The sequence below is a fragment of the Muntiacus reevesi genome, chromosome 3 (genome assembly GCF_963930625.1).
Source record: "Muntiacus reevesi chromosome 3, mMunRee1.1, whole genome shotgun sequence".
NCBI classification, from domain to species: Eukaryota; Metazoa; Chordata; class Mammalia; order Artiodactyla; family Cervidae; genus Muntiacus; species Muntiacus reevesi.
Genome location: NC_089251.1, coordinates 157,725,503 through 157,867,076, shown reverse-complemented (window position 1 = coordinate 157,867,076; position 141,574 = coordinate 157,725,503). Strand labels below are relative to the sequence as shown.

At 50.4% G+C, this 141,574-nt stretch overlaps 1 protein-coding gene and 1 long non-coding RNA gene across 14 annotated transcripts; one reads left to right on the top strand and one right to left on the bottom strand.

Moving 5' to 3' along the window:
- Window positions 1-22,864: 22,864 nt before the first annotated feature.
- LOC136165018 (uncharacterized) lies at window positions 22,865-27,803 on the bottom strand. The gene is made up of 3 exons (XR_010662439.1): window positions 27,650-27,803; window positions 25,920-25,995; window positions 22,865-22,908 (listed from the first exon to the last, which is right to left on the bottom strand). It is a non-coding gene; the product is annotated as an uncharacterized lncRNA (long non-coding RNA).
- A 168-nt stretch (window positions 27,804-27,971) lies between these two features.
- Window positions 27,972-138,715, top strand: AFDN (afadin, adherens junction formation factor). 13 transcript variants are annotated; one of them, XM_065930979.1, is made up of 33 exons: window positions 27,972-28,285; window positions 58,155-58,350; window positions 62,944-63,056; window positions 64,776-64,936; window positions 66,928-67,088; window positions 71,073-71,230; window positions 76,772-76,883; window positions 78,178-78,345; window positions 85,318-85,412; window positions 86,165-86,427; window positions 91,293-91,362; window positions 92,718-92,836; window positions 95,348-95,409; window positions 95,512-95,717; window positions 97,844-97,864; window positions 98,596-98,741; window positions 100,394-100,488; window positions 100,862-101,127; window positions 103,036-103,179; window positions 104,501-104,699; window positions 106,027-106,130; window positions 108,603-108,689; window positions 118,612-118,677; window positions 118,826-118,899; window positions 119,254-119,372; window positions 120,757-120,951; window positions 121,551-121,642; window positions 121,942-122,127; window positions 123,352-124,251; window positions 131,779-131,913; window positions 133,999-134,437; window positions 135,973-136,057; window positions 136,831-138,715. In XM_065930979.1, the coding sequence occupies exons 1-33, from the start codon at window positions 28,181-28,183 to the stop codon at window positions 136,982-136,984; spliced, it is 5,496 nt and encodes a 1,831-aa protein (XP_065787051.1). In that variant the 5' UTR covers window positions 27,972-28,180; the 3' UTR covers window positions 136,985-138,715. The 13 variants fall into 13 exon arrangements, with proteins under 13 accessions (XP_065787051.1, XP_065787055.1, XP_065787048.1 ...); XM_065930983.1 differs by having other exon boundaries at window positions 64,773-64,936; window positions 133,999-134,263; XM_065930976.1 differs by having other exon boundaries at window positions 64,773-64,936.
- The last annotated feature ends 2,859 nt before the right edge of the window (window positions 138,716-141,574 follow it).

The following is a 141,574-nucleotide window of genomic DNA, read 5'->3' as shown; positions in this document are numbered from 1 at the left end:
AATTCTAAGAAGAGTCTATCAGAACAAAGAGAAATCCGTTCGTCATTGAATTGTTTATTTGGGTTTTATTGTTTTGATAAAGGTCTCTTTTGGTAAAGATCTGATACACCGGATATTCTCAACACAGGTAGAAGGAATGAGAATTTACCAAGAGACTTAACAATTTCAGATGCTGTAACCCATTTACTCCAGTTCTGTGAATCCAAGGAAGAATCAGAAATGTGCAGTCTGGGGACTCCCCTGGCGGCCCAGTGGTTAAGACTGTGCTCCCAGTGCAGGGGCCGGGGTTCAGTCCTCCGGCGGGAAGCTCCATCTCTGGGGCCGGGGTTCAGTGCCCCGGCGGGAAGCTCCATCCCAGTGGCCGGGGTTCAGTCCCAGGGCAGGAAGCTCCATCCCAGGGGCCGGGGTTCAGTGCCCCGGCAGGAAGCTCCATCCCACAAGCCACGAATAAGGAGCCCGCATGCTGCAGCTAAGGCCTGGCACAGCCAGATTTTAAAAATGTTTTGGAAATGTGCAGAGCTTTGGATATAAGGATATTTGTGCAGCATTACTAACAATAATGGGTCCTAAATGTTTGAGAACAGGAGAAGGCAGAAATTGTGTTTTTTTCTCCATTTGGTAGAAAATGATAGTCATTTAAAGAAATGTGACTTTGAAAAATATCTGTTGACCCTGGAAAATGTTTGTGACAAAGTTAAGAGAAAAAAACCGGCTCAGATCTCTGTAAATAACGATTTCCCCAGGAATGCATGTCAAAGTTACCCGGGCCTCTGTGTTTATTAAAAGTTCACTCATTGATTCTAACGTGCACTCCTCCTCTGAGAATCACCAACACGCGGTATTATCCCAGTTCTATTGCACAGAAAAAGATGGAAACAAAATCCACAAAGTATTGTGCACCCTCCTAGAGAGTGAATTAACAGGCAGTTTTATCCCAGTTTAAAACACCATTTTTCCAAGTTACTAATACTGTGTATTCATTACATTTATCATTTATCATTTTAAAAGAGGGTCATTTTTTAAATGCAAAAAACCCCCCTGGTTTTGGGTGAACTACGCCTTGAAAATGTTGAGAGAGTTTGATTCCCAGAGCAGTGAAAATACCAGACGTCCTTGGTAACAGTATGAAAAGCATGTTTATTGAGTGGCTAACAGCTTATAACCAATCAAGCTCTAACTGTTTCATAGCCATGTTCTCTCTCTATCCAAATCCAACCCATTTGTTTAAAATCTGAGGATCGAAGCTCCCGTACTCGCAGTCTACTGTAGATTCTTGGTCCCTTGCATTCTGTCTGGCTCAGATCCTCTTTTTTTTGAATTTATTTTTAACTTTGAACAAAACTGATTTATCTGTTGACTTCTGGATGTGCGGGGTCTTCCCCGCTGCGCTGCTTTACTCCGGCGGCGATGGCGGCCGTGGGCGCCCCTCCAGTGCGGCCCGTGGGCTCAGCCGCAGCAGCTCCGGGCCCCAAGCACAGGCTCAGGGCTCCGTGGTCCGAGCTACGTGGGGTCTTTCTGGACCAGGGATTGAGCCCCCATCTCCTGCACTGGCTAGCGTGTCCTTTACCACTGGACCCCCAGGGAAACCTCGGGTCCTTTTCCTGCCTCGATTCCCACCCCACCTGTCGTCTTCCGGCGCCCGCTGAGGCTCAGAGTCTCAGGTGCAAAGTCAGGGATCCTCACATCACACAGCTCAGGACACACGCGACTCCAGTTCTTGACGGCACAGCGGGCCGGCGTCTTCCAAACCGAGGTTCTGACGCCCTCACCTCGCAGCGGGTGTGTGCCAGGGCCGTCCTGAGTGGGACCCTCCAGCACCGTGGGCCCCAGCGGCTGCTGGAACTCGGCCAAGCGTGTGTTTTCGGCGCCCAGCGGGGCCTGCCCCCGTGAGCCCGCCTGGCCGCCTGCACAAGCCCCACCTGCTTCTCCCACGTCCCCTCTCGTGGCACCCACGGGCCACCTCGGCCCCGAACACCCCCCGACCCAACGCCTCCCCCTGCTCTCTGCTGGGTTCCAGCGGTAACAGAGTGCTCCTGAGGTGGGAATAAATTCAGCACAAATCAGAAATCAAGGCGGAATCTGTGACTTGGTGCATAACTGGCCTATGTATCCTATGGACACTCAGGATAAGCGTATCTCTGTCTACACACATGCTTCTCCGCCCGTCATTACAGCTCTTTGCAGACTGTGATATCCTGGGCGGCAGGCCTGTCCCACCTCCGGGCACCCCGCCAGAGCCGCTGGTGATCTGTGGCCACGCTGCGGGGGGGCGGTTCTCAATGTTTCATGAAGGGTGGTCACTTGATTGTGTGGCATTTCACGTAAACCTAGCAGTGATTTTTTTCTATTTGCATGGAATTTAATTTTATCTTTTTTTTTTTTCACTTTACATGGAAAATTTAATATTTCATTTTTAAACCTCCTAAAATAATGTGCTTTGAAGCAAAAAATCGAGGTAACTAAGGACACAGGCTGGAACCTTCAGCATGTGGCCTGTCAGTTAACGTCCCTCCTGCAGAGATGGGTTCAAAGCAGGTCCCCGGCTGTCCCATCAGAGGCCACGGCCGGCCAAGCTCCCAGCTCCACGCTCTCTGCTGCTCACCCACGTCAGAGGAGTCACCCCTTAAATGCATTTTGTGTCATGTTTTTATCCTGTCTTATTTCTCTTAAATTATAACTGTGAAGGGTGCATGTGTTGGTGCTGGCGGGGCATGGACAGAAGCGTGGAGGCCAGCGTCCCAGGGCCCTTTCTTCTCCGGCAGGAAGTCGAACCCCTGACAGTGATGAAGGCCTGGAGGGGAGGCTCAGGGAGCATTCTAGTCTCATCCTGGGGACCCAGTGTGCCGGCTGCCCCAACAGAGGTGCAGCGGGTCGTCCTGAATGTTTCTGGGAGGTCCTCCGATGGCCAGAGTCAACGACGAGACCACTCAGGTGCAGCCAGGGCAGGCTCTCCCCTGTCTGGAGTTCGGGGCCGGCCGGCCTGCGGGGGGTTAGGACGGTCTCAGGGGAGCAGGAACGCAGCCCTGGGCTTGAGACTGAGGCACAGCCAGGCCCCTCATCCCGCCACAGCAGCATGCCTGGGACGCCTGGGAGACGCCGGAGAAGCATCGGGCAGGAAGGAGGGTGCTCAGCGCTCAGCCTGACTCTCTCACCCTCTTGCACGCCCACAAATGAGAAGTCTCAACTAGACAATTTTCATGATTGTGCAATGGCTTGATTTAACGAATACCTGCTTCACCCGTGATTATCTACTTTTACACCTGATTAAAGCAAATTGTAATCAAACCTCATCAATTTGCAATTATAAAAGTAATGCCCCTCTAGTTCATTAAGCATCTGACTTACAGCATAATTGAAGAAAAATGCAACTTTCTTACTGGTAAACTCAATGAATTGTATAAAGATGTAAATGAATAAAAATAAAATGTTTTATAAAAGAACTTGTACGCTTAGATTTTAGACTGCTAAATGTAAATTAGAAAAACACCCTAACAATGAAGTATGGGTTTCCCTGGAGGCTCAGCAGTAAAGAAATCGCCTGCCAACGTAGGAAAGGCAGGTTCGATCCCTGGGTCGAGAAGATCCCCTGGAGGAGGGCAGGGCAACCCTCTCCAGTATTCTTGCCTGGAGAACCCCATGGACAGAGGAGCCTGGAGGGCTACAGTCCATGGGGTCACAAAGAGTCAGACACGACTGAAGTGACTTAGCACACACGCCATAGTGGTGACGCAGACACAGAGAAGGTTTACAGACCCAGTGGACGAAGGAGGGGTGGGGCACGTGGAGAGAGCAGCATGGAAACATATACATCACCACATGCAAAACCGATAGCCAGCGGGAATCTGCTGTGACTCCGGGAACACAGATCTGGTCTCTGTGACAACCTGGATGCATCGGAAAGGGAGGGGGCGGCTCATGAGGGCGGGGACTTATGTCTGCCTACGGCTGATTCATGCTGATGTGCGGCAGAAACCAATACAGTATTGTAAAGCAATCATCCTTCGATTAAAAATAACTGAATTCTAAAAAAAAAAGAAAATTTTAAAAATAAAATTAACTAAGACCTGAAAAAAACTAATGAAAAAGACAGAAAAATAACAAAACAAAAAAATCTTTCAGAAGTCAGCACCGTGGTTGGGATTGGAAGAGGGGGAGGGCAGACAGGGGAGGGGGAGGGGAGGGCAGGCAGGGAGGGGGAGGGGGAGGGGCTGGCTGGGGAGGGGGAGGGGGAGGGCAGGCAGGGAGGGGGAGGGGAGGGCAGACAGGGGAGGGGAGGGGGGAGGGGCTGACTGGGGAGGGGGAGGGCAGGCAGGGGAGGGAAGGGGGGAGGGCAGGCAGGGAGGGGGAGGGGAGGGCAGACAAGGGAGGGGAGGGGGAAGGGGCTGGCTGGGGAGGGGGAGGGCAGGCAGGGAGGGGGAGCAGCTGACTGGGGTGACAGAGCCTGGAAACAGCTGAATGGGCGCTGGGGTCCAAGGGTGTGGCTAAATCTTCCCTGATGAGGAAGGTGTGCCGGGCCTGCGAACCCCACCACGCTGGGGATTTAAGGACGCTTTTCTGTACGTCATTACTTCCAAAAGGAGTGAGAACTGTCACACAGATCAGAGGCCCCACAGGCATGCCGGCCGTCTCCATGGCTCTCCGCAGGGCCACCCTCCGCAGGGTAGTCAGACGACTAAAGCCGCATCCTTAAAATGCAAAGCCTCATGAAAATAAAGCATCCTCCCGCCGTCCCTTCCTGCTGCCCTGTCTAACTAGGGGCCGCTGACCGCATCCTGGCCGGGCTGGCCAGGTGCGTGTGTGTCTGACGCATCCCCCTCAGCCCTTTGAACAGAAGCGTGTGAGTGCTGTAACAACATCCGTGTGTTATGGCCCCATCTGAGGCCACAGCTTCTTTTCCTTTTATGACGGTACTCAGAGCAATTTTTGATAAGAACATGACCAAAGTCCTCCTCACCTCCAACGTCTCAGAATTTCAAAGCAGCCCTCTTGTTTTAGCTCAAGTTCCCCAAAGGCTTGATTAGATGCTGAGTATCATCCCTTGGACTGCAAGGAGATCCAACAAGTCCATCCTAAAGGAAATCAGTCCTGAATGTTCACTGGAAGGACTGATGCTGAAGCTGGAACTCCAATACTTTGGCCACCTGATGTGAAGAGCTGACTCATTGGAAAAGACCCTGATACAGGAAAGATTGAAGGCAGGAGGAGAAGGGGGCGACAGAGGATGAGAGAGGGTTGGATGGCATCTCCGACTCAACGGACATGGATTTGAGTAAACTCCGGGATTTGTGATGGACAGGGAGGCCTGGTGTGCTGCCATCTATGGGGTTGCAAAGAGTCGGACGCGACTGAGTGACTGAACTGACTGATCATCACCTCAGTCCCAGTGGACTTTCCCCGTCACTGAGGCAGAGGGGGCACTGAGACTCCTCGTCCGTCTTCGCCCCCTCCTCCCAAATGAGCTCATTCTCCTTTAAAGTTGCCCTCATCTAACGTCTCCCAGAGCACGTACCACTCCAGATCCTTGACGCCCGCCAGCAGACACTCTGGGCCTTCTTGATCATTCACAGGTCTCCTTCCACTTTGCCGGTGACGTGGGGGGTTCCTGGAGGGCGGGGAGTAGGTTTCCCCCCATTGTTTTGTGAGCACCACGTGCCCTGCCGGACAGAGGCTCCGTGAACATCAGCTGATGAGCAAAGCGTAGTCACAGGGGCGCCGGGGGAAGGGGAGCCCTCCGTGGGGCTCTGTGACCCAGCGCCCGCCTCCTTCCTGGGGACGGAGCAGAACTGTCCCACGGAGCCCGCAGGTGTCCCCACACACAGCGTCCCGAGACAGCAGCCTCACCCACTGTGGCCTGGAGGACACCCGGGTGTGTGAGGATGGCCCCCAGCTCCGGGGAGGGCGCGTTCCCGGCGGCTGGTGGGGCAGGGATGTGGGCGGCTCGTCGCCCTGGGCCCTCCAGGGCAGGGCCCCGCGTGCAGCTCCAGCTGGCGGTCTCCTCTGCCCACCCGGACTCAGGACGGCCACCCTGCTCCCACCCGTGGCCCGGAGGCCCTGCCCCTCGCAGGCGGGGACGGCCTGGTCCCCGAGCATCCTCAGCTCTGCTGTCATGGAGGATGGAATGAACACAAATCAGGGGTAAAAAATGGGTGCTTAATACACGTCTGCCCGGCATTTCTCAGAGCAGAGCTCTGCCGCTCTATCTTCCATCTTCCCCGTCCCCCTTGATCCGATGGCAACTCCAGTGAAAATTCGTTTTCTTAACTAAAGGAGGGCCTGTGGTTTAGTATTAACACTTAAACCCCTGAAGACAGTGGGCAGTGGTGAGATGGGCCAGAGTGGAGCCGGGGAGGAGCTGCACCCCTGGCTTCCCCTCCCAGGGACTCGGGGGGCAGCGGTAGGATCTCTGTGGACCAGAGGACATATGCTCAAGGAGGATGGGGACCAGGGGGAAGAGGATAGGGTCCCCGGGTGGAGGCTCAGGGGGGACGGGGACCTGGGGATGGAGGCTCAGGGGGGACAGAGGCCAGGGGGTCAGTGGACGGGGTCCCTGGAGACCCAGGGACAGAGGCTCAGGGGGTCGGGGACCGCAGGTGTCGGGAAGAACAGGGCCTTCACCGCACGCAGAGAAGGGTCACTGACCCGGGAGCCCTGCCTGCTGTGAAAACCAGCCCTCAGAGCCCCTCCCTGCAGGGCTGATGGTCGTCCCGGCCTGGGCCGTCTCTACACCGGGCCTGCTGAGGGGACGCGGCCCCGGGGGGTGCACACGTCTGACCGCGACTCCAGTCTGCGCGCCCCAGTATCTGACTCTGAGGTGGAGACAGGAGCGGCGTCCCGTGGGCTCACCACGGAGCCTGACGTGAGCGGGGAGAGGCGCCCGTGCTCTGAACACGCATGCGGTGCCGAACGCGGGGCTTACCCCTCGGGGAGAGTTCCAGAAAAGTGTAGGACCGACGAATAAATAAACCGTCCCCCTTATGGATGAAGACGGAAAGCCTTCTGAGGTGAAACGGAAGTTCCAGACGTTAAGTGATTTTCACCAGCCAAGCGAACCAGAACTCAAATCTTGCCCGTGGTCCTCAAGGCCTCCGTCTTTGGAGATAGTTTGTCAGTCAGATTCTGAGTCTGGGTGTGATTATTTAACCTTCATCCTTCATTTGTCCGAATTGCTCAACGTGTGAATTTGTTTTTGCGGAGAATGACTCAGATCATTAACTAGATTTTCCCCATCTTTGGAATGAGCTACTTTAAGCGTCCTGGTGATTCAGATTCTGACCAGAACCTTCACTCTTTCAAGCTTCGCTTTGTGACAGAGAGGCGGCTGTCTCAGCCGTGCCAACAGGAGCAGGCGGTGGGAGAAGGGGGCCAGCCCTCTCTGACGCCGCCTGGCAGCCTGGGAGCCGGGGTACACTTCCTGTGCCCCTCAGCCACCCCAGAGGCGTCCGGGGAGGCAGGGCAAGCCCACGGAGGCTCTCAGAGCCCGGCCGAGTGCCGCTCTGGCAATGCAGTTACCTCCACCACGCCTCCGCGTTCCATCAGCCGGCTCATCCCCTGATTCGGTGCAGAAGTCTCGGTCAGCTACTGGTGAGACGGGGCAAGCAAGCAGGGTGCTGACTGTCGTGGAAACGGCATGCTGTCGCTCTAGACAGGCCGGCTTTCCTGGTTTCAGGCCAGGCTCCGCAGGTCAATCGGATGGCGTCTTTGAGTATTAACTACACACCCAGAGCACATCGAGGGTCACGGGAAGGGCCCTGTGACAGAGGAAAGGCGGTGTGCAGGTGGAGACACTTACGTTCTGGAAACATTTATATTCTAGCCCAGAAGACACACCCAAGAAGCCACAGTGAGAAAAGCAGAGAAGAGGAAGACAGTTCTGGGTGGGGTCAGGGAGGATCCCTCCAAGGAGGCGGGCCCTCTGGTCCCAGACTCACTGGAGGCTCCTTGTCAGGGCAGGCATCCCAGCCGCAAATGTTGCTCTTTAAACCTACTGGTCTTCAGAGGAAAACTGAAAGGCAGCTAAGGTTGGATACATTTGCCTGAAACACCTAAATTTAATTTGGTAACAAACTGAACCAAGTTTCAAGTTACTCAAATTGGCAAGTAGTCGTCCATTAAAAAGTTTTTTTTTTTTTTTTCTTGAAAAGATGGCCTGGGACAGCTCAGGGGACCCCTCAGGGTCCAGCCCGTGATGCTGGCGGCCTGTGGGACCAGGTGTGTGGCTCCAGGGCCCCAAGGCCACAGGCTCCAGTTCTGCCTCCCAGACCCGCTGCTCCCCTCTGCACCGTCTGTGAACATCGGTCCATCCGGTGCGCACCGGGGTACCGGTACTTTATTTGGTGGGCGTTACTAGAGACTGAACGGTTTCACATGATTTATTTTTCTAAACAATGGAAACTTATTCCCTTAAGGGCTAATACTTTTAAAATTTTTTCAGTTCAGTTCAGTCGCTCAGTCAGGTCCGACTCTTTGCGACCCCATGAACCACAGCACACCAGGCCTCCCTGTCCATCACCAACTCCCGGAGCCCACCCACACCCATGTCCATTGAGTTGGTGATGTCATCCAACCACCTCATCCTCTGTGGTCCCCTTCTGCTGCCCTCAATCTTTCCCAGCATCAGGGTATTTTCCAATGAGTCAGCTCTTCGCATCAAACTTTTTTATTGGGGATAATTGCTTTACAATATTGTGGTGGTTTCTGCCACGCGACAACATGAATCTAGAAAGCTGGTGCAGATGAACCTCCGTGCGGAGCAGCCGGGGAGATGCAGACACGAGGACAGACGGGTGCACACGGGGCGGGGGGGTGTGCGCCGAGAGGGCGGGACGAACCGGGAGCAGCGCGGAGACGGGCACATCACCACGTGTAAGACGGACAGCCAGCGGGAACGTGCTGGGTGATACAGTGAGTTCAGCCCGTGCTCTGTGACAACCTGGAGGGGTGGGATGTGGAGGGAGAGGGGCTAATACTTCTGTTTTAGACAGCTTGTAACGTGTGAAACCTTTTTTTCTGCATTCTGAAACACATCCCAGTTTAACCTTTCTCTAAGTGTGTGATTCTGTGCCTTTGTTAAGAGAGTAATTTTTGGACAATTATCTCATTTAGAGCCATTGAATTAGAGAGGGTGCTTCGAACCCACAGTCAATGGTTCCAGACTTTAAAATCCCGTATTTGTTCTTTCTATAGTTTTTCTTCTTCTTCCTCATACTTCTTGCTGTATGTTTCTTTAATAGATTTCATCTCTCAGCTTGTGGGCTAAGAAATGTGATGGCTAAGGAATTAGAGAGAGTGAAGGGAAGTTCAGGACAGAGCGGGCTCAGGATAAAGAGAAACTCTGAAGCTGAGGGGCGCTGCTGTTGTTGGAGAGACCCCCAGCCCTGCCGCGGGACGCGGCGCACGGAGGTCCGGCCAGAGGGCAGACTGTGGGGCAGGCGCTCCCGCCCCGTCTCCTCTGCGTCCTCACCCCGCTCTGCGCTCCTCTGCGTCCTCACCCCGCTTTGCGCTCCTCTGAGGCCGCCCCGTCGCCATCGTGGATGTATCTCATCATGCCTCCTTGGAAATCCTCAGACTCTGCCCTCCTATTCTGCTGCCTTCGCCACCAAACTTCTTAAAACCTTGCACTTGCTGATTCGACTTCCACTCTTTCCTTCACACTCCGCAGAGCTGAAGTCTAATTCCCAACCTCCCAACTAGTAGGGAAACAAACCTCAAGCCTGACTCCCTGGAGAAGCTGTCCTTGCTGGTCGCCCATGAGTTCTGAACCTGATAAACCCGAGAGCCGGCTCCCCCCTGGGGACCCCGACAACCCTTCCCTGACTCTCCCCGAAGGCTTCCTGCGTCTTTCTGAACGGTATCCTTGCCCTCCTTGGGCAAGGGACGTCCCGGACTTCCCTTCTTCCTTCCGTCCATCAGCGCTGGATCCCCCAGGATTCATCTAGAGTTCTGCTAACTCCATGATCAGTGGAGAAGCTATAGCCAACGGAGGTCCCAGCTTGGCAAGAGGCCTCGGCTCCATTCACTGGTTCACTCCCCTTCACTCCCCTCCCTGCAAACTTGGTCCCATCTGTTGCTGGCCTTTTGCGGTGTAGAACACCGTGGGGTGGAGGACGGGCAAGCCAGGGACATGGGGGCCGGGAAAGGGCGATGGAAGACACAGCTAAAGGCGTCGGAAGGGTGATGGGGCAGGAGGGCGGGGCTGGGGTCTTCACACCTTTCAAGGAGCAAAGAGAGCCTGGGCTGCTCCGGGGTCCTGAGCTGGGCTCTGCGGCGGAGGCGGGGCTGAGGCGAAGGTGGGGATCAGGACGGAGACGCCAGGACACGTAGGCTCCCGAGCACCAGGGTGGCCCCCCACAGTAGACACCCTGTGGCCGGTCAGGGTGACCCCAGCCGGACGCCTTCTGCCTCCCCTTCTTCATTGAGGGCGTCACCCACCTGGGCCCAGAGCTGGGAAATCAATTTCTCTGTCTTTTTTTCACACCACATTGGTATACAAGTCTCAGCCAGTGGGCTCCCGGCCAGAAAGGCTGGCCCGCCGCTAAGGGTCAGACCGAGGAGAGATCTACGGAGGCAGTGTTTACACAGACGTGGGCAGAGCCACGCGGACACGGAGGGAGGGGAGGCGGGGAGGAGCCCCTTCGAGCCAAACGTCCAGGACGGGCGAGAGCGGCGTTGTGTTCTCAGCACAGTTGGGTGATTTGGGATGCTTCCCTTAAACAGAAGTTACAGCGAAATGTTTTGACAAAGAAGTGCTGTATCACGTGGTTTGATATTTCATGATTTCTCTGTGAAATTTTCTATGAGCTCTGGCAAGAATTCTTAAAGACTGTGAACTCTGGCAGGGCAGTGGTCTCACAAACGACCAATATCCCATATTGGCAGAGGTCCAGCAGGCAAGGATGCTGTCACAGAAGTTAGGAGGCCTCCGCCCTGATTTCAAATGGGAACTAGAAACAGAGGAAGTCGCCACAGCACTTGTGAGGCTCTCAGGAGAATCCACCCCAAGAACAGGCCACGGTTAGCTTCGGGTCATTACGGTGCCGTGGTGAGCCCTGGGAGTCAGCTGGGACCTTCACGAGAATGAGTTCTCATTCTTCTTTTCATGATCTGGCCCTAGTCTACGCGCCTATTTCCTGTCAACAAGAAACACAGGACAGAATTAATGCACGATGGACATTCTTTGCTTGCATATTTTTAAAACAAACATGCTATACTATACAAGGTGCACATTTGATGGAAAACGTTTAAAATAGGTCCCGGTGCCAGATACTCGGGTACCGCCCGGCAGGGAAAGCTTCAGTCTACCCTCGGAGATACTTGAACAGCTGACTTGAGCTGCGAGAAAAACGCTGGAAAAGGCACATCCTTTTCATCTGCCTGTGTGTCCCGTAGGTATAATTAGGATATGGAACTTGAATCTAATTGCGGGTATCAACTGAAACCTAAAAGGAGTAATGATGAGTTGACAAGTATTTATAGTGAAAAAAATAGCTCGTGGTGTCAGAGAGGAAGGGAGCATGACTTTGAAAGACTAGCATTTGCCAGGGTGATTGAGTGCTCCCGCCCATCCTCCCAAAAACCTGAAGGTGAGCATCAGTGGCGGGCAGAAGGCGAGGCTTCACCCTCCGTGGAAGCTGGCGGGCTAGCCTGGCACAGTGCCAGGCAAGCTGGCGGAAGACAGAGCGTCCAGGCTCAGAGTCAAAGGGCCCGCCATGCCCAGCACGGCAGGCAGCCTGAGTTCCATGCCTGCCTCTGTCCCCCACCCCCAAGTCCCATGGGGGTCTGCGTCCCAGGGGACCAACTCCAAGCCCAGAGTCCCCCAACCCTTTATGATGGGCTACAAGCAACCTGTCCCCGACTCCAGAGGGAGACACTGTGTCCACTACAAACAGTGAAAACCCGCCCCTTGGGGCCCGATGGAGGGACCTGCCATCCCTCCCGCCATCCCAAGCTGTTTGCTCCGCCTTCATCCTGGGAAAGATGGTTGTGACAAAGTATGTCAGTGCCCCATCAGTGCAAGAATCATGTCCCGACCGTGGGCAATCTGATTCCAGTTATTACAGATACATAATCCAAACACCGCAAGGAGATCCAACCAGCCCATCCTAAAGGAAATCAACCCTGAATATCCATCGGAAGGACGATGCTGAAGCTGAAACTCCAATACTTTCGCCATCTGATGTAAAGAACTGACTCACTGGAAAAGACCCTGATGCTGGGAAAGATTGAAGGTGGGAGGAGAAGGGGACGACAGACGATGAGATGGCTGGATGGCATCACCGACTCAATGCACATGAGTTTGAGCAAGCTCCAGGAGATGGTGAAGGACAGGGAGGCCTGGCGTGCTGCCGTCCATGGGGTCATAAAGAGTAGGACATGACTTAGCGAGTGAACAGCAACAAGAACAAATTAAACACCGAGGAAGGCATCCGAGCTGCTCAAAGTCACAAAGCTGAAGCTGAAGCGTCAGGATCCCAGTGCGAGTGGGTCTGATTCCCGCACTTGTCTCGGCCAGACAGCTGCTCAGCACCCTTCCACGTGAGCGAGAACTCGTAATACAAAAAGGCAGCAGACCACAAATGCCAGAGCTTCCCTCCTAGCTTCCTGAGTATCTAGATTTTTCAGTGACAGATCTATTACTGTCAATGCTTCTAAACAGGCCGCACAGCCTGGCACTACCATCCTGCGTTTTTCACATGTCGGACATGAAATACAGAAGGAAAACCAGCAGGGGAATCAGAGTTGTAGCAGAGACACGGCAGATCCTGACGGAGCTTGCTTCCCGCTTCGGGACTCCGCCCCCAGCCCTGGACTCCTCAGACCAGGCCACTTTCAGCACTACGCAATGTGGCACCTGAGTGTGGGCACATCGTGCAATTTTTTTTTCTTGCAAAGCCAATAATATTATATTAATATTTCTCAATAGCTTGATTGGTCTGGTCTCTAAACAAAATTTCTAAGTCATTATTATGTGTGCATTTCTGCAGGGATTTCTTACCAGACAACACTTAAAAAAAAAAATTATACTTAAATTTAGAGAGTATAATTCATTTCTAGACATAGAGAAAGATTTTACACAGTTGAAATGTATGTTCTAGCTCCAATATTGATTGTTGATTTACTTCTAACATGTTTGTGCTATATTTGCCCATGAAAAAAAAGCAGCAAAATTGCCAAAATGAAATCTTCTTAAAAAGGATCAGAAAGAAAAAAGTAGCCAGATTTTTGCCTAAGCCTAACTACTTCAAGAAGTGAAAACCACACGGGAAACCACGGTGACCAAGGCGCAGCATTGAGTAGACATACGACATGACCGGGGTTTCCGATGGGGAGAATCCCTTCGCCAGCTTTACTGGGGTATGACTGACATACAATAAACTGCACATACTTAAAAAGCATACTTTTTTTTTAGTTTTCACGTGTGTACACACCCATAAAAGTATCGCCACAGTCAAGATATTGCCTTGTGATTCATTTCTATCTTCATTTTCTCCCCTCCCCAAGTGTGTGTGTTGTAAATATTCCAGACTTGAGTAGAATCTTGGCATCTCATAAAATCTCAGGCCTGAATGTTTCCAAATTAAAGCTTCTCAGGTTAGCTGTGAAGTTTCACGTTTTTAATTTGCTTAGAAAAGCAAGATATGTTACCCCCTATTTTTAATGAAAGCTTACAATTTAATATTTACACCATTCCAAATATATTATCCAATTTTTGTTATATTTAATAATTTAGGAAGATTTTCTATCAACCAAGAATAATTGTACATCATTACCCTGAAACTTTTTTTTTTCCCTTTTCAACAAAATGAACTAAGGCAAGAATGTTTTAATCTATAAAATTCATTATAAATATTAGCACCTTATGTACAAAACACACTGGGCAGGAATAACTGAGTCTATTATTGCAATGGTTATATTTTGATCATAGTGTAAGATTTGTATGGTAATCTTTTTCATTTTAAAACAAAATTGTTCTGCAACCGGGACAAGCCTTGAAAACATACTGAGAGAAACCAGTCACAAAAGACCACATGTGGCATAACGCCTTTTAAGTGAAACATGGAGAATAGGCATCAAAGTAGAGACAGAAGCAGGAATCAAAGTGGAGAAGGAAGGTTAGTGGTCACTGCGGTTGTGGGGGCTGGGCAGCATGCAGACTGACTGCTAACGGGTTTGGGGTAAAAAGATGTTCTGATATTACCAGTGATGTTTGCACAGCTCTGTGAGTATGTGAAAACTCACTGAAATGTACACTCGTAAAGGTGAATTTTATAGTGTGTGAATTATATTTCGATAAAGTGACTATTTTAAAAAATTTGCTGAACTTCCTGAAAAATACCAATAAAGCCCATCTTCCACTCTAATAATGTCTTTGTTTTCTCAGATACTCAACATTTCCCATCATTTGTTGTCAATTTACCATATATACTGAAATTCAAACCACAATCCTGTCTTCTTCAATTAATAATGATATGGGGAAATTTATAATTAAAAATTGCTTCTTGAAAAAAATCTTGTTATTAAACAAAAACAATCCATTTCCAGAATCCCAATGGAAATAAAAGGATTCAATCATAGAAAATTCTCTCATAGTAAACTGCTGACATTACTGTCTTAAAGACACTAATATACTTCTCATGGGAATAATAATAGTTTCTCATGGGAACTACACCCATGACATAGTGAAACTACACAGTACCTGGTGCTGCTAAGTTAGAGATGTATGTATTCCTGACCATGCTGCGGCTCTCTGCTAGCCTAGTGAAAAGTCATGGTCTCGGGAGGTACTAACACATAAGAAGCATTTACTATCCAAACAACAAACTCCTTCCACCAAATATAAAAATTCCTTCCACCTTCCCTGGCGGCTCAGACGGTAAAGTGTCTGCCTACAATGTGGAGACCCAGGTTCAATCCCTGGGTCGGGAAGATCTCCTGGAGAAGGAAATGGCTACCCACCCCAGTATTCCTGCCTGGAGAATCCCATGGATGGAGGAGCCTGGCATGGGGTCACAAAGAGTTGGATACGACTGAGTAATTTCACTGATCAAGGTGAAAGAGGAGAGTGAAAATGCTGGCTTAAAACTCAACACTCAAAAAACGAAGATCATGGCATCTGGTCCCATCACTTCATGGCAATTAGATGGGGAAACAATGGAAACAGTGACAGATTTCATTTTCTTGGGTTCCAAAATTACTGCAGATGGTGACTGCAGCCATGAAATTAAAAAATGCTTGCTCCTTGGAAGAAAAGGTATGACAAAGCTAGACAAAATATTATAAAGCAGAGACATTACTTTGCCTACAAAGGTCTGTATGGTCAAGGCTATGGTTTTTCCAGTGGTCACGTATGGATGTGAGAGTTGGACTATAAAGAAAACTGAGTGCTGAAGAACTGATGCTTTTGAACTGTGGTGTTGGAGAAGACTCTTGAGAGCCCCTTGGACTGCAAGGAGATCCAACCATTCCATTCTAAAGGAAATCAGTCCTGAATATTCATTGGGAGGACTGATGCTGATTGATCTCTCCCTGGGGAAAGGTACCATAGTCTGAACAATATGAACCTGAGCAGGGGAATCCCAATGGATTTCTAGTCCATCACCTTAACCATCTGGATACTGAAGCTGAAGCTCCAATACTTTGGTCACCTGGTGCGAAGAGCCGACTCATTGGAAAAGATCCTGATGCTGGGAAGGATTGAAGGCAGGAGGAGAAGGGGACGACAGAGGATGAGATGGTTGGATGGCATCACCAGACTTATGTCCATCATCAATGGACATGAGTCTGAGTAAACTCTGGGAGGTGGTGATGGACAGGGAAGCCTGGTGTGCTGCAGTCCATGGAGTCGCAAAGAGTCGGACATGACTGAGTGACTGAACAATAGCTATATAAAATGTGAGTTACTTTGTATTTGTTCATTCTATCCCTGATATTTAAGTATGCATTAAACAAACCAAAAAAGAAGAAAGAAAGAAAGAAAAATCCTTGAAACCAAAAATTGTCCCACATTTCAAAACAGATACCCACTCAGGTCAAAGGTAATTGGAGACATTATATGAACAACTAAACTTGTTCAGTCTATGATTTTCAACTTTTCTGATACATAATTGGCTTTTTAAAATTGATTTTATAAATTTATATAAAATCTGAATTTTTTTTAGAAATATAAGAATATTATTGTGTAATAATGTTATCAAATTATTTATAGCTATGGTTTGCTTTGTTAACTACCCTTAAAAATGAATATCTGCGCCTTATTTAGAAGAAACCAAACTGGTAAAAATATTGGGCAGAGAAATTTATCTGTTCAGTCTTGTAATTATTCTATAAATTGCAGAAAAACAAAAATAAAATCTTATCCTCTGGGATTACTTTAGGGTTGTGCATTTCCTATACCAAGAAGAGAAAACAATGTCAGTGGGAAGGTTTTCCATCTAGGGAGCTCTGCGTCTGTATTACTGCGCAAGTGCAGCTCATTCATCCGTCGCGCTTCCGAGGCATCATGTCTAATATTTAGACATGTAAACTGGCTTTCAGAAAAAAGTTCAGGGGACTTCCCTGGCAGTCGAGTGGTTAGACCTTCACCTTCGAATGCCAGGGCTGCAGGTTCCATCCCTGGTTGGGAAGCTGAGACCCCACATGCCTCACGGTCCAAAAAACAAACACCATGTATTGATATAGAACTATCCATAGTATATACTGTTACATGATGCAGAAGAGTGGATATTTTTGTGTAAAAATGTAGAAAAAGCAATTTAATTGTATACATGCATAAACACTTTTGAAATACAAAGGATACTAAAACAATTAAAAAAAGAGTTTACTTACATGAAATGGGGGGTTGGATGTGGAAAATAGAAATAAGACTACTTACAACACCTTTGTAAATAGTTCTGATTTTTGGTCCACATCAATGTATAAGCAAGTAACAATCTTTTTAAATGAATAAAACCATTGTCCATTTTGACTATTAAAAAAACAAAACATAAAACAGAAGCAATATTGTAACAGACTCAATAAAGACTTTAAAAAGGTCCACGGGTCAAAAAGAAACTTTGAAAACAAAGAGGGTTCGGCATTAGTAGCCAGCGGCAGTTTGACATCCCGCGAGGGTCACCCCGGGTTATGACCACAGACAGAGGGACAGACCACGGGTGGGGGGCAGACCCCGCAGTCTGGTTGGTGCGGGACCACTTCGGTGGGAGGGGGCGTCCACCTGGGTCTGAAAGCCGATGACGGGTCTGCAGACAGGCCAGGCTGTGTCCTGGTAACAAGCGGCCCTGAGCTGCCGCGTTCACACCCACCGCGGGCTCAGAGACCCTGCAGGGTCAGCCGGGGCGGAGACGGCCGCCTGGCTTCATGAAACCTTCGTTCCCACGTGGACTAAGTCGCCGCGGGCAGGGCAAACAGCGCTGGACGGTCACTCACGGCTCCCCCTCCCAGAAGAGACACACTTCACGTCTGCACGCTTTCACTGACCTAAGCAAGTCCCGGGGGCCGCCTGGCTTCCCACGTGCAAGGCGACATTCTGCATGTTTGGGAGAGGAAAACAGACACCAGTCCCCGGTGCTAAGGTCTAAGGGGGACGGTAAGGGTCCCAGCGGTGGGTCTGAAGGGGGCCTTCCCCCTGGAGGGAAGAGTGAAGCCGGCAGGTACAGGGCAGAGGGTGTTTGGAAGATGGAGTCATTGGGGACAACCTGCCTGGAACTCACAGGCTGAGGCAGCAGGAACTGAGCTGAAAAAGGAACTGGGCTCTCAACTTGGATGACTTGGTTTTATTAGTCCGGACAGAGATAGGACCAGAGCAGCGCGTTGGGAAGATAGAGACCGTCTGACCTGGGGAGAGGGTGCGGGAAGGAGCCCTCAGGTGGGGAGAGTCACAACCAGAGCTGTGAGATTGGGGGCCCAGGAGGACAGAGCAGAAGGCAGGGAGGACAGTGAGGCCAGGGGGGCACGCCCCTGAGCCAGGCTTCCCAGGAGGCCTGTGATGGGCTGTGGGGGGGGCGGGGGCTGCAGGGAAGCGGGGCGATGGGCAGCGAGACACCCTGAGTCCTGCATGTGGAAGCCAGCTGGAAAGGTGGCTGAGGGACTCAGGAGGAGAGGGGGAGCATGCGCGCTCGCTCTCCCCCACGTCTAGGATGCAGAGTTTAAACATTTACAGTACTAACCGACTGCAGTGTTGCGGTGAAAACAATCACAATGAACCACAGCCCAAACAAGAACTGTACAGTCGGTCCGTTCTTACACGTGCTGTGGCTTGAAAACCTCCCCAGGCTTGCTTCAACGCTCTGCACAAGCAGAAGTGCTAATGTAGTTTCTCTTAATAATTCAAATTTGCATACAAAGTTAAATTTAATGTTTTTTTTTCCCACACACATAAGCATGAATACTTCTGTACTGTTTCATTTCCATCCAAGTCTATTTAAAAAAACATTTTTTTTCCCTAGACTTTCCTTCTCTTCATGTACCTTTTTAACACCCTGCAGGGCCAACATTCAATGGCCTTCCCAGGAGGCTCAGTGGGTAAAGAATCTGCCTGCAATGCAGGAGATGGGAATTCCATCCCTGGGTAGGGAAGACTCCCTGGAGAAGGAAATGGCGACCCCCTCCAGTATTCTTGCCTAGAGAGTCCCATGGACGGAGGATCCTGGTGGGCTACAGTCCATGGGGCCACGAAGAATGGACAGGACTGAACATGCACATGCCAGCATTCAAACCTAAAATGAAGATGTTGCTACACCCACAGGCACTTGGAGAAGACACTCACATGCCTAACTCTAACTTAAAGCTTGCGCTCAGCTCTGTAAGATGGGTTGTTGGGGTCACTGCTATCAGGAACCTATTTTTCACTGAGGGAACTGCGCCTCAAGAGAGCTACAAGGACCCCGTCCACTACCTATAATTCAGAGATGGACCTCACACTTGAAGGCTTGACTTTCCCCAACAACCTGCTCATTCTAGCACCTCTGACCACACACATAAAACCGATTTCCACGCTAGTTCAGTGATACAAGGGAACCAGCTTCACCCAGGAGAAAGAAGAGGTGTCATTGCAGACGTGTGGCGTTGGGAAATTCACAGTCTCAAGGTCAGAAAGGACCTCAGTGGTCATCTGGGCCAGGGGTGATCTGACCTGGCTCTCAGAATCATGGACTAGCCCTGCATTTTGACTCTGTGTCTGGGATCAGGCAGAGGAAACAGGTTTCAAAAGCCCTCTGAGATGTGAACACAGTTGATAGTTGATGACTTTAAGGAATGACTGTTCAGTTTCACAGTATGACAATAATATTAGGGGAATATGCATTTTAATTACTGTGCCAACAAAGGTCCATCTAGTCAAAGCTATGGTTTTTCCAGTAGTCATGTATGGATGTGAGAGTTGGACTACAAAGAAAGCTGAGTGCCAAAGGATTGACGCTTTTGAACCTTGGTGTTGGAGAAGACTCTTGAGAGTCCCTTGGACAGCAAGGAGATCCAACCAGTCCATCTTGAAGGAAATCAGTCTTGAATACTCATTGGAAGGACTGATGCTGGAGCTGAAACTCCAATACTTTGGCCACCTGTTGTGAAGAACTGACTCACTGGAAAAGACCCTGATGCTGGGAAAGATTGAAGGCGGGAGAAGAGGACGACAGAGGATGAGATGATTGGATGGCATCTCCGACTCGATGGGCATGAGTCTGAGCAAGCTCTGGGAGCTGGCAATGGACAGGGAAGCCTGGTGTGCTGCAGTCCATGGGGTCACAGAGTCGGCCACGACTGAGCGACTGAACTGATGTATTTTAATATTTAATAGTCCTTGTCTTCTGAAGATATTACTACATCTAAGATAGTAATGAACCAATACGTCTAGTTTTCTGGCTTATTTTTTGGTTCTTGTTTTGAAATAATCTGGGGATGAGGGAGGAGAGCAGAGGGTCCATGAAGCAGGCTTGTGGTAACTGCTGGAGCTGGGGCACGGGGGTGGGAGAAGGAAGAGCGCCTTCTTATGACGCCCGTGTGTGTCACTGAAGTGCTTCTGGACGAAGCAGCTGAGAAACAAAGCTTCCCAGGAAGCGCTTTTGCGATGAGGTGGCTCCAGTGACAGCGGCTCCCCGTGACTTGGCCGGTGTGCACACCTACGCCTTAGCGGGGCCGCTGCAGACACGCTCCCACACGCGCCTGGGCGAGGAGCCAGAAACGGCGCAACCGCAGAGGGCGTGCAGAACGCAGGCAGGGGGCCGGCGGCCAGCATCCGCGTCCTCGGACGGTTTGCTCCCCCGAACCCGGGACCTGGCTTTGAGTCTACCCTCTTCCCTGTTTTCAGTCTGTTCCCAGGTAACCGGTAACATTTCCACCTTGACCTTCGCCCTGCAGTTCCACTACTTTGTACCTGCTCCAGGCCTGAGAGTGTTCTAAGCTGCAGACCCGTTTTTCCCATTCTGGAAACTCCCCAGCGTTTATGGCTCCTCTGCATTTCCTCTGTCCCCTGGAATGCTGATGAGACGGAACTCCACCAGCCAAGCTGAGGCTCACAGACGGTTACGTTTAGCAGCCTCTTTCTCCCCATTCTGCTTTCCAGACGTGCTTCTCAGCACTTTTCTTCCTTCTATGGTGGTTTTTTACGTCAACGCCCACATGGATCATTTCTAGAATCTCTTGTTTCTTTATAAATATGTTGCTTTATTACTTTGAGTTCTTTGTGGATTTTACTTCATCATATATTCCCTTAAGTTTCCCAAACACTGGGACTTGTCTGGTGGCCCAGCGGCTGAGACTCCGAGCTCCCAGTGCAGGGGCCGTGGGTTCAATCCCAGGTCAGGGCAGTGGATCTCACATGCCAAAACTAAGACCCGGTTCAGCCAAGTAAGTAAATAATTTTTTTAAAAAGCTTCCGAAACACTTCAAACTTTTTCTAGAATGCTCTACTTTTCCTAGAGTGAGTTCATCTTTAGATTGCTGCTTCTGAGGGTCCTCCAGCAGCTGGTCTACATGTGGGCCTTGGCATTTGGGGTCTGTCAGCTCACCCCAAGTCGGGGGCCATCTCCCTTGGTCTCTTGGAGCCTCTCTGCTCACTCCTGTCTCTGGCTAACACAGGCCTTGCCCTGGACCACTCCTCCTGGAGTGAGTGTGGTCTGGACGGAAGGTCTCCCAGAGGCAGCCATTGCGGGTCTCAGCCCAGTTCTAGGCCGGAGGATGCATCAAGGCCCCCTCTCCTCCTGGGGCGTGCTCTGGAGTCCCCGGCCTGACAGGACCCAGCTCGCAGCAGATCCACTTCCTCGGGCCCCCCAGGTCCAGCAGGTCGGCTCCTCAGGCCCCTCTCACAGCTGTGCACTCTAAACTTACATTTTCTCTTTGTTTTTCACCTATCACTCGTGTATAATCACGTATAATCAGAGCTGGAGTCTCTGCGCATAGACCTGTAACACCATTATCACAGAAGCTGACCCAAGCTTCCCACTTCTCGGGGAATTTCTGCACATATCACGAGTGCCTTGTTTAAGCTGTGCTGTTTCCACAAGCAAACACCTGTGATTTGGTGTTTCTGGTTTCCAGAGACGCTGGTGGGTGAGGAAGCGCTTCCAGGCTCCTGTGGACAGAGGAGCCTGGCAGGCTACAGGCCACCTTCTTCTCTGGTGTGTCTTATTTTTACTGCTTTGTCCTACTCCTTGCAACCCCGTGGACTGCAGCCCACCAGGCCCCTCTGTCCATGGGGATTCTCCAGGCAAGAATACTGCAGCGGGTTGCCATGCCCTCCTCCAGGGGAACCAACCTAGAGAATGAATCCCAGTCTCCTGCATAGCAGGCAGATTCTCTACCTTCTGAGCCACCAGGGAAGCTGCTAAAGCCTTAATAATATGCATTCCCTTTATTTGGTATGCTTTTATTTGTTTAAGTACAATTTAATTGGAGTTTGCATTTAAAAATGTTTTCCAACAATTAAAAAAAAAAAAAAAACAAAGACAACTGATGGAATAAGAGAAAATATTTGCAAATGACATGACAGGCAAGGGCTGACTCTTCAAAATACACAAACAGCTCATCCCCCTGAACCAAAACCCAACTCATCCCACTGAACCAAAACCCAACAACTCAACTGAAAAATGGGCAGAAGACCTTAACAGAGATTTCTCCAAAGACATGTAGATGGCACATGTAGTAGGCACATGAAAAGATGCTCAACATCACTAATTACTTGAGAAATGCAAACTAAAACTACCATGAGATACCACCTCACACCAAGCAGAATGGCCATCACTAAAAAGTCTACAGATAAAAAGTGCTGGAGAGGGTGTGGAGGAAAGGGCTCCGTCCTACACTGCTGATGGGAATTTAAGTTGTGCAGCCAGTGGGGAAACCCATATGGAGGGTCCTCAGAAAACTCGAGTTACCGTGTGACCCAGCAATCCCACCCCTGGAGATCTGCCCAGAGAAAACTATAATTAAAAAGAGGCACGTTGACCCTATGTTCACAGCAGCGCTGTTCACAACAGCCAAGACATGGAAACAACCTAAATGCCCATCGACACACGGGTGGATAAAAAAGAGGCAGTACATACATATGACGGACTGCTATTCAGACACGAAAAGAATGAAGTGATGCCATTTGCAGCAACTTGGATGCAACTAGAGACGTCAGACCAAGAGAAGTGAGAAAGAGGAATACCACGCAATCCCACTTACACACAACATCTTATCTCGGTGCTTAGTTGCTCAGTCGTGTCAGACTCTGTTGACTGCATGGATCGTAGTCCGCCAGGCTCCTCTGTCCATGGGATTCTCCAGGCAAGAATACTGGAGTGGGTCGCCATGCCCTCCTCCAGGGGATCTTCCCCACTCAAGGATCGAACCTGCATCTCCTGTGTCTCCTGCAATGCAGGCCAATTCTTTCCTGCTAAGCCCCTGGGGAAGCCCAGGGAAGCATATCCACGGATACTTCAATAAAGAATAACAAACAAAATCATGTTTTCCAGCAAAATCATACATATTTCATACCTCAGCATATATTATAAAATTATATATAACATGTAAAAGTTTATATACTTATATCTGTGAGTATTATATATGTGTATATATATATATGCAATATGTAAATACCCATTTTCTAGCAGAACATGGTGTGAGACACAGAATAACAGTTAACATATCTGTGCCATCTGCCTTCTTAGGTCTATTAAGTCACTGATCTTTTTCCTGTGAAAACTGCGGCAGGAGTCAGGTTTATTGCATTTAGTTCATCGTAGAACCTAGTTTCCATAAGGTCTCCTGCATTTTCTTTTGCTTTGTTGTATCAATGACAGTCGGGTGATGGACTCCTACAGAAGCTGCTCAGGAACTCAAGACCTCAGTTTTAGGAATGAGGCACTCTCCCCATCCAGCTCCATTCATGAGAATAGGAAAAGGCTGATGGAAAGCTCCAGGGATGGAGACCCCCAGGCTGAGGACACCGCCTGCTGCGGACCCCTTGCTCCAGCGCTGGCCCGGGGGCGCTGGCTGGCCGCTGTGGATGCTGTGACCGGCGGCCCGCCGTGTGCCAGGCCCAGCAGGCGGGGTGAGGGCCCGACACCCACTGCACGCAGACCTCGGCGCTGCCTCGGCGCTGGGAGCGGGGCGGACTCGGGAACTGCGACAGGCCTGCTCACCGGGGGTGGCCATGTGGCCTCACTCACAGCAAGTCACGGGGGGCGTGAGCAGTGCTCATGGCGTGAATTCTCCATCTACCACCACACACAGACACTCACACACACACAGACACACAGACACACACACACACGGACACAGTCTAACACACACAGACACACAGAGACTCACACGGACACAATCTAACACTCACTCACACACAGACACTCACTCACACACACACACGGACACAGTCTAACACTCACTCACACGGACACACACACACAGACACTCACACGGACACAGTCTAACACTCACTCACACGGACACACACACACAGACACTCACACGGACACAGTCTAACACTCACTCACACGGACACACACACACAGACACTCACACGGACACAGTCTAACACTCACTCACACGGACACACACACACAGACACTCACACGGACACAGTCTAACACTCACTCACACAGACACACACACACGGGCCATTTTCTTTACACTCAGTGTAAATACCTTATTTATCTGTTTTAGATAAATCTGTTTTTTTCAGCATTATCTTTAGTATACAAAATGCTAGAGAACACACATCACCAAGTTTGAGTTAGTAATATATATATATGTATGTATACATATTTTTAAATAAGTAAGATTAAATTCTCATTTTAAGGGCTTTTTATGGCTCTGCTCTTTGAAATCTACATAATCTAAAATTTAACTAAATATCAGGAACATTGGAATATAATGAAGAGAGTATAACGTATATTTCTTTCAAGTGTAAGTATACATTTCTCCATTTACCCAGTAAAGTAACACATACCCTACTTTTATTTCTTGAGACCTAATCCTCTGGAATTTTTTTTCTTTTTTAAACTGAATTAACCACACTGACCTTCCTAGCCATGGGTTAGGCAAAGGAAGAGTTTGGTTATTTAACTTTTAGATTAGCAAATTAAATTATCTTTTACTTGCTTTAGGCTACTAAGGAAGGTGGCCTACCCTAGAAATTCTCCTATTTGAACCTTTATTATACCCCTTTACTTTTTGCTTAAAGATGATCCTCTGAATTGATATATCCAAGAAAAAGCTTATATGATGCTTAGTACAATTACAGGATGAAATATTTTCAATTTTGTTAATTTACTGAAATATGAAATCTATTGGTGGCTAGAAAATGACCCATAGGTCACTAAATATAGTTGATATAGTTATATATAGTTAATATATTTGTATCATATTTTCCTTCTGAGATGGATTAAGCTCCTGATCTTCTCCCTGTCATTTTCTATTTTCCAGAGCCTGTGAAAACTGGGGCAGGAATAGGTTCATTTCATTTGGTTGGTCTCAGAACATGGTTTTCATGTTTCAAAAAATATTTGTAAGTGTTCAGAGCTTAACCAGAATTTTAAAATTATCATTATTTATTTGTACTTGTATATTTATAAGATATGAAACTGCAAGGCTTTATGTAGATTTGTTTTATAGATATTTAGAATTATTGGTAGGTCAGTGCTGACTTAAACAGAAGCTCTTAATTTTCTTAAAATGTAGCTAAAAATAATACTTAAAAAGGAAACCAAAAGGTAAATATATAAATTGGAGATTTAATTTTAAAAAATGGACTCAGATTAAAAAATCTTTTCACCCTCATCCAGTGCAGAGTTGTCTAGCTTCAGTTTGGTCTCTGAGTCCACACCTCAGTTCTTATCTACATGGCAGGATTAATCATAAACCCCACACAACTTAATTTTCATATAGCATCTCTTGAATAGCACTTACATATGATTTCCAAAATGTATCAGAAATCAGTAGTGCAATGAGAACAGAAGATGGATGGCATGTCTACTTATTATTCTTATAATGTGGTATCAAAATTAACATATGGCTCAGCACATTTTCTTGGGCCTTGAACAATAACAACTAGCAGAATATGTTATCTTTAAATTTTCACGGCCTAAATAGATAGGCATCTTCATGATTTAAGAACTTCCCTGTAGCTCAAACAGTAAAGAATCTGCCTGCAATGCAGGAGACCAGGGTTTGATCATTGGTTTGGGAAGATCCTCTAGAGAAGGAAATGACAACCCACTCCAGTATTCTTGCCTGTAAAATCCCAGGGACAGAGGAGACTGACAGGCTATAGTCCATGGGGTTGCAAAGAGTCGGACACGACTGAGCAACTCACACACACACACACACACACACACACACACACACAATTTAAGAATCATAGGTATTCGATGGATTTCACCTCGCTTTTAAACCTTTGTCAAGAAACTAACATTGGTTGGGACCTTCTATGAACTGCATGGGCTTACCTGGTGGTTCAGACAGTAAAGAATCCTCCTGCCAAAGCAGAAAACTCGGGTTTGATCCCTGGGTCAGGAAGATCCCCTAGATAAGGAAATGGCAACTCAGTCCAGTATCCTTGCCTGGAGAATCCCATGGACAGAGGAGTTGCATGCTCATACACTCATAACACCAATGGGGATTTTTAATGAGTCAAAAAAATAATAATGAGCTTTGATTTAGAGCCTTCTCTGCATCAAACTGTAGGCATTTCATGTATGCTTTATATTTTTATTACAAAAACACTACAGGGAGCCCATTTTTATTTTCCAGCAATACTAAATTTTCCACGTGTACTTATTTCAGACACCAGCAACCTAACTGCCAGCTTTGCAAACTCATTTTTTTTTTTTTTTTTTTTTTTTTTTTTTTGCTCTAACAGCCAAGTGATCCTTGCTAACAGCATCGTCAGGAATAAAGCTCTTACTGTTAGGATTCAGCTGACAATATAGCTGATGACCCACATGGCATGCGTGCAACCTAGCTTGACAGTTTTGAGCTGTATGGACACTGTGATGTTCACCACAACAAACAAAAAAACAAAATCTCAAAACAGAAAACGACTTGAGTCTATAAAGAAGGACAGGAACTAAAAGGCATAAAGGAACAGAGTGTCGGAACAGGGATGAGCTGTTCATACACATATGCTTTTCTGCAAGTCACCACATTTTAATTTTGAGAAAGGAGGCCAGAGATCTATTGAAGAATTCATCCCCCCGTGGCACTGGTTCAACACCGCAGGCTTCTCTGCTGAAAAGCCTCCTTATGAAGCTGAACTGTACCAGTGCTGCAGAAAAGAGAGCTGAAGACAAAACCCAGCAGGGATGGTAGAATTCTCATCTTTCCCAGAAAAGAAGAAATCCAATTGGTGGAGAGGAAAATCGTCTCCACGCTGCAAAAGACAAAGTAATGACACAAATAAAGAGGCTCTGTCAAACGCAGCTCGCTGTTTTCATCACTTGGCGTGGTATTTCAGGCACGAGGGCTTTTCGTTCCCACACATCACAGATAAGGCAGGAAGCTGGTTTTACCTGGCCGAGCGCTGCAAGGAGATCTGTCTGCTGGGAGGTGTTCTGCGGCCAATTTTTTTTTTTTTTTAAGGGGGCGGAGGGGGCACGGGGGAGACGCAATTAAAAACCCCTAATGAAATAAACATTCCTAAAATGGACAAAACTTGCTACTGAAATGAATGTGGGGTCTGCAAGGACACCGAGAGCCTGAGATGCGCCCGCGCAGTGGACAGGCAGCATCTCCCCGCGGGGGCACCTCGGGGACCCTCCCCTCCCCCGTGGGAGGAAGCCTGTGCTGGGAGAGGAGGGGTTTCCCGGTCCACACGTGGAGGACACCGCGGGACAAACACGGGCGAGGGGGCCCAGCCCCGGGCGGGGCGGACCGGGTCACCCCGGAGCTGGCCCGGTCGGGCGCTGCGGGGCCCGTGTGGTCAGCGCGCACAGGGGCTCCGCGCGTCCTAGCCCTGGGGCCTCGACAGCCCAGCGCGCCCGGCCGAACCCGGCCCGCCCGGAGGACCTGGCACCGTCCATCCGAACTCCACCCACTAGCCCGACCCGAGGCCGGCCGACCCAACACATCAGCACACGGACCCAGCCAGCCCGCCTGAACCCAATACCGTCCGAACCCGGCCCCCAAGCGGACCTGGTACTGCCGCTCCGAACCCCACCCACCCATCCCCCGGTCGGACCTGCTACCGCCGGTCCAAACCCGGTACCGTCCGAACCCGGTCCGCCCATCTGACGCGGGACCGTCGGTCCGAAGCCGGTACCACCTAACCCCGGCCCGGCAGTCTGAGCCCGGTGCCCGCCTCCGCATCCAGCACGGTCCGCGCCCGGCGCGGCGGTCGCACCCAGCCGCCCGCCGGGACCAGCCCCGCCCGGCGCGCGCGCAGCAGCAGCACCTCGCGGAGGCCGGCGGCGCGGGCGGGCGGGGCGCGCGGGCGGGGGCGCGCACGGCGGGCGGGGCGGCGCGGGGCGGCGCGGGGCGGGCGCTCGGGGCGCACTCACACCGGCCGGCGGCGGACGCGGGGCCGGCGGACGCGGCCGAGCAGCCCGCGGAGCCGAGAGCCGAGGCGGCCGGGCCGGGCGCAGGGCGCGCGGGGGGCGCGGAGCCGGGAGCACGGGGCGCCGGCCGGCGGGGCCGAGGCGGACAGGCGGCGAGCCGGGCCCGCCGACCCCGGCGCGCGGCCCCTCGGCCGGGCCGACCCCGCGGCCAGAGGATGTCGGCGGGCGGCCGCGACGAGGAGCGGCGGAAGCTGGCCGACATCATCCAGCACTGGAACGCCAACCGGCTGGACCTGTTCGAGATCAGCCAGCCCACCGAGGTGCGGGCCGCGGGCGCGGGCGGGGCGCGCTCACCTGCGCGGGGCGGGGGGCGCGGGGCCCGGGGCGGGGGCGGGGGCGCGGCGGGGACGCGGTTGGCGGGGTCTCCGCCCGGAGGACCTTTGTCCCCGGGGCGCGCGGGCGTGTGGCCGGCCGCGGGGCTCGGCGCCGGGCTCGGCGGCCGGGCGCGCACGGCGAATGTCGGGGAAGTTGTTCCGACCGTTCGGCCCCGCTGATAACGCGGCCCGGAATTGAACTCCGCGGAGAGGCGGTCCCTCCCATTCGCTGCCGGCGCTCAGGTGGACGGGCGGGCGCCCCTCCCCGCGCCGGCCGTGCGCGCGGCCGCGGGCCGGGTCTGGGGGAGGGGGCTGGGCCGGAGAGGGGCGGGGGAGGGGGAGGGCGGGGGGAGGGCGAGGGTCGGGAGGGGGAGGGGAGGGGTCGGGGCGCACGGGTTGGGGCGCGGTTGGGGGGTTTGGGGAGGCAGGGGAGGGGCGGGGGGCGCGGGGCGGGGCGCGCACGGTGGCTCCGGGCCTGGCTGGGGGTAGCCCGCCCTGGGCGTGCTCCTGGGAAAGGAGGAAATCTCACTCGCCTTCGGCCTGGGACAATGGTAGTTGTTTGTGGCAAAGAGGCTGAAAGAATTCCCAGCAGTTTTCTGTTTTTTAAACAGGTCTCCTCCCCGTGCGTTGGTCTGGGAGACGTGTGGGAGGGCCGTGGAGGGACCCTGAGAGCCCATACTCCAGCCGCGGGAGAGACACCTTACCCGGGGCTGCTGTCCTCTTAGAAAATGGTTTTGGTAGCATCTATTTCTGATTTGTCCCCGTAGGTAATTACAAGTTAATACTGTTTACTGAAATGCCGTCTTTGGGGCCCCAGTCCTGTTGGACGAATTTGAGCATTCTCATGAAATTGAATCCCTTATCATTAAATCCCAGTTATTATTAGTTTTGAGCAAACTTGACTTTTAGCGTCTCAGCCTCTTGATTTTGCCCGTGGTGGGGGGTAAGATCCATTTCTTCCATCTGCACTGGCAGAGCCATTCGTCTTAATCCGTAGTTGAATGCCAATATGAATTATTAACTTCAGGTTGCCAATTTGAACACTGATGATAAGTTACTCCTGGTTCACAACTTATCTTCTCTAATGATTTTACGAGTTAGGTGCTAGTAAACAAATTAATAATGCGTAGTTGTGTTCATTCATAGGTTTATTAGCAGGTCTTTGAAAGATGATGTGCAGTCATTTAGCCTTCAGGATTATGCTGTCTTTCAGAATAATGAGTTCATTTTTCTTTATTCTGATTTTAAAAATTCACGTGTAAAATATTATTTTAGTACATAGTTGTTTTTTCTGTTTGAATGCACCTATTTATAATTATTTTTTTCAGAAATTTCCCAAGTCTAGTTGAGAAAAGGAATTTTTTTTCAGCTTAGTGATAGATAATACAGTTTACTCTTTGGGACTCTGAATTGCATTGCCATTTTTAAAAATCCTGGCTCAGAAACACAGTTGATTTTATTAAATTCTGTTTTTAAGCACTTGGTTGAGACTTTTTCTCTCCTTTCTAAGATACACTATCTGAGTAGTTTTTAAAGTAGTTAACTGGCCTGTCATTCAGAGAACTGTGTTTTTTCTGGTTGTTCTGCGGGTGAAAAGTTGCTGTGCAGATGTTGAAGCAAAGCAAAAGTTAAAGGACATTTCAGGCAAATGGTTCTATATTTCATTTAGAAGTGGCAACCCACTCCAGTGTTCTTGCCTGGAGAATCCCATGTAAAGAGGAGCCTGATGGGCTACAAGCTATGGGGTTGTGAAAGTGTCAGGCATGACTTAACAACTAAACAACAACCTCCCCACTTATGACTGAACATTTCTAGAAATGATCCTCCAGGATTATGTTAGAAGGTGTTTCTTGATGAAATAAATTGGCTTTTTAAAATACTTTTTTGTTAGCTCTTACATTATCTAGTACCTAGTTTCCACTTTCATTTTTTGTTTTCTGGAGAACCTTTACATACTGTTATGTTTATGTTTATTCTGGTCTTTAGAAGTTTAAGCATCACATTTAGCATGTATTTTTCATTATCATGAAGGTAAACTAAAGTTAATAATTCCCTAAATCAATATTTTAAAACCAATGGATTCGAGTTGCTTTATCTAAACTTTTTTGTCTGAACTTTTTTTAATATCTGGGGAATGATGAATTTTCACTCTATTTGTCCATCACAAATAATTTTTCTTGTAAGAATGTAACATCATTCTGGCCTTTATTATGGTCAATAAATGCTGAGTAACTTTATTTCAGAATTTGATTTGTAAAAATAAGATGTAAGCCATGTATTTATATATTTGGAGAATCTTTTTTATGTATATATACGAGTGTAGTTGTTGGTTTGTTTTCTTTTGACAGCGGTTTTGGAGGGGTTACAGTGATCAGGATCTGTTACCAAGTTACATAACTATTGACCGTCTGTGACTGGTGGTTTCAGACAGCATTGCTAACTGCTGATCTGGGGTGTTTATGTTTAGGGAGATGATAAGCTTGGCTTTTTGGATTACTCTCACTTTTAAAGAAAATTAGAATATGTTTTAACATCAGCTTCGTTAAGTTTGCTTCATATTCACCTTTGTATGTAGAAGGGCTTCCAAAGAAGAAACAGATTATATTTTATCATTGTGTGTTTTTCATCTCCAATTATATTTAAAATGAAAGCTGATGATCGATCTAAACTTAGAGTCAGTGCTTTATTACCAAGAAATTCATATTAAGCTGAATTAATATCTTGATTACCATGGAGAGCTATAGTGCGTGATAATGCTTATAAGAGCTTTAGTCCCGCCTTTCCTTGTCTTATTTTTAATGTTAAGCCTTCACTTCTTTTAGGGGTTTCTGATTATTTATCATGGCAGAGTTCTTGTTGCTAATCTCTGTACTTCCTCAGAAGAGGGCTTCTCTGGTTACCCAAAAGTCTGTGTGTTGTTCTGGGTGTTCCGTTGTTTATCTTATCCTAATTTTGTCATTATAGCCATTGGTTTTGTCTGAATCCTTCTCTGATTGCATGAAGGCAAGAGCTTAGAGTTTTATTGTTTGAAATGTCACTTTTATGTCTGTCACATGGTACGTGCTCAGTAAACACTTTATGAAAAGAATGCTGAATATGGCTTCCTTTTTGTGTACCTTTATTCTTGACTAAACAGGGATATGTGCTTTTTAAGAAATCGTCTGTTCGGCTGTTAAATATTTGTCGTTTCATGTCTTATTCTTTTGCGTAAACTTTACACCTGAATGCAGAAACCTTTCTAGGTAGCTAGTTGACCACTTCACTCTTGTGAGATATTTGTTTGTGTATTACTTATTGAATTCATTGCCTTTTTTTGGCATCGATGGGGAAAAGGTAACCTAGAATTTTTGTGGACACCCCTGTATTCTTTATTGAAGGTAAATGTGTTCCACTTTAATACTCTGATTAGTCTTGAGAAGTAATGTGGTGCTTCATACCACCCAGACTACCCAAAGGTGCGTGTAAAAAATAACTCGTGGTTTGTCAGTAGAGGTAGAGTAGGAAGTCTTCAGATGAGGTCGTAGTAATCGCATAGTTTGGCACTGAATCTGGGCTTCCCTGGTGGCTCAGATGGTGAAGAATCCGCCTGCAGTGTGGGAGACCTGGGTTTGATCCCTGGGTTGGGAAGATCCTCTGGAGGAGGGCATAGCAACCCACTGCAGTGTTCTTTCCTGGAGAATCCCACGGACAGAGGAGCCTGGCGGGTTATAGTCGTGGGGTCTCTAAGAGTCGGACGTGACTGAGCAAATAAGCGGAGTTTAATCTATACTTTGGACTAATGCTTAGGTTGTAACTATGCTTTATCATTACAACTTAACTATATTTGAGACTATTTTGGAAATAGCAGTTGTATTATTAAACTTTGGTACTTTGGAAGATCTCGTGACGAGTGTGTAATGAGCTAGGCAGTTGCCAGTGATGTGTCTTTAGTATTTATAGGTATCTCTATTCCTTTAAAAAAGATTTTTTTTCCTCGGTAGTAATTGGCTGTGGTTTGTGTTTGTGGGTGTGAGGTCAGGGCACCATTGTCTCCTTACCTTGAGTTGGAGCTTCATCTCAACCAGCTTCACTTTGCTGTGTTCCTGCCAATGAAGCAGTAATTTTGCTTTATGCGGTTTATGGACTTAATGGAATGTAAATGTTGTAAATACAGGCATTTCTATAATTGTCAGATTTTGATTGCGGTTAATAGTAGAATACAGAGCTCCAACACTTTGGCCACCTCGTGTGAAGAGCCAATTCACTGGAAAAGACCCTGATGCTGGGAAGGATGGAGGGCAGGAGAAAAAGGGGGTGACAGAGGATGAGATGGTTGGATGGCGTCACCAGCTCAGTGGCCATGAGTTTAAGCAAATTCTGGGAGATGGTGAAGGACAGGGAAGCCTGGCGTGCTGCAGTCCATGGAGTTGCAAAGAGACATCATTTAACAACCGAACAACAGCAATAGTTGAATAGCTGAAGTGGTTCTTTCATATTCATGAAAAAATTTGATCCACAGAAAACCAGGATATGATACCAGGTTGGTGGGATGTTTAAGAGAAAAAGGTTTAGGGTTATGTCAGTAGGGATTTGATTGAGTAATTGTAGTATATAAAGCATTATTATTAGTGGTTGGTTATTATTCTGGTGGCATAGATTAATTTGTTTATAAACAGTTTTGCCAGACTTGAACTTGAGTGTAATATCAGAAAACACTAATAGATAATCTAGCAGTTATTTTGGTAGAACTTGCTTTCCTCTATTATATATAAAATAGATGTGAACAATATTTACGTAACTTAAAACTGAACTGACCTCTTCAGTGAAAATGATTTCCAGGTTAGGTAGAGTCTGTTGGTTTTTGTTCACAGCTTTCCTGTCGCCTTTAGTTTCCCGGCTGGTCTTGCTTCAGGCGCACTCAGTTACCCTGATGATGCCTGGGACAGTGGTGGAAATGTGTGTGGCCCGCAGCCCCACATGCTGGGGGGGGACGCGTCACCGTCGAGCCTGTCTCTGCTCCCGACGGCGGTGCAAGCAGTGGGACAGGGGCCTCCACACGGGCTCGGGTCTCCCCCGGCTCCCTGGAAGCCCCCACCCCGCCCCAGCCCACCGTGAGAGCGGCGTGGAGGGCCTGGCCGATTCCTCACCGCTCAGCCTCACTGTTGTCTGCTCACGAGCAGTCTGGGGGGTTTGCCGTATTCTGAGTCACGGCTTGGTGGTTCTCTGTTGCTCCATTCCACACACGTTCTGTTCAAGGAAAGTCAGGCTCCGACTCTCCACTAGTTTAAACCATTTGCTCCTTTAAAGAAGTACTTTCTCTGTACCCTTGTCGGCTAATAGTGGTACTTTCCATGGCGACATACTATTCTTTTTATTTCCTGAGTCTTGCTTGAGACCCAGCACAATTTCTAACTTGTCATTTCTTTTCGTGCTGCTGTTACCAGCTTTTAATATAGAGGCTGGAGGTTGCCAGCTTCCCCCTTTTGCTTTGAGTCTGGTCTAGTTCTACATGGTTGGTAGAGAAGATGGGCTGGGGGCAACAGTAGAATCAAATATTTAAAAACCACCGTGTTCTTAAAAGCGCGTGCCTCTCTCCGTATACATAACTTCATTCTGGACCTTGGGAAGATGTCTTGCAGAGACATTATTTTTAGGTAGGTGTTGATATTATTTTCTGAATAAATTTCTGAGTGCTCCAGATTTACAGAAAAAAGCTTGTAAAACCTACCGTGGTTTTATATAAGTTTATAGTGTACCGTTATTATCCATGAGCTTCTTAATGAGTTCTTAGGTTATCTTACATTTTTCACTGTAATGTGTTTTTGTGTTGGCAAATACTTGGGGGGATTATTGGGGTGATTATTTCTAAGAGACATGGGAAATAAAAGTAAGAGTCAGTTTTATGAAGATTTCTAGTTTGAGCCTAAGTGTTTCCGTTTCTGGCACTAATTCTCCTTTGGAAGATTGTCTTAAATCTTTTCCCACATTCTGTTAGGTTAACATCCACTTGTCTGTTTTGCACTTTGAATGGGTCTTGTACCCACGTGTGATTTTGTGCCATCAAGCATTGACCACTTGGAAAATACTGGTTCTCTGAGTTATGTGAATTTTTTCCACATGTTGATAAATTTCTTTAAACCATATAAAAATAGCCCATTTGTTAATGTCAGCACTGACTAGAAAAATCTTAAGTATTGGGAAACTTCCCTCATAGCTCAGTTGGTAAAGAATCTGCCTGCACTGCAGGAGACCCAGGTTCCATCCCTGGGCCGGGAAGATGCCCTGGAGAAGGAACCGGCAGCCCCCTCCAGTGTTCTTGCCTGGAGAATCTCATGGACAGGATCTGGCTGCCTGCAGTCAGTAGGGTCGCAAGAGTTGGACATGACTTAGCCGCTAAACCCCCATCAGCAAGCCCGGCTGTGGAGACCCGTTTTCGGAACACGGAGTCCCTGTCAAAGCTCAGGTGTTGTGTTCGCTGGCGGCCCTTCCACAGGCGGCCCTTGAAGGAAGAGGCTCGCTTCCCTGGTTTCTGAGAAAAGGCCCGAGAAGCCCGGGTGTGCCCGCAGCTCTCCGAGGTAGATGTGGTTTTCCGTGAGAAAATGGCTTGCTTGGTCCACAGCGGCGTTCACTCAGCTTTCCGTCTGACGTTTGCTGGACTTCGAGTCCTTCATGCGTGCTTCGTATTTTAGCAAGTAGGGTGGCTGGACAGAGGTACTTGAGTCCACGTCTGATAAGATTGATCGTCCCTCCTGTTTCATCAGAGACAGTCTTGGGCGAGATGGGCCCTCTTTAGGCGTGACTGCCGCAGGGACGGGACTGTTGTCAGCGCGGTGTTCCCGCGGGTAGCTCGAACCGCCCACGAGCCGGCCGCCGCTGCGAGGCTCCAGCGCCTGCGGATCCAGGAGAGCGTCCGACCTCACCGCGGACCTGAGAGGGGCCAGGGCCTCCTGGGTTAGTGTGAGCGGCTGCCTGGAACACTTGGTGAATGCTTTTAAGAGTTTTGGTTTCAGCTCATTTCTGTATTCTAAGGCAGATATTAAAGTCTACATTCATGGTTTTTTCGAACTAGGGCTATACAGTTAACAGATATGTATCATTTAAAGTCAAACGTAATACTCCTTCTGATAGAAAGATAGGTTTTAACATATATTCATTTATTTTGCATATATTTACTTATTTTTTATGAATACCGATTTTCATTTGTTGTTGTTGAGTCGCTAAGTCATGTCTGATCATGTCTGATACTCTTTGCGACCCCATGGACTGCAGCACGCCAGGCTTCCCTGTCCTTCACCTTCTCCCAAAGCTTAGTCAAACTCATGTCCATCAAGACGGTGAGGCCATCCAACCATGTCATCCTCTGTTGTCCCCTTCTCCTGCCTTCAATCTTCCCCAGCATCAGGGTTTTTTCCAGTGTGTTAATTCCTCGCATCAGGTGGCCAAATTATTGGAGTTTCAGCTTCAGCATCAGTCTTTCCAATGAACACCCAGGACTGACCTCCTTTAGGATGGACTGGTTGGATCTCCTTGCAGTTCAGGGGACTCTCAAGAGTCTCTCCAACACCACAGTTCAAAAGCATCAATTCTTCGCAGTCAGCGTTCTTTATGGTCCAACTCACACATCCATACATGATTCCTGGAAAAAGGCACAGTTTGAGTTTGTGTTATCGGTAATAAGAGGCAAGCATGTACATTTTTGCTGTTGAGAGACACTGGCTACAGCCTGACCGAAGGGTGACTGGAGGCTCATTGCCCTGATGCACTCGGGCTGTGGCCCGGCCCAGTTCCGGGACCCAGTTCCTCCCGGTCAGTGTCTAGCTCTGAGCGTCGGCGTCTGATCTCCCGGGTCACCGGTCGGTAGGTGTGTTGCTGATGTGGGCTCTGTCTCCTGGCGCTTGTCTGTCCTTCCAGGCCTCCCCTTCCAAGAGTGAGCTCGGCACGGGGCCAGCGACCCATCCTGAGAGGGCTTTCTCCTGCTGTTTGGCTGGGCTCCCCCTTAGCGTCACTGTCTCTCCTGGGAGAGACAGACCGCATGGATGAGTGTTTGTGTTCTGAGATCCGCCATGCACAACGTGGGATTTTAATACTTATAAATAGTATGTGAGCATACTACTTTTAAAATTGCATATGGCAAAAACAAAATATGAGGATGCTGCATATATGTTAAAGATTACCAGCACTTTATCTACTCAGTGGCAACTTTTTGTAGCAGATGTGTTGTGTGGTTCTTTCATGGTGATGTGTAAGTTCATTTGAAGCTTTGGTGACCATTTTCTTTTTATAGGTAGTACTACTAAGTTATTTTGATGGAGCACTGTTTTTAACCACATAATGAGACATATTTATTAATAGACATGTTGTTTTAATTTACCAGAGTAATACAATACAGATCCGAAACCTGAGTTGCTGAATAAGTGAGCCTGTGAACGGCTCCTTTGTAGAGGAGCTGGGCTTGTCTTACTCAGAGGCGGGTTCTGCCCAGAGCACCGTGGACAGTGTCTTCACCATGGTTCATGTTGAGGACCTCGAGTGTTTTGAAATATGTTTTTAATTCTGTTTTGGCAAAGGTGGCCTTGTAGACTTCATAGAATAATTCATGTGCTTTTATGCCAAACTTGATTTCAGTTTTTAAAGATAATTTTTTATAACCTTCATTAAATTGTTATTTTGGAAATGTCAAGAATGGCAAAATTAAGGCCAGTGAATCTGGAAAAGCACTAAAAAAATTTGTGATGTTGTTTTATGGTTTATTTCTGAAGTATATTCTTGAAAACGTTATTAGACATGAAGGAGTTGAGGCATTTACTTTCTTTGTATTATGAAAATTATATGTTTCTTTTGAATATTTGGGAAGTGTTTGAAGTATACATACTTAGTTATTAATTACTTGCATTTTTAACCCAGTATTGGATCATTTGTTATTAATCATGTTATTAAATTTACAGTTTAAGTTTACATGTTATTAAGTTACAGTCAGGAATCCAGTTTTTAAAAGCTTTGTAGGTTATGATGATAACCTACATGATAACTCGATGATAGCTGTGATCCTTAGCATTCTGTGGGTGTGTAGTGTCTATACTTGACATTAGTGTGAGTGCATTGCCTGTATCATCTCCCGTAGCTTTCAGAGCAGTCCCGTAGGTGGGTGGACAGCTGGTAAGCTGGGGGCAGTGACCTGCCCAGGTCGCATGGTTCTGGAACAGAGCCTCCCTGTAACACAGCACTGTAGACTCTGAAGGTTTAAGATCACTGCAACAAAAACAGTGTTTGCAGGTTTTATAGAAAAACAATTTATAAATAGAACAACTTAGAGCATAATTTTAAGGAATAACCAGAGGCATGATATAATGAAACGTTACGTGTATATGTATATATATCTTCTATTAGGTTGGTACAGAAGTAATTGCAATTTTGCATTGAGTTTTAAATGATTATGATTAGGCTCAAATGCATCTTTATTAACCAAAATAGGAACCATTACAATCAACACATTCTTGCCAGTGAGAAATAAATTTGTTCCTGTAGCATAAAAATCCATGCTTCGGGATTTGCTGAACTCTTGGAAAGCGTTTTCTGCCTCCTGCTGGTTGTGGGAGCATTTTCCCTGCAAAACTTTGTTGGGCCGCTTGAGACAGCGGCCGTCGGCTGGTGAGAGGTCAGGTGGATGTGCAGGTGGGGCGGAACTCGGTAGCCCAGTTTGCTCAGCTCTGGAAGTGCTGGTCGTGCAGCGTGTGGTCGAGCGTTGCCCCACGTGGAGGAGGACTGGGCCCCTCTGGTGACAGTGCTGCCCGCCGGCCTTGGCGGTTTTCGCTGCATCTCATCAACTTGCTGAGCGTACTTCTCAGATGTAGTGGTTTCGCCAGCGTTCAGAAGGCTGGAGTGGGTCAGACCCTCAAGCGTGACCATGACTCTTTTGGTAACGTTAGGCTTCGGGAAGGCTTTGGGGCTTGTTGTCAGTCCAGCCACTGAGCTGGTCGCCGCCAGCTTTTCATCACATGTCACATGCGGTCAAGAACCGGTTCATTGTTGCACAGAAGAGAAGACAGCACTTTAAAGTGACAGGTTTTTTTGGTCCGCTCCCGAGGCACCCACTTATCAAGCTTTTCCACTTTTCCAGCTTGCCTCAAATGCTGAGTGACTGTAGAGTGGTCGACCTTGAGTTCTCCAGCAGCTTCCCTCGTAGTTGTAAGAGGATCCGCTTCGATGATTGCTGTTAATTAGTCGTTGTCAACTTCCGATGGCGGCCACTATGCCCCTTGTCTTCAGGGCCCTTGTCGCCTTTGCAAACCTCGAACCCCCACTGCGCTGCATGTTCGTTAGCGGTTCCTGCCCAAAAGTGTGGATGCTGCGAGTCATCTCCGTTGCTTTACGACTCATTTTGAACGCGAATAAAAAAATCGCTTGAATTTGATTTTTGTCTAACATCATTTCTGTAGTCTAAAATAAATATAAAATAAGCAGCAGGTAATGTCATTGGCAAAAAAAAAAACATAAAGAAATGTGTGTTGAGATGATGTATAACATAACCACACTAAGAATGTATTCCAGTCTCAGAAAAGTTCAACAGCGCAACTCCGCAGCTAACTTTTGCACCAACCTGAACATAAACATGAGTGTGTAGACTGGAAGGCCTCGCTGTGTCTTATCTTCAGACGGGTGAGTGTGCTGTGTGGTCAGCGCGAGTGGCCGCCCTTCTCTTCTCGCTGTCTGCAGACGTGGACAGCTTGTGTCTCGCACGGTCGCCAGCAGCTGGCGTGTGAAGCGTGTCCGAGATGCAGCGGTCTCCTGTCCCCAGGGAGGCACAGGCGGCCTGCCCTCCCCAGGCCGGGGTCCTGCCGCGTGGAGACCCTGCTCCGGCCGCAGGGCGCGGCCTGGGTCCCCGCGTCTGCTCACCTGGCCCCTTTCCTCCTGCGGGGCCTCCCGCCCCTGGGCCTGGGTGTGGCCTGGCCTGTCCCTGGCCTGAGCCTGAAATGGAGGGACAGGCGAAACCTGTTTGCTCCCGTCCCCGCCGGGGCGCCTCACTTGCCTTCCCGGGTGCGGTTTACACATTAACCAGCAGTTTCCCCAGGCGACACTGCGGTTTCGCCAGTCCTCTGGAGCCGGGCCCTGGTAGTTGCTGACGATTCCAACTAATATCTGCTGAGTAAACAGTTGCCCTTCCCGATCTGGAAGGGAGGATTTCAGACCAACAGCCAGTTCAGGGGGCCTCCCGGATGGTCACACTCTTCCTTCTCTGCTCAGGAGCCCGTTTGCGCCCTTGAAGGAGACAGTGAAGCGTGGAGGAGCTTCCTTGGTGGAGCGGGGTGTGCATTTCTTCTCCGAGTCCGGGACCGAAGGCTTGGCTTGCGGAGCTGCACGTCCGCGTGCCCGGCTTTGCGAGGACAGCGGCCTCCATGTGCTCCCTGAGCTGGTCCCCCAGGATGGCTGGACGCAGGGCACTGCAGGTTGTCACCCACCCCGGTTGCATTTGCCTCTCGATTCTTGTGGTTCATATTCCAGTGCAAAATGTAATTTAACCTTAAGGTTATTAGTGTTTTTTTGCCGAGTCACTCCTAAAATACTGAATAGTATGTTTGTGGTTTGTACAACTTCTAAGCAAGTTTCCAGTGCTCAGGAATGTTCCATGGATTAGTCTGATAACATTTTTAGACATCTTGTGTGTGTAGTTACAAATGTGCATGATTGGTACCAACAGCTTGATTCTTGAGAAACTGTACAGATTTTACATTAAATAGAGTGATACTTGCTGTTTGCTTCTATGAACTTCTGAGCAAAAAATTCAGAAATGGTTATACACTTAGCTGAGGGCCTGAGTGTTGTGAGAAATTGCTTCTGTGGCATATATGTGTTTATTTCTTTTTTTAGTGACTTAGTGCTGTTAAAATGATGACATTTAAGCCCTTGTCTTGGGTCTGTCATCGGCCAGTGCGGCGTTCGTTCATTCAGAGGAATATTTTCCAGGTGCCCCCTGTGCTTTAGGTGCTGTGGGCAGGGCCTGGGCCTTGCGCGGCAGCGTCGGGGGCGAGCGTGAGGGGGCTGCCCGGCGTCACGTGCAGCTAGCTCCCTTGGCGCCCACCTCGACGGGCCGGCCCCTGCGAATGCGGGGCGCGGAGCCCCGTGGACCCCGGTGCTTTCCGCAGCGGCTCCCGTCTGAGCGTGCAAGAGCACTGGAAGCGTGTCTGGGGAGCGGCGCGCGCCCCGTCTGGGTCCCGAGGAGCAGGCGCCCTGTGCAGCCTTTGCCGTGGATCTTCGGATGACAGGGAACCTTCTCTGTGGTTCCGGGGAGGGCGTTCCTGGCCAAGAGCGTGACTCACTCAGCAAGTATGTGCTCACCTGATGCCCGTGGGCCCGGGGTGAGCCGGGAGACGCCTCCAGGGGCGCAGCCTGCTTGGGGGGGCGGTGCGCCCAGGTCCAGGTCCGCAGGCCGCGCTCCCTGCCGTGCGGGGCCGGGAAGCGCCTGGGGCGTAGGCACAGCTTCCCACAGTTCATCTCAGGAAATGTTCGCTCTGAATCCTGAGGAGTTTGTAGAAAAGGTGGAAAGCTGACTTAGAAAGAACCCGGTGAGTCCGTCTGTGGGCCCGTGCGCACGCAGGCACGCCGTTCCTCGGGACTCTGCGCGCCTCCTTGAACGGGGCCCCGGGGCGCGCCTTCTTCACCAGGCCTGACTGCGTGCCTTGCTCTGGCCGGTGAGTGGCCCCCCTCAGCGATAGCTCTAGGCCCCAAATCCACGTTCTGTTTCTGCTCGAACCTCTCCCGTGAAGCCGTGTCCCAGGCGGGGCTGGTGTGGAAGCCTGGAACAGAGAGGTGTGTCTTGAGAGAGCAGTGAAACTGGAGTGGGACACATGAGCTCTTGGGTTCGTTTGTCTTTGCAGCGCGGCCTAGTGACTGAAAATCTTGTGTGTCTGTGTGTCTGGACATACAATCGTGCAGCTGACTCATTTGAAAAGACCCTGATGCTGGGAAGGATTGAGGGTGGGAGGAGAAGGGGACGACAAGAGGATGAGATGGTTGGATGGCATCACCGACCCAGTGGACATGAGCTTGAGCAAACTCCAGGAGTTGGTGATGGCAGGGAGGCCTGGCGTGCTGCAGTCCATGAGGTTGCCAAGAGTCAGACAAGACTGAGCGACTGAACTGAACAAGTGTGCCTGCTGGCCCGTCTGGGCCAAGGCGCTGGCTGCTGGCTGGGGAGCTGCACGTGTTAACAGGTGGGTTTCTTACGGGCCTTGTAAGCCAAGGTAAGAACGTTGTAGGTGAAAGAGGGTGATGATGTTTGTAGTTGAGCTCTCCCGCCCTCCCGGGGAAGCAGAGGCCACAGGGCGAAGGGGGAGCAGCCTGGTGGCAGGAGGCTGATCGGGTGCAGGGCCTTCGTCTTGTGAAATGAAGGCCACAGCTCATATGCAAGCAGAGGACGAAAGAGAGCCGTTTGGGGTCATCCCAGGTTTGCACTTGGCTACTCGGTAGGTGGTGGTACCCTTGAGTACACGCGTGCGTGCTAAGTCACTTCAGTCTTGTCAGATTCTTTGCGACCCTGTGTACTGTAGCCCACCAGGTTCCTCTGTTCATGGGATTCTCCAGGCATGATACTGGAGTGGGTTGCCTTGCCATCCTCCAAGGGATCTTCCCCACCCAGGGATCAAACCCGTGTTTCTTTTGTCTACCTACACTGGTAGGAGCGTTCTTTACCACTAGCACCAACCTGGGAAGTCCTCTTGGTACCCTTCAGTTCAGTTCAGTTGCTCAGTCGCGTCCTGAATCTTTGTGACCCCATGGACTGCAGCACGCCAGGCCTCCATGTCCATCACCAACTCCTGGAGCTCGCTCCAACTCATGTCCAACGAGTCGGTGACTCCATCCAAGCATCTCATCCTCTGTTGTCCCCTCCTCCTCCTCTCACTTTCAATCATTCCCAGCATCAGAGTCTGCTCTTTGCATCAGGTGGCTAATGGAGTGGGTAGCCATTCCCTCCTTCAGAGGATCTTCCTGACCCAGGGATTGAGCCCACGTCTCCTGCGTTGCAGGCGGCTTCTTTACCGTCTGAGCCCCCAGGGAAGCCTTGATTTGCTCCTCGCCAAACCAGACGCCCTCACTGGCCTCCCACCTCTTGTGAGGGTGTCCGTGTGTTCCCACCCATCCCTGGTGTCACGGGGGACTCCCATCTGGCTCCTCTTTCTTGGCGCTGTAAGTATTTTCACCTTGGACTCTGTCCTCTGTTTATTTTTTCAGTAAAGGCCTGTAATTCAGCGTGGCACCGTTGTCCTGAGATCAGGCAGGTGCATGGGTCAGGCTGCGCCTGGCGGAGCGTGCGCACTCAGAACTCGGGGACCGTAAGGTCTGCCTCAGCCCCCTTGGTCCCGGAGCTGCGTCTCTGGCTGGAACCTCGGTGGATGCTTCTGTGTTAATGTCTGTCTGACTTCAGGAGCAGAACCCCCTGGGGGCAGTGGCTCTTGAAGAATAACAGTAAGCCTTTTTAGGTGAGTGGTACCTAGGTTATTTTTACTTAGAAGGAAGCTATGGAGACTTTTGTAACACATAAAATGCTCTTGTTTTTTAATGGCTATGTAATATTCCTTGTACGAGTCATATTATTCACACCTTGTCTCTACAATACAGTGTTTTAGTAATGTTCCTGTGAACATTTTGCATAATTATCTCCCTGTAGTTGTATTTCTATAAAATAGAAATGGATTTCCAAAAGCAGTTAGCATCGGAGGGGTGGACACATTGAACATTTTGATAGACTTTGCCGGAGTTCTCATCTTAGAAGGCTCTTCCAGTTCACACCCTGCTGCAATGGGTGTAACCCTTCACCTAACACTGATGCTGGGAGTTCCTCTTTTTTCAGCCTGACAGAAAGTCCTTGGTTTCAAACTTCGCGTTTCCTCGTTCACTGTTGAGGAGCAGCGTCGTTCACAAAGTCATTGACCATTATACTTTCTATGTGATGTGTCTTTTTTTCTGTTGGTATGTTTGTTTTAATCTCTTCAATTTGTGCAAATGGTGTTTATAAAACATATTGATGTTTTATCTTGTATTAAAACATAAAAATTCTTTTTTCTATTTAGTCATTTTTGTCTTTTAATTTTATATCCATCAGTGGATGTATTTTACTAGTCATTTGTTTCTTCATTGTTATGTACTTGAAAAGTAAGTAAAAAATCAAGGGAGCACCTATTTTAAAATCCTAACTGTCTTAGCTTGAGTTACGGCTGACAGCATATATTCTTTTGTGTTTAGTAATCGCCCTATTTTTTAAAAGTGTAGGCTGTCTTTTTTTCCTTAAATCAGGCTCAATTCTGTTAGACTCTCCACCACCAGAATTTATAGTTACCAGGAGGAGACTCACACAGATAGGTTTGTGTCTTAAGGATTTTCATTGTGGAACTACTTTGGATATGAGGAGTATATTTTTCATTTTTAGCAGTAATTAATGAGCTTCCCTGGTGGCTCAGACAGTAAAGAACCTGCCTGCAATGTGGGAGACCTGGGTTCACTCCCTGGGTGGTGAAGATCCCCTGGAGAAGGGAAAGGCTACCCACTCCAGTATTCTTGCCTAGAGAAACCTGGGAACTGAGGAAGGAGCCTGGTGGGCTGCACTTCATGGGGTCACAGAGAGTCGGACACGGCTGAGTGACTTAAGCATGTACAGCACATAAATGAACTTAAAACCTATTCAAAAACCAGAGTATGAGCTTCAGAAGTTCGGAGTTAAGCCATGAGCTTTGGAAAAATCAGCCTTATTGGTAGTTGTGAATAGTTAAGGTTATCTGACTATTTAAAACTTCCTTCTAATTTGTTTGATTTGTTTTAGTGATATGCATTTTTTTTCCAACTTATGTCTGCAAACATCCCAGTAGAGAAAAATTAATGGGTTAAAAAATGATTGAGTTCAGTTCAGTCTCTCAGTTGTGTCCGACTCTCAGCGACCCCATGGACTGCAGCACGCCAGGCTTCTCTGTTCATCACCAACTCCCGGAGTTGACTGAAACGCATGCCCATTGAATGGGTGATGCCATCCAACCATCTCATCCTCTGTCGCCCCCTTCTCCCGACTTCAATCTTTCCCAGCATCAGGGTCTTTTCTAATGAGATTAACATTTAAAAAAAAAAAAAAAAGAGGCGGTTTTGTTTCCTGGAGTTATTTTTAGAGTCTTCTCTGTGGTGTGCGGGAGAGCCGGTATGTTGGTTGTGGAGTGTGTGGCGTCCTCAGGGCAGTCCTCGTTGTGAACGTCGTCAGAGCTCCGAGGTTGCCTGTGTAGATACTGGAGTTGCTTACCTCTGCTAACCCCTGCCGCGCTGCGAAGACAGCCCGCGATTGTGTGGCTGTTTTGCCAGTTTGGTTATTTGGGGATATGACCAGTGCAGTGCAGCTGCACTCTGCTATCAGTGTAAGTTGTCTAATTTTAAAGATGAAAATGAAATTTTAGAACTTTTTCTTTGCTGCTTACCCTAAGGGCCCAACCCTCGAGTTCACCCAGACGGCTCTTGTCTGAGTCACTAGCACCCTTCGGGCTGCCGGGACTGGTCATCACCTCGGGCCCACTGATCCGATCCCCCAGCCTCGTCTCCACTTGGCCCCTGGGCCCGGTCGGTTCTCCTGTACGGAGTGGAGGAGCCCCGGTTTGCGGCCTCCTCTCTGCTCCTCCTTGGGGCACCCAGCGCTGACGACGCCCTGAGCGGACCGCGCCCGCACCCAGCGCCTGCACCGCCCCGGATGGAACGTGCCAGCACCGCCCTGGATGGAATGTGCCCGCATCTGGCCCCGCACCGCCTCGGATGGACCGCGCCCACACCCGGCGCCCGCACCGCCCCGGATGGAACGTGCCCGCATCTGACCCCACACCGCCTCGGATGGACCGCGCCTGCACCCGGTGCCCGCACTGCCCTGGACGGACCATGTCCACATCCAGCGCCAACCACCCCGAGCGGACCGCCTCCTCACCTGCGCTCCTCCCAGCGACTCCTGCAGCCTCCCAGCCAGGGGACCGCGTGGCCGCCCCTCGCCTGGGTTGCTGGCGCCCCTTTGCCCCGGTTCCTGACTCCCCGCTTCTCCTGGGCCTCAGCCCTCCCAGTCCGGCGGCTCTGCCTCCAAAGCGTCGTCGGCATCTTTGGCGTCTCAGCACGTCTTGCTGCTGCCCAGGCCGGGCTGTGCGCGTCTCAGCCTTCAGTTCAGTGATGCGGTTTTCCGTTCAGACCCTCGGGCGGCTGAGCTGCCATCCGGAGCGCCGCGTGGCCGACGGAGCCGGCGTGGCCCTCCGGCCTGAGAAGCCCCGGCACCGCCCGCCCCGTCTCCTTCAGCCCCGACCGTCGTGGTCCTGCTGCTTCCAGACGCGCCGCCAGGCGGCCCTCGGGTTTTGTTCAGGTCCCCTCCCTCCGGACCCCGGGACTCTCGGTCCCTCTGCCTCGCTTGACTGTGTCCGCCTGTCCCTGAGGGCCTCCTGAGAACAGGCTGTTTGCGGCTCTTCCCCTTTGGAGTGAAGATGATTTAGCTGCAGAGAGAAACAGCTTATCCCCTGGGCTTGTTGTCTGTTCTGAGTCTTTTTTCATTTCTAAATTACAGTTTTTATTTCTTTTTAAAGCATTTATTATAGATTGCTATTCCGTTTTACCGAATGTTTGCATTTAATGCGGCTTAAAAATGTTACTATGCAGTGGGCTTTGTCTTTGAGCTGATTTGTGTCCCAGCTTTGGAAATCTGACCCTGGGTGTTGGTTTTTATTGTTTCCTTCCTTCCAGACAATTCTTCTCCTCCTTCCCTGTTTCTTCCTCTCCACCCCATGAGAATTATTATTGGACAACGCAGAGAGCCTTTGTCCTGTGGGCCCGGCCGGCCCGACAGACTCGTGGTCCCAGCGCGGTCTGCGTCCTGGGGCCTCTGCTATTGCCGGGCCGCCCTTGGGGGGCCAGGCCCTCCCGGCCACCTCCTCTGCGAGCCACCGCTGAGCTCACAGCCCTGAAGCGTCGCCTGCTGAGCAGTGGTTTAGATGCACAGCCGGCCCGTCGCTCCGTTTAATTCCCAAATCAACAAGGGAGGTGCAGTTGTTATCATCTAGGTATCTTTCAGCTGAAGGAGGCCCGGGAAGCCTGAGGATGTAGAGTTAATAGGTGCAGCCATCCCTCCTGCCTGTCTTCCCCGCTTTCTGCCTCCAGAGAACATGGCTGCCTGAGGCTGGCAGGTTAGCACCTCAGGTGTTGCAGCAGGTGCGTGGTCATCCTCTGTCCCGGATCTCTGCTCCTGCCTCCGGCCGGCCAGGCTGTCCGGCGTCGTCCCTGTTACAGAGCAGGCTTTCCAGGGTCCTCTTGTCTGTGTCCTTCTGGGCCGGGGCAGTGTTAGGAGGACGACTAGATGTGTGCAGATGCAGATTCTGCCACACTGATCTTGAGATGGGTTTGCCAGTTTACATTCCAAACCTCAGAAGTGCCTGCATCCTCAGTATATTCAGATTTTTTTTTTTTTGGTAAGCAAGAATACATGAAATAATAATCATGATTAATAATAACCTGTTTTCAGTGAGTGAACGTGTTTTCTTACGTTTATGGTCATTCTGGTTTTCTCTTTGAGTTACCTGTTTATACATTTTGTCCATGTGTTTTTCAGTGAGCTGTTTGTCTTTTTCTACTTGATTTGTAGGAAATCTTTATAAACTCTGGATTCTAATCCTTTACCTGTATGTTGCAAGTGTGTTTCCGTTCGTCTTTTTCTTAAGTCTCTTACCGTGTTTTGTCACGCAGATTTAAAGACTTAAAGTGTAGTGGGGTCCCTCGGTCTTCTCCTTAGACATTTGCTCTTACACCTTTTCTCTCTCATTCGGGGAATATGCTCGGTGCTCCGTTCTGGAGGGTTTACAGTGTGACTTTTCACGCGTAGGTGTTCAGTCTACCTGGGGTGCCTTGGCCTGCGGGACCCCCCACCCCCTTTCATGGCCTCAGTGCCGGTTTTCCGGGCCTGCCCTTCTGTAAACACCGTGTATGTCAGAGCGCTGACTGTTTCCTGTCCAGCCGTGGGATGCTGACTGGCTGTGCAGTCTGCGTGTGACTGGGCGTGGGGAGGGTACAGCCTTTCTTCACAACAGAGTAACAGGCCAGCTTCTTGTCTCGGATCCGCCTCTGACCCGAGGGCGCTACCGTGTGGTCCTGCTCAGGCAGCTTGCCGGTCCTGGGCTCGGCTGAGGGTCTGCAGACAGAGGTGCCCGCCCAGTACGGCCGTGGCTGGAAGTGCCATGGTTCTGGGCTCGGCTGAGGGTCTGCAGACAGAGGTGCCCGCCCGGTACGGCCGTGGCTGGAAGTGCCGTGGTCCTGGGCTCGGCTGAGGGTCTGCAGACAGAGGTGCCCGCCCCGCAGTGCCATGGCTGGAAGTGCCGTGGTCCTGGACTCGGCTGAGGGTCTGCAGACAGAGGTGCCCGCCCCGCAGGGCCGTGGTCCTGGGCTCGGCTGAGGGTCTGCAGACAGAGGTGCCTGCCCGGTACGGCCGTGGCTGGAAGTGCCGTGGTCCTAGGCTCGGCTGAGGGTCTGCAGACAGAGGTGCCTGCCCAGTACGGCCGTGGCTGGAAGTGCCGTGGTCCTGGGCTCGGCTGAGGGTCTGCAGACAGAGGGGCCCGCCCCATGGGGCCTGGGCTCGGCTGAGGGTCTGTGTCTGGAAGTGCAGCAGACGGCCTGAGGAACGCGCTCGGCTCCGGGTGGTGCTTCCCTTCTGGACTGGTGATGCTTCTTGAGGATGATACCTGTTGCTGTTCTGGTTGTTTTATTGTCCTTGTTAGCTGTGCTTTTTCTCCTTCCCTGTGTTTTGCTTCATCTGCTCCAGCAGAAGGTCTTCCTTGTCCGTCGCAGGACAGAAGCTTAGATCTGTTTGCTCAGCCTGGTGTCAGATGAGGTCCTTTGTCGGGGAGCACCACGTTCTGGGTTAGTATTGCAAGTTTTAGGTTGATTCTGCTTTGCATAACTTAAGCTGAAAAAAAGTCTTACTTGTTGCTGTTTCTGATTTTGTCTAGAAATGGTAATATCTTCTTTAAAAGATATAGTGTAACTTTACATATAAAAACAAATCAGTGATTTTTGAGGTTTTCATTTTATGGAACCTAATACTTTTTTCTTTCATCATCATATTTCTGTTTCTTTGTCTTTGAGTTCATGCCTATGACATATTCCATTAGTTATCTAAAGAATTTATTCCAGAATGTACTTTTTTTTAGCTTATACACGAATGCATTATAGTTAAATACCCCACATGTCTGTAATACTTACTTCAGTATGGAAAATTCTGGAATAGAAGTGTTATTTTGGTGAGCAGAATGACAGTCCACTTCGTGGTTGCTGCTTTTCATGAACGTTGTCTTGTGCAGTTACGCTCAGAAAACTCAGCAGAACAGTGAGTTGTTCTCAGCCGTGTCGCTCTGCGCTCCTGGGTTCCTTTCTGCATCAGTGCTGTTAAACATCCTCCTAAACACCGTGGGCCTTTCCGAAGTCTCTGCTGATGTGAGCAGCTCACCTTTTTGCCTCGCTCTGGCCTGCTACCAGGCGGCATCCTGTCTGCCGTGGTCAGCTGATACCCAGAGTGAGGCAGGAAGTGCGGTCCGCAGGTCCCGCTTAGCCCCAGGTACGCGGCCCGGGAGCCCCCATCAAACCAGGCCGAGAACGGCACACCCGGCGCCGATTTCTCCGTGAAACCCCAGCCAGAGGCGGCGGTGCTCACCTCACTGCTCCTGCAGCCTCTGCCCCTACGGGCCCCGCCCCGACCCCCTTTCAAGTGTCTCACAGAGGATACAAAAGGCCCCAAAATACAGAAGAGGACTCAAAAACCATTTCAAAGTGTATGTGGTTACTAATGCAGTGTATACGACGGTGAAGATTTGAAGATAATTTTTTCATTTACATAAGTTTCTTGAGTTTTTTTTTTTTAATAGAACAGGTTGAGTACTGTGAATTCAATTTTTAGTATATTAGAGAGATTCAGATGGTTGCATTTCAGCTGTATGAAGCTTCTTTGAATCAGTTGTTGCAGTTGAGTATTTACCTGGAAGTTATATAAATAGAGTAAATGATAGCCTACCAACTTCTGTATATAGTTGTATGGTGCATTACCCTTGTTCAGATTTATAAACTTTTTAATATTTCACATACTTCAGACTCAGTGCAGATATAGGAAACAGGTTTTAAAACAAAATTTCCTCATTTTATTATTGAAGCTGAGTTTAGGGACATGGTTATCTGAGAGAAGACACTTCATCAGTTCCCATCTAAAAATTCTCAAGTGCTCATACACTTAAACACAAGAAAATAGTTGGAAAAGTATATAATCCAACTCTAGCAAAAAAAAAGGGGGCAAAACCAACCGAGCATATTAATAGTCTATATGGATGCATATGAAAAGAGCAAAATATAAAGATTCACAGAACAAAACACTGTACATTCATGATCCTATTTCTGAAGTTCACTGTCTAAAACTTCCAATCATTTCCATTGGCGGTGGGGAGTGACTGTTTCTGTAGCTTCAGAGCCGTGATGGAGCTTAGGTCCACACGCACGTCCAGCAGGGCCTCGGGGGTGGCCCCGAGCTGGGAGCGGAGGAGGCGGCCCGACAGCCCGCCCGCCGCACCCACAGGGCCTGGCCCGGCGGCCTCTCCCTCCTGGCTGGGGCGATGCCAGTCCTCGCCCAGATTGAGGAAGCGTTAAAAAATATCCTGATTTCCCAGTTCTGTCATTTCTTTCATGCTTACTGGCTGGAATTCTTTAAAAACCTGGCTTCCTCATCTGAGCTGCAGGAAGACTATGAATTCCGCGTTCTCTGACTTGAATTGCTTATTTCCCAACCGAGGAGTCGGTGCCCTAGCAGCCCGCGGCGGTGACAGTGACCTTGGCTTTGGCCTTTTCCCTGCTCCTCACTGATGCTGTGCAGTTGGGACTTTTCAGGGCTTCTGGGTCTCGTCACTTGCAGTCATTACTGCTGCTGGTAAACCACATTGTCCAGATTTGGCCAGGTGCACCTTTTGGTGGCTAGACGGTTTTTCTTAACTTTTTTTTTTTTTTTTAAAACTTATTTGTCATCTGGTGTAATAAGGTGTCCCAGACTCATCTTGTCCACTTTTGACCATACCTGGATTAGACCATTTCTCCACGGATCCTTGGTTCCTTTTAGTGGAGAAAAGGATTGAGAGTCAGCAGTCTAGGTGCTAGAGATGCTTGATTTTACATCTTGTCTTTGCTTTAAGACTTCTTAAGTGACAAGAGCTGTTGTTACTGAGTTGCTGATTTCTGACTCTTTGCGACCCTTTGGACTGTAGCCCACCAGGCTCCTCTGTCCATGGGATTTCCCAGGCTAGAATACTGGGGTGGGTTGTCATTTCTTTCTCCAGGGGATCTTCCCTATTCAGGAAGCACTTTAGGGAAGAGCTGTCACGTGAAAGGCGCTGCTGTAATTCACACACTGTTGTGTCCCCGCGCTCACTGAAACGCGGACTTGTGTTCTGTCCATGTCACAGTGTGATGGCAGCGCTTCATTCCATCATGTGAAGGGACCAGGGTTTATTCAACCAGCGTACCTCGCCTCATCATTTCCAGACGTTTGTTGTTATTGCCAGTGCTGCAGTGAACCACTCTGCCGACATGTCTTGGTCCAAGAAGGGGCTCTGCTGGCGCGTCCCAGGACAGGCCTGCAGAAGGGGCTCTCTGTGCCAGATGCACAGGGGCATCCTTTTGGCCCAGCGTCACCCCAGGTCTGCTCCGTGGATGTGCATCTTGTACCCACCCCACAAATAGAGGGGTTGTTAGACTTTAAGATTTTTACCACTTTGATTGAGAAATGTGATCTTATTTGGAAGTTTTACAGTTATTTTGTCATTAACGAGGTGGATCGTCCTTTTTCCTATTTGAGTCATACTCACTTTGTGAACATGAGGTTTTTTTAATCCATTTTAAAGTGGGTTTTTTTTTCTTCTCATATTTTAGGGACTCTTTATATATCTTATATTTCTTTCTTTCACGTAAGTTGGAAATGTTTCTCCCCCAGTGTGTCACTTGTCTTTGGACTTTACTTATTGCGTGCTTTCCCCCCCCCCCAAATGAAAGTTTATTTTTATGTAGACAAATTTATTTACATTTCTTAAATTGCCTTATGATGACATCTATAATTTTTAAAGTGTGGGTTTCCATGAAGATGTTTATTACAGAATGCAGGTTTCTAAAGCAGTGTGTGAACTGACTGTGCATACTAACGCTGTGACGATGGACTCAAACTGATCCTAGAAGTGCTCTCTGGTTATGGAGAGCCTGAAAGGAAGCCCGGCGTGGGGCTGGGAGGGCTGTGCAGTCCCACTCGCAGGAATCAGCCTGGCTCAGCGGACGCAGTCACGTCACTGTGTGTGCCTCAGAGAGGGGGCTGCCAGCTTCGTAGATGAAGGAAGTGGGTAAGTCACGATGTGTCTGGACGTTATCAAGGGATTCAGCCATGTTTTTCATCCGGCTCTTCTGTTTAAGGGTCGGCTATAAGTACAGTGAGATGAATTAGGAAGAGGTGATTATGCTGTGCCGAGTCGCATCTTTGTGACCCCCAAGGACCATAGCCCGCCAGGCTTCTCTGTCCACGGGATTTCCCAGGCAAGAATACTGAGTGGGTAGCCATGCCCTCTTCCAGGGCATCTTCCCCACCCAGGGACCGACCTGTGTTTCCTGCTTCACAGGCAGATTCTTTGCCCCCGACTCGTGGGGGAAGCCGGGGAACAGGTGGTTAGTTGTACTCAGAGTCTGTGGTCTAACAGGTTAGTGCGAGCTGGAGAAAGGCTGCAGGTGGACCAAGGTGGCGGTGACTCAAGAATTGTCATTTTACTGACGCCTCCTGTGGATCAACAGTCTTAGGTGGTCACCGTCAAGCGGTGTCACTTTAAATCGTGTTTATTACAGGTGTGGTGTTAGATTTAGCAGTTCATTTGCAGCTGGTTAGATGCACGGAGCTCACTGGCCACTTCTGGACACTGCGGCTCGGAGGCTGGAGCAGGAATCTGTTCAGGAGAGAAGTGGGATCATGCCACAGGAAAGAGGGCGCTTGGAGGGGTGGGAGCTAGAGTGCCGTGCTGCGGAGGGCCCGGCTCATCACCGGGAGCCCGGGCAGGTGTTTGGGGACACCCTGGTCTCCCGGCTGGCAGGTGCTGCCGGCCTCCGGTAGGTGGAGGCCAGGGGTGTTCGAGGCACCGCACGGCCGTCCCCGAGGAGCCCGGGGGCCCGGCAGTGCACGCTGCCTGGGACGTCAGCGCCGCCCCTCACCTCACCGGCGCAGGAGGTTGTGCTCAGACCTTGGTCTGAGCATCGGGCTCGGGGATGCCAGCGGCGAAGCTCAGCCCGGTTGGCAGAGCGACGTGGGATGAGCTTTGCTTTTGTAACGGCAATGGCTGCAAAGCGTATTTGTTGTCTCTGGAGTCGCTCCAGGGACGCCGTCTTACTTGAGGGCTGTAGATACTTTCCATGGATGAGAAAATAATGACATCTTAATTTCAGTAAATACATTTTTATTAGCCTGTAGCTGAAATTTAGCATTTTCTTCACTTACAAGTTTATACTCTTATCTCCTTCAGATTTGAAGTTGTAAAATTTTAAATGCACAAAAACAAGGTCTAGACCTTATTTAATATGTTAATAAAGACCACTCATGTTACTCTGTCACAGGTTTTAGAAATATTTTAAATATTGTCGGGTCTGCATTGCTGCCTGGGCTTTTCTCTGGTTGTGATGAGTGGAGGGTGCTCTGGCTGTGATTTGCAGGCCTCTTGTCACAGAGGCTTCTCTTAGGGTGGAGCATGGGCTCCCGGGGCGAGGGCTTAGGAGTGCGGCTCCTGGGCTCCAGAGTGCGGGCTCAGGAGTTGCTGCGCAGGATCTTCCTGGACCAGTGATCTGTCTCGTGTCTTCTGCATTGCAAGGCGGGTTCCTCATCACTGCACCACCAGGGAGGCCCTAATAATTGCATTTTGCTGTGATTGTTCACTTTGCAATTCTCCGTGCTTTATGCAGTTAACATTTTTATTCTGAGAGCAGTGACACAGGCCTCACCAGTCTGCTGAAGGATCCCGGACAAAGTTGGATAGAACCCCTGGACTAGAGAGGTGGCTTTTTGAAGAGTGTTTTCTTTACTTGCCTTATGGCTCAGCTGGTAAAGAATCCGTCCACAGTGTGGGAAACCTGGGTTCGATTCCTGGGTTGGGAAGATCCCCTGGAGAAGAGAAAGGCTACCCAGTCCAGTGTTCTGACCTGGAGAATTCCATGGACTATATACTCCACGGGGTCGCAGAGAGTCGGACATGACTGAGCGACTTCCACTTTTACTTCACTTCTTTACTTCTGTACATTTGCACTTCACTTTTGTACAAGTGCAGTACTTACGAGTCACAGTAGAAATGAAGACATCATCTTTAACCACAAGTGTGATTTTTGCTATTTTGTTAATTGGGTTTAATTAGTGCATCCTTTGTTACCGTCTTTCACATCCCCAGTGCATATAGTGTGGTAGCTACTCAAATATAGAGATTAAAGATTTTCAGAGGACTGTGGGGAGAGCTTCACTGTTCCATCCCCTCGTGATGCTAAAGGTTTCGGTAGGTTTCCGCTTCCACTGGCATCTCCCAGCGAAGCGCACTGGGAACCTGCCTCAGAAGCTGACAGTTGTAAGTAGACGGTGCTGGCGGCCATAACAGGCCTTTGAAAACCATGTTTGCGACTCGTTTTCACAGCAGGCTGTTTTCTGGCATAGAATTGTCTTACTTATAATGCTTACGTGGTCAGATACAGGGTGGTTGGTTTGAGTTCATAAAGCAGTTATCTGCAGCGTGCGTTCTCTGTGGGGTGTGTGTGTTGGGGTTGGTTTTTTAGACCAGAGAACTTGTATGAACTCTGAGCTCTTCCCCTGAAAGGTGACTTTTCCCGCGTTCAGTGAGCTTGCTCCAGCTCGGCTCTGGTGACGTCGGGAGAACAGTAGCTGGCTCACACTGAGAAGGCCTGCGCTGGGATGTGTTAGAGACGGTGCCTTCGCTTTCAGACGAGGCGCCGCACCAGAATCACCGGATCACGCAGACCCCTGAGGCGTGTGCCGTGGATCGTGCTCCCGGGTGAGGACGCCGGGTCGGAGGTCAGCGCTCAGGATGGCCCAGGCTCGCCCCAGATGAGCGGATTCGGTCCAGAGCGCCACCGTGAGGCCAGGCTCACCACTTTGGTTTCTGGTTGCAAATAACAGTCAGGTTCACATAGTCCTGTAGTCTGTTAAGTGTGCAGTGGCATTATGTCTGAAAAAAGAGTGTACCTGCGTCCATTGCAAAGCACTTCAGCACTGAGAAGTGCCAGCCGTCCGTCGTGTGGCCCTCCCGGGGAACCTCACCCCTTCCGCTTTCACAAAGCCCGTGCCCGCGGAGCGCCGCGTGGCGTGGCGAGGCGCCCGGGCCAGGCTGGGCCACAGGGAGCCAGGGAGGGGCGCGAGCCCCGGGAGGGGCGGGCGGAGGTCCGCTCCAGACGGCGCTGAGCCTTCGGGCGTATCTGTCCTATAGAAGTTACAGGTAATGAAACGCGCATAGTTTTAAAAAGTATTCTTCAGTACTGGTTTAAAAAATAGTTCAAGAAGTAGTTTATACAAGTTCAAAAAATAGCATTTATATAAGTGCGATTCCAAAAAATCCTATAATCAGGTATTTCGTCCATTCTCTACCCAAATGTCATGCTGTTTTTAACAGCGTGAGTCAAACAGCCATCATCTGCTGATGGTTCATGCGCGGTCATGTTTGTGCTTTGGCGGCAGCAGCCTTGGGACTAAGGGGTGTGTGTGAGATAAGTCGTGGCCCTGTGAACGAGGGGGTTGGAAAGGTGACTACGTGTTGGCAGGTAGCCTTGATGGGCTGCAGGCTGGGCCCTGGTTTTCCTAGAAATGCCGGAAGTGGTGAGAAGAACATGAACAGAGCCTGGTTCTTAGTCTGTGCCAGCTCTAGAGCAGGTGGTTCTCGGTAGCTTGTTCAAGGAGAAGGAGATTTGGGGTTGTCTGGGTGAGTTTCTGCTGGTTCAGATAAGAAGGCCGATTGATTATCAATTTCATTAACTAATGAGGTACTGGTAAAATATTGAGACGCAAACCTCCATCTGTACGTCTTTGCTCCTTGTTTTGACTGTGTGTGTGTAATTTGATAACGAGCCTTCTTGTATTCGTTCTGGTAAACACAAGAACATTTCTGTTTCAAGAGTGGTAACACAGCCCCGCGCGGCATTCATTTCCGTTGTGACCGTCGGTGATGTTTCTCAGGGAAGAATTTATGTGAAGGTGAGGATATACCTTTAGACAAAATGAAGGCGGTTTTCCTGTCAGGAGAAGTGACCGTTGAGGAAAGGAGCCCAGTACCCGCTCTGTCAGGTGGCCCCGCCTCTCTGCGCATAGGGCTGCAGCACTGGCCCCGGCGGGGCTGGTGGCGAGGAGGCAGCTCTAGGGGGACGGGGCTCTGCGGGGCGGGGGTGCTGGCCGCCTGGCGGCTGTGTGCCGGCTGCTCACGCTTGGCCTCCCTGGACCTGCTTTCTCCCCCTTGCGCAGTGGGTGTGACGGTGGCACCTGCCTCTTGGTTTGGGGAATTAAATGCTGAAGACCGTCCGTATCTGGCACATGGTGGCTGGTCACATATGTTAGTTACAGTTACTATTGTGTGTGAGCTTGGTCACTGCCTACCCAAGTTAATGTTCAGGAACTGGATTTTTTGTCTTCTCAGTTTTGATAAAATTCTGTAGACTTACATACACCGGCCCAAACTGGCTGAATAATTGAGCAGAAAGCTAATGTGTTCCTTTATTAGGAGACTCACCCAGTAACGGCTCTGCTCAGGTTTTCCCGTGCGATGTTAAGGAGACCCGGCAAACTGAACTGCTAGGTATTTATTAATGCTTATTTAGTGCAAATCAGATGAAAGGTAGTTTTTAATCGTCTACGTTACTTAGGCTTGATCGAGCCTGGAGAATTGTTTCTTTAAAAGCATCAATAGAGAGGTTTCTTTTAAAATGATTATCAGCCTGATTTTTGGCTGCTTGGCCCAGGCCAGACACGGACTCCTGACTTGCTTTCTCAGCTGCCACCCTGCGCCCGTGCCCGGCTTCCCCGGCGTCTGTGGTTCGGGTAGTCCTTCCCACACATCCCTGCGTTCCTATCCCGGGTCGGGGAACACAGGGGGGGCGGCCTGCAGCAGAGTCGGGCGGACACAGTAGGAACCCGGGGGTGGAAATGTGCCTGATGGTGTCTTTGTCCCGTTTAATTTTCAAATAGACCGTTAAGCCCATGCTAATAACTCCACGTCCCTTACTTTGCTTCAGGTGAAGACTCGTTAGGTGGTGCCTTTCTGTGAGGGCAGGCTGGCGGGTTGGGACTGGCTGTGATGGTCTCTGAGGCCGCAGGGACCTCTGCGAGGAGGAGGGCGAGGGGGACTCCCCTGCCTGCTCTTAGGGTGGGCTCTGGATGCTCGTGGCGGTGGGAAGACCTGACATGTCAGGGGGCGGGGAGGGGAGCCTTGAGGACTCCCGCCAAGGTGCTCTTGGTGCCGGGGACCGTGCAGGGAGCCTTGGGGTTGGAAGAGTCCGCGTAGCTCTGCGGGGAGCTGCGCTTTGTCCAGGGAGCCCCGGGATAACAGCATCATCTGGCAAAGTGTGACCCACCAGACAAACAGGGGTGCTCTGTGATGCAGCAGGCCTCCGCCCTTGGGTGTGAACTCCTGAGTGGTCTTATTGTGGTGCTAGCAAGAGTGTTGCCTAAGAGTGTCGCTGTAATGATTGAAAAAGCAAAGGAGCCCTGGGAAGGAGCCTCCCAAGGTCCTGTGTGTGGGCTTCACCCTCCCGCGAAGTAGTCTTTGGATGTCTTTGGTTGGCATCCGTTGTACTTTTCTCTGGAAGTAAGATTATTTAAAAAAAATCAAAAAGATTTTAGGAAAAATCTACATTGTGTCTGTTAATCTGGGGCAAGTAGTACATACTGAAAATACTCACAGTTACATTCCGCCAAACTGGCTTTCCATTCATTCACATTCATGCTGGAGTTGGGGTTAGCGTTTCCCCTTTGAAATCTCGGGACAGATGGCCCTCAGGGTCGGGACAGACGGGCCTCAGGGTAGGGACAGACGGGCCTCAGGGTCGGGACAGACGGGCCTCAGGGTTGGACAGGCCTCAGGGTCGGACAGACGGGGCCTCAGAGTCAGGACAGATGGGCCTCAGGGTCAGACAGGTGTGGACCTTGAAGTTCAGTGCTGCTGCTAAGTTGCTTCAGTCGCGTCCGACTCTGTGCGGCCCCACAGACGGCAGTCCCCCAGGCTCCCCCGTCCCTGGGATTCTCCAGGCAACAACACTGGAGTGGGCTGCTATTTCCTTCTCCAATGCATGAAAATGAAAAGTGGAAGTGAAGTCGCTCAGTCGTGTCCGACTCTTAGCGACCCCGTGGACTGCAGCCTACCAGCTCCTCCGTCCATGGGATTTTCCAGGTGAGAGTACTGGAGTGCAAAGTTCAGTGCATCCGGGCTTAATTCTGGACTTGACTTTGATCCTGCTTGAACGGGATACTCAGACTTTGTGAGTTTTAGTGGCCAGATCTTGAGGCTGGGCTTTGATCATAGCGTCTGATTCACTGGCTGGTTATAAAGACTTGAGCAAGTGGGGCCCGGCCCTAGCTGAGGGCCCCGGTCTGAGTGGGCGGCTGCTGACACAGGTGCTCTGCAACCGGACCTGACGCTCGAGCCATGCAGGGGAGGCAGACTGTAAATACCTCGTCCCAAGTCACTTGACTAAATTTGAAGACACCTTTTTTTTAATAGGATATCGTTTTTTTCAAAGATGTATCATTTCATTTTCCTTTCAGGATTTGGAGTTTCACGGAGTGATGAGATTTTATTTTCAAGATAAAGCCGCCGGGAACTTCGCCACGAAATGCATCCGGGTGTCCAGCACCGCCACCACCCAGGACGTGCTGGAGACGCTGGCCGAGAAGTTCCGCCCCGACATGCGGATGCTGTCGTCACCCAAGTACTCACTCTACGAGGTGCACGTCAGCGGAGGTCAGTGCGCAGGACGGGCTGCGGGCCGTGGTCCTCGCCGTGAGACGCTCACTTTCCTGGGGCCCAGCTTTACTACTGCCTCATCCCATTCTGAGGGAGCAGTGAGAGAGATGGCAAAGCTCGAGTGTGTCTGCGAGGTCCCAGCTCGAGTGTGTCTGCGAGGTCCCAGCTCGAGTGTGTCTGCGAGGTCCCAGCTCGAGTGTGTCTGCGAGGTCCCAGCTCGAGTCTGTCTGTGAGGTCCCAGCTCGAGTGTGTCTGCGAGGTCTCAGCTCGAGTGTGTCTGCGAGGTCCCAGCTCGAGTGTGTCTGCGAGATCCCAGTCTGAGTGTGTCTGTGAGGTCCCAGCTCGAGTATGTCTGTGAGATCCTAGCAGGTAGAGTTTGGGAGTTGCTTTCTTCTCTAGAGATAAGGAGCGCAGTGTTTCATACTTGAATTCTCCAGGTCTGGCACATACTTTGATGATACGTGGGGCTGCTTGATTTTGGAGAACTACACCGTGTAACCATTTGTAGATCACCACGCTATAGCTGGGCGTAGCCCGTTGTTTTGTGAGTGTGGTCCATAAGTCTTGCTGTAGTATCTTTGTCCTGTGGAACAGGAACCGTGTTCTTGGGAAGAACAGGCATCGTGAGGAAACTCTTTCTGTGGTCACTAATTTCTCCTTGTTTTAAGGTTTGAAGTTTCTGAAAATATCCTGTATATCCAGCGTGGCAATTTAGGTTGAGCTGATTAGGAATGTAAAAATGTTTAAAAATTTTTATGAGTGCTTTGGAAATACTGAGTCACCTGCAAAAAAAAAAAAAAAAGCAAAATTCAGTTAATGTTGTAAATAAAGAATTGCAGATAGCACAAACCTTATTCTAATACCTATTTAAGTTGTCACAAAACCTATTTGAACATTATTTATTTAGTTAGTCTTCTTCCTGAAGTATAGCTTTCTCTGTCTGAAATTGGGCTAAGATTTTTGTAGTGTGTGGAATTCAGGTATCACCACGTACTACCAGCCTTGTGTTAGGTGGGCCATATTTGTTCATCATTCTCTCAAGTTCACTGGGGTATCAGCTGCATACATCGTACCCAGAGTAAATCTGACAGGAGAGGCTGGTCCCAGTTTTGGATGTTTTCTCTGAGGTTGAGTTCTCCTTTCACCTCAGAGTCTCTGTACATAGCTTACAAAGAGGAGGAGGATATTTCTTATCTTTAGCACTCTTCTTTCTGCACTGTTGGTCATTTGAACACCACCACGTGAGGTCTTTGGAATGACATCTATGGTTGTGATTTGAGATCTAAAAATGGAATGGGCTTAATTTTTTTTTAAGAATATTATATCCTTAAACTTTCTTTGCCAGATTTGGTTTTAATTAAAAAGATATGTTACTTGTACGGGGTGAAGACACCAGGAAGGTGTGTAAGGAAGCTAGTGTCCGTTCCCTACCCCCAGCCGTGTCCCCTTGTTGACGCTCAGCCAGGCTGGCCCGCCTGTGTCCTGCACCTGCGTGTGGCTCCAGCAGGGCCTCAGAGAGGAGGAGGCCGTGGATGCAAGTCTACAGAGGAGCGGGCCCTGGTGCAGGGCCTCAGTCTTTTTCGGGTTACAGAGCCCGTAATGTGTCAGGAACTTTTTGTGGCATCCCCAGGCCAAAGGAAATACTTAACACTTTATTTTATTGCGTAGATCCAGACAAGTTCATAAAGATTTATGTTCTTAACAGCTTGCTGGTTATTTGGGAAAATAGTAGACATAAAAGGAAAACTGGTGATTTCATTCCGTTCCCAGTCACAGTCACTCCCTGATGGGGGGCATGTCTCCTGGGCGCCCCCTGCCCCAGTCCTGGGTGGAGGCAGCACTCCCATCTCCTGGTTTCCACAGTGCCATGGCAAACCCACCTGACGCGGATGGGTTCCTGCTGCGTCTGGCAGGTACAGCTCGTGTTCCTGGATGGGTGACATGTGTCTAGTGAGCCCCTGGCACCTCAGCCGGTGGGGGGAAAGAGCACTGGCCCAGTACCATGGAAATGCCACTTAGAGCCCTTTTCCACATTAGAATTTCTTGTGTAAAGTCAGTTGGAAAACTAAAGACTTCTGCTGTTTTAACTTGAGCAGAAGATACTGTAGATTGTAGCAGGGCCCTGACTGTATCTGCATGCAGTTGTCAGGCACACGTGATGTTGTTGACTGTAGACAGTAGTAGGTCCCTGACTGTTTCTGCATGTGGCATCAGGCATACATGTTGACTGTAGACTGTAGCAGGACCCTGACTGTTTCTGCATGGTCATCAGGCACACATGATGTAGACTGTAGCAGGACCCTGACTGTTTCTGCATGGAGTCATCAGGCACACATGATGTAGACTGTAGCAGGGCCCTGACTGTTTCTGCATGCAGTTGTCAGGCACACATGATGTAGACTGTAGACTGTAGCAGGGCCCTGACTGTATCTGCATGGAGTCATGAGGCACATGTGATGTAGACTGTAGCAGGACCCTGACTGTTTCTGTATGCAGTTGTCAGGCACACGTGATGTAGACTGTAGACTGTAGCAGGGCCCTGACTGTTTCTGCATGCAATTGTCAGGCACACATGATGTAGACTGTAGACTGTAGCAGGACCCTGACTGTATCTGCATGGAGTCATCAGGCACACATGATGTAGTCGTAGCAGGACCCTGACTGTTTCTGCATGCAGTTGTCAGGCGCATGTGATGTAGACTGTAGACTGTAGCAGGACCCTGACTGTTTCTGTATGCAGTTGTCAGGCACACGTGATGTAGACTGTAGACTGTAGCAGGACCCTGACTGTATCTGCATGCAGTTGTCAGGCACACGTGATGTAGACTGTAGCAGGGCCCTGACTGTATCTGCATGGTCATCAGGCACACATGATATAGACTGTAGACTGTATCAGGACCCTGACTGTTTCTGCATGCAGTTGTCAGGCACACATGATGTAGACTGTAGACTGTAGCAGGACCCTGACTGTTTCTGCATGCAGTTGTCAGGCACACATGATGTAGACTGTAGACTGTAGCAGGACCCTGACTGTTTCTGCATGCAGTTGTCAGGCACACGTGGTGTAGACTGTAGACTGTAGCAGGACCCTGACTGTATCTGCATGGAGTCATCAGGCACATGTGATGTAGACTGTAGCAGGGCCCTGACTGTATCTGCATGGAGTCATCAGGCACACATGATGTAGTCGTAGCAGGACCCTGACTGTTTCTGCATGCAGTTGTCAGGCACACGTGATGTAGACTGTAGACTGTAGCAGGACCCTCACTGTTTCTGTATGCAGTTGTCAGGCGCATGTGATGTAGACTGTAGACTGTAGCAGGACCCTGACTGTTTCTGCATGCAGTTGTCAGGCACACGTGATGTAGACTGTAGACTGTAGCAGGACCCTGACTGTTTCTGCATGCAGTTGTCAGGCACACGTGATGTAGACTGTAGCAGGGCCCTGACTGTATCTGCATGGTCATCAGGCACACATGATGTAGTCGTAGCAGGACCCTGACTTACCTTCATGCAGTTGTCTGGCACATGGGTTTCAGGGCAGCTCCCTCTTTGCTCTTTTACAATTGAGACTTAATTGTCCTGAATATTAGTTCTCTAAAAATGTGCTGTGAGGGATTTCAACCCAGTGCAAGTTTTGCCACTTGAGCAACTTTGTAATTTTGGTTTGAAGCAGGAATTTCAAACTTCTTGGCCCAATCTCTTACGTATCACTCTGTTCTCATATCTTCTGCTGATACAGTGATACTTGAGAGTGAGTTTGTCCCGTATTCTGGGAGTTAACAGTGCTGCTGACCTGTAATGTTTCCTGAGAGCCTCTGTAAATCTTTGGATCCATCTGGTTGATCCCGCCTGCTTTACCACAGTGACTGCCCATCTTTGCTGCCCTCTTGCCGGCGTAATCTCTGCCAGCTCTCACCTCCTGGTGGTCAGGTGTGGGGGCCCTCGGGGCTGCCAGGAACGTTTCAGATTTCAAATCAGGAAGGACGTAGACTCTTAGCCCTTTACCTCCACGTGGAGAACAGTGGTGTTTGCTGGCGGGAGGGGTGTGAGGTGGAGGACCGAGCGTTTGGAGCAGGAGTCAGGACACAGTGGGAGGGGGAGTGCAGGGGTCAGGCCAGGACGGATGCCGGCAGGGCAGGGCTGCGTCTCGTCGGCACTTGACGCTAATGTGAGAAGAGTCTCATCCATCAGTGGAGTGTCTCGTTTTCCAGTTGTATGTCAGGGAACGTGATTTACAGAAATAAACATATAGCAGGACCCTACATGTATTTTTTCCTAGCCCATGTCTATTTCTCATATCTTCCTGGTTAGATTCTAAATGTTGTCAGGAAGTTGTGCCTGGCCATCTCTGGCACTGGACCCATGGTAGGTATAGACATACAGTAGCACCAAAATCCTGAATTAGTCATTGAAATGCTCACGCCACAGTTTGAATTACACTCAGCCTATCAGAAAGTAATGAAGGTTACAAGACATTTTTTTGTCTCTAAAATTTACTGTATATCAGAATGTTGTAATGTTGTATTGATTAGTGCCATTAAATAACCATGGTTTTTTGTTCTTTTTTCTTTTCATGTTGTGAAGAAGAAAGAAGATTGGATATAGATGAGAAACCCCTGGTGGTGCAGCTGAACTGGAATAAAGATGACCGAGAGGGGAGGTTCGTCCTTAAGAACGAGAACGATGCCATTCCTGCGAAGGTGAGAGCCGGGGGCCTCGCTGATGCTGTTCCAGGGCTGCCTCTGATCGGGGGTCACGGGGCTCATTCGCTTCTTTGATTCTCTCCCTAAACTGCGCTTTCACCTTCCTCCTGGAAAGTACTGTAAGAGTAGCCCAGCTTCATACTCTATTTCACGGAATAATCCCAAGTATTATTCTCTCCTTTTCAAAGGATTACGTAAGCTGTTGTCACTCAGAGACTTCATGATCAAGGAATCAGCTTCAGGTTTTTTTCCCTTAAATTATAAAGTCAAAATATGTTTTAATAAGAATCAGAAGGGAAAATAAAACTTGAAAAACCTATTTATATGTGAACTTTCAGATACAACTTAATAGTAAGGCATGTTTAAGACCTTTTTCGTATTATTATGTGGAAAGTTAAAACTTCGTAAAGTTCCTTGAGTTTCTTTGGGTGCTGTAATAGAGTGAGTCTAAAACTTTCTTGGCTAGTAGGACATCCGGAATTCCTGTGCTGCTGTTCTTTTCATGTGGAATACTGTGAAATACAGATATAGCTTTAAAACGATTATAATTCTATTTCAAATCAGGTGGCCTCTTACAGACTAGAATTCAGTGTTGACAGGTGACAGCAAAGGCAGAGGTTAAGGGTATTTTGAGAAAAATCTTGCATTTAATTTTCCCCAGTAGATCTGGGGAAAGGGCCGATGTTTGCCTCTGGCAGCAGTTTTCACAGTGTCTGTGTGACTTCAGCGTCCCATGTGGAAGATCCAGACACACAGCTGTGCTCCCAGGACTTGTCGCCTTTGCAATGGACACGTACGAAATGAGAACGGACAACCTTTTTCTGCCAGAGGAGCCTGGCGGGCTACAGCCCGTGGGGTCAAAAAGAGTCAGACACGGCTGAGCGACTAAGCACATGACTTCGGCTGGTGTGCCTTTTGGTGGGGCCCCAGGTCCCACTCGGTGGGTAGTGGAGCCCTTCTTAGGGTCGGGACGACTGGACACGGCCCAGGCAGCTTGCACAGAGACGGAGGTGCTTGCTGGCACAGCTGAAGGCAGTTTTCTTTCCCCATAAAATAATCTTTTATTTTTTTTGATTTTTTTACCAGCCAGCCTGTTAAGTCATATAAAAAATAATTTGTTTCTGTGTCTTCTGCAGGCAGGTCATGTTATAAATTAAGAATAAGCAATAAATAAATAAATAAATAAATAAAATCTGGAAAAGCAATTAGAAGTTTTTGTATAAACACAATACTTACAACTTTGCTTCATAAAAGCCAATTTTTTAGAGTTATTCTTGACCTTTCTTCTGACTTAAACCAAACATCTATAAGATAATGTTTCAAATGGTTATTTCAGTATTTCCATTAGGTTCCATTTATTTGTTACTAATTATCTGGATTTTTATTTATTAAAAATGATAAACAAGCTGGTGTGATTCCCATCCCAATTTTCTTACTGGGTTTGGGTTTTCTTATGTGCTTGCTTCCTTGGTTATTGGTTTGAATTTAGGTGAAATTTTCACTCGGTGAAATGAGATCTTGAGTATGTAAGTGTGCATCAGTACACTCACATACCTGTCGGCACAGTCAGGACAAAGACCATCTCTCATCCCAGGCCTTCCCTGTCCCAGTGGCTGTTTCCGGCTATAGCGTGTGAGATGTGGTTAGATCCCCATAGATGGCTCTATGTGATTCTGTGTCATAGCAGTGGAGTGATAATGTTGCTTTTATCAGAAGGCTCAGAGTAACGGACCTGAAAAGCAGGAAAAAGAAGGTGTTATCCAGAACTTCAAGAGAACTCTCTCAAAGAAGGAAAAGAAGGAAAAAAAGAAGAGAGAAAAAGAAGCAGTGAGACAGGCGTCTGATAAAGATGATAGACCTTTCCCTGGGGATGACATGTAAGTTAATCTCAGAAATATTCCTGTTTCTTTGTGTTCTAAGCCAAATGTTTTTAATGCAGCAGGCCTCCTTAAACTCCCAGATAAACGGGAGAGGGGTGACTTCAGCTCAGTGACCGGCGTGCCGAGGGGAGCTGGGCGTCTGCTGAGCAGCACGGGTTGCTGACACTGCCCGTCTGCGGTGCTTGCTTATCTAGAGTGGGGAACCCGCGAACGGGGCTGCCTTTCCCGGTGAACCACAGGGTCAGATTCTCACCATCCCTGCCTGCCTTCCCTTCCCTCACTGCTGTTTTGGTCGTGAAGGCAGCAGTGGTTTCTCAGACATCTCGGATACGCTTAACACCTGAACGGAGGTTGGCAAGACTGGTGAGAAAAGCTGGTTGTCCCCGGCACAGGTCAGAGGCACCATCGGGCCCACCCAACCCCTCTCCTTCCTTAACTGTACACCGGCCCCGGCACAGGTGTGCTCACCTGTCTGAAGGGACTTGCGCCTCTGGCCTCGGAGCCGAGTGGGTAACAGAAAGGAGGCGTGAGGAGAACCCGGCCTCTTCTCTTCATGAAGTCTCCTGGCCTCGGCGTAGCCTCATCGGTTTTCAGCTCAGACAGTTCATTACATCATCAGGTGCTTTTTCCGAGGCCGCCTCGTTGTCTTGGTGTTGACTGCATCCACTCCAGTGAATGTCCTTGTTTCTACAATTTTGAGGACTCGTTTGAATGTTTCCTGAGGAAATATTCTAGAGGAATTGCTCAGAGACACTGTGGCATGCTTGTGTTGCCAGACAAGGGTCTCCAGCCCACGGGCCCCTCATGCCTCCCTTAGAACTACCAAGTGTGACACAGCAGTGTCTGATCCCTGCAGTGTTTGTGAGCATCAGTGAATGCAGCTTGCTTTACCATTAACAAGGCCGTTGTCTTTGCATGCTTGTTAACCGTTTATGTGCTTCTGTTGCAGTGACCTCTTCAAGTCTTTTCCCATATTTTGATTGATTCTAAGTGTTCCATGTGTCTTGAGGATGTTAACCATTTGTCAGTGAAGGATGTTTACTTTAGAGTGGAGTTGGAGCCTGTTGTGGATTGCATCAGAGTCGATTTAGATCTTAATCTGTTAGGCAGAGATGCCTGTGTGATGAGCATGAACTTGAGTATAGTATGTTACATTGTAAGGCTCTACTCAGTGTATTTATGCGAGAGGAGGAACTTGTTGCTCACATATGAAAAATATCAAGGAAGAGGAGAGTTTAAAACTTAGGCTGTAGCCATTCTGTTAATTTAGTGTACAGGATGATCAATTACTTGTGTTAAGAAAGTAAGCTACTTAAAATGAGTTAAGTTCAACTTGATTCAGAGCGTGACTGATTTAATGAAATTATTTTATGATTTCTATGACATCTTTAAAGTATATTTATCAAAATTTAGTCAAGTATATTAGTCTTACCTAAATATTTAGTTATCAACTCATTATTCTATACAGTTGACTCACTGTAGGAACTTTCGGAGCTATTTCCTTTTCCAGTCTTTAAGTTGTTAAAGAATCATGCCGCGTGAGTTCTTGCAAGACTTACTGGGTCACAAACAGTTGGACATGATTGAGTGACTGAGCATGCATACATAATTTGAAGACAGATTTTTGCTAAAGTATATTCAGTTCTTTATTTCTTGTGGTTGCAATGCTGTATCACTTATTTAATCTCTTTGAGGTAGAGAAACCTTGTAGAAATAACTGAAATGTATTTTCTTTTAGTTTTATTAATGAAGACTCCATTAAGCTCTGTAAACTCAACTATACAATTTTAATTAGGAGTTTCTGCCTAGTTCTGCGGTTTAGTTTGTACCGAGAGAAACTTCATCTGTCGTAATTAGACCAGGGCAGGGCAGAGCTGCTCAGGGTTCAGGAGCGGCTGGAGGCCGCGCGCCGTGTGAGTCTGGTGAGCGGCGAGCCTGCCTCTAATGTCATACCTGCAGTGTCTTGTTACTCTCCCCTCTCCCCACAGTGAGAATTCTCGCCTCGCCGCCGAGGTCTACAAAGACATGCCTGAGACCAGCTTTACGCGAACCATCTCCAACCCCGAGGTGGTCATGAAGCGGCGGCGGCAGCAGAAGCTGGAGAGGAGGATGCAGGAGTTCCGGAGCTCGGACGGGCGGCCGGACTCGGGTACGGGGCCCGCGCCGCGCCCGCTTATACCTGACGCGAGTGCTGCCGTCTAGTGACGCGCCTGACGTGCGCCGTCTTCTAGTGACGCGTGTGACGCGCGCCGTCAGCTAGTGACGCGCCTGACGTGTGCTGTGCCCGCTACTGCGCTTGACGCGAGTGCTGCCGTCTAGGGACGCGCCTGACGCGCACCGTCTTCTAGTGACGCGTCTGACGCGCGCCGTCAGCTAGTGACGCTCCTGACGTGTGCTGTGCCCGCTACTGCGCTTGACGTGAGTGCTGCAGTCTAGTGATGTGCCTGACGCGAGTGCTGCCGTCTAGTGACGCGCCTGACGTGCGCCGTCTTCTAGTGACGCGTCTGACGCGTGCCGTCAGCTAGTGACGCGCCTGACGTGTGCTGTGCCCGCTACTGCGCTTGACGCGAGTGCTGCTGTCTAGGGACGCGCCTGACGCGCACCGTCTTCTAGTGACGCGCCTGACGCTGCTCTTGACGCGAGTGTTATCTAGTGACGTGCCTGATGTGTGCGAATAGCTGTGGTAAAGTCATGAGTTAGTTATTGAGTAGTTTCACTTGTTAGGAAATAGTAGATGATCGTTTGTTTCAGAAACTCTGTATTAGAAGGCTGTGTCACTGATGCGGCATTTGCTGAAAATGTCCGACCTGGTATGTCGTCACCTCTGGCTCTCCTACAGGGTCACGTTGAGTCGTGCGTTGTCAGCCTTTCCTGTGACGATTAGGGCCCTTACGAACTGAGTCTTCATTATGTGTTTTGTGGGAATTGTAGTGTCGGTGACTCAGAAAACTTGGGGCTGAGAGACTTATTCTATAAATAATTTAATAGGTGGCTTTTGAGACCTATCCTGTTTTGTTCCAGCAGAGATTTGAAATGACTTTAAAATATATGCATTGCAAAAGAAGGAGAAAGAAGAGAGGAACTACAAAGATGAGGAAGGAAAAATGTGAAAGTTTTAGGGAAAACGTGGGAAAAGTGCAAGCTAGGGGCTTATCAGTAGAAAGCTTCCAGTCTAGCCCAGGCCTCAAATCGGGGTGGTTGCTCTGAGAGCGGAGTAGAGGGTCCACATGAGGGGAAGCGGGCGCCTGCGTCAGACTCGAGTGCAGTCCTGGAAGGGCTGACTGACTAAGCGGTCATGGACAGCGGCCATAAGGAGAGAAAGGAGGGGTAAGCGCCAGCAGAGGAAAGGAAGGGAGCCAGCACCTGGCGGGGCTTTTCTGAGGAGGGGAGCCCTTCAGGATGACACCCTGTTTGCAGCTGGATGACTGTGGGTCTGCAGGGTGAAGGGACGTCTGGAGGGGAAGCTGGATTCACTTGTGTGTCTTGGGAGGAGCTGCCAGGTTGGTGACTGAGAACCAGTCAGCAGTGTCACTGGGCATGCAGGAGCATTGGTTGCAGGTAATACAGACCTGGAAGGAAGGCCGTTGCTGACGGGTAGACAGAGGAAACAGAACAGACCTCTGGAGGATGAGGAGGAGAAACAGCAAACATCCAGGAGAGGAGAGCTTGTCTGCTCAAGGGATGGTTGGTGTCCAAGGAACCTGTGCAAACTTAAACCCTGAGAAACCAGAGATTGTTGGTAGAACAGCTGTTTGTGTTAATACTAAGACAGACAAATAGAGTAAGTTGAAGTGTTCTGTCGGTCTGTTTCTAATAAGTAACTTAGAGAAACGTATCTCTATGATCTCCGTGTCTGCTGAGTTGGTGTGGTGATGCCACGGCGGGAAGGTCCCTGAGAGGAACGAAGAATCTGTCATTCTCCTGTCTGTTAGCCTCAGGATGCTCCCCCAGGCTCTCATGAGGAGCTCACACACACTGTCCGACTCCCCTCACAGCAGGTCAGAAGTCATCACTTGTAGCAAGCTCTGGCGCTGCACCTTGGAGAGTATTTTTAGCACTCAGGTGTATTTACTCTCTGATGCCTCCCAGGTGTGAGTGACCTCAGAATGCCTGTGGGGTCAGCCCTTCCACCTCAGTTTCCTATGAACAGCCTTGGGAGCCGCGTGTGCTGCCCTGGATCCTTCCGCTGTGTGGGCCACGCTTTGTACATCTTCCCAGTGGGGGAACGATCCTCCCTTAGCTTTAGAACTGAAACGTGTGTTTACACAGACAGGTTATAGTTGCCAGCAGGAGTTTTAAGATGTTAGCTTCTCTCCTGTCTCTCCCTCCTCAGGGATTAGGGAGGTGTGTGTTTCTGTTGTGCTGATTCTGTGGTATTATGCTTTTACAGTGAAAACCTCTTAAATCAGACTGTAGCCATTTGTCTGTCTGTTGACCTGTCCCTGGATGAGTTGAGTGTTAGGCTCCCTGGTGCTGTTGTGTTCCCGTCAGGCCCCCTCCCCACGCCTGCTCAGATCAGCTTCATACAGTCAGGGGCTCACGTACAGACACGTGCGAGTGAATGAGTGCATTAGCATCTTGGATTTGTATCCCTTTATCATTATTGCTGCCCCCACTTTCTTGTCGTTTGTTTGCATGAATTGTCTTTCTCTGTCCCCTCATTTTCTGTCGGTTTGTGTCTTTAGCTCTGAAGGAAGTTTCTTATAAGCAGCATGTGGATGGTTCTTGTTTTTTACATAATCAGCCGTCCTGTGTTTTTTGATTGTAACATTTAGTCCTTTGCCATTCGAAGTAATTACTGATAGGCATGTACTTACTGCCTTGTTATTACTCGGTTTCTGCTCGTGCACAGTTTTCCTCTGTTCATTTCTTTGTTTCTTCCCTTGTGTTCTGTGGATTTTCTTTAGTGGTGTTCTCGTGTTTCCTTCTTTCTAGTGTTTGTGTTTATTGTAGGTTTTTGTGGACACATACATCCATATACATTGGTTTATATCTACTTGTGTTAAACTAGCAGTCGTTTAAGTTCAGACATATTCTAAAAGATCTACATTTTTTCCTTCCCCTTCTTGTTAGTTTTCCCCCCTTAATTTCTACTCTTTACAAGCTGTTGAAAGCCTGTGGCAGTGACCGGTCCATGCTGTGTCCTCATTCTTGAGCTGGGCGGGGGGGGGTGGGGGGGGGTGTGCTTCATCCCCGTGAGTCTGTAGATAGCTTGCCCCCTGGCCCACGTCAGCAGGTCTGCATTCTAATGCTGGCCTGGACTTGCTGATTATCTTAGGAAACCAGCATTATTTTATTGTTGTCAGGTTGTCATGATGCAGTGTGTGCCAGACTTGTGTGCAAAGGGTGCGAGAAGCATTCAATAGCCAGAATAACTGCATTAGAATTCAGCAGACTCAGGGAGTCACAGAAGTTTAGAGTTTGCGTCGAAGTGCATAGATCTTTATTCTCACTCTGTAACTCAAAGGTGGGACACGAAGCCCAAGGAAACATGCCCCCCCCCCCCGCCCAGGTCCCCTGTCATGGGGGCATGGTGCCTCACCTGACTTGCACACCTGCTAGGAGTCTTTCATCTAGACTAAAATTGTAGGGCTTAAAAATCTTGTAAGTAGAAAGCAGATTATGACACCAGAAAAGCAATAATACAGCATGTAAAAGAGTCCATTAAAGAGAAACATACAAAGAAGAGAACCTCAGGGTATCCGTATTGCTCTGCTCTAGTTCACTATTTTTCCTCCCAAATGAGTTCACAGGTAGAAGGGACAGGTTTCGGACTGTTGGTCAGGAAGTCGAGGAACTGGGGAAGGTCGGTGTCTAGCTCGGTGCCGGTGAGGAAGTGGGAAGGCAGGTGAAGAGGGTGTAGTGCTGAGGACGCTCCAGAAGGAAAGGAGGGTCTCTTCCTTTCCGTCCTTTACTGAGAGCGGATGTGAAAGCCACGTGGGCTCGAGGCGCGGACACACGCAGCCTTACCACACAGAACTGTTTCTCACTCACTCTGGCTAAGGGTCCCTGGGCCAGCATGGCCCTGCCATGAGTGTCGTTTAACAGGAAGTGGGGCTGCAATTTGTGTACAACTTTCTGTTGTGGGAGTAAAATAAAAGTTGTGCTTAAAGATGTCAAACTTTTTTTTCAGGCGGAACATTGAGAATTTACGCAGATAGTTTAAAACCAAATATTCCCTACAAGACGATCCTGCTGTCCACTACAGACCCTGCGGACTTCGCTGTGGCAGAAGCCTTGGAGAAGTATGGCCTGGAGAAGGAGAACCCCAGGGACTACTGCATCGCCCGTGTGAGTGCTCCCAGGTCACGCGGGCCCAGATTTGGCACTCCTGTGGACAGATGCGCTTTAGATGGAGTCGAATATAGGCTGACTTTCTCCCTCCTGTATCGTTAGAATCTGGTAAACTGAGACTGTGCGTGCATATGTATAAAAGACAACATTCTCCCTCCATTACAAAAGTAGTTTGTGTTTCTGTTTGTTATAAACTAAGTATAAAAAGACAAATTGAAGAAGGTAAAAATTCTCTGTAGTTCTAGTACCAAAGGATAAGCGCTATTTACATTTTCATACATCCCCTTCTGATTTTTATTTAGCATATATACTAATATATAGGTAACAATTTTAGTAAAATCTGCTTTAGTGATTTTTTTCTTATCGTAACGACTCAACATTTAAATAAATTTTGGTTTGCTATTTGTTACTAACCAACATTTGGTTGATAGACTTGGTTGCCATCCATAATTTCTTGGAGATAAAGATTGCGTCTTTGACCCTCATTCTCAAGAGATAACAGTGAAATTTTATACCTCAGAATTGATTTGCTCACACTAAGTAAAATCAAGCAGATTTTTTTCTTACAAGACAAACTTTCTGGTAAATCCTTCACCTTTAAGTCAGTCCCAAGTAGGTATTAGCTTCTTTGTAACCATTATTTCTGTCAGAGTCTCATTGAAAGTAGATTTTAAAAGGTATCCTCCTTTCTTTCATCTTAGCGATTGATTGTTAAATAATCAAAGGGTGGTAGTCTTAGTTTGTCCTCCCACAGGATTATTTCGGAATACTTAAAGTGCAATATGTTACATGTATTAAAGTTCATAGCACTGTCAGCTTTGGCAAGTCAGCACAGTGACCCCCTCAGAAGCTTCCTTGTGCCTCTATTTCTACTGTGTGTTTCATTATGTGGGTGTCTCATAGTTTGTTCATCCATCACCTGTTGATGGGATTTGCGTTGTTTTCAGTTTTTAACTCCTACAGTAAAACTGCTGTGAGCATCCATTGCAGGTCTTCTCGTAGAAGTACTTCTCTTCGTGAATAAAGACTCAGGAGAGGGCTCAGTCCCACAGGAGGCACATGTGTGCTTGTTCAGCATGGCTGTACCACTCACACCTCCACACACGTTGACGAGAGGTCCCGTTGACGTGTCCCGCATGGATATACCACTTACACCTCCACACACGTAGACGAGAGGTCCCGTTGACGTGTTCAGCATGGTTATACCACCTACACCTCCACACATGTAGACGAGAGGTCCCGTTGACGTGTTCAGCATGGTTATACCACCTACACCTCCACACATGTAGATGAGAGGTCCTGTTGACGTGTTCAGCATGGTTATACCACTCACACCTCCACACACGTAGATAAGAGATCCCGTTGACGTGTCCAGCATGGATATACCACTTACACCTCTACACGCATAGACGAGAGATCCCGTTGACGTGTTCAGCATGGATATACCACTTACACCTCCACACACACGTAGACGAGAGATCCCATTGACGTGTTCAGCATGGCTATACCACTTATACCTACAGACACATAGACGAGAGATCCTGTTGCCCTCTCTGTACCCATCTTTCATTCGGTTGATCATCTACCTGTTAGCCATTCTGATGGGTGTAGTTGTATCTCACTGTGGAAAAATCTTACATTTCCCTGATGATCCAAATAGTCCTACATGTGATACATAGTCTGTGAATGTTTTTTCCCAGTCTGTGGCCTGGCTTGCCTTTTCATTTTTAAAGTGGTATCTTTCAGTGATTAAAATTGTTAAAGTCTAACTTGCTAATATTTTAGCATTTATATTTTTTTATTCTCTATGAGAATTTGCTCCCTCCAAGGTTGTGAACACTTTTATCTGTGTTTTATTTTAGGAGTGTCATAGCTTTAGGTCTTACATTGGGGCTGAATGTTCCGTTTCAAGGTAACGTCTGTGTGTGGTATGAGGTTAGAGTTGCTTCTGTGCAGACACCCAGGTGACCCAGTGCTTTGGCACCTTTGTGGAAAATCAGTTGGCTGTATATATATTTGGTTCTAATTCTGGAATCTGATGTTTCGTTTATATATCTTGTATCTTTTTGCCATTATCAAACTGTATTGATTACTGTAGATTATGGTAAGTCTTTTAAAATCATATAAAGTCCCTATTGCACTTTTTCCTTTTGCTTTAATAGATTGCTTTGGTTATTCTAGCTTATTTGCATTTACACATAAGCTTTAGAATCAGCCTATCAATTTCTGCATAAAACCAGCTGGAACTGTGGGTGGGTCTGCACTGCCTGTGTCGACGACTCAGAACCCCAGCAGAGTTCAGTCTTTGGAGCTGTGAGCTGAGTGCTGTCTGCTCTGAGCTCTCAGCAGTGCTGGTAGTGTTGCTCCAGAGGGAGTTAAATAAGAGGCCTTGCTTGAGTTTTATGGCTTTTTTCTTTTTGTTGTAAAGCTGAGAATCTATATTCTGTTGGAAAAATCATTTGCTAGATCTATAATGTTATGAATAAAGCCCAGTGTTCAGCTGAAAATAGATAAGAAGACAGACGTTTTTATCCCATTGAGATGACAGTAAAGGGATAAAAACCCTATGTAAATGCTCAAGAACAAAGGGAGCAAGAAAAGAGATGGCAGGAGTTGTGAACGCAGTCCTCCCATCCAACTACTCACCAAGTCCGACCCTGCTTAGCTTCCGAGACCAGGCGCATTCAGGGTGGTGTGGCCGTAGACACAAATGCAATTCTGAAGACCTGAAGGAGGCGTGACCTGCAGAGGGGCCTGCGTTCCAGCCCAGGGAGACTCAGGAGTGCGGGGCTCCCGCAGTTCCCCAGGCAGTACTGAAAACCGTCTGAAGACAGGTTGTCCTGGAAGTTGTTTCAGGGCGTAGCCTCCACCAGCCTGCACCCCCCGTTCTGACTACCCTGTCAGCTCCCCTTCCGAAGGCCACGATCACACTGCGAGATTGGGGGTCCTGGCACAGCAAGGTCTTCACCACAAGCAGGGGGGTGGAGGGAGGCTGCGTCCTGAGTACCGGCAGCCAGAAGATGAGCGATTCCTTCCAGATGGTGCCGGCTCTCAGGGAAGAGCAGTCTGTATGTACTCTGACCTTTGGACATCCTGGTTCACTAGCGGCCACCCTCCCCGGAACCACCCGCTCTCCCTGGACTCACCGTCAGTGTGAGAGGATGACCCAGACTCAACAGATGTCGGAAAATGCCTTTAAAGTGAAAGACAGACCAACCCGAGCAGATGAGAGAACCTGAGATAAAAGAGACAAAGTAGATGGAGCAAAGCTGAGGCTCGAGACAGAGGGCTGGCTGGTACTCGGGGGGATGGACCAGAGTGCTGTGGGAGGAGCCTGCAGAGAGGGGCGGGAGGTGGCGTGAAGGCCGTCTGCAGAGGGCAGAGAGACAGGAGATAGGGAAATTTAGGGTCTCCTGACGGGGGGTCAGCTACAAAGAGCAACAGCAAGTGGAGAGAGAGGAATAACACTAGTGTGTCTCCCAGACCTGAAGGAGTTGGGTTGTTTTGGTCCTTTTTCCTCATACTTCTGGTTAATAGCTGCTGTGGAAAGTGCCTGAGGATAAAAGCAGTAAAGCAGTGCTGTGAATAGAGTGTGCACTGCTGAACAGGGGCCTGACTCTTTTCCACCTGGGCCTAGCAGGCTGTGACCCCGAAGGCTGGAGCTAGCCACCATTGCCTGACTCTTGGGGCTGAGGCTCAGGTGTCTGCCAGGGGAGCGTTTCTAGTGTGTGTAAGTCTGATCAGTGATTCTCAGTTCCATGAAGCTGCGTTTGGGAGACTGTGTGGTAGTAGACTTCATGATGTGTTTTCTCCTTTCCTTAATTTCCACCTGATTTTATTGATGAAAATGAGAAAATGAAAGAGCACCTTATTCAGAGTCATGAAATTATATAGTACTTTCTTTGGGCTTTTTCTGACAGTCTCTTTGCAATCATTTGATGATTTCTTTTGAGGGTCGCGTAGTTTGGGGTTTTTGTTCTAAATACTATGTTCTTGAGCAGTATTTTCTTTTTTTCCCTGCTAGTTTAGGCAGAATGAGTTAGGGGTTGATGATTGCTTTTAGCCTTGAGTTAGAAATCCTTTGCTCTCTTGCCGTCTCACTGGTTGTGTGATATAAGGCTGTTTCATATTCATTCAGTCATCTGTTGTGTCTCTTCAGTGAGTTATTCAGTGCATAGGTAGGTTCCTCTTCCTTGTTAGATACTGTGCTAACTGTGTTAGATTCTATGTCAGGTCAAAGCTAAGACCTGCCTTCAATGAGTTCCTAGTAAAGGGAGACAGGCGGAGAATGAGAAATGTAGGCGGTCTGCGCGAGCACGGTAGTCAGGGAAGGCTCCCTGGAGGAGTTGCCCCCGAGCCGAGGGGTAACGGGGCACTCACTGGACCCCAGAGCTGGGGGGCGCCTTGCAGGTGCAGTGCAGCGTGGGGTCTCATGGCCTGGCGGAGAATCCGGAGAGGTTCCGAGAGACTTGCTCTCTGAGGCCACGTGGCAGAATGTGAGACCGAAGAGACAAGTGCGAATCAGACCCTGGAGCAGCGTGTGTTCCAAGCCCAGGATGCTACATTTAGTACAAGACACTATGAGGAAATATCAGTTAGCTTAGTGTAAGGGTGTGTTGTATTAGTAATAAACTTGTCTTTTTAGGGTAATCTGTAGCAGTGTAGAGAGAAGTTTTACGGTTCTGTAGACATCCAAGTCACTTGGTATATGCACATATGATGTAAATGGGCATAATGTCTCTTAGAACATTATTGAATTAACTCGAGGTTGAAAACAATCTCCAGGTGCCAGTGACTGGCTTTGTTTTCTGTAGTCATGTGTTGGTTGGTGTTGAGAGATGGGCTGGAACTCAGCAGGGCATTGGAGACTGAGCCCTGGTCACTGGCTCTTTTCTCTCTGTTATGGGTGGTTTTCTCTAATGATTACGAAAATTGCTTGCTGTTAAAACGGAATAAAAAGTAATACAGTGCTACAGATGTGTGAGTATCGTGCATGCAGTACCTTAAAGCCCTTGTTGAATGAATGACTGTGTACTGCATCTAAACTATCTGATTATAATTTAATCATAATATGAATTTTGTATAAGAAAAGGAAAGCTGGTCTCTTCTGCGGCTGCTCTGTGATGGTTCTCCTGCAGAGGACGTGTTAGATGAAACTGCCTTGTTAACACCAGTGTGATAGTGGAAGGTAGGCTGTGGACCAGCGGGTCTGTGATGATGCAGTCATCTTTCTTTAAGAACCTCCTACAGGTTGAGCTTTGCAGGCAGTCCTGCCGACAGAACGTGTCAGGGAGCAGACCTGACTAGCGTTTGGGGCGGGACAGAGGGGCAGGCCAGTAACAGCAGTCTGGTCAGCGGGCTGAGGTTTTTGTTGGAAACTTTTCCCTCACTTTTGTCCATGTTTTTCAGGATTGTTTATAGTGTTTGAAAAATTCAGTTCTACAGTGACTTTTTATTTCCTCAAAAACAAAAAATTCTTCTAAATACCCGCTGATTCACTTTTGGGTGTAGTCACAGTTAATTGTTATTCCCTCTTAGGTCATGCTTCCTCCTGGAGCCCAGCATTCTGATGAAAAAGGTGCTAAAGAAGTTATCCTTGATGATGATGAGTGTCCTTTACAGATCTTCAGGGAATGGCCAAGTGACAGAGGTAAAGAGAGATTATATTTGTTAAGGAATTAGCTCTGGGATACGTGATAGGTTAGGGTCTAGCCTGGTGGAAGAGGCAGGAGGTGTGTGTGGCCATGTCTCTTGAGGACTGTGCGCTGGGCCGTCTTCCACCTCCTTCCGGGACTTGCTGGGGGCAGCTAGCTGGGGCCTCCTAGCTGGTCCCCTCTTCCCGAGGCTGCTCTGTGCCAGGTGGGTCTGGCAGGGGGTTGGCACAGACCATCACGCAGCAGGGCCACTGTGGCCTGCAGAAGCCCGGGCCAGAGCACCTTGTCAGGTCGTGAGGGGCTGTCACCTGTTGGCACCTGGTTCCTTCCCTGCTGACCAGACGGACTGGTGACGTGTGGACAGGCTCGTCGTAATAGGGAAGATAACTTCAACCCTAGATGCTGTCTAATCCTTTAGTCATTTTGTATAAGGAATCCAGACCTTTCCACCGCGCAGACAATTTCTCCTGATTATTTTGGAGCAGTGTGTTTTTGATGAGAGAACAGTTTTCTTGCTTTCAGATATGCTTCTTAAGCTGACTGTTGCTCAATGGAGGACCTTCGCGTTGATGAAGACGTGAAAACTTACTGCCAGTTAATCCTGACATATTTGAATGTAGATTGATACTTTTAAACTATACTTGCTTAGTACTTTTTCTTGACAGTATGAAGTTAAACTTTATTAAAGTCAAATTGCTCCTAATTGTGAGTTAATTCAGTTGAATTAAGAATATATGTGTATATGTATTAATGTGCGCCTATGTTACTACATGTGTGTATGGACGTATTGATCATAGGGTTGTTTGCCAATAGAAGCAGTTATTCTGAAATAGGTTGTTTTTCAAGCATATGACATGTTTGCATAATTGTTAATTTAAACTGCTTTGGGGAAATTGCTTACTAGAGTTTTCAAGAACACAAAGTTAAATTACATGGGCTTTTCTTGATTATGCCTTGGGCAATGGCGTGCAACGCTAAGTCGCTTCAGTTGTGTCCGACTCTTTGCGCCCCCATGGACGGTAGTCCTCCAGGCTCCTCTGTCCATGGGATTCTCCAGGCAAGAACACTGGAGTGGGCTGCTGTTTCCTCCTCCAGGGGATCTTCCCAGCCCAGGGATCAAACCAAGTCTCCTGCATCTCCCGTATTGGCAGGTGGATTCTTCACCACTAGAGCCACCTCGGGAGATGTGAAATTGCATTTTCGTGATGAACCTTGAGCAGTTGATGGTCGATCAGCTGTCCATCAACATTCACTTGACTTGGTTGATAACTCACAGTGTTTCTATTCTAGGGATTTTAGTCTTTCAGTTGAAGAGGAGGCCGCCAGACCACATCCCAAAGAAAAGTAAGAAGCATGCAGACGGGAAGCCCCTGCAGGGGAAGGAGAGAGCCGATGGGTCGGCCTACGGCTCCGCGCTGCCCCCCGAGAAGCTGCCCTACCTCGTGGAGCTGAGCCCGGGTGAGCGGCCACACCGGGCGTGCTGCGCTTGTGGTGAACGTTACGCGAATAGCCTGTCTTTTGCTTGACATCCTTTTTTTTTTTTTTCCAGACCATTTATTTATTTTTTTATGTAGCATCATAAGATGGTATTTATTAAAAAACAAAAACTCTTAAGATCATAGGATATATATATTCATGCATAAGAATAAACTTCACATGCACAAAAATGGCTATTGTAAAACAAAATCTTACATAGTGAATATAGAGAGTTTTTGAGTCATTTAAATGATCTACTCCCTTAAAAAATTTTTTTTTCCCAAAACAAGCTTGTAAAATACTTAAGCTACTAAAAATCAGGAAACTCAGGGCAAACTCTTCTCAGGACAGATTTTCTAGAGGCAGGTGTGTGTGTATGTGTCACACTGTTGCTCAGTGTATGAACGTCCTAAAGAATGTCTGAACTTAGCTGTATATCTAAGAAGCCCATGTGTAAGAGGAAGGGTATGTGCTTAGTTTTAAATGATAATAGACTAAGTTTATATTTGGGTCAGCCTTCTAAATGGTGTGTTTGTTGAGCTCTCTCACAAAGTTAAAGCTGTTGTTACAAGTTAGCCACCAGGTAGAGAAGTGCATTGACTTTCTTAAAATGTCTTACACACACACGTTGTTATATAATGTACTTAATCTGCTTACATACTTGATACGTGTGTGACACATGTATCATTTAGGTAAACTGCGTCATTTCTGTTTATTTGGTTAAAATGGTGCCGTGTGACCTGTACCGTAAAATGCTATCAAGGACAGAGTTGACCCTCCCACCCAGAGCTTCTTTTAAATGAAGCCTAGTAAGTAATCCTAGAAAAAGTTAGCTAAAAGCAAACTGTTATGTAGACAGCCTGTGGATCCTTGGGCAGGAGGTGTGTTTTGCTCTTTGATTCCTGCGTGTTTGTTTCTCCTTATAGAATTACGGCTCACTAATGGTGGGCCGTGGTCCCTGTGGTGTCTGCTGGGTTGTGTGGTGTTGATACAGGGAAAATGGCAGCTATTTTGACTGACCGTGTAGTTTATAGTCTGTGGCCCTGTGCTGCAGGCCGTAGCTTCTACGTCTGAAGGTTTTTTAAAATTGATTAGCTGTTTGTGGGGAAATGTGAGTATTGCTCTGTCTCTGAGTTCTCTGGCTGAAAGGTTCATGGACACTTTGGTTTGGAAACCTGACGTGTCTGGCGTCCGGGTGTGAGGATTGGTTCTCAGATGTGTGCAGCAGTGCACGGGGCTGGGAGACGGCCATTGGCTTTGGAACTTAGTCTTCAGGGTCTTTGGGCGTTGGGTCTGTCATTTAAAATTTTGCATTACGTGCTGGAAATTAATGATTATTTTCTCCCAAACCAAAATGTTTCAAAATAGTATTAGCCCAGACAGACCTGATGCACAGCAGCTGACTTAGAATGGTTTTGAAATGAAGAACAGCAAGTTGACTTGGGTGTTAGCAGAGGCAGGATGATGAGTGCTTCCCGAGGGCTTCTTAGGTGTCAGATGCTGCTCTGGGCCTTGGAGGTGGAGCAGCAGCAAGTCAGATTAAACCCCTGACCTTGGGACTCACGTTTTGGCGAGAAGTGCTGTTCTGACTGCTTATGTCACTCTTACCGTCTCCCGGGTCATAAAACACGAAGAACTGTTCTGTAGGTGTAGAGGGGTGGGTGGTAGGTCCTGCACAGATGGCCGCTGTGTCCTGCTTGCCACCAGACGCTGGCGGCGTGCATCACGCACTTGTTAGTTAGTGCCCCGCCTCTGCCACCTCCAGTCAGGGTCCGGGGCCGCTGCCAGCGCCTGGGCAGCGGGCCCAGAGGGGCCAGGGCTCTTGCGGCTCTTGTGCAGTTCGCTGTCTCAGTCTGAGTGGGCGGGCCTCCTGCACCCGGGGGTCTGCCGCCCTGCCATGCGCGGGGCCACGGGGGAGCCTCTCTGCTCACGGAGGCCACACTCGGCGGGGGGGCTTCTCACCCCAGAGCCGGTCTCCCCAGAGCTCCCTGACCTGACGGTGCCGCCGTGCACTGACACGGTCTGCGTGTGGAGTGAGAGGGCGTTTGCCACCTGCCGGTGGATGCTGGCGGGTCGGGAGTGAGGACCGCGTCGCCATGTGTCAGCCAGCACGTGTCCTTGGTGGGGGGTCGGGGGCGGGGGAGCTGAGGCCCGCAGGTGTTGTCCAGGCTCCTGAGATATGGGTGGACGCTTCCACTGTCTTCTGGAGGGACGGGGGTAGCGAGTCATGTTCCTCTCTGGGCGGAAGCCCAGCTGCTCCGGGCAGGGTGGGGGCCTCTGTGCTGGACTAACTGCTGCCCGCCTCGGGCACTCACCTGTTGTCTCAGTGTCTCCCTAACAGCGGGCCTCAGTCGCTCACGCCCGGCCGCGTGGAGCACGGCTGTCATGTCCGCGCCCCGGGCTCGGGTGATGTGCTTTTCCCATGGACAGTCGCCCCTGCAGCTCACCCTCTCCTCTCTCTCCCCCACGCCTTCTGCATGGCCTCTGTCCTGCTGCGGCCTTCACCTGGGTGCCGTGCATGTCTCCGACCCCAGGGAGAAGGAACCACTTTGCCTGCTACGGCTATCACGCTTCTGAAGGTAACGCTATGCTTCCTACTACTTTCTTAACTGGAGCACTAACCGCCTCACGGGCAGAATAATGTGAACTGACCACATGCGTGATGTGTTCATTTTTCAATTAATATAAATAACATTTCCTAAGAGTTTAATGTCCTTTCATTTTATATGTATCTAGTAATTGTTCCATATCCAGAATTCATTTAAAAGAAGCTTGTTTTGCAGAAATTTCCAGTTCCTTTGTTCAGGATAAGTTTTAGGTGAGAATTGGAGTGAGGAAGGGAGAGAGCTGTTTTCTTGACCTTCGACTCCCCTCTCCCCCAAGACAGTCAAGAAGAAGGGGCGAGGCGGGGGAGGAGGAGATGGTCGGGGAACAGCCAGCCTGAGACCAGGACCAGAGAGCAGGGGCCTGGGCAGAGAAGTGGCACGGTTCGTGGGGAGGGCTGCGTGTGTGATGCCCCAGGAGGCTGCAGAGGAGGAGCCCGCTGGCCGACGAGTGCCACTCACGCCTGGGCCTTGGAGGGGCCCTCCAGGCCGGATGCAGGGCGTCCTCAGGGCTGTCCTCGTTCTCCCGATTGAAACTCATCTCTTGTCAGCAGAGCTTTGCTTCCTTACTTGGGGTTTGTGTCTGAAATTTTGTGCAGTAGAGTCTATCTTAAATAGTACGTGGAATTATTTTTTTGGTCTGTTTTTATATTTTAAATGTCATTTTTTGCATGTCGAATGTAACAGTCAAATACATTCTCATATATAAAGCTTATTCACCTTTTAGCGTCTTTGTCACTTTGTCATTGCTTCACTTTGTTCAAACTGATCATACAGGTTTTCATCAGATACCAGCCAAACTTGGAGTTTGGGGGGTTTTGTTCTTTTTTTAAAGAAAAATAGAAACAAGTGGTATTTATTACCTGTGCTGTGTTTAGTTGTTCAGTTGTGTCCAACTCTGTGGGACCCCGTGGACTGTAGCCCTCCAGGCTGCTCTGTCCATGGGATTCTGCAGGCAAGAATACTGGAGTGGGTTGCCATGCCCTCCTCCAGAGGATCTTCCCAACCCAGGGATCGAACCCAGTGTTTATCACCTGGTTTGATATAATACATAAATAGAGTCTTAGACATGTTTCAGTTGTTATTTTATTCCTGAAAAGGACTCTTTAATATTTTCCTGTTTTTTAATTTCGTAATGTAAAATAATGAAACAATAGAGAGACAAATACATTTCTTTTTTTTACCTGGCATGTACCAAAAATACGTATGATATAGTCATCAACGTTACTAAAGTGTTCTTAGTTTTTATGCCAGTTCTATTTGAGGAGACTTAGTTTTTTGGATTTTTTTTTTCCAGTAGAGTTAGTGAAAATATTCTCAATAGTCATGTTTTAGTAAAGTTCACATTTCTTTTTTGATGGTTTCTTAACGTTGTCTTGGTTTGTTGAAGTGTGAGCTCTCTGAGCACATGAACATCATTCGCTTCCTCACGGGGTGTCTCCGGTGTCCAGCACGGCGCCTGGGCCGTGGTCCTGGTCAGCCCTCCTCACGTGCGCGAGTCCCCCTCCCTCCATCCGCGCGGGGTGGCCGACAGGACCCCAGCCCCTTTGTCCAGCCGGCCGCCCAGAGGAGGTGGTCAGGGGCAGAGGCAGAGCTGGCCCTGTGGGCGTGCTGTCAGTGAGAATGCAGGCGCCCTGGGACTGGCTCTCAGGCTGTGTCAGAGTGGGCTCTGCTCTTTGCTCTTACAGCTGGGGATAGTGACGAAAGCTACAGCAGACCAGCGTGCAGGGCAGAGTGCGTAGCAGCGGAGTTGTGGTGGCAGGGTTGGCAAATGCAGTTCAGGGTGAATTTCAGAGGAAACACTGGTTAGTCAGGTGTTGGACGTCTGACCGGGTTTTATGCATCTTGTTGGTAGCCCTGAATGGGTCTCTAACAGGTGTGTGAGCACCAGAAAAGGAAGAATCTGGGTATCAGGTTGTTCCATCTGCTAAAGGTAGACGCTGCAGGTTTGCTTCTGGGTGGAGGCGAGGATGTTTCACCTGCACTTGTGCCTTTTGAATTTTGAACCATATGATTCTGTTACATACCTATTTGACTCGATGGACATGAGTTTGAGCAAGGCTCCAGGAGATGGTGAAGGACAGGGAAGCCTGGCGTGCCACAGTCCATGGGGTCGCAAAGAGTCGGGCGGGGCTGAACGACAAAAGTGCAAAATGTGGGAGAAGCCCTGGTGTGTGTGGTCGGGTTCCTCAGGAGGACTTGCCTCCGCCTTTGGGCCATGCCAGAGCTGCTGTCCTTGAAGGGAGAAGGGTGCTCCCGCCCTCCAGGCAGAGGCAGTGTTGACAGAATCCCTGTTTACAGAAAAGCAACAGTTGTAGCGTGTGTCTGGCCCTTGAGATGACTGCTTTTGCCGAGGAGGGGGGCGCGGACCATCGAGGAGAAGTTGGCTACTTGCACATTGCCTTCATTTCCGATTCTCCGCATGGCCCCCGGGCTCCATTCTGTGTCCGGCATCTGTGGCCCCCGTTTGGGGTACTCAGGACGCACCTGTGAGGGTGTCTCTCTCGTGGGATTTCTGGGGAGTGGTGAGAAAGGAGGGACTCGGAAAGGTGGCTTCTGCTCGTCTGCTGGCCAGTTTCTGCTACAGGGAAGTGGTGAGAAAGGAGAGGACGGGGAAGTCTGCAGCGCTCCCTTTCTTTCTGTGTTTCTAAATTCCTGACTGTAATGTCCGTGTAAAAAAGTTTGTATCGTCAGTTTATTAGCTCACAAGAGGCCTTTCAGAAGCGTTCAGAATTTAAGAAGAAAGCAACTGCATTTTTCTTTCACCGCTAAACACATTTTTCTTGTTCTTCTGGTTTTTTTTTTAAGCATTGTAATTGAGACAGTTGTTCTTGATCACTAATTTGCTTCTTTTGCTTTCTTTATGATTCATTAGTGTGATTCTGTGTGGCCATATTGCATTTTCTGTTCTCTTCATTTTTAGTTAGTAGTTACTCAGTGTTAACCCACCCTGTCTTTACGGGATGCACGCTGTGGCCCACGCTCCGCGCTGAGTGCCGGATGTAAAGAGACTGTTTTAGACGCTGTCCTCGCGGGAGCTCGGGGGTGAGGGGTGAGGAAGCGGCCGCAGCGGCCGGCACCAGGGCCGAAGGTGCCTCTCAGCCGGGACTGACCCCAGGGCTGCCCGAGGTGTTGAAAGCCAGCAGAGTAACACGCCCCTGGCAGGTCTGACGGAACCGGCCGGTCCAGGAAGGCCCCACACAATGGTTGCTTCCTTCTGGGTCAGCACTTGGAGGTGAAACAGAACGGCTCAGAAGAGGCCGCAGGTGCGGCCACCTCTGACAGGGACGCCCTGCGCGGGGTCTGTTCGCGGCGAGTCTGTGGACCCGGCTTGGTCTCCTCCTCGCCTGATCTCAGGATCGCTGCAGGAGCTTGCAGACAGGAAACCTGTCATCAGCCTGCTGTGTGCACTCACAAGTCAGCGACCGTCCTGACGGCTTGTGTGTCCGTGTTCCCGCTGTTGTGGTCTGTGAGATCATCCTGTGTGTGCTCTGGTGTGGGTCTGAAGTCAGCGAGCCTCTGGTGCGACGGGGACCTGTGAGGCTGCTGTCCGGCCCGGGACCGCGTCCTGGTGTGGCCGTGTCGGGGCTGAGGCCCGTCCCGCCAGTGCGCCGGGGCTGGAGTCAGTGACCTGCGCTAGCCGGGATGTGGGGGCGAGCGGCCTGGCCTCAGTGGGCAGGGGTCTCAGCACGTGTGGTCCCCCTCCCCCTCCTCCCCGCCCCCCAGGCCAGCCCGTCAGGTCAGAGAAGTTCATGCACAGCCAGGGGAAACATCTCCGCGGTTCCGGGAAGTTTAAAATGACACAGAAAGCTCCAGTCTCCATTTGTGCTTCTCACTAGTTGCGCTCCACGGAGGTGAGCGCCTCACCGCCGTTCCTACAGGACTCAGTGCGGTGGCGGCCGGGTGGCGTGGGACTGCCTCCCTGGGTCTGCCCCCGGATCCAGGAGAGCCCAGGGCTCGCGTTTCCCCCTTGGGCGGTGTGGTGGGCTCGTGGGGCGATGGCCCAGTCGGGAGGCGCGTGTCTCCTCCCTGGTCTTCATTTAACACCAGACGGGTCCGGGACCATGTGGTCGGGAAGCATTTTTTACGAGATAAGAAAACTTAGTGGGAACATTGGTGTTAGTACCTTGTCGTGTAATAAACAGAAACTGCAACATTCATATCTTTATTTGTATTTTGTGTATCCAGTTAGTTAAATTGCATGATGTAAACCTGGGGAGTTCTTTGAAAAGAAACCCTGAGAACTGAGAGCGGGTGTGTCTTTTCAAAGATCGCCTGTGGTTTGCTTGCTTGTTTCAAATCACATGGCGAGAGCCCTCAGCTCGCAGTGAAGCCTATTCTCCTCCCGTAGATGGTTCTGACTCCAGAGACAAGCCAAAGCTCTACCGCCTTCAGCTCAGCGTCACGGAGGTGGGGACCGAGAAGTTCGACGACAGCTCCATCCAGGTGTGCGGGGGGCGGGTGGTCCCGGGGCGGGGCCGTGAGAGCGGCTTGACGGTCGGTGTGGACAGCGTGCGTGCTCCCGGCTGCGGTGTGAGTGGCTGTCCTCCAGCCGTTCCCGGGCCCTGGCCTGTTTGCTTTTCTCCGGGACACGGGGCTGCTCTTATAGGGTGCTTCAGGATTAAGGAGAGAATACGAGCAAGAGCGCTTCGGGTCCCACACGCAGTGGGAGGTGCCAGGAGGTGGCAGGTATCACGCCCACTCAGTGCTGCGCTCGGGCTGGACTGGGCCAGGCCCTGCGTGTCTGTGAATGAGGACATTTGGCCCTCGCCTCCTGGGGCCGAGCTCGGCAGGCCGCACACTCTCTGTGCCCTCATTGCTCAGCTGTGGAGCCGTGGGGCTGAGGACCCGTGTCATTTTCCGTCTCCGTACTTGCCACAGCAGAGCGATCCAGCAATCCATCCGAACGGATCCATTATCATCTCATAAGCACTCGCGATGACTGTATGCTTTCTAATGCAGTTATGGTACACCTTGCATCAGGCTCCTGGAAGCTAAAAATAAAACAGTTCTTCTGACAGTATTTAATTACTGTTTTACTATTTACTATTTACTATTGGGGGCAGTTCCCTGAAACCACCAAGAATCCAGAGTTTGCTAGGTTGTATTTATCATGAAAGGGGGACTCAGGGTCTTAAAATTAAGTTTTAAATGCTCTATGCTTGACGGAAGTTCCTTGGCTTTTCCTTCCTTCCCAGTTGTTTGGTTCAGGCATTCAGCCCCATCACTGTGACCTCACGAACATGGACGGGGTGGTCACGGTCACGCCAAGAAGCATGGACGCTGAGACCTACGTGGATGGGCAGCGCATCTCGGAGACCACGATGCTGCAGAGCGGGATGAAGGTGCAGTTCGGGGCGTCCCACGTGTTTAAGTTCGTGGACCCCAGCCAGGACCACACGCTCCCCAAGAGATCCGTGGACGGGGGCCTGACCGTGAAGGGCCCCAGACATAAGTCTGGGTAAGAGCACACGTGCCTTTGAGAACTCTGGAGGGCGTGATCATGCCGGAACAGATGCGAATTAGCCATGGACTGTGTGCTTTGTCATTTATTTTCTAAAAATTCAAAGTGTGTGGTCTGTGGTTCAGGTTCGTGTTGGTTTGGGTTGATTTCAGAGAAGAAGAAAGAAAGGTCTTGACCTCGTCTTGAAATTGGAAGTTGTGGCTGGTTTTTTAAATTCTTTTTAAATTTTGTCTTTTAGCTGATAACTCTAAAGCCATACTTTGAGTTACAGTGTTCTGAATCTAGACAACTAAGGGTTTTTTTGTTGAGGCGTATGTACCTTTTCTGTTACTAGCGATAAAAGAAAGGAAAGAAAAGAAAGTGAAGTCGCTTAGTCATGTCCAACTCTTTGTGACCCCATGGACTGTAGCCTACCAGGCTTCTCTGTCCATGGGATTTTCCAGGCAAGAGTACTGGAGTGGGTTGCCATTTCCTTCTCCAGTGATAAAACACGGTCTTTTTAAAGGAATTTAAATGTGTTGTGGCTCCATCTAGTGCCTCTCTGAGGACCTGCGACCCAGGCCTGTGGCAGGAAAGGAAATGCTCATTGTCTGCGGGGCCGGGAGGAAGACGTCCTCTCTGATAGTAACTTGTTAGCAAGTGTGCTGGCCCACGGCTCTGCTGCTGGTGTTCAGGCCAGCAGGTGCGTAGCCTGCCCCCTGGGGTCGCATGCCCAGGCCACGGGCAGCGCAGGTCTGCCCTGGCCCCCACCCGCCCTGGAGCCTCCCGGGGCGCGTGCTTCAAGCCCTGCCTGGGCTTTCAGTCTCCTCATGTTGCCTCCTGCCGGCTCCTCGGCGCGGGGCCTCCAGCCTCTGCCTGCCCTCTCTCCTTCCTGCCCGCTCCTCGGCGCGGGGCCTCCAGCCTCTGCCTGCCCTCTCTCCTCCTGCCGGCTCCTTGGCGTGGGGCCTCCAGCCTCTGCCTGCCCTCTCTCCTCCTGCCGGCTCCTCGGCGCGCGGCCTCCAGCCTCTGCCTGCCCTCTCTCCTCACCACGCCCCTTGTCCAGTGGGGCTGGCTACTAGGCTTTGCGCTGTCTCTCTGCCAGTGGTGTTCGTTGTGGCATCACTGTCACAAGCGCGGTTCTGTAAGCTGCCCGTGTCCCCTGTTACAGCCAGTCTTTCAGTCTTGCTGGGAAGTGTGTCTGAGAACTCGGCCTCCTGCCCCAGAGGGTCCTGCTTTGCGGGGCTGCAGGGTCTGGTCTAGTCACGTCTCCAAATGAGCCGAGATTGTGTCAGGGTGGTGCTGCTATGAAACTCAATCTCTAGTATCTTTTTCCTGCAAAACTAGTGGAAACTGCTTAGTAGTTGATTATACCAGTACTTATATGTACATCCGTAAATAGAACAGACTTCTCATTTTTATAAAAATTAGTATTATTGTTCTAATGTTAAACCATTACATAAACTTCTAGGTAAGCAACTCGTGTAGTCTTTTTTACACACATATATGTATACTTTTTAAATGAGATATAATTTACATGCTAGTTCAGGTGTGGGATGTACTGATTCAGTATTTGCGCATACATGAAATGGTCACAATAAATGTGGGCGCTGTCCCTCGCCATCAGAGTTACAGGAGTTTATTTCTTATATGAGAACTCAGCATTGCTCTCTTGACCACTGAACTCTGGTCACTGCCCTGCGCGATACCCCCTCCCTCTACTCACAAGCCCTCTGCCTCTGGTCACCACCAGTATGTTTGAGTGTATCACCTTGGTTTTTTGGTTATTATTTTTGATTGAAGGGTAGTTGCTTTGCAATGCTGTGTTGCTTTCCGCCACACGTCAGCGTGAATCCGCCGTGGGTGTACATGTCCGCTCCCTCGGGGCCTCCCTCCCCCGTCCAGGTTGTCGCAGAGCCGGGTTTGAGCTCCTGTGTCACACGGCAGGTTCCCAGTGGCTGTCCGTCTCTCCTTACGTGACGTGCGTGTTTCTGCGCTGCTCTCAGCGCGCCCCGCCCTCTGCTTCCCCTGCTGTGTCCACAGATCTGTCCTCTGCGTCTCCACTGCCGCCCTGCACGTGGGTTCCTCAGCACCGTCTTTCTAGATTCGAGATATTATGTTTTAATACACTGTTTTTCTGACTTGCCCTTCATTCTGTGTAATAGCTTCATTTACCTCATGAGCACTGACTCAGAATGCACCCCGCCCTGCACGTGGGTTCCTCAGCACCGTCTTTCTAGATTCGAGATATATGTGTTTTAATACACTGTTTTTCTGACTTGCCCTTCAGTGTGTAATAGCTTCATCTACCCCATGAGCACTGACTCAGAATGCACCCCGTTATGGCTGAGTGATGCCCCGCTGTGTGTGCCCCAGCCGCTCTGCTCGTCTGTCTGGGACAGCTGGGTTGTCTCCGTGTCCCAGCTGCTGTAAAGACTGCAGCGATGCACGTTGGGGCACGCGTGTCTTTTTCAGTTTTGGTTTCCTCAGGGTATATGCTCAGTAGTGGGATTGTTGGGTCATGTGGTAGTTTTATTCCTAGTTTTTTTTTTCTAAGGACTCTCCATCAGTTTATATTCCCACCAACAGGGCAGAGGGTTCTGTTTCCGCCACCCCCTCTCCAGCATTTATTGTTTGTAGATTTTTTGAAGATGGCCATCTAACCATGTGAGGTGATACCTCTTTATAGTTTTGATTTGCATTTCTCTAATAATGAATGAGGTTGAGCATCTTTTCACGTCTTTAATAGCCGTCTGTATGTCTTCGTTGGAGAAATGTCTCTCCATCCACTTTTTGATTGGGTGTTTGTTTTTTTTTCTGGTATAGAGCTGCATGAACAGCTTGTATATTTTGGAGATTAATCCTTGGTCAGCTGTTTCATTTGCTGTTGTTTTCTCCCATTCTGAGGGTTATCTTTTCACTTTGTTTATAGTTTCCTTTGCTGTGCAAAAGCTTTTAAGTTTAATTAGGTCCCATTTGTTTATTTTTGTTTTTATTTCCATTCCTCTAGGACATGGGTCACAGAGGATCTTGCTGTGATTTATGTCAAAGAGTGTCCTGCCTGTGTTTTCCTCTCAGTTTTATAGTTTCTGGTCTTAGGTTGGGTAGAATGGACATTTTAGCTATATTAATTCTTTCAGTCCATGAACACAAATATCTAGTATCTTCTATTTATTTGTGTCTTCTTCCATTTCTGTGATGAATGTCTTAAAATTTTCAGTGTATTTGTTTTTTACTTCCTTGGTTAACTTTAGGTGCTTTATTCTTTTTGATGCCATTGTAAATTGGAACTGTTCCTGGCCGCGCTGGTACCATTGCCAGTGTGTGGAAGCAGCCACTGTCTGGCCCTGCGGTCCCGCTGCCACACCCAGGTTTTCCTGGCTGCGGAGCACGGGCCTCTCTAGTTGGGGCACACGGCTCAGTTGCCCCAAAGCAGGTGGGGTCAGTCTTTCTTCCCCGACCAGGAATTGAACCCATGCCGCGTGCATTGGAAGGCAGCCTCTTCACCACTGGGCCACCACGGGGGTCCCATGCATGGATGTTGAGTTTTGTGGAATCTTGTTCTGTGTGTGTTGAGATGATCATGATTTTTACCCTTCCTTTTTGTGAACGTGGTGTACCACGTGGATTGACTTGTGAGTGTTGAACCATCTGGCCTTGCTGGGATCTGTCACCGTTATCTTCGTGAATGAGCGTCTCACTGCACTGTTACATTGGGCTGCTGGTGTTCTGTTGAAACGTCCGCGTCTGTGCTCAGCGGGACTGTTGGCCTGAAAGTCTCTTTCCTTGTGGTGTCCCTGCCTTGTTTCTGGCATCGGGGTGATGATGGCTCGTACAGTGAGTGTGGACGTGTCCCCCCACCCTCTTCTGTGTTTTGAAATAGTTTGAGCGTTTGTGTTAACTCTTCTTTAAATGTTTGGTAGAACTCACCGGTGAAGCCATCTGGTCCTGGACTTTAGTTTGTTGGGAGGTCTTTGATTACTGATTCACCCTCCTTTCCAGTGATTAATCTGTTCAGATTTTCTATTTCTTCATGCTTTAGTCTTACAAGCTTTTGTTTCTAGAAGTTTATCCATTTCTTCCGGGTTGTCCAATCGGTGGATTGTTGTTCATAGTGGTGTGTTCTGATGTGTCTTTTCTCTCATTCCCAGTTGACTTGAGTCGTCTCTGTTTCTCTCGGTCGGTCTAGCTGCAGGTTTGTTTTGCTCACCTTTTAGAAGAGCCGTCTCTTAGGGGCTTTTCCGTTGTCTTTTTAGTCCCTGTCTCATTTATTTACACTCAGTCTTCATTTGCTGTTCTTATTCTGGTTCCTCAAAGGATGCATGATGTGTGTGTGTTCTTAGCTGCAGACTTGGGGTCTCTGTCTTCAAAGCTTTGGTGGTGGGGTATCCCCAGGACATCACAGTTGGTGTTGATGATCAGTGGGGGGTGATCGGTCTGGTGCTGTGTCAATGGACCTGCGTGTTCATCTCGTCCACATCCCTGAACGCCATGCCATCGTGAGCTCTGCCATCAAAGTCACGATAGAGTCACTTTGTAATTGTTCACATATCCAGAATGCAGTGCACACGGGTCCATGTTACACTGGAAAACTAAGAAACTCGCACAGTGGAAGAGCTTTTTTCTTTTTTTTTATGCTTCTTTTCAATTTTGTGTTCCTAGTTTTAAAAACTCTGATCTTGAGAGCGTTCAGTATATGTTAGAAAAAACAGTTTATAAGTTAGTGTAGTTTTTTTTTATTCATTCGATTCATATTCTGACAGTAAAGTGATTTCTTGAAGATCTTTGAACACTGGGATATTTACCAATTTGTACTATGAAGAAGAGACTGCCTCTGATCATTTGAGAGCTATTAATTCTGTGGCTTTCTTTTTTAATCTCAACAGAATTGTACAGGAGACAACTTTCGATTTAGGCGGAGACGTTCACAGTGGAGCGGCCTTACCTCCGAGCAAGGTGGGTGCTGTCCGTCGCCGATGGGACTGTGTGAGCGTGGCAGGCGGCAGTGGCGAACCGCCGACCACCCCGCAGGGAAGCCTGGTGCAGGCCTTGCGGGGCCTGCGTGTGGGCGTTCTGCCCGCTCTCATCTCTGGTGGTCCGCGGGAACGGCTGCAGAGTCCGGGATCTTCCGCTTCCTCTCCGGGCCGTGCATCCCAGCCTTGTCCTCTGGACCAGACTCCTCGCTCAAATCAGGTCACCCCAGAGGTCACGGCTGCTGCTCTTGTGACCTCAGCTTGGTCTCAGCTCCCGGCCGTCCCCTCCTCTCCGCGGTCACCGCGCTTGCCCGGGACCCTCCTCGCCTGCCCTGTGCTTGCTGTGGGTAGCAGCATGCCGCCGGGGAGGGGCCACCTCCCCCGACCTGGGGCCTGAGACAGCAGGCGTTTTCCTTCTCTAGGTATTGGCCCACCGCTGGGGAGATGGCTCCCCCGCCCCGACCTGGGGCCTGAGACAGCAGGCGTTTTGCTTCTCCGTAGTTGCTGTCTTGCTGCTGGTTCCTGGCGTGGGTTGGTTGGTGGCTGGGATATGGGGTAGCTGGTTCTTTCCCCTTCCCTGTCACTGTTCTGTAATATAAACATCATACTACACGCTGTTTACAACATGCAGAGAAGTATCTTTTCAAAGCAGGCTGTGTAGCCTCATTTGGGGGCGATGTGAGGAGTGGGGAGATGGGTTCCGCACAGTGTAAATCTCTGCTTGGCGGGCTCAGTGCCTGCGGTCAGCTTCTACAGGGGTGTGGTGAGAAGTCTTGCAGAGATTTTTGCTGTGGTGAACTTTGCCCCTACATGTATTGGTCTGTTCTGATGGTCCTCTGAGCATCGGTCGCCTTCCCCACCGGCTGCAGGCTGCAGGCCACAGGCACTGCTCGGAGGGGCGTCCGTGCCCCCTGTGGGTTGCTGTGTGGCTTTCCTTCCTGTGTCGATGAAGGGCGGGAAGTGAGCTGGTTTCTGCACTGAACCCTTTACTGGGTTTTGCGCTGTCATGAGTGAGCTTGCGCATCCTCTCTTAGAACTCACACGTAAAACAGACACCTACATCTTCACACCGTGCATGTGCCCTCTCCGCTGCGTCCTGACCCAGGAAGCCGTGGGGTCCAGACGCTGCGGGGGCCCTCTCTGCCCACGCCCCAGCAGGGGGTTCCGAGCCGCCTTCTTGCTCTCTGCCCGGGACGTGGGCTCTGTGCTCAGGTGTGAGGCTGTGGCCCCTCCCGGTCTGCGCTGTCCCCCCGGCCCCGCCCGTGTCCCCTGCGACACCAGGTGTCACACGCGGTTGGCCGCGTGCTCTGTTTACACGCCTGTGTCTCCTTGGCTCAGAGCGCCGCCAGGCTGGACAGCGACAGGACGCCGTCCGCCCCCAGCACTGCCGAGCGAGGGATGGTGAAGCCCATGGTCCGCGTGGAGCAGCAGCTGGACTACCGCCGGCAGGACAGCAGGTGGGGCCGAGCCCTGGGTGCCTGAGGGCGGGGCGGGGGGGGTGGGCACGGAGGGGACTGGGTCAGGAGTCCGCTCTCGAGGTCCAGCTGACGCCTCTGGGATGTTGGCAGAACCTTACGGTTATTTCCTTTTCATGTCATCAAATTAAAAAAGAAAATGCTTCATCAACAATCCTATTCCTCGCTTTATACCTCGGCCATGTCTAGGTGAAATAGGAAGCAGTCTGAATTAAAATGTTTCTATGTTAAATGTGGTAGCTATTCTGTATAGACAAAGGGAATTTTTAGAAGATTTTAATAATTTGGTAATTTTTATATTTAGATGAGCCTAGTCATTTTACCCATTTCTAGAAGAAGTGCTCAGGCTTAAAATGACATTAAAGTCATGTGTTTGGGAGTCATGGAGTGGCCACCCGCCCTGTCTCCTGCTCCAGTGACTGACAAATGGGATGTCGTTTCTTCTCCTGGTGTTGTTTTTGCGTAAATCCTTTGAACAGAGAGCTTGGAGCTTTTGTTACTTCCTTTTCTTAGGATTTTTAAGTTTGTGTCACCTTAATAAGTCGGAGTTCTGTTTCCCTGTGACTCATGGCATGTTTTGGTGTGGGAGGGCAGATGGTTCAGTTCAGTGCTGAGATGGCAGCGGCACCGTCAGCAGTGGCCCTGAGATTGTTGACGGAGCCCTTCGGGCCGTCCCAGCACAGATCCTGCAACCAGGGCCTCAGTCAGGGCTGCTCGGGGACCAGCTGAGTGACGAGCGGCCTGTGCAGTTGTGAAGTCTTGGCAGCAGAGGGCACTGTGCCTCCTGAGATTTTAACAGCATTCACCCCAGTAATTAAATATCTAGGCTCCAATGGGAGCCTCATGTTTTTACTTTGATTTTATTGTGTGCTTTTGATTATTATTCAGCATGTTTGGTGAATTTTTTATAATTAAGTGTGAATTACAGTGCAGTTTTTTAGCTATAATAACGGGTGGTCTACTTTCTGTGTCCGTGCTTGTTTTTGGCAGTGTGTTCTAGACTAAGACGTTCAGGATGCTGAGTTAGTGTCCTGTGCAGAGCACCTCCGTCTGGTTATAGGGTGATCGGGATGTATGTGTCGTGGTTCTGAGCCCACAGGTATTTGAAGAAGCAAATAGCCGAGATGTGGCAGGGGTAGGTTGATTGGCATAAAGCCTTCAGGATATGAAAAATTAATAAATATACAGTTAATAAGTAAACGTAGTATGATAATATGGCATCAGAATAGCCATGTGATGATTAATTGTATGTCAGAAATTACTTTTTCTGTGAGCATATATTTTAATTAAATTTCTTGCAAGGTCATTTGTTTTGCCAAGACTTATTAAAATTTTACTTGAACTATAAATCTGTGTTACTTTGTTGATATGAAGACAGTAATGGAAATGTGGCTTTTCCTGGTTTCAATCTCTGTTTTTCGCATCTCTAGTTCTCTTCACTGGTTTAGTCATAAAATCTGAGAGGCTTCAGTGAATGATTAAATACTAATTTTAGTCAAGGAAGAAATCTTTTTGAATGATGGGGATAACTTTTAAAGTATCAGTGACATTTTTTAAAGTTTTCAGTGAGAATTTAAGTGCCTTATTTTTATTAGATTTGTTGAAGTGATAAAACATTAAAAAAAATTGGTAAACTTTATCCAGGTTCATGTTGTGGGTATTAAGTTGAAAAATAAGTCCTTTGTCTGCAGTTCTAGATGTTTACAAATATGGCAGTGTAAGAAAGACGTATTAAAAATAATTGAGCTTTAGAATTATATTATGTTTCTAAGAGCATTTTTATACCTGAAGTGTGGAGTTAAATCCAAATTAATAAATCATAGACTGGGTAGTAACTTCGGAAGCACGTAATTTTGTGAAAAGAAGGTTTTGGTTTTTACTTGTGACGTCTGTGGTGGCTTGGATGGATTCCTGTTGTATCTTCCCCTTGTGTCTTTGGTGCGTGGAGAAGGTGGGCGCGGCGGGACGAGGCAGTTGCTGGAGCTGCTGCAGGTCTCCGGGCCGGGCCCGTAGCCTGTGGTCAGCTGTCTCAGTCACCCTGAGGTGCCGTCGCCGTGCGCCTGGACAGATGCTGACGCAGCGCGGCCTCGGGCTGGCCCGGTGGGGACCACCCATCTGATTTGACCGGGAGAGGCAGGCGGTGTCTGGCTGTTAGGGTGTTTTTCCATCTCTCGTGTGAGAGCTCAGTTTTAGGCTCAGCGAGGTCTGGACGTTCTCTTTCTCCCGGTGGTGTCTTTCCCTGTCACTTGAACCATCATGGTCGGGTGTGTTCTCCTGACAGAAGCAGATACCCAGGAACTGACCCATGAGCAGCCGGGCAGGGATGACCCCCTTTCCCTCACCCGCATGTTGGAATAGACTCCACGTGAAAATGAGCCAAAGTTCTGTATACAGTATCGACTTTTAAAAATAGTTGCAGAATCTGCACTGTTTGTTGGGGTGCTTTTAGCTAATGTGACCTGGTTTTAACAGATGCCCACTTTCCTCTTTCAGAACTCAGGATGCTCCCGGGCCTGACCTGATTCTGCCTGCAAGCATTGAATTCAGGGAAAGTTGTGAGTAATTTCACATTCCACTGGTAGTGAATTATTTCTTGTTCCATTTTTCCTCATCTGAGTTTTCATGTTTTTTTTTTCTTTTTTGAAATCTTTTCACAGCTGAAGATTCATTTTTATCTGCCATTATAAATTACACTAATAGCTCTACAGTCCATTTTAAGTTGTCACCTACATACGTATTATACATGGCGTGTCGGTATGTATTGTCCAGCCAGTACAGACCTGACGTCAGCCCTGCGGAACGCACGCACAAAGTCATGGCCATCGTCAACAAGATGGTGAGCATGATGGAAGGGGTGATCCAGGTAAGTGCCGACTTGCAGGGCCGCACCAGCCCATGACCATGGCGATAACTTTTAAATCAACTAAGTCAGTTTCTTTTTTAACATTTCAGATTTGCTTACATGCTTGACTTTATCTGAATAATTTTTTTCTAAAGCAAAAGTTATATAAGCAGGATTTTAAATTGTATAGCTTTTAAAGTTGAAAGGAAATGTAAACCTTTTTTTTGTTTTCTTTTCTACAAAATTTAAGGGAAGAGAAAATTTCTTTGTGGTCACATAGTGGTCATGAAAAAGACCCTTAAAATTACACTAGTTGTGAGAGGGTATTGAGAATTAAAAAGTACTTCACATATCGTAAAATAGACCGTTATAAAGTGAGCAGCCGGGTCACATTCAGGGCCCTCAGCACTGTGCAGATGCCTGTGCCTAGCTCCGCAGGGTCCCTGTCCCTCCTGACAGGCCCCTTGCCCACTGAGCAGCTCTCTGCATCGCCCGCCCCGTGGGTACCTGACGACCACCTGCAGAATCTTTTCAGCTGCTGTGAAAAAGGACTCGCTCTTTCACGGTGACCCCACCAGGCTGCTGGTGGTTGGCCTCTGGGTTCCCATCATGGGCGTAGGTGTCATGGGCGTGATGACATTTCTCACTCACAGTGAAAATCAGGCTCAACTTCTTTCGTAAACCAGTTTTCAAATTTCAGGAAATTAGCATATTTTCTTTCTAGAATGATTTGTTTCCTTTATTACTGTTTGCCTATGAAAAGTGAAGTCGCTCAGTCATGTCCGACTCTTTGTGACTCCATGGACTGTAGCCTACCAGGCTCCTCCGTCCATGGGATTCTCCAGGCAAGAATACTGGAGTGGGTTGCCATTTCCTTCTCCAGGAGATCTTCCGACCCAGGGATTGAATCCAGGTCTCCCGCATTGTAGGCAGGCGCTTTACCATCTGAGCCACCAGGGAAGTCCTGTTTGCCTATAGTTGATAAAATTGGCATAACAGGTTTTCACACTTATAGGTAACTTGGAGATTTAATCTTTAAAGTCATTAAAAGGAAATTTACAGACTTCTAAAAAAGTTTTCCTAAACCACTTGACAGCATTATTCACCTGTGACACTCTAGGTACGTGATCTCAAGCAACACAATTAGATGATTTGGTTGCTTTTCTCCTGTCAGGATAGTTGGAGGCACGCTAATCTTTTCATTCCCTCAGAACTGTCATAGAAGGCTTTTTTAACATTTTCCAAAAAAGGTTTCTCCTGTGTGAGTGGTTAGCCTGTGACTCTGAGGAGTTTAAGAGTCTTCCCCTGAGGGAGGAAGTAAATGAAAAGGAAGCTCGTTCTGTTTGGGCACCATCGTGTTACTCCTGTTATTTTATATACAAACGTGGATTTCCTTTTCAGCGGTCGTTCAGAGCTGCCGTCTGTCTCCCTCGTGCTTGGATTTCAGATTATGAAACTCCCATCAGCAGATGGAACAGACTTCTGATGGGCTTTTCTTACTGGAACTGGCAGTGAAATCACATTTTTAAGGCTTTCAGACTTAAGATTTAGGTTCAGCGTGTGATTGAAAGAACCTTGAATTTTTAGGGAGGAATTTTGGAATAATTAAAAGTCTTAAATTTATAAGAAACCTACTTGGAAAAAGCAATTTACTCCTTTCTAGTATAGAAATAATAGCAAGTTTTTGATACGTTTTAGAGTTCTCAACTCTTGCTGTTTTTGTTGGTCTTTCCTGTGTCTTCATCCTTTTTAGCTGGTCCAGGGGATTAGACTCTGAAGTCATGTACCTTTAGGTCGTCTGAAACACACAGTGTCCCTCAGAGACGTTAGGAAGCCCATTGTTTGTAAATCTTTCAAAGAAATCAGTGTATTCATTTGTTCATTGCAACATCTTCTATACAGACAAAGTCTAGGAATTCCCTTAGTTTTTGTGCCAACGTTAAGAGTAGGAAGCCCACCCTTTATGCCCCAGATTTCCCGAGCTCCTCGCAGCCACAAGGAGTGTGTAATGTGGAGTAGCATAACTAAATGTCATGCCCTCATGTCGTGCCTTCATGTTAGTGTTTTGATTTTTTTTTAACGATCATGACTGTTTACGAGTTTCTTTCTCTCGTTCTGCTTGGTTCCCCGCGTCTGTTTTTCTCCAGGAAGTAGACCAGGTTGATCAGGTAGGACTTGCTGCTGGGAGCCGATCCTAGCTGTCTTGGCTTAGCTGAGTTTCTCGTGCTGCTTCCATGTCAGAGTACAAAACAACCGGACTGAGGCTCATAACACTCATTCAGCAGCTGGAACATGCAGTACTAAAATCCTTTTTTGACTGTGCAACCTTTATCAGCATTTCATAACTTTTGCTTAATGCACTTCAGTGTGGATATGAAATGACAAAAGTTCTGTTTCTCCTCTTTGTTGTTTATCCTTGGTTCCTATTCTTTGGATCTCATCTGAGGTTGCCTGGCCTGCTCATGTGGTCGGGAGATGATGCGATAGATCAGTACTTGATACCAAGTTGCTTGGTGTCCACGCCAGTGACTTCGAGTATCAGGGTGGCGGTGGGTAACCATGGATACGTGTGTGTGTGTGTGCGTCACAGATTACCAGATAAAGTGCAGCCTCCAATTCGGTGTTGTAATATTGACGGCCCCTTTCCCCACTGATGCAGTAAATTGTTGCTCACTAGAGCCATGTCTGTACCTGAACCCTGAGAAGTTGGCAGTGGGGCTTACTGCCCATCGCTGCATCTGCACCCAAATTCCTCTGCAAGTATCTGGTATCTGTGCTCAGTACCCTGGCGAGAATGGGGAGGTACTGGTCTATCTTCGGCACTTTTTCAGGAGCATTCCTTTCGTTTGTACTGTTTGTTTGTCCTGTGGCTGCTTACGGAGCTGCCTTCTGTCTGCAGAAACAGAAGAACATTGCAGGGGCCCTTGCCTTCTGGATGGCCAACGCATCCGAGCTGCTCAACTTCATCAAGCAGGACCGAGACCTCAGTCGGATCACACTGGACGCACAGGACGTCCTGGCGCACTTGGTGCAGATGGCCTTTAAGTAAGAGCCCACTTCTGTAAAGACTTCAGTCATGCTTTCTCATTAAATTTTCAGAACTCATTTTAAGGATTTTTATTCACCCTAACTGAAGATAGATATCAAGAAGTGTAAATGTTGTTCAGTCGCTAAGTCGTGTCCGACTCTTTGCCACTCCATAGACTGCAGCACGCCAGACCTCCCTGGCCTTCACCATCTCCCGGAGCTTGCTCAGACACCCCATGTCCATTGAGTCGGTGATGCCGTCCAACCATCTCATCCTCTGCCGCCCCTTCTCCTCCTGCCCTCAGTCTTTCCCAGCATCAGGGCCTTTTCCAGTGAATTGGCTCTTCGCATCAGGTGGCCAAAGTATTTGAGTTTCAGCTTCAGCATCAGTCCTTCCAATGAATATTCAGGACTAATTTCCTTTAGGTTTGACTGATTGGATCTCCTTGCAGTCCAAGGGACTCTCAAGAGTCTTCTCCAACACCACAGTTCAAAAGCATCAATTCTTCAGTGCTCAGCTTTCTTTATGGTCCAACTCTCACATCCATACATGGCAACTGGTAAACCTTAGCTTTGCCTGTACAGACCGTTGTCAGCAAAGTAATGTCTCTGCTTTTTATTATGCTGTCTAGTTTTGTCATAACTTTGCTTCCAAGGGGAAGTGTCTATTAATTTCATGGCTGCAGTAACCTTTCACAGGGATTTTGAAGCCTGAGACTGGATGCCATGATCTTACTTGTTTTTTGCCTTTGTTTTCTATTTTTCACTTTATTTTTAATTGAAGGATAATCGCTTTATAACGTGGTTTGATTTCTGCCATGCACCAGCATTAATTAGCCACGGGTGCGCATGCGTCTAGACCTCCCTCTTGAGATGCCTTAGTTTTTGAAACTTGATTTTCAAGCCAGCTTTTTCACTCTCCTCTTTCACTCTCATCAAGAGGCTCTTTAGTTCCTTTTCACTTTGTGCCATAAGGGTGGTGTCCTCTGTGTATCTGAGGTTATTGATATTCCTCCTGGCAGTCTTGATTCCAGCTTGTGCTTCATCTAGTCCAGCATTTCACATGGTATACTCTGTGTAGAAGTTAAACAAGCAGAGTGACAGTATACAGCCTTGATGTACTCTTTCCCAATTTGGAACCAGTCTGTTTTTCCATGTCCAGTTCTAACTGTTGCTTCTTGACCCACATACAAGTAAGATAGTCTGATATTCCCATCTCTTTACGAATTTCCCACAGTTCATTGTGTTTCACACAGTCAAAGGTTCTCTCCTAGTCAATAAAGCTGAAGTAGATGTTTTTCTGGCATTCTCTTGCTTTCTCTATGATTGAATGGATGTTGGCAATTTGATCTTTGGTTCCTCTGCCTTTTTCTAAACGCAGCTTGTACATCTGGAAGTTCTCAGTTCACGTACTACTGAAGCCTGGCTGGAAGGATTTTTGAGCATTACCTTACTAGTATGTGAGCGCAACTGAAGCATAGATAGCTCCATGCAGAGTGTGTTGGTTTAGTAAAGTGAGTTCAGTTAGATGTGTTTCAGGAATCCTGAGAGGAAAACTATTACATACATGTTGTACATGGAAAATATTTCCAAACAGTAGAGATTGTTTTCCCTATGTGATAGTAGCAGGGCATCATGCTGCGGTGATTAAAGCTGTCAGTGTTTTTCAGGTACTTGGTTCACTGTCTTCAGTCAGAGCTGAATAATTACATGCCCGCCTTTCTGGACGACCCTGAAGAGGACAGTCTGCAGAGACCAAAAATAGGTTAGGCCTTTCTCTTTATGCTTCAGCCCCTCCTTCCCACCTCTGCATTTACCTTCATTTTAATATTTGGGGTCTGAGGGGCGCTTACTTCAGTGTCTGCAGTCTGAGGGGTGTGGTCGTTTTAATGTCGGCAGTCTGAGGGGCGGTCGCTTCAGCGTCCTCACTCTGAGGGGCGGGTGTGATCAGAGTCCACGGGACGGTCCTGCTGGTGTGGGGAACCCCCTTGTGTCCCATGCAGGAACAGCTCTCACCTTGGGGGCCCTGCTGGGGCTCTCGGTTGGTGTGGTGGACACCGGCGTGAGGCTGGACGGGCAGGTGTTGAGCAGACGGGGGCGGGCCCTGTGCACTGACCGCGAGCCCTCTCCCCTCACAGACGACGTGCTGCACACGCTCACGGGCGCCATGTCCCTGCTGCGTCGCTGCCGGGTCAATGCTGCACTGACCATCCAGCTCTTCTCCCAGCTCTTCCACTTCATCAACATGTGGCTGTTCAACCGCCTGGTGACCGACCCTGAGTCGGGTCTCTGCTCCCACTACTGGGGCGCCATCCTCCGCCAGCAGCTCGGGCACGTGGAGGCCTGGGCCGAGAAGCAGGGCCTGGAGCTGGCGGCTGACTGCCACCTGAGCCGGATCGTGCAGGTGGGTGGGGCCAGCCGTGTGGTCCCCAGCGTCTCTAGCTCCCCTGGGGCGTCTCGGCACCTCCCGGGGTCATCACGTGCGCTTAGGGTAACAGTGGTGTGCTCGTCTGCCTGGGCCGTTCTAACGAGGTACAGCAGTTTGGTAGCTTAAACAAAAGAAGCTCATTGTCCTGGAGGCCAGAAGTCTGAGACTGAGGGCGGGCGCACTGGTTCCCGGACAGAGAGCGTGCCCCGGCTCCTGAGCCTTGCGCTGCTGCCACTGGTCTCCAGCATCCCGCCTGCGCCTCCGTCTTCAGGAGGCCTCTCTCAGGCCACATCTCTGACCCAGCGTCTGCCTTTCATAGGGACCCCGGACCTACTGACCTCGGTTAACTTGATTCCTTCTCTCAAGATCCTTTCTCCAGATGAGGTCACAGTCCGAAGTTTACCCCAGGTTTACCCCCTGAGGCTTGGGGTTTCACAGTGTGAATTTCAGAAGACACAGTACAGCCCATAACAGGTGGTGATTAGCAGAGTAAACACCTAGAACCGTGAGGTGTGTTTCGTAAAGCTATATACACTGAAAGATAAACTCTGATTTAAAAATGGATGATAACTGGCACTTTAAAGATACAAAGAATAAAATGGATAACCAACAAGGACCTCCTGTATAGCACAGGGAACGCTGCTTAGTATTCTGTAATAGCCTAAATGGGAAAAGAAATTGAAAAGAATAGACTCGTGTGTATATATAACTGAATCATGTTGCTGCCCACCTGAGACTTAACACCCCGCTGTCGGTCGGTGGCCCTCCAGTGGGATACGGAAAGTTAACACCCCACTGTTGGTCATTGGCACTCCAGTGTAATACGGAGAGTTAGCACTCCGCTGTCAATCAATGGCACTCCAGTGTGATACGGAAAGTTAACACTCCGCTGTCAATCAATGGCACTCCAGCATGATACGGAAAGTTAAGACCACAAGCAAGGTAACCCCAAAGCAAAAACCTATAGTAGAAACACAGATAAAAGAGAGAGGACTGTGAACACCTCCTCAGAAACTCATCACATCACCAGGAAGAGGGCAGGAGCAGCAGAAGGGACACGGGACACACAGGAGCCTGGTCCTCGCGGGTCGCCCGCTCTGGGGGTTGCCTGGTGCTGGGAGACTAGACCCTGGCGCTGTGCAGTTAAGGAAAGAGTATCTGTAAAACCTGTTTTGTTATTTTTAGTAATTTTGTATTTTTTTTCTCAATCTCTTAAAGAGATACAGTGTAGAGATGTCTGCCTTTTTACTTTGATTGAATCTGCTAGTTATTAGAAAGGTTATTACAGTGTTATTTTATTCAGACCTTAGTAATGGTAATCTAAATGGTTATATAAGTGTTTAAAATTCCTAAGGCTTTTTAAATGGTTTCTGCGCATAAATTATTGAGTCTTATTATACACACAATTTTAATAAAAGAAGATTCCTTGAAGAAGGAAATGGCAGCCCACTCCAGTACTCTTGCCTGGGGAAGTCCATGGAGAGAGGAGCCTGGCGGGCTACAGTCCGTCAGGTCACAAAGAGTCAGACACGACTGAATCTGTGAAGTACACACACATGACGTCATCCAACACCTTTAACTGGGCGGTGCTTTGAGTTCAACTTGACGTACATAGGTAATGTGAATGGAAGTGTTTTCTTAAAAACACCTTGCATTTTAAAGTCAAATTAGCAAGTTACTTCAGTTCAGTTCAGTCGCTCAGTCATGTCCGACTTCTTGCGACCCCATAAATTGCAGCACTCCAGACCTCCCTGTCCATCACCAACTCCCGGAGTTTACCCAGACCTATGTCCATCGAGTCGGTGACGCCATCCAAATATCACATAAAGAGGAATATTTATGAAATACTTTTAAATCATGGTAGTTTCTGTCGCTTGTTCATAGGCAACCACTTTGCTTACGATGGATAAGTACGCACCTGACGACATTCCAAACATAAACAGCACCTGCTTCAAGTTGAATTCCCTGCAGCTCCAGGCCTTACTGCAGAATTACCACTGCGCCCCCGACGAGCCCTTTGTCCCTGCGGTAAGTGGGGCGTCGTCACCACGCACCACGTCTGTGTGGGGGAAGGAGGAAAGAGCGAGAAAGTTTACTTGATCATCTTACAAGGTCACTTTTGCGGTTGACATCTGTAGGAGTTAAGGTTCCATGCAAGAAGTAGAAACCACATAAGCATTTTAAGTAGACGGGGATTTAATTCAGGGAACGAGGTTCTTGGAAAGCCAGGGCGGGGAGTGAGGAAGGTACCCTCACCCTGAGTTCGCGGCCCAGGGCCCCTCACGTTGGCTGCCAGCAGCAGGGCAAGGCCTCCCCCGGGGGCTGCCTCCCAGAGCTGCACCGAGGCGCCTTCCTGGGGAAGTCAGCTCCTCACGCAGAGCAGAGTCTGCTGTCCAGAGATCTCTCCAGAGGGCAGAGAGCGCAGAGAACAGTGCGCGATGCAGCCGGCTCTTTAAGAAACACTGCCTAAGAACAGCCCCACGTTAACAGCCGCTGGATGCAGGCGTCCTGGGAGCTCAGTGTGCAGGGGACCCGATCCCACGGATGCCGACAGAAGGCAGGGGCTGAATCCGCAAGACCAGAACCCACCAACAGTCCCCAGATAGACTGGGGCACAGTCCCGAAAGGGGGCTGACGTGGCTGCACATTGGGAGGGGGCTGTAGCCGCAAGGAGGGTTAAGCCCCGCGGGGGGGTAGAGCCGCTGTCTGCAGTCTGGGCTCAGGGACACGGGCGGACCCTGGGAGAAGCCTGGTGGCCGTGACTTTGGGGACACAGGACAGGGCAGGGGGGCAGCTTCTCTGGGGTGTGGTTCTGTCCCCTCTCTGGGGTGAGGAGGGGGTGTTCACTCTGTGAACTGTTCTGTGTGTACATTATCTAGTAAGTGGAAGTTCGTAAACAGAAATCATCTGTAAACCCATCATAAGGCAACAATCTCTACATAACCTGGGACTACATATCTTTTTAATATTTAACATTGTGTGAACTTTTTCCTCTCATTAAGTACAAAAATAAGGTTATTAGCAACTCAGTGTTTAAAAAAATGTGCAAGGAAAAAATTATTTTTGAAAAGGAAAAAAGCTTATTTTCTTGTGATCAAAAGAGTTTCTATTTAGAACTATAGGTGTTCACTTACCAATTAGCATCTTCAGCGCAAACAGTAGGAGTGCGCGCCGTGCCAGAGCTCGGTCTCTCCCCAGGCCGGTCTGAGCTGAGGATGAATTGGCTTTCCCTCTGTCAGTCGTCCCACACGTGTGGCCACACCACGCATGACCAAGTGCGTCTGGTCATCACTGGTCAGCCGCACCACCCGCCGCGCGTCTCCCGAGCCCGCGTCTGTTTTCTGAGCAGGACCTGATCGAGAACGTGGTGGCCGTGGCCGAGAACACGGCGGACGAGCTGGCGCGCAGCGACGGCCGGGAGGTGCGGCTGGAGGAGGACCCCGACCTGCAGCTGCCCTTCCTCCTGCCCGAGGACGGCTACTCCTGCGACGTCGTCAGGAATGTCCCCAGCGGCCTGCAGGAGTTCCTGGACCCTCTCTGCCAGAGAGGTGGGCTGCCTTCCCAGCCCGGCGTCTGTCCTCCCTGCGTGCCAGCGGCCTGGTGTTGGTTGTGTGTTGATGTGTGTCAGGCCAGCCCCCCTGCGCACACCCGGCGCGCTTCTGGGAAGGTCGGGGCCCGGGGCTGGGAGGGACGCGGTCGGTGGTGACGTGGGGTCAGAGCAGGCGTGGCGCGGCTGCCCGGGGCCCCTCTCCTCACCTGGCGTCACGACTGGGTCAGAGCAGACGTGCGGGGCCACCGGGGTGCCCCTGCTCACCTGGCAGCGTGGTTTCCGCTCACCGGCCCTGGCACTGTCCTCCCTCCGGTTCCGCGTGCACCTGGGGCTCCGTCCGCCCTGTGTGGGTGCCACCTGAGCAGAGCGGCCAGCAGCAGGGCCAGATGAGCCCTGAGGCCCCGTCACCCCGACCTTCCACCGGGCAGTGGGCGGCCGCACCGCCCCTGCTCTGGTCTGTGTGCCTCTGACCCAGTCGTGACTCCCAGTGAGCACAGAGGTGCCGGGGCCGGGGGTGTCTGGAGAACAGCGCGCGCTTCCTCATTGTCAGCTGGTGCTAATGAGGCCGCTTGAGAGGAAAGAACTGCGTCTGTGTTTGTGTGGGATACAACTTTGTCACAAAATTTCTGGAAGATCCTGTAAGATCTGACAGATGAGGGATGACGCAGGCTTAGTCTTATAAAGATGTCAGTAGTCCCTGATGAAAATACTGAAGATGTTCTTTAAAACGTCGTCACATTTTTGGAAAAACATAAATGTGGCCTCCAAGGAAATGAGGACAGAGAGGAGTGAGGAGGCCCTCCTTCCCCGGGACCACTGTTCCACTAGAGTAAGTCACCGATTTTGGGGGCGAACCTGCCGGCAGGCTTCTACCACAGTTGCTCTCTGGTCTCTCTGTCCTTCCCTCCTGTCTGTCAGGGGTTCTCAGTCAGACTGAGGAGCTCCTAGTCAAGCGGAGGAGACAGATCTGCAAGGAAACACTTCAGTGCGATTCTGTAATTTCTCATAGACGTGAGAAAAACACTGAAGTAAAGCAGAGGTGGAAACCAGTTTTGCTTTTCTGTTTGGTGTTGAAATTACATTGGACCAAAGCAAATAGATTTTAATCACGAATAAGGCTGACACAAATACTTGTGTACAGATTCTGTGTTCAGATAGACACGTGATGGTAAATGTCTGCTAATTCACTTCTCAGAGAGACGGGGATTGTGGACTGAAAAGGGGGAGGCTCCGCGCCTCGGTGCCGCGCTCGCCCCTGCTGGATGGAGCTCAGGGCTCTGACGCCGCGGCCATTTGTCCTCACTCCTGCCTGTTTTCCTCTCCAGGGTTTTGCAGGTTAATTCCTCACCCACGCTCCCCAGGCACCTGGACGATATATTTTGAAGGTGCAGATTACGAGAGTCACCTTCTGCGGGAGAACACAGAACTGGCAAGTATCGTGAGGTGGCAGACGGACCAGTAGAGGAAGCTTGATTCCTTTCGATTTGAAGATACTTCAGGCTGCGTCTGTACAGTTCCATCTATAAACAGACGTTGCTTTTGGGAATACGCCTGTTTGGGGACTTAGCTGGCCACCCAGTAGCTGAGGCTCTGAGCCCCCAGCGCAAGGCACACGTTCAGTCTGGTCCGGGAGTTCAGACCCCCGAGGCCACACCGAGAGGCCAGCCAGGAGCACTGACGCCTGTTGATAAGACAGTTAAGCCTCACACGTGTGTTTTAAATGCATTACCATGGTGATCTTAACGGGTTTTATTAGAATAATTTTTCTGTGATAAAAGCATTTTCTATTTTCTAGTCAGTCCTACCTTAGTGAGAGTGTTAGTCACTCAGTTGTGTCCAACTCTCTGCGACCCCATGGACTCCAGCCCACCAGGCTCCTGTCCATGGAACTCTCCAGGCAGGAATCCTGGGGTGGGTAGCCATTCCTTTCTCCAGGACGTCTTCCCAGCCCAGAGACTGAGCCCATGTCCCCTGCTTTGCAGGCTGATTCTTTACCGTCTGAGCCACCAAGGATGCCCCTACGCTGCCTTAACTACGCACCAAGTCATTTGTTAATACCTTGTGTCTTAGTGAGAGACTGGCCAGTCCCATTAGTGTCTGCTGGCTCACAGACTTTAGGGGAGACCCTGCCTTGCTTCTGCAGAGAGTTTTAAACCAGAAGGGGAGCTTCACCATGTCTTAGAAAGGGGTGCCAGACCAGAGTTGTCTTTTCCTGCGTACGCTGCACGTCAGTCCAGAGAACACAGACGACTCAAGTCTTTCCTTTTAGAACTTCATTGTTCTGTTTCGTTCACCTTAAGTAACTGACTCCTAAGCCACGCAAGGCTTCGGAGGAGCCCAGTAGGTGTGACCACCCATCTAGCAGGTAACTGGACAGGGGCCAGTGTGTTCCGTGGCTGGGCGTGGCCGTTCGGCCCCCCGGGCCAAAGCTGGGGGCTCTCGGCTGTGAAGAACGACCACAAGTCTTCTGGAGCTCTAGAAGCTTCCTGTGGTGACCTCCTGAATTATCCATTGGTCACTCAGAACCACACACCTGGTTCTCACCTAATTTCTAAGAAGACGGATCATGTGAGGAGGCAGTGCTTACACATCAGGCAACGGTGGATGTGTGTTTTGTTTGTTAAATCCAAAGTAGTTGTTTTTGGTCAGTAGAAAAGCTGAGCGGTTTTGTTTTGCATTTGAGCGTCTCCAAAGCTTGCCTTCGCTGGTGATTGCTGTTACACCAGGGAGACTGCGTTTGACTGTCGGCAGAGTGATTGCCACGCGTGCCGGTATCAGCTGCTGTTGCGCTAATAGCAGCAGTTTCTAGCTTCCAGATTTTATAGAAAAAGAAGCTCCTTAGATGGAATCACTGATTTTTTTTTCCATTTTTCTAGTTTATGGATCTCTCAGGCAAGTTTAGGTCCTGATGCTTTGTAGGAGCTTTGTCACCTGATATTTATTTCCCTTAAAATATTCACATACAGACTTTGGTTCCAAATAAACAAGCTGTGTGTATAATCACTACTTTATGGCAGTGTGCTCTCATACTTACATACATAATTAACTGAATCCCTGGTGTGTGGGCCTGGTGATGTTCATCTTTAACTTTGTTAGCTTGTTCACGTGAGGCAGGATGTACGTAGACTGTGTGGCTTCCGTGGGTGGCTTCCCTTTCTCGCTGTCTGTGGCTCTGCTGGGAACTGGCCCTAATGGGCACGCGCCACGTCCCTTCCGGTTGGTCCCCCACCATAGGCCTCCCAGAGGCATGCTGAGCTTCGGGCCCGCTGCCCGAAGGCCAAGGCAGTGTATTTTTGCAGTTGAATTTTCACAACATGGGTTTGTGGTGGCTCAGATGGTAAAGAGTCTGCCTGCAGTGCAGGAAACCTGGGTTCGATCCCAGGTTTGGAAAGATCCCCAGAGAAGGAAATGGTGATCCACTCCAGTATTCTTTCTTGCCTGGAAAATCCATGGATGAAGGAGCCTGGCAGGCTACAGTCCATGGGGTCGCAAAAAATCGGACATGACGGAGCGACTTCACTTTTCACAAGATACAGAGATGTGAGAGCATCTTTGTTATGTTATAGCTGTTTTCCCCCTGGATAGTATAGAATAAGTTTAAATTTCTTCTTCAAAAAATGTCCAGTGATTTTGTGTTAAAAGATAATAAAGTAAAATTGTAATGTCTTTAAGACCAAGTTTTTCTTACATGGTAGTGATTCCAGGGTTATGTTGTTTTGTAAATTAACATCTTTAAACAACTTGTAAATATTTAGCACTGTGATGATTCTCTTCACGGCTCTGGGGTCAAGAAAGAATGCTGGTATTTACTTTACCAGGTTGCCCCATCAAGGGCTGGTTTTTACTGCTTCTGTTTCCTCTTTGGTTTCAGCCCTCAGTAAACTTCTCTTTTCATCCCTAGGCGCAGCCTCTGCGTAAAGAACCTGAAATCATCACTGTGACCCTCAAAAAGCAGAACGGGATGGGCCTCAGCATTGTCGCCGCGAAGGTAGGACGGGTGGGGCGCGGGCTGCCGCCCTCTGCCCTGTAAGCCTGAGTTGGCGGCCTCTCCAGTTCCGCGTCTGGGGGCCGGGCATGGGAATGAAGTGCTGTGCGCGTGGCGCTCTCGGGGTACCTGCTCCAGAGCCCGTGTGTGGAGGGGCGCAGGGGGCCTCTGGCCGCCTGTTCAGATGCGTGGCGTGCTGGGAGCTGCAGTGAGGGAGCGGTGCCCCCGTCGTATCTGGGGGAGCAGAGGGGGAGAGGGGGCTTCGTCCCTTTTAAAGACACGCGGTTCGCAGGTGGAGCTCGCCCGCAGAAGGACAAGGGTTTGAAACAGCAAGGGGACGGGCGGGAGCCGTGATCTCGGGGCAGGGGCGTGTGGGAGGACTTCCGTGCCCGCACTGGAGCCGGGGCGTGGCAGCGGGCGTGCTCCAGGGCACGGAGGCCAGCGGCGAGGCCCAGGGCCACCTGGCCCAGCCCACCAGCCGGGACTCGAGCTGACCCTGTCTGGTACAGGTCCTGAGTGTTGTGCTCGGGACAGCCGGAGCGGGTGGGGCGGGTGGGGGCAGGCAGCTGCAGGCCTGGGGATGCTTTCCTGTTTGCTTGTGTTGGATACGAGCAAGTGGAACCCAGAGGGCAGGAGGCAGAGATACAGACTTGTTCGGGCTCACGGGCGCTGAAAAGGAGGCACCTCGGAGACTGCCCCGGTAACTGGGCGGCGTGCCGCTCTCAGGCGTGAGGGCGTCCGTTCGCATCTGCTCACCCGTGGGCTGGACTGCTGCAGCAAACCCGCTTTTCTCCAGCTCAGCTGTGGTTTCTCCGGGACTTGCAGGGAGAGCAGGCCGTGCTGGACACACCTTGCGGAGCGGCGCCCCGCCGGTGCCCGGTGTAGGTCTGTGCCGATGGCGTGGGTGGGCTCTGCCCGGGGTGCGGGGGCTCAGGCCCACCCTGCCCCCCGCTGGGCAGCCGTGCAGCCCTGGGCGTGGCCGCAGCTCGAGCCCCGGGAGAGGGCTGGGGGCCTTGGAGCTGGTCCCTGTGGCCGCCCCCAGTCCCCCGTCAGCCTGGGAGCCCTGTTTGGCTGCTGTTTTTTCCTCTGAGCTGTCTGGGCCTTTGTGTCAGTGTTTGGCTCCGTCCGCCTTCCCAGTCAGCCTGTGGCTTCGGGGCTGTGCGCCTGGCGGACTCTGATGTCAGCCCGCCAGCGCCCCTCCCGGCTGCGGCCTCTTTATGGAATCCAGATGCTGAGGCTTGTCCGCGCTGTCCACGGCGGGGGCTGGGGGGTCAGGGTGCTGCCTCTCACTCAGCTGAGGGCCGGCATGGCGCTTCCTGTTTAGTTTGGATTTTTAAAATAGAAACTGTTTCCTCCTTTTTATTTTTCTAACTCTTTTTAAAGTTTAATAAAGTACAAAGTAAGCAAGAATCTGAGCTGCCTGGTTACGTAAGAGCCCGAGGTTGCCCAGGCGCTGCTTGGAGTTGCTCAATGCCCGCGGTGGTCACTCTTGAGAGACCAGCTGTGTGTCGGCTGTCGCCAGTGCAGGACCAGGCAGTGGTGTTCCGGCTGAGGTCCATGTGCCCGAGAGAGATGTGGTTCTCCGTTGTCGGGAGGGCAGAGCCTGCGGTGAGTCTCCTCGGGGCCCCAGCGGCCACTGTCCGCCCCGTGAGCTGCTGCAGCCTGTCGCTGACGCCCCGCTCGGGGAGCTCGTGCTCACACACCGGGGTGCCTGCTGCCCTGCAGCTCCGTGCCGCGGCTTCTCAGGGCTCGGGAAGTAAGAGGCTGTTCTGTACATTATACAAGAAAAAGACGAATTGTGGTATGGTGGACGCTGCTTGAAATAGTGGTCGCGACTGCTGTGGCATTGCTGCGCACAGACGCGAGAACGTGCACAGTGCAGGACGCTGGCCGCTCAGGCGGCGTTTGCTGCGGGCTGTGTCCTCAGCAGGTCTGCTCTGAAAGCGTGAACGTGACAGTTCGAAAGGTGCTTATTAGGAGGTTTACTGTTTTACTTAGAAGTGAATGGCTAATTGAATCCTGGTTGTGGTCTTAACTGTATATAGTATTAAGTTTTTAAATCTTTGGTTAGCTTAAAAAACTGCTGTGCCTTAGAAAGGAGAGGGTGAAAGCAGTGTTCACCGATGCGTCACCTCCTCACCACTGGACCAGTACGTGTGAGCCACGTCCAGTGTGCGAGGCTCCCGGGGCCTTCACGTGCATCCTCGCTGGGACCCGGGGGGAGCGACTGCGACAGGAGGACCCGGGAGGCGCTCAGCTCTTTCCCGGAAGCGCAGGGGGTCGTGTGACGTTCCCGCACGGCTGCTGCTGTGAATCTGGACAGTTTGTGTTTCTGTTCTCACACTGAAGTGTGTAAAGAACAGCGCTTTCACCTCTGTTTGCAGTCGTGGCCTAAGTGCACATTTCTTTGGTTGACTGACACCCTGATGCAATTGCGGTCTGAAACAGTGTCACTGGAACGGGAATGTTAGTTCTCTGAAGCAGAACCTCCTTCCCCCGGCGGTTCCCGTAGAAGGAGACGCTGCAGGGCGTCTGGGTGCAGGGCCGTGCTGGGGGGCCCGCCTGGGGAGAGCCCGGCTGCCCGTGCCCTCAGCCCCGCCCAGGGTCAGGGCTCCCCCGCTGGCCCGCCTGCCTGGGCGTCCACGTGCAGGGGCCACGGGGCCCTGTTGTCACCTCCCTCTCTGAGACCCTCGGGAGGCTGCGCCTGCGCTCTGGAGGCCCCGCCTTGCTCCCTCTTCTGCCTGCACCCTTCAGGACCCCACGGTCCCCTGCGGCCCGATGGGGCCGCGGCAGCAGAGGCTGCGCGTCTGCTCCCTTTATCTCTCGGAGAGCGGGAGGACAGATAGCAGGCTGTCGTCGGTTGTACTGAATGTAAACAGGAAACGAGTGCGCAGCCCCGGCCTCGCAGGCAGCGGGCGCTCACCTCACCGGGCATCCAGGTGGCCAGGGCGGGGCGCGTCCTGACCGACTGTCTCAGAGCCAAGGTCACTCCTGGCAGAGCGCGCAAGTGCGGCGGTGTTGCTGAACCTCTCGGCTGAACTTCAGTTGTTCATGAATCAGAACTCTTGTCTGACCAGAAGCAGCGGCTCCAGACCCCGAGGAGGCGGCGGCGGAGCATTGTCCTGACGGCCTGATGAGTTTTAAACACGCCCGGCTCTTAGGTCATCCCGGCCCCTGCCTGTTTCCACGCCTGGGAACAATAGGCTGAATTCATGCTCTTTGGCTGGCAGCTCCGTCTTCCTTCTGCTGCTGCCTTTTTTTCCATTTTGGATTGTGTTGTAATGATGTTTTTATGCTGTTAGTCACACCACACTCCCACGCTCAGTCGGAAATTGCAGCTGGAATGTTGGGAGCGTGGGCCCCTCTGACGGAGTCTCTGAGTGGGAGGTGAGCGCACCTGCACTTCAGTCTTTCCCAAGGTGCCTGAGAAGGTAGAGGGGCGGCCTCCTCCAGACTCGCGGCCATTCCCTCGGACCGCAGGGCAGCTGCCTGAGAGGTGCGCGTGTCTGTCCGTCCTGGGAGGTGCGTGTGGCTCTGCCGGTGTCTGGGCGCCTCCGCCAGCCCCGCCGACCCCACATACCTGCCCCGGGTAAACTCAGGTGAGGTACCGCCCTCCCCTCTCCTCTTCCTCGCGGACTCCTTCTCCTCGAGCCTCCTTCTCTGCCCTCGTAAGGGAAAGGAAAGCTTCTCCAAGATGTGTTTAGGATGGAATCCTGGGCTTGCACAGGCATACCCTCACTGGTCCACCGTGGCTGCCTGCTCAGGGCCGTGGGCTGGCCCCCGGCCTCCTGCTGTGCCCGGCTGGTGTGAGCGAGTGGCCCCGAAACCACGGTACTTGGCGTGGAGGCTGCAGGACTGTGCTGCTGTCTCACCCTCAGTAGCGCCTCTGGGAGGGGAGACTTCATTTTGGTTTTTAGAAATGTACTTTTACTATTTAAATGGAATTAAATTACAAAATGGTATCCAGTGGAATTTGCCATTCCTGATACATGTGGAATATATCACTGCATTCCAGAAGGTAGTTTTTAAAAAGGTATTTGATTTGTCACATGGGGAGTGGGTAATTCTGAATAGTGTTTCTTTTCATTTTGATTTCATAAATAACAAATAGACCGAATAGATTAGAATACAAATAGACCAAAAATGCAGTAATGTTTTTTCAAATGCCAGTTTAGATATCTTTAGGCAAGTAGTTACTGAGTTTTTTTACACTGTGCATTTAGTTATTATACTGTGGTTACTCTTCTCACGGTTGGCAATCAAGGTGTATAATGTTAGCATGTATGTTGCATTATGGGAAGAGTTTGTTTTTACACAATTATCTGCATAATTACAGACTTATTGTTAGTGGCTGTGGTTACTGATGACATAGGTTTACCATGTAAAGCTTAGTTTTGGGGCAACATTGTCCAGTAACTCAGGCTATGTAGGTAAATCAAAATTTTCCATTAACTGAGTTTAAAAAGTAAGGGAAACTGAGACCAGCAGTGGGTCTCCTTCGAGCAGCTGTGATGTCAGGGTCGTCACTCTGTGTTGCTGCTGAGACACTGTAGACTCTTCCTACTCAGTCTTTGGAGTTGGGCGGACTTTGCTCTGGACCTCGAGTTTCGGTTGGGACGCGCCCGGCCCCCCCCCCCTCCCCGCCCCTGCCCCAGGCCCTGCGCCCTGGGTCTCTGGCTGCCAACGCTGGCCCTGACACAGCTTCACCGGCGTCTGGAGGCTCTCTGCGTCCTCTGTTGGCTGTTGGTCGGTGCTTAGGTAGTTCATCCTTATGTTCTTTTAATGACAGGTGGGATACCTTGATACATAGCAGCAAGAAGGTGTAATTTCTGGACCCTATTTTTATTTGTTAATTTAAAAAGTAGAGTTACTAGAAAGTGAATTGTAATTGTGTGTATTTGTAAATGGAAGAGGAACTTAATGGGATTTGTTCAATACTTTTTTTTTCCCTAAGTTCAGTCTTACTGGGCTAGTGTGTACATTATTATATAGAAATAGGACATGAGTGGTTTAATATTTCTGAAACTCATTTTGTTTTGTTGAATTTTTTTATCAGTCTGTAATGTTTTTATTCAGATGAAATGGGACTGGTGGCAGGAGAATGCCGTAGTGTTAAGGAAGGACTGTGTCTTGGTTCCTTCCAAGAGCTGACTTGCTCCCAGTTCAGACGGCGGTGGGCAGGGGCCAGGCAGAGCTCACCAACTCTCTGTCCCCCGAGTCCCAGGGTCAGTCCAGCCAAGCCTGCCCTGGCCAGACTGAGGCACTAGATCACCTTAGCCAGGCACTGGATCAAAGGTTGTGGTCTTCGGGGCTGAAAGGATTTAATATAGGTACGGTTGATTTGATATATGTATTTGGATTGGCTAAAAAGTTCATAGCAACTTACAGAAAAACCAATGATTTATCTGTACACTAGTTGCATTTATGAATTTTTATGGTCAGTTTATAGCCGTGAGCTACATGTGAAATATGTGTAAGACTCAAATCGGCAGCTACCCAGTCAGAGAGGAGGCTGCCCCCTGGGGACGGCCGCTGCAGAATCGAGCAGGTGTGCGGGCATGGCCACACATTGACGGGCGTGTGGGCAGAGCCCTGAGTCACGGAGCGCACACCAGGGGAACGGTACGGTTGAGGCCACATATGGAAGGCATAAGTGTCAACCAGAGTTTGGAGACCTCTTAGAATATTACCCTACCCCCAGGAATCTTTTTAAGCAATTGTATTTCATGGTGCTTTCTCAGTGACTTTTTATTAAAGTTAATTCTTATGACCAACCTTAAATAGACCTTTTAGATGCTAGTGGTCTTTTGAATTGAGGTCCTTTTTCTCCTCAGATGTAAACCTTTTGTCACAATGACATATACTTAGAAATTGAACTTATTTGGAACTAAAAGAAATGACTGTCACTTAGAGTTTAGATACATTCCCATCATGTAAGCAAGCAGTATTTCTCATCACTAGGGTGCTGTCCCTCCGAGGACGGCACATGGTGTCACGGTCAGAAACTCTCAGGGTTCTCAGCTCTGCACCAGGAGTTTGCGATGTCATCAGTGTTGTGTCGTCAGCTCACTGATAGTGGGTAATTGACTGTTCCGTAACCTCCTGGTGTGTTCACTCAGGTGGCGTCTAGATCGACCACATTGCTGCGGCCTGACTACAGGGGTTTGGGAGCTCCCCTGGAAGGGAGCGGGAGAGGGCCCTCTGTACCGACTTTGGGAGCAAGGGCGGTGCCGTGGGAACACGAGTGAGCCAGGGCGTGCCTGGGCAGGTGCGGTGAGTGGGTGGGCAGGTGAGCCCAGGAGGCAGATGATCAAAGGATCCGGGCTGACCTGTTGCATCAGAAGGTCGTTGTGTGTGGCAGGAACGTGGCTGAGGGGCAGAAGGGGCACATGGCGATGTGGTGGGCCTGCAGTTGATGTGGGTGCCCCATGCAGGAGACTTCTGCTTGCTTACAGGCTGCTGACCACCTCTTGGGGCAGGGGGCTGTCTTTGCCCACCTCTTGGGGCAGGGGGCTGTCTTCAGGAAGAATCTCCTAAGGCAGCTTGGATAGAGGAGCCAGTGGGTCAGTCTTAAGAGAGCGTCCGTGTCTTGCCAAGACTCTTCTGAAATTTATAGTGTAAACTAATGCTTGTTTACAGATGTGACTTCAGTCAGATTTTTCATAAGGCTGTGAAATATCTATGTTACGGGATCAGTTACTTGCATATTTAAACTGAGATTTATTAAATTTTATATTGCATGTGACATGTGGTAAATTATCTACTTAAAGACATGGTAGAGTTTCAGGCTGTGTGAGCGCTGTCCGAGGTTCATGCGGAGTCCGCAGAATGGAAGCTTGTGTGTTGTTCTAGAATGGCGTGCGGATGGCTGGTCTGAGTGGAGGGGCTGGGGACAGGAAGTAGGTGTGGAGTGCGGCCGTGGAAACCAGAAGCTGCAACGCGCAGACACCTCACGGATGGACGTGCAGCCAAAGCAGGCTCGCCAGGTCTCAGTTTATTAGAGGACAGGACCATATTCCCACTGTTTGCTTGTATCATTCCATTTTGTGACCTTAGAAAGATTAAAGTTTTTCTTATTACGGTTGGCCTAAATAAATGAAATTTTTCCTTTGTTAATAATAGTCTTATAAAGTATACCAGAAATGGGGGAAGAAGTCTTGATGTGATTGTTTTAAAATATCCATACATATTAAAATATCCATACATATTGAAAGTATATATTTGATATTTCGTTTACAGCAGCGTTACTAAAAGTACTATGTTGCTGGTATTACTGCTAGAGATTTTTTTAGTCATAGATGGTGGTAATTGACTATTTCATTAAAAGTGCAGTTTTTATTACTTAAATCACCAGGACAGTGCTGTGCTCCCCAAGAGTACTGCTTGTGGAGACGCATGTGCTCGTTTGCACTGAACACGGGGAACGCGAAGTTTAAAAGTGCTGCTTTTCTCTGTCAGTCAGATGGAGAACAGGAGAAAAAAGTAATTATGTATTAAAAGCCTTTTTTATAAAAACAGTCTGGTTTAGTTATAAGGACGTGATGGTGCAGTGCTTGCAGTAAAGAGGGATTCTCGGTGCCCTGTCGGAAACTGTCTGACGGCACAGAGAAGCCGCTGAGTGTAAGCTGCGTTGGAGGCAGGTGGTGTCTGTCTGCGTGTCTAAGGAGGTGGGGCGATGCAGGCACGCCGTGACTGTTCGTGGGATGAGCGAAACTGTTTTTCAGACAACTGGATTAGGTAACAAATCATGTATTCCACAGAAACACAGAACAGCGTTGAAGAAGCCGTTTGATCAGGTTGTGTGGGAAGGGGCCCAGCTAACCAGTGCGGCTGCCCTGGAGGTGGTTCCCCTCAGCCCGGCTGACCCTGACCCCAGCCCGGGTTCAGAGAAGACCGTGCTGGAGTCCGTGAAGGCGGGTGGGAGCTGTGTTTGCTGACCCTTGGCTAAGAGACGGGCTGAGATTCAGAAGGTCACATCATTGAGTGATCCATTCTTCGTGTGCTCAGTCGTGTCCAACTCTTCGTGGCCTCACAGACTGCAGCCCTCCAGGCCCCTCTGTCCACGGGGTTCCCCAGGCAAGGACGCTCGGAGTGGGTGCCATGCCCTCCTCCAGGGGGTCTTCCCAACCCAGGGACCAAACTCAGGTCTTCTGCATTGGCAGATAGATTCTTTACTACTACACCACCTGGGAAACCCATTGAGTGATTATACAAACACATGTCTAAACGTGTGTGTGTGTGTGTGTGTGTGTGTGTGTGTGTGTGTGTGTGTGTGTGTGTGTGTGTGTGTGTGTGTGTGAAACCCATTGAGTGATTATACAAACACATGTCTAAACGTGTGTGTGTGTGTGTGTGTGTGTGTGTGTGTGTGTGTGTGTGTGTGTGTGTGTGTGTAACCTCACATGTACCCCAAAGTGCAGGTTTTCCCAAGTACCCCAGTAACTGCGTGTGTGGCAGAGGGCCCAGCCCGGAACACAGGGCAGGGACACCGCGTCGTGTGGAAGGACCGCTGTGTCCTCCGGGGGGCAGTCGTATGTCTGGACCAAACAGGAGACGAGTAACAAGGTCAGGTTAGACGTACAGACAGAGACAGGTCTTGAGGGGAAGAGTCGGGAAAGCCGGGCGGGCCTCTGGGGCTGCGTGGAGTGTTTATGCAGTCCGCCCGCAGGTATGTAGGCACAGGGGCCTGGGGTGGAGCTGCGGACCTGGCTCTCGGGGCAGGGGATGCTGTCAGCCTCACAGCAGGGCCTCTGCTCAGCAGTCCTCCCTGACCAGGAGCCACCAGACGGTTCTGGACCATCCTGTTGACCAGAGAAGTGACAGGGAGTGTTGAGGTGGAGATCATGGAGTTCCAGGGCATTGTAGAAAAACGTGTCCATTAAGTCGTTTATCAAACCGTCTTTATAACTTTCTGTGATGCCTTATATTGTTGCTTTTGTGACGCCATAGGTTCACAAACCAACAAATACACTCAGGTGTAGCATATTAGCAGAAACACCCAGTGACATTTCATGCCTGTGCACGCTTCCCCCGGACGGGGGCGCGTAGCTTCAGGACTTCTTAGCATCACAGCACATGACCCTTACATTGCGGCAGCGCCGAGTGTCTTCTCCGTGATTGTCTCTGCCAAAGTCCGGCTCATCGTTTGCAACAGAAAGGTTTTTCTTGTTTTAAATTTTAAACTGTGTGTGCAGAAAGAGCAGGACCTCCCCAGTGGCTCAGTGGTCAGGAATCCACCTGCTGTGCAGGAGACTGGGGTTCAGCGCCTGGGTCGGGAAGATCCCCTGGAGGAGAGCACGGCGTCCCACTGCAGCCCTCTTGCCTGGGGAGTGACTCCCACGGACAGAGGAGCCTGGCGGGCTACAGTCCACGGGGTCACAGAGAGCCGGACACGACTGAGCGAACAACGACAACGGTGAAAGAGTAAGGGTGTGAGGCAGGCGGGTGACTGCTGGAGCACAGAGCCCTCTGGGGCGCTGCTTGTGTGCTAAGGTGATCATTGCACAAGTCAGCGCCGCTCACCCACTGGGAGAGCGCGCGTCCCTGCCTTCAGGGTGGCGGGTCTGCTGTGGTCCGTCAGCTGACTGGTAATTGAGTTTTCAGGAGTGAAAGAAAGGTGAAAGTGAAGTAGCTCAGTCGTGTCCAACTCTGCGACCCCATGGACTGTAGCCTACCACGGTCCTCTGTCCATGGGATTTCAGGAGTAATTTTTCTTAATCTGAAAACAAAGTAGGTACATTTCCTGTGAGTTTCCTTATATTTACCGAAGTGTTCATTCTATTAATACAGTTTTTGCATTTCTAACTTTCATGTAAAAACAAGAGCGAAGAGTTTTATTCCAGTCACTTATACACGTTTTATTCTTTGTACTGTGTTGTATTTCTAGCTGTGTTTCCAACGTGGGGTTTTTCCTTGTCTTGTTTAGGGCGCTGGTCAAGACAAACTTGGGATTTATGTCAAGTCCGTTGTGAAAGGAGGCGCTGCAGACGTGGTGGGTATACAGGCGTTAGGGCGGAAGCCCCCAGTGTGTTGTGTGTTTGTCGAAAGCCCGAGTCTGAGTGTGCTCACCGCTGGCCCCCTCCTCCCCTTCTCCCCCGCTGTCGCCCCCTCCTCACCTACCCGCGCCTTGGGGTGCTCAGGACGGGAGGCTCGCCGCGGGTGACCAGCTGCTCAGCGTGGACGGACGGAGTCTGGTGGGACTCTCTCAAGAAAGGTACCGTTTATTTGTTTAAAGATGAGAGTGTGCACTTCTGGGGGTAGTTCACGTTAAAATTTGGAGTTAGAAGACAAAAAGCCTTGCTGGAAGCTCGGCCCCTCCTTTCAGAGGAGGGGACTTAGCAGAGTGTGTGTATTTTACTCTGAAAGGCGTCCTTGCCTCTAGCGCATGCCGAGATCTCTGCAGGTCGCCTCGCTGGTCTCAAGGCAGCGAAAGGAGCTGTGTGCAGAGTTGTCCTCAGAGGCAGGGCGCCTGAGACCTCGACTCAGACTAGTGGGGGGCCGCGGGGCGCAGCCCAATCTGGGGATGGGGGACCTGCCCATGTTCCCACCCTGTGACCTCTCTTCCCAGGGCAGCAGAACTGATGACAAGGACAAGCTCCGTGGTGACGCTCGAAGTGGCAAAGCAAGGAGCCATTTACCACGGCCTCGCCACCCTGCTCAACCAGCCTTCCCCTATGATGCAGAGAAGTAAGGGGGGCGGAGGGGCCGTCTCCTCCATGGACTGCGACTGCCTGCCGTGGGCCAGGCAGCCAGCGTTACCTTTTCCAATACTCACAGACCCTTCGAAGCAGGCGCTGTTGTGTTCATTGTCCTGATTCTAGAGAAGGGCGTGGGTTGAGCGCCCTTGAGCACAGTGCCTGGGATCGCAAGCTCCTGGGTTCCCAGGGCCCAGGCTAGGTGTGGCCAGCCGATCTTCGGACATGGTGCTAATTTATTTGGCCCCCAAGAGCCCCTGGCCTCACCTGCACAGGCCTGGTGACTGTGGGGGACCCCAGTGTCCTGCGTGCCAGCACTCAGGGAACGCCATCTGTAGTGAGTGGAGGAATGATTTTTCAGCTCTGACAGGCAGCCACAGGTTGTGAGGTCTTCAGAGAACAAACAAGCAGAGTTCTCTCCTGAAGGACTGTGTACGAACAGTTAGGTCCAGCTCACATGCTCTGAGACAGGACGTGATTGTTACAGGCAGAGTCCACTGTAGGTAAAAGGTCAGTTTTGAATAACACTTTGCTGATAGGAATCATGGTTTTGTAGGTACATCAAAAACCTCAGAAAAAAAGTCAATATCAACGTCAGGCTTTTTAAAGAATTAGTTCAGAAACCAGGGGAAACTGTTCTGACTCCCATTATCTTAGAAGTTGCTGTCTACTTTGCACTTCCTTGGCTCACCGTAGGTGAGTAGGTCGCTACCCTGGGCAAGCCCAGAGCCTGGCCTCAGGCTGGCCTCATCCGGGTCACCCAAGAGCCTGGACTGCTGTGCATGGAGACGGGCAAAAGGCATGGCCTTCATAGACGGCGCCTTTTTCTTTGCTTTGCTTTTTTCATAGCATAATACTTAATGTATTGGTATTCTGATCCCCGAGTTTATAGTCATTTAAAAGAAGCAGACTTGATGATGAGTTAGGTATCACTGAGAGAAAGCGTTGGAGCCAGGCGTCGGGCCGTTGGGTAGCAGGATGGCAGAGTAAGGTGTGAGGAGTGCGTGAGCACAGCCGGTGAGAGCGGCTCGGGAGGAGGACACCCTGAGCGACGGCAGAGCTGTTGCAGGCTTGCAGGTGCGGGGGGGCGTTCTCGCTGCAGCTCAGCTCGGATGTCCCAGTGACGGTGGTCTCGTCACTGGAGCAGGCGCTCCGAGAGCGCACTGCCCACCCGTGTCGCTTTCTCTGAAGCCCCTTCTGGAGAGCAGTTAGACAGACTCTGCTCTCCTGTAAAAATACGTCATTTCTTCTGATGAAAAACCAGTTCTTACCTGAGGAGTTTTAGATGTTGGTAAATCATGTTGCCTTTATACCAAACAGTGTGTAAGATACAGTCGTGAACAAGAGACCAGATCTTGAATGTATTTTGATTTCAGTTTCAGACCGCCGTGGGTCAGGTAAACCCCGACCAAAGAGCGAAGGCTTTGAGCTGTACAACAACTCGGCTCAGAACGGGTCCCCAGAGAGCCCGCAGACGCCCTGGGCCGAGTACAGCGAGCCCAAGAAGCTGCCGGGCGACGACCGGCTGATGAAGCACCGGGCGGACCACCGCTCCAGCCCCAACGTCGCAAGTGAGGGAGCCCTGTGGCCCTCCCCGAGGCCTGCCCCATGCATGTCTGCTCACCGCCGGGGTGGGGGCGCTCCGGGGGCTGTCGGTCATTAAAGGATGTTCTCGCCTGCATAGATTAGCCAACTGGGGTGTGTTTCTCCTGAGAGATGTCACAACTAACATTCTAACGAGAGCTAAAAGCGAGTCTGGGGGCCTTGACTCCGGGGGTGCCCTGGGCGGGTGCACTGATGCAAGCAGAGGGTGGCCGGCTCCCCGCGGGCGCAGACAGTCTCTATACTGTAAAGGGTTGTCGGCAGGAAGCGGCAGGCATAGGAGGCTGTGCTCCAGGTGCCAGAGTCGCAAAGCCTGAAGTAGCATCCCATCTGGCCCTCTGTCAGACAGTGGAGAGGTCTGCCCGGCCCTGGTCTGCACAGGAAGCTCAGGGCTCCAGGCCCGGTTATTGAAGAGCCCCTACCTCCGCGGGCTTTGGGCTTTAGGTCTGTGCTCCGCTCCTCCCTGGCACTGATGCCAGCCGACACGGGCGCTGCCCATGAACAGCTCCTGTGCTGACATCAGGGTTGCTTATTTAACACTGAACTCTTTTCTGTCTCCCACCAACAGATCAGCCTCCCAGTCCTGGCGGGAAGAGCGCGTATGCCCCGGGAACAGCAGCCAAGATCACGTCTGTCTCCACGGGGAACCTCTGTGCTGAGGTCTGGGCAATGCGCAGGCTGACATGGGTTTCCCAGAGCGCGTGTGTCCTCCAGGAAAACGTCCCAGTGGTGGTGGCTCCTGAGCGTTTGGGTTTTTAAGGTTTTAACACAATGGGTCAATCAGCTTTAAGTTAGCAACTCAGCACAAAAGAAAACGTTTTTATTATACTCAGTATAGGACTGAACACTTTACATTTTTAACATTTTTAAAAATACACAGATAATATTTTAACACAGATCCCTGAAGGTATGTCATTCTATGGTTCAGACTGCTAAATGCTGCTCCCCCCAATCCGCAGGAGCAGACGCCTCCGCCCCGCCCAGAAGCCTACCCCATCCCTACCCAGACGTCCACCAGGGAGTACTTCACCTTCCCGGCCTCCAAGTCCCAGGACCGCGTGGCGCCCCCGCAGAGCCAGTGGCTGGGTTTTGAGGAGAAGCCCCACGTGCTGGCAGACGGGAACCACTCCAGCGCCGCCGTGCAGGTGAGAGGCGCGGGACCAGGGCGTCCCCGGCCCCCAGGAGGCCAGCGCGGGCTTACGGCACAGTCGGCGTTCGCTGTAGAGCGGCGCTGGGGCTGCCGCCTCTCTGTCCTGGGCTCTGTGGTCACGAGGGAGGAGGCCTGACCTGATGTGTGCAGGCCCTTCCACTCGCTTGGTGAACGTCTCCGGTGTGCGTGGCGAGGCTCGTAGACTGTGGGAGGCAGGCTGAGAACCGGGACCGCGTCCGGGCATGTGGCTGTTCGTGCCTGGGGAGGCAGAGAAGATCCTGGTCCCGCCGGTGGGGCTGAAGCCGGCGCGGGCAGCCGGCGGCCGGAGGAGGAACAGGCGGGGCACTGGGCGTTGGTGCTGCAGCCCAGCCAGAGACGCCCGGCCCACCGCGCTGCGGACGGGCACGTGGCAGGTTCGGCGGACCGGCTGGGTGATCACAGGGAAGGGGTTTCGGGGCCAGACCCAGGGCCTGGAGTTTTATGAAGTTAGCAGGTAACTTGGATAACGCGTCCCTGCTTACTGGGAGAGGTCCCAGCCGCCTCTCCGCCGGTGCGGATGCACCCAGCCCTGCCGCCTCCGCCGCGCCCCACCCCTTTCTACTCCTGGGACTGGATGTGGCCCCGGCAGGTGGAAGTTGAACAGGGTGGGGCTGTCCGGGTTGTTTCCGTGTGTGAAAGGTAACTGTCCACACAGAAAAATTGGGGAAAGAAGTTAAATGTTCGCTTAAAAGTAGCCTAGCCTAGGCTTGGTGACAATCACATGCCCCACTAATTCGGAGAGACTGTCCTCCTGGGAACCCAGTGGTGGAGAGACGGTTCTGCTGGGCCTGGGAGGCGAGGGGGTGTCTGCAGTCCAGTCGCTCACTTCAGGCGATTGGGGGGTGTGGAGGCGGAGGCAGTCGCCCCGCTTGTCCTGGGATCGCAGTGGTGGTGAAACTCCAGTTGAGCTGGGTCTGGCAGGGCCTGGAAGGCGGGGAGGGGTGTCTGCCGTCTCGGATTCAGGGGTCAGTCCAGTCGCTCAGTTCAGGCGCTGACTCCTGCTGCACCCCGTCTGCCCCCGGGGGTGTGGGGCGGAGACAGTCGCCGCTTGTCCGGGCATGGGAGTGGTGGCGCGGGCCTCGCTGCAGTTTCCCAAATGCGTGCTTCTCCTGGGAGGAACCTCGGGGAATCTCAGGAGCAGCTGTCGGTGGCTGAGGTCCTCGTCCCTCTCTCCCTCCAGCGTGTTACCCGCTCCCAGGAGGAGCTCCGTGAAGACGCCTACCACCCCGAGCGGCAGCGGGCAGAGGCAGCTGCGGAGCGGAGGTCGGACGGCAGCGACGCCTGGCCAACCCAGGGCTCGTCGCTGGGCTCCAGCGCGTCCAGCCAAGAGCACCTGGGGCCCCCCTCCAAGACGGGCACCCCCGCCTCCACACTCACCAAGAGCGGCCCCGGGCGCTGGAAGACCCCGGCCGCCTCCCCACCCGTGCGAACCGACCCGGCCCTGCCGCCACCACCGCCCACCGGATCCTACGCCGGGGAGGCGGACGTGGACTCGCCCCCGCCACCTGCCGCTGCCGCCGCCCAGGCGCAGGCAGCCGCCGAGCGTAAGAAGCGCGAGGAGCAGCAGCGCTGGTACGAGAAGGAGAAGGCGCGCCTGGACGAGGAGCGCGAGCGCCGGCGCAGGGAGCAGGAGCGCCGGCTAGGCCAGCTGCGCGCGCCCGCGCCACCCCCCGCGCCCGCCCGCACGCCCGACACCGTGATCCGCGAGCTGCAGCCGCAGCAGCAGCCGCGCACCATCGAACGCAGGGACCTGCAGTATATCACGGTCAGCAGGGAGGAGCTGGCCTCCGGGGACAGCCTGTCCCCCGACCCCTGGAAGCGCGACGCGCGCGAGAAGCTGGAGAAGCAGCAGCAGCTGCACATCGTGGACCTGCTGAGCCGTGAGATCCAGGAGCTGCAGGGCAAGGCTGAGCGCTCGGCCGAGGAGAGCGACCGGCTGCGCAAGCTGCTGCTGGAGTGGCAGTTCCAGAAGCGGTTGCAGGAGTCCAAGCAGAAGGACGAGGACGACGAGGAGGAGGAGGACGACGACGTGGACACCGTGCTGCTCATGCAGCGCCTGGAGGCCGAGCGCAGAGCGCGGGTAACGGGCCGGGCGGGCGGGGCGCCTTGCGGGAGCCGCTGTCCCCAGGGACCAGGGCAAGCTGCTCCCGAGATGCGCGGTTCCTGCGGTGCGCAGGGCTTTGAACCATTGCTTCAGCCCTCTCGCCAGTGCTGGTGGAGACCAGTTATGTAATAGCCAGTGGTCACCGTGATGGGGGGTGGTTGCTGAAATGGCCGGAGAGTCAGTGTCTGGCTGGCTGGGTGGGCCGGACTCTTAACTGCCCAGCTCCACTACTGGAGCAGGAAAGCCTCTGGCAGCACCAGGTCGCGTCCCAGCTGTGCAAAGGGGTGGCCCCTGGTCTCCACCATCCGCGCTCCCCGGGTCCCGGAGGGGGCGGGGTGGGGCTGAGCACAACCACAGAGTCAAGTTTGTTGTCACCCTCAGAAACAGACTCTGTGTGGTCCTCACACATTGATGAAGTGGATGTTATTAAACCAATGAGCATTATGCTTCAGTGGTAGCGTACAGGTTCTCAGAACTTAGGACTTTATAGTTTTCCGTATGATGGAAGTAACTTCTGTTGCCTTTGTATCACATAAAAGAAGAAAGTAAAATCCATATTAGTTTAGGGCAGTATAGACTGTTAAAATGCCAAATCTAATATCCTTTGTTGCCCTCTCAGGAGAGCTGTTGACAGAGAAGCACTTATTGGTGTTAATTGCAGCAAGTGCTAGTGACCATTTTATGTTAACGAATTTTAGTGATGTTCTTTTTTTTTTAGTATAATGCGGTATTGTGAGAAAAGACAGCAAAGGGCATGTCCTTTTTGTCTTTGGATTTTGTTTCTAATTCCCCCTCTGATGCCGTCTGTACTGAAGACCTGAACCAGTGGCTGTGCTGTCAGACCCTCGAATCTTTCCAGCTCAGGATGAAATTCAGCCCTAGACCCTTGACAGAGAGTGCCCTGAGTGGGCAGTGTGGGCCCTTAAGGCCTTGGACGTCACCGAATACATTTCTTGTTAGATACATGTTAGCAGACAGACATGCATATGACTTAGTTCAAAACTCAGTTAGAATCTCTCTTGAGAAACTTGTTTCATAAACAAAGGTCTAAATGTTAACTATACAGTGTGATATTAGGTAAGTCATCAGGAGTACACCTCCTCAAGAATGACTGTTTCCTTTGACAGAGCAGCTGTTTGATGAATAATCCCTGGAGCATAAGACTCCTTTGAGCTGTCCCCACCTTCTGCCCAGCGCCCTGGCCCCGTCCGTAGGCGGTGAGCAGCGTGCCCGTCACGGCTGCCACGCCTGCTGCACCCAGTCCGAGTGGACGCACTGCAGGCTGTGGCCGTGGCCCTGGGCTCTGCCCCTCACGAGGAAAGAAGGCTTAACTCTGAGCCTAAAGCTGAGCTTCATAGTAAACGAGTGGGCATGATTAAATTTATTGCTTAGGGACAAGTTAGAAACCACGTCATAATATTTCTACAGTTATTCTTTTCTCTGAAGACTGAATTTTTATTGAAGGTCTATCAGTTTTTCCAAGTGATTGAAACACTGAATATTTCAAAGCCTTTTAGTATGAATCACGCTATTTAGAAAGTTCTTTATGATAGTTTAATTAAAAATGTCTATCATTAATTATGTTAAGATTAATATCCTAGTCTCCAAGTAAGAGTGCCGAGGGAAATTTTACTTTTTTAAGTTTCTGTGTGTCTTACTAATGAAGCTCAAGCATTTAATACCATGTGGGCACTTCTCTGTTTCTGAGGACTAGAAGTTAGTCTAGTCTTGACTTCTCTCCTGGGTTGTCCTCAAGCACAGATGAAGCATGAGAGCCGCAGAGGTGCTGATGGCGGATCCAGGTCCTAACCGAGCCTTTTTTTCACACTTCATCTTTCTTTTTTTTTCCTTCTCTGTTACCTGCAGCAGACTGCTATGCCAGCAATCTCTGTTCTAGATTTGGTATGTTCCTGTTTCTTTCCCTTGGGTACCTTTTTCCTGTCTGATTTCCTCTTTTCCTTTAGTGGTGGTGGTTGTATGTTTTCCGTAGATCTGGTCCTAAGGGTGTCCTAGATCAGGGCCTGTGTGTAGTCCCCTGACTCTGGACGCATGCCTTTCAATGTGTTTAGATGTAGCTATCCTTTGCTCTCCTCTGTTAATTTTAAGTGTTACTTTGTTTGTTTTTGGTTTTGACCTTTACTCAGTTTTAGTCCTAAAGTTCATACTATATATTCCTGTGTACTCATGAACACAGCAAACTTTGCAGTGAGTAATGACTCATTCTTGTTACATTAGAAGTATATTTTAAGTGTCATTAGAAGCTCAGTTCAACTGGTTCTGACATTGTTTGCCAATTAGGATGTAACTGTCTATTGGTAGAGAAAGAGGAATTTCTAGTAAACATTACTCTGTTTTAATATCACATGATTTTCGTTTAACTTACTAGCCATACCAGTTCGTTGCTGAATAACACTCGTTGTGAAAAATAGTCGCCTTGTGCAGTAACGGTGGTGTGTCTCACGTCCACACTGGGAGATTGAGTGGGTTGTAATAGCGTCCACTGTGCTTGAGAACTGGGTGTCTGTCACTGACGTTCTTACCAGGGTGTGGATACTGACTCTTACGTAGCCTTCATTGCCGGTCAGCTTTTAAATGACGCGAGGCCAGGGCTGACCACGCTTTGAGAAAAACCTGAGTCCAGGCTTGGCTTTCAGGCCTGTCTGTGCTGTTTTCCTGTTTGAACTTAAATATCCCGGTGGCACTGTCACTGCGAAGGGGACCGCCGCCTCTCCTTGGCGACTGACAGGCGTGTCTTCTGAGCTTGACTTTTTCTTCCACGTGAGACAGAGATAGGAAGCGTGCTTTTCTCTCTGCCTCTGTGTGTTGAGGTGTCTGTCGGGGGAGGAAGCGAGGGAGCACCAGTCACCTCCAGTTGCTTCTCTACTTGCCATGCCCTTATCACACGTGTGGGGGCCAGGCCAGCCTGGGGCCCCAAGAGAGCCCCATGTCTGTGTCTGTGGGCTGTGTGACAGGTGGGTCACAATTTGTTAGGATGGGGTATACTGAGACTTTTGTGTCAGGGTTTTTGTTTCTTCAAAGATAATTATCTCTAGTGTTAATACTGACTGTGGGCACCAGGTTTCTTAGCCCTGTTGCCCCGAAGATGTTAATGTTATCGCTGAGTTCTTGCCGTGTCCCCAGGGGTAGCTTTGCTGCCAGAACCCGTGTGTCAGGCCCTGGCTTCCCAGAGACGCTGGGGACCGCAGGGAGACGCGTGGCCGCTGGTTTAGGATCTTCCCCGCGCGGGTTGCTATGGTGACAAGAGAAGCGGAAGGGTTGCCCTGTCTCTGGTCTCCTGGTGTCCGTCACTCCCTCCATCCATGCCTGCTGCCTCCAGGCCCACGGCCTGCGCACCCCGCCTGCACTCCATCCTGCACTCCACCTCCAACTCCTGTGTGCACGCGCCCACCTGACCGCTTTGCACCTGTTCTGAGCTGACTTGCCCCTCCCCCAACTCTGCCCGGCGTGCACCTCCCGCCCTGGGAGTCTGCGTGGGGCGCGCGGAGCCCCGCCTCAGGCTCTCTCCGCGGCCAGTGTCTCGGCAGCTGTAGGCTTGCCTTGGAGCTCTGAGTCCACTATCTTCCTTCTGCTGAAGAGAAGGGGAAGGGAGCACTGCAGGCTGAGGGCTAGGGCTGCGTCCCCAAGTGAGGGGACCACCCCTCCTCCCCAGGAGCCGCCCCCGACCCCGAGCAGATTCCTCTGGGAGACGCGGCAGGACTGGGACGGGACCCAACGTCCCGTCCTAATAATTGGCTAATCAGGATGATTCATCTTTACTGGAGCCCTTGAAATTCTTTAGGGTGAATATTTTTAATGGGTAGGAGCATGAGCAGAAAATGCGGGTGGGGAGAGAGGTTTCTTACAGGTTGTGTGCTTAATAGACTTGTAATTGCTTTTCAGAGAAAATGTCAAAAAGCAAGGGGGTATTTTGACCCTCTTTCCTACTCACATATTTTAGTGATTGTCTGCCTTAATGGAATTCCTGTTGTAAAGATGTAATAAATTAGTATATTTTTGTGGTACAAAATTATAAACACAGAGATCTCAGCATACTGTTTTTTTTAACCCCTGAAAATACCTTCCTGGGAAATGTGGGCTGCACCAGTGTTGTAAGAAGTTGGTTCAGGCTTGCATCCTGCTTTTAAATCCCAGCACGATAGCTGGTTTCAGTGACTGTGGGCTGGGCTGGGCTGGCTAAGAATTAGTTTGATCTGTTCAGTGTTTCCCCAAACACAGCTTCCTGCCGCCTGTTCTGGTAGCATGCAACGTCTCCACCCTTCAGTGTAAAACCGCCAGCTTGTCTTCTCTCCATTTAGCTACAGTCTTCATACACGCGGTTTGTCGTTGGCACTCAGAGCCATTAGCTTCCTAACTTGATTTGAGGTGTTCTCCATCTGGATCTGTTGTTCGGGGCAAATTCAGAGATTCTGTTCTCATTTATGTGTTTTGGGTTTTTTGTTTGTTGTTTGCTTGTTTTTGAGTAAGGCAGAATATTGGTGAGAAACAAAACTGTTTTGACAATGAAAATACCCGAAACAACTTACCAAAGAGTGGAAAGAAGCTGCCTCGGTTACAATAGCGCTGGTTCACTCACTGCTTTAAAACAGAAACCGGTGGACTGGGCACAGGGAGAAGGCTCCTTGCTTACACCATCAGGATTTAGAAGCGGAAGGTTTTTAAGAGAAAAATGCTTGTTTTTAGATTTAGTAGTTGTGAGAATTGAAATTATTCTGACTTCTTAAAACTATACTTTTATTTAACATAAAAGAATTCATTGGCGAGTTCAGTGTATATAGTTTTTCTTGCTCAGAACTTGTTTTTAATTAGCTCTAGGCAAGGTGAGACATGATGAGTCAGTTTGTATTTTGTTGGGTAACAGAAGAGTCTCTATTGCATTCCTGCAGTCTTGCCTTCTTCCATAGGTTCTTTCTGGAGATACTTGGTGTGATCAGTTGCTGTTTTATTTCGTCACTCTTATTTGGGAGCTGTTTCCCATACCTGTGCTGATGCCTCCTCCACTGCTGCTGCAGACCCTCCAGCGAGCTGATCCCAGCTAGGGGCTGCCTCTGCACCTCCACGGAGCAGGCACTTCTGCCGGCTTCCTCGTTGAAGTAGGGAGGTACAGGGCTGTGGGTGTTAGCCCAGCCCAGGTCTGTGATGGAGAAGGGAAAGTCTGTGTCCTCCTGGGCTGTGACAGCAAAAATCGCTGTGTCCTGTGGGCATGATGGGAAGACTCTCTGTTCTCTGCCAGTCACACGTGCTTTTCCGGGTCCCTTGAGGCTTTTTCGTCCTGTAGCATATAGGAGGTGTGACCAGGAGACTGAAGGAGCTGAAAGCCAGATACAACACATCTTAGGACTTTGAAGTTGTCCTTAAGAATTTGAATGGTATGAAGGAGAGAGATTAAATCTGTATTGTTTGAAAAAGACAGACCCTGAAAAACAAAAAATTGGAAGCGGTCAGGTGGTGAGTTTCAGAAGAGCAGACATGCTTTTTGACAAGTAGTTACCTGAAAATGGCAGGCACGGTGGTGGGAGGTGGACTCTAGTTCCCCAGACCCTGGAGGTGTTCAGACACAGTGGACGTTACTTGGCAGAGGTGTAGCAGGAGAGGGTGAGAATAAGGTTTGTCCTAAATCTCAGGCTCAGATGCTGTAAATCAGCATTTAGGGGACCCCCGAGCTGGGGAGGGATTCTTAAGTCCAGGATGGGACGCGGAGGGAGTGGATGGCAAAGGGCCAGGACAGAAGGAGAGCTTGAAACCTGGTCCCCACGACTAGGCAGGTGGCCCGCCCCCCTGAGCCCCCAGCCCACCCCACCGAGAGGCTGGGGTTCGCCTGCCACGGGCCAGGAGTGCAGGCGTGCTTGACCCTCATGGTGGCGGTTGGAACGGGGCACAGGCAGGAGGCGGCCCAGGGTCTCGTGGTTCCACGTGCCAGGGTCCGACTGCTGACGGCCACGAGCTGGTTCGTGGACTTCTAGAAGAGTCGCGCCGGTCTGCTGTGTGAGTGTGTAGGACATCCCTCCTCCTCTGAGGTGGCTCTGAAGGGTGGGGACAGCTGTGAGGTGGCACGGGCTGGCCTGGCCTGGCGTCTGTGCTCAGCTGTGCGTGAGTGACATGTGCGTGTGTCTGTCAGCCGTGTGTGTGTCCTGTGTGCACACGTCTGTCGGCTGTGTGCCACGTCTGGGCCGTGCTGTGTGTCGTGTGCATGTGTCTCTCAGCCGTGCGTGTGTCGTGTTGTATGTCGGCCATGCCGTGTGTGTGGCATGTGCGCGTGTCGTGTACGCATGTCAGCCGGGCATGTGCTGTGTGCTTGCACGTGTCATGTACGTGTGTGTTGTGTGCACTCTGTTGGCTGTGCACGTGTCGAGTGTCATGTGTCGTGTACGCGTGTCTGTCAGCCGTGCGTGTGTTCTGTGTGCACACGTCTGTTGGCTGTGTGCCGGGCCTGGGCCATGCTGTGTGTGCACGTGTCTCTCGGCTGTGTGTGTGCCGTGTTGTATGTTGGCCATGCCGTGTGTGTGATGTGTGTGTGTCACGCGTGCTGTCAGCCGTGCGTGTTGAGTGTCATGCGTGCAGCTGTGGGCTGTGTCATGTGCGTGTGTCTGCCGGCCATGCACATGTAAAGTGTCGTGTGCATGTCAGCCATGCGTGTGTCGTCTCACGTGCACGTGTCGACCATTCGAGTGTCGTGTGTGCGTGTGTTGTGTGTCCGTCGGCCGTGGGCATGTGTGTTGGGCGCGTGTGTGCGTCGTGTGCGCATGTCTGTTGGCCGTGGGCATGTGTGTTGGGCATGTGCGTCGTGTGCGCATGTCTGTCAGCCGTGCGTGTCGTGTGTCTATCGGTCACACGTGTGCATGTGTCTGTTGGTTCTGCACATGTGTCGTGTGTGCGTGTCCATCAGCCATGCGTGTGTCGTGTGTGTGTGTTTGTCCATTGGCCATGCGCGTGCATCTCGGCCTTGAGCGTGTACCTCGGCCTTGCGCGTGTCTGTCGGCTGTGCGTGTGTTGGCCGTGCAAGTGCACGTGTATACATCGGTCGTGTGCGTGCACATGTCGGCTGGCTGCGCATGTACGTGTCTTGGCCGTGCGCGAGTTGTGTGCGCGTGTCGGCTGTGTGCCGTGTCTGGGCCGTGCCGTGTTGAGTGTCGTGTGCGTGTGTGTTGTGTGTGCGCGTCAAGTGTCATGCGCGTGTGCATCTGTCAGCTGTGCTGTTTGTTGTCTGCCCGTCAGCCGTTCGAGTGTCGTGTGCACTCTGTCGGCCGCGCGCATGCACGTGTCTGAGGGCCGTGCGCGTGTCGTGTGTGCATATTCGTCAGTCGTGCGTGTGTGCCATGTGCGTATGTCCGTCGGCCGTGCGCGTGTGTTGTGTCTTGGCTCTGCGTGTCGTGTGCACGTGTCCGGCCGTGCGTGCGCGTCTGTAGGCCGCGTGCGTGCCCGTGTGTGCCGGCCGCGCGGCGCGTCCTCGGGTCGGGGCGCGGGCTGACGGGCCCCTGTTGTCAGTTGCAGGATGAGGAGCGGCGGCGGCAGCAGCAGCTGGAGGAGATCCGGACGCGGGAGGCGGAGGAGCGCGCGCGGCAGGAGGAGCAGCGGCGCCGGCAGGAGGACGAGAGGGTCAGGCGCGAGGCCGAAGACAAGGTCCTGGTCCTCTGAGGGCTGCGGCCCGAGCGCGGGCGGGGCTGGGCGGTGGGCAGGGCCGCCCCCGCGCCGGCCTTCCGCCCAGCCTGCGGACCGCCTCCCACTGCTGGCCTCGGGGCTCGTCCCTCCGGCCTGCGGACGTGGGGCCTGTGCGGCCACGCTGGGTGGCGTCCGGCCGGTCGCTGGGAAGTGGTCACGTTGGGGTCAGGCCTTGGGAAGGACAGGAACTTAGGACAAACAGGATCTAGAGTCGATTTTTTATGAAAGTGACCTGATTCTGGCCAGTGGTCTACGGAAAACACAGCACAAGGGGGTTTCCATTTCACTCAGTGTGTCCACGGGTAGATACTCGAGTAGTTATTTGGTTCTAAGGGTCAGGGAACCCTGTTAATGGGGCTTAGCATGACCACACGTGACCTAATCTGAGAAGCGAGTGCAGAACTCCGCCTCTGGGTGCACCGCCGGCCCTGGGCTCGCTGCCAGACCTCAGGATCCAGGGACAGGGCAGGAGCAGTGCTGGGCCGTCCCCGTGGGCCCTTCTGTGCAGGCAGGAGCGCCCGGCCACGTGGGCTCCGCGGGTGACAACGAGCAGGGCGGGCCCTCCACCTCCCCGACCCCGGCCGCTTGGTGGGGCCCGGGCAGTCGCGGGCTGGGCTTCGGGGGAGACCCCGTGCGCTTCAGTGAGCCCTGGGAAGGAGGTGGGCCTCCAGTCTGAGCCCCCAGCCCTGGGTCTGCGGTGTCCACTTGCCCTGCGCCTCTGGCCACCTGGAAGCAGCGCCGTGGGGAGACGGCCGGGCCTGTTCTCCACCTGGGGAAACTCTCCGTCATTGGGTTTTTTTGCAGTGCACATTCTCACAGCTTGTGGTTGTGTCAGATGCACTTGTGTTTGGGTACCTGCTTCCATGACTGAGTGCTCCATGCAAAAAGAAGCCAGATAAGCTGTTTTTTTAATATAGAATGTCCAAAGTGGCTGGGCTTGCTCTGTCATGGGAGGACCACGCACCTGTCGGGCAGAACGATGTCCCGTGGCTGTCTGTTCTTAATGTAACTGAAGGATGAGCCGTGGTCTCTCCCTGAAATGTCACCACATGAGTGGTATTTGTGGAGCGCTAGGCCTCCCACCAGCTCTGCTCAGAGTCCGCGGAGCTCGTTCAGGTTGGAGCTCCTCTGTAAGGGAACGCTCATTCTGTGTGGAAATAAGATGAAAATGCTTTTCCCTCCAGATGGCTCAGCATAGGGTGAAAAGTGGTCAGGACCGTGACAAGGGTGGCGTGTGTGCGGGCGCTTCCCCCCCCTCGCCCCGGAAGGCTCTGGCTGTGTGTGCTCACTCTGTGTGTGTGTGTGTACGCGTGCACGTGCGTGTGGAGTTGGGGAGGAGCCAAAGCGTGAAAGCGTGCACGGTGACGCAGCAACTGGAAGCTCTGCCGCTGGCTGCCCTGGAGCCCACCTCAGCTTAAGGCAGATCGTTCGTTTGGTCTTTCCACTCCTTTCTTCGCTTTTTTTCTTGTGTTCTGAAACCATTGTCAATCTTTAACAAAACTGTGCTGTTACCTTTTTCAATGTTAAATTAACGCTGTCAACTGTAGTTTGCGCAACTAGATGTATGTCAGAAGAAATGTACAGTATGTGTCAAAATACACTGGACTGTCCGCTGCTGTTGCTGTCGCGCCTGGCTCTCTGATTTCCTGTCTGGCAGGGGGATACAAACGAAGGCCTGGGGCACGCGTGTTCGCTGGTGGTCTCCTTGGGAAGAGACAGTGTGGGTTTCCTATTAGTTTCGCTTTGCGCCTATGGAAACGAGCCAGGCGACTTGGGCCTGCCCCTCTTCCACGCGCTGCGGGGCAGGGCAGGGGCCAGTCAGAGCCTAGTTACCCTTCGGTTTTGTCTTTAAACTCAGGAGCGCCAGGTAAGTGGAAATCCCACTGAAGGCAGGAGAGGCGCCCCGGGTTCGTTCCTGCTTCCGTGTCAGCGGCTCCATGTCCAGGCCCAGCTGCCCACTGCCGTGGCAGTCGCTGGAGCTTGGGAGGACCCTGGGGCGGACCCCCCCTGCTGCCCGCTGACCCGCCCTTTGTCTCCCGGCCACAGAGGCGGCAGGAGGACGGTTACTACAGCCGCCTGGAGGCTGAGCGCCGCCGCCAGCACGAGGAGGCCGAGCGCCGGCTGCTGGAGCCTGAGGAGCCGGGCCTGGGCCGCCCGCCGCTCCCACGCGGGTACGAACCCACTGGCCCGCCGCCGCCGCCACAGCGCACCGCCTCCTACCTGCAGACGCAGGCCCTCTCCCCGGATGCCCTCTACACCGCCAAGTTCGTGGCCTACAATGAAGAGGAGGACGAGGATGAGGAACCGGCAGGTCAGGACAGGCCCTCTGGGCGGAGAGCGCGCCCAGCCTCCGACGGCATCTTCCTCTCCGGCCCATTCCGGCCGCCCCTGCCCGGCGCCAGCAGGACCAGGCCCAGGGCCGGCCTGCCCCCACCCCCTCCCTCCAAACCCGGCCCTGCCCGGCCCGGCCACTCCAGAGGTCGAGGTAAAGCCAGGGTGCCCCAGCCCCCCACCGCCCGACCCCGGGTGCCCACACGCAGCGCAGCCCCTCTGATCAGAGCACTGGCTTTGGAATCTGGTTCCCGATCATGGCGTGGGGGGTGATCTGCTCCACCTGCGACCCTCCTGTCTGCTCCTCCAATTCCCGTTTCTCTGCTCTTCGAGAGCCCAGATTGTCTGATAACGCTGATTAAAAATTCTGAAAATTTTCAACAATTGATTTTTACCAGTGGGAACAAGCAAGTATTCCTCAATTAAAACTCAAAAGACGAAACATGTTTTTAAGGCAAATTGAAGAAAAAATGTAGACTCAAAATGGAAAGTTTTTCACTCTGCCAGTAATTTATCTAAAGGTCTAGAGCAGGTTACATTAGAGAAGTCTTTCTGTTTCATCTTTTGAGTCTTGGTAGAGGACCACTCCTGTGCCCTGGTTGTGGGTACCCCAGCCGACTCATGAGCAAGACGCAGTGCCGGGAGGGGTACTGGGAGGGGTGCCAGGCGTGGCTGGGCTCCTCGGATGCCCCCACGCGGCCGTGGAAAAGATACCTCTTTATAAAGGGAGCAAAGAAGCATAGATTCACCACTGCAGCCTGTGGAGAAGGGTCCTTTTAGCCCTGAGATCCTGTGGTCGTTTCCTGGCCTGTTGAGTCCAGTGAGCAGCACTGTCAGTGTTTGCTGAGTATTTTGAGCGTGTCTTACCCTGGCCTAGGTTATAAGCAAAAGATTCTTCGAAGTGGAAGATCTTGCTGCCCCTGCAGGTAACAGAAGCCCCTGGTCCTGAGTGCCTGCGCTGTGGTCTTGGCCGTCGCACCGCTCGTGCGCTCTCGCTGTACGTTTGGCCGCGTTAGAGCTTCTCCAGGCGTCAGCTTTTTTGATCTTCGGCAGCGCTCTTCAGTATGTGGGCAGTTGGTCTCACTCGCCCAGTTACTGGCCGCTGACCCGCAGCGCTGGGCTCCAGGCCGGGTGTCTGACAGTCACCCCGTGCTGCCTCGGGTCTCCGTTTTGGTCAGTGATGTTGTGTCTGCAGCATTAGTATCAGACCTTTCGGGACCTCTTCTTTTTCCTTTTTTTCCAAATGTTTTAAGAATTATAGCCATTTATTTTGTGGGGAAAATTCAATAACTGCTCTGAAAAGAGGACCTTTTGCCCCCCGTAATCGTGTAAGAAAGTTCTTCGTGTCAGGGGTGTCTGAAAAATTTCGCCATCTGTCGATTTTTATTGTGAATTTGTATTAGTTATACATTTTACCTGATCTGAACTTTTTGCTATACTCCCTTAGACTTATGTTTCCCCTAATGGTAAGGCTGCAGGCCAGGTTCCCAGCACCCGCAAGGCCGTGATGGGGTTGCTCAGGGCACCCAGGGATGTGGTTTCCAATGAGTGTCTTCCACTGCCTCGAAGAGCCTTTCGCTGCTGCGTTTTCAGGACGTAAGAGGTCCTGAGCACTGCATCTTCATCCTGAGTGTGGTTCTGGAAATAATGCAGGTACTTTAACCATGACTTTTTCTTTTTATGGAAAAGGAGCAAACTCTTACGTGGGATCTGCTGGAACAGTTTTTGGAGCCCATGATGTTTATCAGGATCCGAGAGAGAAACCGTCTAAGAGGTACTCACTGAGGCTGTGCCATGCTGGTGTCTCGTCACTGAGGGTGCTTTTCTTTTCTCACACTACCTTTTGTGAGGCTGGAATGAAATTTCAGAGGCTTGGTTGTCAGCTCAGGCGTTGAGTTGTGTGAGCACAGAGGCTTTGTTTACTTCGTGTTGCTGATACGGTTCTGCCTCCAATGGTGCACAGGCCCCAGGGTTTCTGGCTGGGACTGTGGAAGGAGCTGGACGCACTGCCCTCTGCGTCCACCACCAAGGAGCGAGACGCCCAGGGTAAAGGCCTGGTGTCCTCTGGACCGTGCAAGGTCCCCCCCCACCCCCCAGTTCAACAGACATTCTCCGCTAGGTGTAGTCAGAACTACTGCTGCCCACAGCGTTCGTACATCTTTAACATCTTGGTAACTTGTTATTACTGTCCGTGAGTGTGTTGATAGAGGCTTCTCAGATGCAGGTAGGCTTCGTTAAAGTGCCAGATTTTTAAAGTGAACTCTTCAGTTAAACTTAATTGCTCAGGATTGTGTGCTTGTCAACACTGATGTTACTAGCTTTTTGAGAGTCGGGTGGGACTGGAGGCAGTGAACATTAACTGAAGAGAACACTGTGCCCTTTCCCACGTGGGTTTGAATACAGCCCCGGCAGGGTTATGAGGGAGTTAGACAGAGAATGAGCCTCTCCCTTAGAAAGTCTGACTTACCCGCCCTCACGTGAGCCGAGCTACCTGCTGATGGGTCGTTTCCGCACTGAAAGGTAACCCTGTACCTGTTTCTCCTGCAGCCACGAAGCAGACGTCCCCGGGGGGCCCGGAGCCCCTGAAAACCTGACATTCAGGGAGCGCCAGCGCCTTTTCTCCCAAGGCCACGACGTCTCCAATAAAGTCAAGGCCTCTCGCAAGCTAACAGAGCTGGAGAACGAGCTGAACACGAAGTGAGGACGGCCCTGTGTCCAGCACGGTCCCTTGGGGTGCTGGTGACGGCACGGCCTGAGGACCCCGGTCCCCAGGGAGCCAGCTTCTAGAAGGCTTGGCATGTGGAAGAGTTCCACCACTAAGAAATTCCGCTTTTCCTTACCAAGAGACTGTCATTTCTACAATCTAGACACTGTCTTCTTAATGACCTGACTCCCAGGAAGGTGGCTTTCTGGTCAGTCTCTTTAGGGTCTGGGCTTGGAAAGGGGCAAAGAAGATCCTGAGATGTGTCTTCTCCCCCGTCTTCCCCCAAGGAGCACAAAGAAGTCCTGTTGCTGTTCTTTTTCTAAAACTCGCTGTTCACTAATCAGAGTAGCTTGAACTCCCCAGACTGTCGTTTGCACTCCTTAGCGGCAGCCGCAGCCTGCTGCGGGAGACGACTCTGGGGAGACTGCGCGGACGCGCCTGCGTGCCAAGGAGTGCAGCCGGCCTGCCGTGCCCGCGGCTGGGAGGCGGGCGGGCCCGAGCGGGACCGCTGCAGCGCCATCCCCACGGGCAGCCCTCCGAATCAGCTCTAGTGTTTGATTGACACAAGTTTCTCCAAGAAGAAAATTTTGAGCTTAGGAAATTTTATTTTTTTAAATACCAGATGATTATTATGCCAGTAAGTCATTAGTGATTTTGACGATGGCGCTTAAGTTAGAAGGTTAGCTAAATGTTTCAGATATTCCAAGGGAATCTGTAAAGGAGGATGTCTACTAAACAGTGTTGACATGAATAGGAACAAAAGTACCGAAGGAGAACGAGCGCGCAGTAGGCGGCACTCGGCACAGCTGTCGCTCAGAAGAGAGCTGAGTCCACACCCATCTGCTGTCAGGGAGGGAGGGTCCATTGCGTGTGGCGTCCGTAACTGAATGCTGTAGGAAAGACTCGTGGCAGTTCAGGCTATTTTTTTACATTTGAATAGAGTTATTTAATTTTCATGTATTGAATTATTAGTTACCACTGTCACTTCTTCAGCTGTGAATATGAGGCTGGTGTTGGGGAGACGGACCTCACTTTGTTTTATATTATGTGATGTTAAAACAGTCAATGATTTTGTGATCATGAGCAGATTTTCTATTTGACAAGCCCTGCTGCGGCTCTAGATGACTTTACCGTATCGTTCTCTTAACAATAGGTGTGTTAGGAAGATACGCACACTTCCCAGGAGAAGGGGGGAGCTGTCTGCCTTAGAAATCACTTTCCTCAGAGCTGTAAGATAAATCATTACAACGCAACTGTAAATATTTTCTGCGTCCGGCAGGGTTCGTATCTGGAAGGGTGCTGCTCTGATCTCCCTCGTTAAGTAAGAGAGTAAGTGGTTCCAAGTGTTTATGAAGGATCTGCATGCTTGTGCGTCCCGACGTCTCGAGAACACTGGCAGCCTTAGGGGACTGAGTCCACCGCTTCTTTAAAGAAAAAGATGCAGGTGGACTGTTATCCTGTTAATATATAGAAAAGCAACAGACAAACATGAGAACATGCAAATACATGTAAATATTTACATGCAGGGATATTTCTGTGTGTGATTGTAAACCCGTTCCCGTGGATTTGGCGGTCCTTGGACGATTAGGTCAAATGTGAATATGTGTAAAGTGCTTTTCATGACTGTGTGTTACTATGGAGAAGACATCAGACCTGCTGTAGTTTTCCATTTCTACTGTACTTCATTTGCAGCCTATTTTTAATAAACTTTGTATGTATTTAAGGGTATTCGCTATTACATTCACTAGTGTTCACAGACTCATTGGCAACAGAACACCCCTTCCCATCTCCCCATCCCATCCACTGATCAGACAGCCCGCCGAGCATCACTGCTGTGACAGGCAGCATCCCCGGACCCTGGGGATGCTCCCCCTCCCGATCGCACAGACACGTGAGCGGAGGGTTCGAGTCCCTTTGGCCGCTGCTTGAACGCTCAGCCGCCGGGTGTCTTAAGGGTCCCGTCCTCTGATCACCCCTTGTGTGAAGAGGGTGCCCGTGTGACGTGCCTGAGGGCAGGGGCCGCCACTTGGGTGCCTGCGTGTCCAGCTGGCGGTGGGTGGGCCGGCGAGCCCCTGCTCCAACAGGTTTCAGGAAGGACCTTCATGAAGGAATAGGGGCCTCGGGGTTGTAGAAGCTGCAGATCACTCAGCGCTGGGTGTTAGCACACTGGAGCTGTGAGCATCCATGTTCGGCACCCTGTAATGCCCAGAAAGGAGGGCAGACTCAGGGACTGTGTTGGCGTTGGTTCGGTCCCACCCGAGGCCGCACGGCTCTTGTTGCTCTTGCGGCAGGAATGACTGCCTGCAGTGTCTGTGCTGGGCACCCTTCCGGGGCAGCTACGGGGAACGGGCTCCTCTCTGCTTTGTGCACAGGAGGCTGGTCTCAGGGTTTTACACATTTAAGGAAATGCTGGGCCCCAGCATGACTTGCCGGAGGGAACTGTGTACGGAAAGTGACCAGTTTTCATGCCCGTGTTCATGTAGTTCCTCTAAAGCCACCTCACCCCGCAAGATAGATGTGCTTACTCGCTCAGGTATGTCCAACTCTCTGCAACCCCGTGGACTGCAGCCCGCCAGGCTCCTCTCTCCATGGGGATTCTCCAGGCAAGAACACTGGAGTGGGTTGCCATGCCCTCCTCCAGGGGGTCTTCCTGACCCAGGAATTGAACCATGGTCTTCTACATTGCGGGCAGATTCTTTCACCAGCTGAGCTACCCAGGGACATACCTGACGTGAAACTGGGATGTAAAAGCCAACTCCTTGCACAGTTTAGTCAACAAAGACACCTTATGAATGCCTACTCTGAATCCTGTCCACCAGCTACTCCAAAGCAGACTGGGAGACAGGTGCGCGGTTCATAATAAACCTAGTAACTGAATCTGGGTGAGCAGCATGTCCTGGGCACTTGGCAGGTTGACTACAAGTGCTCGCTGCAATCATGGAACTGGCAGACAAGAAAACCGTCCTCCCTTTGGGAGAAAAGACTGCAGCAGGCAGAGGAGGACCAAGGCAAGGCTGCTGCCCTCCGAGCAGTGGGTCAGGGCGCCCCAACCCCGGTGGGGACCTCGGGGTACGGGGGGTACACAGCTTCCTGCTGGCTCTGGCCACCACGGGGGAAGGGAGAGTGGACAGCGTCTGCCAGGCGTTTGCTGCAGCAGCTTTCCAGCGTGACCCACCAAGTGGACTGCGGGCTGAAGATGGAGACGGGGGCACAGCTGAGGTCGGAGGGGAACAGGGCGTCAGCGGGGGACCCGGCTGGGGGACCGTGAAAGCGAGGCATCTTCCGTAGGTTAGGCCTCTGTTTTTCTGCTCTTGTCGAGCTTGTGTCTTATTCTTTATGGAGAATATAGGTAAAAATGACCAAAATCTAAAATGGTAACAATGGTTCCGGTGTTAAATTGGATTTTTATTTTATTTTTTAATTAGTTAAAATATATTTTTTTTTTATATTGGAGTAGAGTTGATGATACCACTTTAATAGCAGAAAGCAAAGAGGAGCTAAAAGAGCCTCTTGATGAGGGTGAAAGAGGTGAGTGAGAAAAACTAAAACTCAATATTAAAAAAACTAAGATCTTGGCATCTGGTCCCATCACTTCATGGCAAATAGAGAAACGCTGGAAGCAGTGACAGATTTCTACTTGGGCTCTAAAATCCCTTTGAGGGTGACTGCAGCCATGAAATTAAAAGATGCTTCTTGGAGGAAAGCTATGACAAACCTACATAATGTATTAAAAATAACAAAGACATCACTTTGACACCCAAGATATGTATAGTCAAGGCTATAGTCTTTCCAGCAGTCATGCAGGGATATGAGGGCTGGACCACAAAGAAGGCAGAGCGCTGAAGAATTGATGTTTTCAGACCGGTGTTGGAGAAGACTTGAGACTCCCTTGGACAGCAAGATCAAACCAGAATTTAATTTTTTAATTCAGAAATTAATTCTGAATATTCATTGGAAGGACTGATGCTAAAGCTGAAGTTCCAGTACTTTGGCCACCGATGTGAAGAACTGACTCGTTAAAGACTGGGAAAGACTGAAGGCCGGAGATGAAGGGGACGACAGGGTGAGAGGGTTGGATGCCGTCACCGACTCGATGGATAGGAGTTATAAGTTTGAGCAAGTTCTGAGGGAGAGTGAAGGGCAGGGAAGCCTGGCGCGGCGCAGTTCCTGGGGTCACAAAGCGTCGGCACGACCCGGTGAGCAAGCAAGCGTTGTGTTAGTTCTAGGTGTGCCCCAGTGTGACAATCACACAGACACGGGGACCTGTTCTTTTCAGATTCCTTTCTCATTCTAGGGTGCTGAGCAGAGTTCCCTGTGTTATCAGGAGGTGGCAGGTCCTTGTTAATGATGTTTTAAATATAGCCGGGTGGACACTGGGAATTTTTTTTTTAATAGTATAAAACGTTAACAACAAGAGAAAAACACTAGCTTAACTGTGCGGCCAAAAGAATAGCCTGCACCACCCCCACCCGCAAACGTTTCTCTGCAGGAGACTGGCTCCAAACACAAGGGCAGCCTCGGGGGCAGAGTGTCCACCGGGCTCCACCAGGCGCGCCAGGTCTGGGAGGTGAGGCGTAGCTGCTGTCG

Excerpts from the sequence above, each read along its gene's own strand:
- AFDN (XM_065930975.1), top strand. The coding sequence starts at position 28,181 with ATGTCGGCGGGCGGCCGCGACGAGGAGCGGCGGAAGCTGGCCGACATC. Across the intron at positions 101,128-103,035 it reads ACCTGAGCCGGATCGTGCAG|GCAACCACTTTGCTTACGAT; the intron begins GTGGGTGGGGCC and ends GCTTGTTCATAG. Across the intron at positions 104,700-106,026 it reads GGACCCTCTCTGCCAGAGAG|GGTTTTGCAGGTTAATTCCT; the intron begins GTGGGCTGCCTT and ends TTTCCTCTCCAG.